Raw genomic sequence first — 139,490 nt, forward strand, 5'->3', positions numbered from 1 at the left:
TTTATTCTATGTTTTATTCTATATTTTCTTTATTCTATATTTTCTTCTATATTTTCTTTACTCTATGTTTTATTCTATATTTTCTTTATTCTATATTTTCTTCTATATTTTCTTTACTCTATGTTTTATTCTATATTTTCTTTATTCTATATTTTCTTCTATATTTTCTTTCCTATATATTTTATTCTATATTTTCTTTATTCTATATTTTCTTTATTCTACATTTTATTCTATATTTTCTTTACTATATATTTTATTCTATATTTTCTTTATTCTATATTTTATTATTATATTTTCTTTATATTTTTTTATTTATTCTGCCACTGTCACACTCTTTTCAATTTTCCATTTCTTCCTCCCTCTCTTTCTCGTATGTTTGCTCTCAGGTAAAACCCATACTCCTGACTTTGGCGCAGGGTCTCGTTTGCACCTAAATTCGGGCAGAGGCATCCCTGATAACCCCAATAACTGGACCCTGACCGCTGGATCCGCCCCAGCCGCGGCGCCGTGAGCACGGGCAGGTGGGAGCGGAGCGGGGCCGAGCCCCGGGAGCTGCGGGGCTCGGGAGCCTCCGTGCCCGCATTCCCCGCGCCGGCAGCCGGCGGGAGCACGGCCTGGAGGAGCCGGTGGAGTGGCTGATTCCCTCGGGAACGCCATGGCCCGGGTGCCCAGCGGGGTCTGTCGGGGCTGGACTGGCCCCAGAGCGGCGGGGGAGCCCCCGGGCCGAGCACCGAGCGCTGCGGGCACCAAGGAGCGGCTCCTGCAGCCGAGCAAGGGCGTCACGGTGCTGCCCCTGGCACGGCCGGACCCGGCTGCAAGGACACAGCCAGGGCAGGGCTGCCCCGAGGTGTCCCCCGCACAGAACCGCAGCTCTGTGCCTCCCGCGCAGGCCACATCCAGCGGGGACAGCGCGGGGACAGCGCGGGGCAGCTCTGCCCCATTGCCTGGAGCCCACAGACCCGTGTCCCCGAGGTGTCCCCCGCACAGAACCCCAGGTCACATCCAGCGGGGACAGAACGGGGACAGCGCGGGGCAGCTCTGCCCCATTGCCTGGAGCTCACAGACCCGTGTCCCCGAGGTGTCCCCCACACAGAACCGCAGTTCTGTGCCTCTCTCACAGGCCACATCCAGCGGGGACAGCACGGGGACAGCGCGGGGCAGCTCTGCCCCATTGCCTGGAGCTCACAGACCCGTGTCCCCGAGGTGTCCCCCGCACAGAACCCCAGGTCACATCCAGCGGGGACAGCACGGGGACAGCGCGGGGCAGCTCTGCCCCATTGCCTGGAGCTCACAGACCCATCTCCTCCCGGCTCCACCCGTGCGAGCAAGAGCTGGGAGCAAAAAGCACCTTGAAGGTGCCGGGGCCGTGCCCACCCCAGGAGCAGCCTCCCAAAGGGGCTCCGGGCACCCGGATTCGTCCCCTCGTGTCCCTCAGCTCCCTCCGTGCCCCTCAGGCACACCAGTGTCACAGACATCTTTTATGAAAAATCCTTTCCTTAGGATTTTTCCTCCTGAGAAGCCGAGAGGCCTCAGGAACAAAATGTAACCAATGGTTATCTGCTGCTGTGGAATGCAACAGGTGCATCTGGGATTGGGCTCATGTGGTTGTTTTTAATTAATGGCCAATCACAGCCCAGCTGGCTCGGACTCTCTGTCCCAGACACAAGCCTTTGTTTTCATTCTTTCTTATTCTATTCTTAGCCAGCCTTCTGATGAAATCCTTTCTTCTATTCTTTTAGCATAGTTTTAATATAATATAATATATATGATAAAATAATAAACCAAGCCTTCTGAAACATGGAGTCAGATCCTCGTCCCTTCCCTCATCCTCAGACCCCTGTGAACACGGTCACACACCAGCACCTTCTCCTTACGCTCCTCTACCGCAGCCGCGCTCCGGGCTCGCTGCCCGGCCCGGGGAGAGGTCCCGGCAGGAGCCGCCTCCCTCCGCCCGCTGATACCAGCGCGGCTCGGATCCGCCCAGGCAGCGCCGTTTGTGTTTGTGTTTGTGTTTGTGTTCGTGTTTGTGTTTGTGTTTGCAGGATCGCGATCGCGCCCGGCCCCCGGGAAGGGCAGAGGCACCCGGGGGTCCCTGCCCGGGGGCCAGGGGGAGGGCGAGGGGTCCAGCTGCTGCCTGAGAGCCGGGACAGGGCTGTGCGCTGCCAGCCGGGGGCTGTTCCCCGCCTCGCAGGGCTCTCCCCTCTGCCCCACGGGCTCACCCCGGCTGCCCACGCCCACGCGGGGATGCCGGTGCCAGGCTCATGCAAAACACCTGCGGGGCTGGCAGCGCCGCCCACGGGCTCTGCCGCCCGCTCCCGGGCCCGGGAAGGCTGGGGCTGTCCCCGGGAAGGCTGGGGCTGATCTCGGGAAGGCTGGGGCTGTCCCCGGGAAGGCTGTGCTGGCCCCGGGAAGGCTGGGGCCGATCCCGGGAAGGCTGGGACTGATCCCGGGAAAGCTGTGGCTGATCCTGGGAGGGCTGGGACTGATCCCGGGAGGGCTGGGGCTGTCCCCGGGAAGGCTGGGGCTGTCCCCGGGAAGGCTGGGGCCGATCCCGGGAAGGCTGGGGCTGATCCCGGGAAAGCTGTGGCTGATCTCGGGAAGGCTGGGGCTGATCCCGGGAAAGCTGTGGCTGATCTCGGGAAGGCTGGGGCTGATCCCGGGAAAGCTGTGGCTGATCCTGGGAGGGCTGGGACTGATCCCGGGAAGGCTGGGGCTGATCCCGGGAAAGCTGTGGCTGATCTCGGGAAAGCTGGGGCTGTCCTCGGGAAAGCTGGGGCTGTCCCCGGGAAAGCTGGGACTGATCTCGGGAAGGCTGGGGCCGATCCCGGGAAGGCTGGGGCCGATCTCGGGACGGCTGTGCTGACTCCGGGAAGGCTGTGCTGACTCCGGGAAGGCTGTGCTGGCCCCGGGAAGGCTGTGCTGGCCCCGGAAAGGCTGTGCTGGCCCCGCAGTCCCGTCCTGGCAGGGCCGAGCCGGGCTGGATGGCACCGGCTGTGCTGCCCTCGGAATGAGCTGAGCTCAGCCCTGCCGTGACGCGGGCACAGCGGCGCCGGGGTGGCTCCGGTGTCTGGAGAGCCCCGGGCAGGTCCCGGCAGGTCCCGGAGCTGGGGCGGCCGCGGGCACCGGCACCGGAGCGGTTCCAGCATCCGGAGAGCCCCAGGCGGGTCCCCAGGCGTTCCCAGAACCGAAGGGGCCGCCGGCACCGCAGGGCAGAGGGGACGCGGGCAGTGCCACCGCACCTGTGGAAGGCTGGAAGCGGCTGGGGAGGCAAAGGCGCTGCTGCCCCGGGCAGGGGAGGCGGTGGGCGCGCAGCAAGGGAAGGGCTCCGCTCCCTTTCGTCATCGGAAACTTTGAGTAACCGAGGCAGGGAGATTCCTGGCAGAGGTGTTGGCACCTGCCGCCCTCCCTGGGGCCACGGTCTCTCCCCGACGCGGGCAGCGCTCCCTGGCAGCCGCTGCTCCGCGGCTTTGGCTCCCGGCTGCGTCAGGGAACGCGCTGGTAGCGGTGTGAGCACCCAGGGGAGCCCCCGAGCACCCCCGGGCACCCCCGGGCACCCACGGGAGCCATCGAGCACCCACGGGAGCCCCCGAGCACCCACGGGAGCCCCAGACCACCCACGGGCACCCACAGAAGCCACCGAACGCCCACGGGCACCCACGGGAGCCCCCGGAGCCCGGCACCGGCGGGGGAAGAGGCCCCGGGGAGGCCCCGGGAGCAGGGACCGGTTTCACCGGCAGAGTGCGGGACGCGCTGTCGGGACAGGGTGGCGGGGGCGTTGTTTGCTGGGGCAGGGACTGCAGAGAGCGGGGAGAGGCTGGGGCCGGGGCTGGGGGCGCTGCAGGGCGGTGTCCCGTGGGGCAGCCTGGGGTGTTTCGGGGCAGGGAGAGCAGCGGGGAATTCTCTGGGGCAGTGACGGAGGGTGATGGGAACAGGGGGCGGCAGCCGGGGCGCCCTTTGAGGCTACCCTGGCACACGGTCCAGGGTCCTGCCCGGTGCCCGAAAGGGGCTGCTCCAGGATGGACTCGCGTCCTGTCCTCAGGGCAACCCCAGCTCACCGCGGGAGGGGGCTGCCAGTCCTCCCCTGCCCTGTCCCACTGCCCGCCCCCTCCTCAGCGCCCTCAGTGCCATCGGAGCCTCGAGGCTTTTCTCGGAGCGACCCTGCCCGGGCAGCCATCCTGCCCTGCTCCATCCTGCCCTGCTCCTGAGACGTGCTGGGACCGCCACCCTCCCTCTGTGCCCCAGGCAGTGCCCAGGGTGCCACATCCCCTGTGCTGTTCCCTTGCGCTGTGCTCAGGGTGCCACATCCCCTGTGCTGTTCTCCTGGCAGTGTCTAGGGTGCCACATCTCCTGTGCTGTTCCCCAGGTGGTGCCCAGGGTGACACAGCCCCTGCGCTGTGCCCCTGGCAGTGCCCAGGGTGCCGCATCCCCTGCGCTGTGCCCCTGGCAGTGCCCAGGGTGCCGCATCCCCTGCGCTGTGCCCCAGGTGGTGCCCGGGGTGCCGCATCCCCTGCGCTGTGCCCCTGGTGGTGCCCAGGGTGCCACAGCCCCTGCGCTGTGCCCCTGGCAGTGCCCAGGGTGCCGCATCCCCTGCGCTGTGCCCCAGGTGGTGCCCAGGGTGCCCCAGCCCCTGGTGGTGCCCCGGGTGGTGCCCAGGGTGCCCCAGCCCCGTGTGTTGTGCCCCACGCCCGCGGTCCCGCCCCGGGAGCGCTGCCGCATTCCTGCCATTCCATTCCGGGCATGGCCAGAGCTCCTGTGTGCCCCGCAGGGCCCTGGCACAGCCCGCGGTGCCCGGCCAGGGCTCTGCCCGCCCGCCCGCAGCTCCTACCTGCGCACGGTGCTCACGGCTCGGGCTGCCCTGGCAGGTGCCCGGCGTTCCAGCGCTCTGCTTCCTGCCCGGGAGCCGAGCGCGTTTAAACCCCGGCCCTTCCCCGCCCCTGGGGATGACACAGCGGCCCAGCCCTTGCAGAAACTCGCGGGCCGGCCCTCCCCACCGCTCCCTCCGGGATCTGGGGTCCCTCCTCGCAGGGGTTCCCAAAAGGGCTGCGGGGCAGGGGGTGGCCCCGTCCCGGTGGGCCGTGCCCTCCGCAGAGGAGGGGAGAGCGAAGGGCAGGGACCTTCCACCCCAGGGTCAGCGCTGCCTTCATCCCCAGCAGCTCCTCATCCTTCTCTCCATCACCCCCTAACCCTCCCTGCTGCCAGCAGTGCCCCCGTGGCTGGGCCTGGGCTGCAGGTGCAGGGCTGACAGAACCCCAGTGTACCCCTAACCCTGGCAGCTGGGGTAGAGAGGGGGACCCTCCCCTGCTCCCCCCAGCCTTGCCCACGCCCCTGGACGTGCAGAAAGGCTGAATTGCCCAAAACATGCCCAAACCATCCTGTTGCTGCTTGAGTCACCCAAACATCCCTGCCCTGCCTCCATCAGCAGCTCCACACCCTCTCTCCAGACCCTGCAGCAGCCCCACCGCCTGCTCCTGCTGCCCCCCGAGCACCCCCAGCCCTCTCCCCGGTGCCACAGCTGCTCCGTGGGCCCTGTGAGAGCAGCAGGTCCCACAACGAGGGGCAAAGAGGCTTTGGGGCAGGGGGGTGATGCCACAGCTTCCTCGGGGCGAGGATGCAGCACTTGGGCAAGGTGTTTATGGGGCGTGGGAGTGTGTTGTCTGGAGAGCTGCCGGTATCCAGGCACGGGCGCTGGCTGAGCCCACGGGCACGGAGCCCTGGAGCCTGCCCTGGGTGTGGGCAGCCCTGGCAGTGCCATCCCTTCCCATCAGAGCAGCACCAAACACCTGAGCAGGGTGGCACTGAACAGCTGGGCAGGGTGGCACTGAACAGCTGGGCAGGGTGGCACTGAACAGCTGGGCAGGGTGGGCACCGAACACCTGAGCAGGGTGGCACTGAACAGCTGGGCAGGGTGGGCACTGAACACCTGAGCAGGGTGGCACTGAACAGCTGGGCAGGGTGGGCACTGAACAGCTGGGCAGGGTGGGCACCGAACACCTGGGCAGGGTGGCACTGAGCACCCAGGCAGGATGGGCACCCTGTGCCTGCTGCTGGGGCAATGCCATGCTGGTGGTCCAGAAGGGCAGAGGAACCTGGGCAGGGTCACCTGGAGCTGCAGATCTGAGAGAGAAACCAGGGCAGGGTCACCCAGAGGTGCAGATCTGAGAGAGAAACCTGGGCAGGGTCACCTGGAGCACCCAGAGCTCTGAGAGAGGAACCTGGGCAGGGTCACCTGGAGCTACAGATCTGAGAGGAACCAGGGCAGGGGCACCTGGAGCTGCAGATCTGAGAGAGGAACCTGGGCAGGATCACCTGGAGCACCCAGAGCTCTGAGAGAGGAACCTGGGCAGGGTCACCCAGAGGGGCAGATCTGAGAGAGGAACCTGGGCAGGGTCACCCAGAGGTGCAGATCTGAGAGAGAAACCTGGGCAGGATCACCTGGAGCACCCAGAGCTCTGAGAGAGAAACCTGGGCAGGATCACCTGGAGCACCCAGAGCTCTGAGAGAGGAACCTGGGCAGGGTCACCTGGAGCACCCAGAGCTCTGAGAGAGGAGCCTGGGCAGGGTCACCCGGAGGTGACCGGGCAGGCACAGGCTGGCACAATGCCCTGGCCTCGTGGGGTGATGCCTGAGCAGGGGCAGCCCCAGTGGGGCAGTGAGAGGGCCAGGGGCTGCATCCTCCCTGCCAGGGGGTGGCTGCAGACCCCATCCATGCTCCTGCAGGACCCATCCATGGCAGCCGTGTCCCACAAACGGGCACAAGCTCCTGGCGGTGCCCGGGCGTGGCGGAGGCGTCGCTCACGGGAGGTGCTGAGCTCCTTAATCCATGGACAAACAGGGCTGAGAGCTCAGCGACACCCAAGCCCCACAGAGCTTCCTGCTGCACCTTGGCAGCTGCCCTGGGGCCCTGTGACCACGCTGGGTGCTCAGAGAGCTCCGGGGCTGCACTGGCACCAGGCATGGGCGTGGTGGCAGTGACCGGGCAGATGGGCACGGCCAGTGACCGGGCAGATGGGCACAGCTGGCGGGGGCATGGCCTCCCTGCCGGGCAGGAGGGGATCCCAGCTCCCTGTCGGGGCACACAGGACCCAGTGCACTGTGCTGGGCCATACTGGGCTGTTCTGGGCCATACCGGGCTGTGCTGGGTTGTTCTGGGTTGTACCAGGCCATACTGGGCTGTTCTGGGCCATACTGGGTTGTTCTGGGCTGTACCCAGCCATACTGGGCTGTTCTGGGCCGTGCTGGGTTGTTCTGGGCTGTACTGGGCCATACTGGGCTGTTCTGGGCCATACTGGGTTGTTCTGGGCTGTTCTGGGCTGTTCTGGGCCATACCAGGCCGTGCTGAGCCTGCCACACTCCCCCTGCCAGTGCAGGGCGGCTGCTGCTGCTGCCCGCGGGCTGCCGAGGGGCTGTGGCGTTAATTACCCGTAATTAATGAGCAGCTGCGATTCGGGCAAATCCAACCCAAGCACGGGGCGGCTTCATCAAAGCTCCTGGGCTGCCGGCAAGGACAGGGAGCGACCAGCCTGGGCACCTCTGCCCTGACTGTGGCTGCTGGGGCTCGGTGGCACCCTCAGTGGCACCCGTGCCGTGCCAGCCAAGCTGCAGGGCCTCAGTGGCACCTGTGCCGTGCCAGCCAAGCTGTGGGGCCACAGCTGTGGAGCTGTGGGGAAAGGGAGCCCAGAGGGGCTGGGATAGGGTCATGCTGTGCTGGAGGAGCTGTCCTGCAGCAGGAACCCCGCCTGGGTGGGATGGGTGCCATGCCAGGGTGGGTGCCATGCCAGGGTGGGTGCCATGGGTGCACTGGCAGAGTTGCCATGCCAGGCTGGGTCCCATGGGTGCACTGGGAGAGTTGCCATGCCAGGGTGGGTGCCATGGGTGCACTGGCAGAATTGCCATGCCAGGGCGGGTGCCATGCCAGGGAGGGTGCCATGCCACATGCCAGGGTGGGTGCCCAGCAGGCAGCACAAGCCCCCTGGTGTTACTGACACATTTTATTATTTAAAAACCCTTTCACTAGGATTTTTCCCAGTGCCTCCGGTGCAGCCCCTCGCTGCCCAGCAGGCAGCACAAGCCCCCTCATTCTCACTGACACATTTTATTATTTAAAAACCCTTTCACTCGGATTTTTCTCCTGAGGAGCTGAGAAAGCTCAGGGAAGAAATGTGAACAATAGCAATCTGATGGCTGTGGAATGTGGTGTGGAGGTGGTTTACCAACAGGTGCATCCTTGATTGGTTTCATGAGAATTGTTTTTAATTAATGGCCAATCACAGCCAGCTATGTTGGACTCTCTGAGTGTGCCATGAGATTTTATCATTCTTTTCCAGGCTTCTGATGAAATCCTTTTTTCTCTCTTTAGTATAGTTTTAGTATAGCATATGTCATGTAATATAATGTAATGTAATGTATAATATAATGTAGTGTAATAATATAATATAATGTAATGTAATATAATGTAATATGATATAATGTAATATGATAATATAATATAATGTAATATGATATAATGTAATATGATAATATATAATATAATATAATATAACATAACATAACATAACATAACATAACATAACATAATATAATATAATATAATATAATATAGTATATCAGCCTTCTGAAACACAGGGTCAAGTTCTCATCTCTCCCCTCGTCCTCAAACGCCGCCACCCCCTGTGCTGTGTCCGTCTGTCCCCGTGCTGTCAGCCCAGGCTCACGGACAGCCCCAGGACAGGCAGCAGGGTGAGCAGACCCCATTCCTGGGGGGCTCTGGTGGCAGCAGCGGGGGCCAGGCCAGCTCGGCTGTGAGCAGCCACCCTCCCCACCCTCCCCACCCCGCGGGGCTGACGCTGCTGAGTCAGGGATGCCGAGAAAGGCTCCAGGTGGATCAGAAGGCAAAAGCTTTTAATGAGAGTAGCGGGACTTTTCATGATGTGACTCGCTGGGGTGAGACTCGATGGGTCTCAAAGGAGGAGCATCTCACACTGACTGTGAATAAAACACTGTGGAGAACCACAACTGTAAACAATGGCCACAGAAAGAGAGATAATAATTGTTTGAAGGCTTCTTCTCTGAGATTCCCAGGCTCAGCCCAATCCATCCAATGGGAGAGATTATCTCCGTTCTTTCTTTGACTCGAAATTATTCTCTCCAATGGGAGAAATTACCTCTGTTCTTTCTTTGACTGAATTGAGAATTGGGGGGCAGGATTGAGGTTTCCATGGGGCTGGATGGTGGTTTGCATGGGGCAGGATGGTGGTTTCTGCTGTGGGGCAGGATGGTGCTTTCTGCTGTGGGGCTGGATGGTGGTTTCTGCTGTGGGGCTGGATGGTGGTTTCTGTGGGGCAGGATGGTGATTTCTGTGGGGCAGGATGGTGGTTTCCATGGGGCTGATGGTGATTTCTGTGGGGCAGGATGGGGTTTCCATGGGGTAGGATGGGGTTTCTGTGGGGCAGGATGGGGTTTCCATGGGGCAGGATGGGGTTTCCATGGGGCTGATGGTGGTTTCCATGGGGCTGATGGTGATTTCTGTGGGGCAGGGTGGGGTTTCTGTGGAGCAGGATGGGGTTTCCATGGGGCAGGATGGGGTTTCCGTGGGGCAGGATGGTGGTTTCTGTGGGGCAGGTTGGTGGTTTCTATGGGGCCAGGCAGGATGGGGTTTCCATGTCGCAGGAGCTGGTTTCTGTGGGGCAGGATGGGGTTTCCATGGGGCAGGATGGTCCCACCTGAGGCTGATGGTCCTGTCTGGGGCTGATGGTTCTATCTGGGGCTGATGGTCCCACCATGGGGCTGATGGTCCCAATACAGGGCAGGATAGTCTTGTGTGGGGCTGATGGTCCCACCATGGGGTTGATGGTCCCATCATGGGGCTGATGGTCCCATCATGGGTCTGATGGTTCTATCTGGGTCTGATGGCCCCACCATGGGGCTGATGGTCCCACCATGGGGCTGATGGCCTCACCTGAGGCTGATGGCCCCACCTGAGGCTGATGGTTCTATCTGGGGCTGATGGCCCCACCATGGGGCTGATGGTCCCACCTGGGTCTGATGGCCCCACCATGGGGCTGATGGTCCCACCTGGAGCCCCACTCCCCACCCGCTCACCTGCTGCCCTGGCAGTGGGACCCCTCAAACTCAGCACCAACCCCAAAGAGCCCCGGAGGCTCTGCCAGGACATCCCCGCTCCCCACCCCGTCTCCCCGAGCACACTGAATTTCTGAGCGGGTGCATTTCCAGCGGGTGAAGCTCCCGTGTGCCCATTCCCGTGCTCCGTGTGGGTGTGCCTGTCTGTGGAATCCCTGCCAGCCTTGCTGCCAGCTGCCAGCAGCTCTGGGGCTGCACCACAGCACAAACACCGAGCAGTTTGGTGTGGGCCCCGCCGTGCCTGCTGCCTGTGCTTGCCGAGCCAGCGCCGCTGCCTCGGGCTCGGGATGCGGCTGGCACCAGCCGTGGGGCCGGTGGTGCCAGTGGTGCCAGGCACGTTGCACCAGCTGGGAGTGGTGGCTGAGATTTCCAAGGGGACAGGAATGTGGCTGAGATTTCCATGGGCACAGGAATGTGGGTGATATTTCCATGGGCAAACGAATGTGGCTGACATTTCCACGGGCACACAAATGTGGGTGAGAGTTCCATGGGCAAACGAATGTGGGTGACATTTCCATGGGCACACGAATGTGGGTGAGAGTTCCATAGGCACAAAAATGTGGCTGAGATTTCCATGGGCACAGGAATGTGGCTGAGATTTCCACGGGCAAATGAATGTGGCTGAGATTTCCATGGGCAAACAAGTGTGGGTGAGATGACCCTGCTGGACATGGACACACAGGGATGGATGCACAGCTGCCAGGACCCTGCTGGACATGGACATACAGGGATGGATGCACAGCTGCCAGGACCCTGCTGTACATGGACACCCAGGGATGGATGCACAGCTGCCAGGACCCTGCTGGACATGGACACCCAGGGATGGATGCACAGCTGCCAGGACCCTGCTGGATGGGGACACACAGGGGATGGATGCACAGCTGCCAGGACCCTGCTGGACATGGACACACAGGGATGGATGCACAGCTGCCAGGACCCTGCTGGATGGGGACACCCAGGGATGGATGCACAGCTGCCAGGACCCTGCTGGATGGGGACACCCAGGGATGGATGCACAGCTGCCAGGACCCTGCTGGATGGGGACACCCAGGGATGGATGCACAGCTGCCAGGACCCTGCTGGACATGGACACACAGGGATGGATGCACAGCTGCCAGGACCCTGCTGGATGGGGACACCCAGGGATGGATGCACAGCTGCCAGGACCCTGCTGGACATGGACACCCAGGGATGGATGCACAGCTGCCAGGACCCTGCTGGATGGGGACACCCAGGGATGGATGCTCAGCTGCCAGGACCCTGCTGGATGGGGACACACAGGGATGGATGCACAGCTGCCAGGACCCTGCTGGATGGGGACACCCAGGGATGGATGCACAGCTGCCAGGACCCTGCTGGATGGGGACACACAGGGATGGATGCTCAGCTGCCAGGACCCTGCTGGACATGGACACACAGGGATGGATGCACAGCTGCCAGGACCCTGCTGGACATGGACACACAGGGATGGATGCGCAGCTGCCAGGACCCTGCTGGGTGGGGACACACAGGGGATGGATGCACAGCTGCCAGGACCCTGCTGGGTGGGGACACACAGGGATGGATGCACAGCTGCCAGGACCCTGCTGGATGGGGACACCCAGGACAGGGCTGTGGCCTCGCTCCGTGCTGCCCACGGTTGGTCCTGGTGCCAGCTGGAATGCCAGCGGCAGGAATGGCAGCAATGCCTTCTGTGGAAAGGAGGGGCCGCGGCACAGCTGGCACCGCTGCAGCTCCCGGGGCTCCGGTGCCCCCGGCTGGGACACACCCAGCCCTGCCCAGCCCTGCCTGGCCCTGCCCGGCTACCGGGTGCCACTGGGTGCGACCACGCGGGTGGCACCTGCTGTGCTGGTGGGACACCCCCTACCAAGACAGTGCAGTGAGGGGTGGACAGACTGACGGACTGCAGCCCCTTGTCCTGACAGACAGATGGACAGACTGCAGCCCCTTGTCCTGAGCACACAGACTGACAGACTGACAGACTGACAGACTGACAGACTGACGGACTGCAGCCCCTTGTCCTGACAGACAGACTGACAGACTGACGGACTGCAGCCCCTTGTCCTGACAGACAGACTAACAGACTGACAGACTGACGGACTGCAGCCCCTTGCCCTGAGTACACAGACAGACTGACAGACTGCAGCTCCTTGTCCTGGTCAGATGGACAGACTGATGGACTGCAGACCCTTGTCCTGAGCACAGACAGACTGACAGACTGCAGCTCCTTGTCCAGACAGACAGGCAGACAGGCAGACAGACAGATGTACTGCAGCCCGTGTTTCAAGCAGACGGACAGACAGACAGACTGCAGCCCCTTGCCCTGAGCATACAGACAGACAGACTTCAGCCCCTTACACTGAGCAGATGGACAGACTGACGGACTGCAGCACCTTGTCCAGACAGACAGACTGACAGACTGACGGACTGCAGCCCCTTGCCCTGAGTACACAGACAGACTGACAGACTGCAGCACATTGTCCTGGTCAGATAGACAGATGGACAGACTGCAGCACATTGTACTGGTCAGATGGACAGACTGATGGACTGCAGACCCTTGTCCTGAGCGCAGACAGACTGTCAGACTGCAGCCCCTTGTCCAGACAGACAGACTGACAGACTGATGGACTGCAGCTCCTTGTCCAGACAGACAGACTGACAGACTGCAGCCCCTTGTCCTGACAGACTGACAGACTGACGGACTGATGGACTGCAGCTCCTTGCCCAGACAGACAGACAGGCAGACAGACAGATGTACTGCAGCCCCTGTTCTGAGCAGACGGTCAGACTGACGGACTGCAGCACCTTGTCCAGACAGACAGACAGACAGACAGACTGCAGCCCCTGTTCCGAGCAGATGGACAGACTGACAGACTGCAGCCCCTTGTCCTGAGCATACAGACAAACAGACAGACTGCAGCCCCTTGTACTGAGCAGGTGGACAGACTGACGGACTGCAGCCCCTTGTCCAGAAAGAAAGACTGACAGACTGCAGCCTCCCTCCCCAAGCAGACAGACAGACAGACAGACAGACCGACCGACGGACCCCTCCTTCTGCAGAGGGGCAAGCAGGCCGAGGCACGGCGCGGAGCCCCTCCCCGCGCGGACGGACGGACGGACGGACAGACGGGGCGCCGGTAGAAAAAGGAACCTCACTACAGTTTATTGTGGCGGCGGGCGGGCCCGGCCGGGGTTACATTCAGCTCTACTGCTCTCCGGTTAGCGGGGGTGGCGCGGGCATGCGGCGGCGGGGCGGGGGTCGCGCTGCCCCCGGTGCCGCCGGCGGGACGGGACCCCCGGGGCCGGGGGCGGTCGGAGCACCCCCAAGGCCGAGGGGTGAGGGTTAGCACCAGAAACGGGGCTCGGCATCCGCCCGGTGCCCGGTACCGAGCCCGGCCGCCTCCCGCCGGGGCGTGGGAGGCACCGCGGGGACCCCGGTGAGCGAGGCCCGGTGCCGGGGGTACCGAGCCGGCCGACCGGGGGAAGGGCAGGGGGCGCCCGGCTGGTCCCGCAGCCCCGGGCGCTGGGAGCGGAGCCGCGGGGCGGGAGCCCGGGGCTCGCTGGCTGTCGGGAGATGCTTGCATATCCTCTGGAACGGGCCCCGGCGGCGCGATCGGTGCGGGCCGTCCAGCTCAGCCCCGCTCGGGGGGGCCGCAGCGCCGGGCCCGAGACCCGCGGGGGGCGCGGCCCCGTGGAGGAAGGAGGGTCCTGAGTGGGGCCGGCCGAGGTGCTGGGCGCAGGGCGGGCGCGGGGCTCAGCGGCAGGGGCTGCAGCGCTCCGGAGGGGACCCTTCGGGCGGCTCTGCGGGGGCACGGAGGGCATGGATGGATGGAGCGCGGAGCTCTGCCCGCCCCGGCTCCAGCGCTGCGAGGGACGGGGCGACACAGCCCCGCTGCCCTGCGGCACAGCGCGCACCGAGCCCGGCTCCGCCGTGCCCCTCAGGCTGGGGGTGTCCCCCAGCCCGGCTCCCCGGTGCCCCACAGCCTCGGGGTGCCCCCCAGCCCGGCTCCGCGGTGCCCCCAGACCGGGGGTGCCCCCCAGCCCGGCTCCCCAGTGCCCCCCAGCCCGGCTCCCCGGTGCCCCCCAGCCCGGCTCCCCAGTGCCCCCCAGACCGGGAGCGCCCCCCAGCCCGGCTCCCCGGTGCCCCCCAGCCCGGGGATGTCCCCCAGCCCGGCTCCCCAGTGCCCCACAGACTCGGGGTGCCCCCCAGCCCGGCTCCCCAGTGCCCCACAGACTCGGGGTGCCCCCCAGCCCGGCTCCCCGGTGCCCCCAGCCTGGGTGTGCCCCCCAGCCCGGCTCCCCAGTGCCCCACAGCCTCGGGGTGCCCCCCAGCCCGGCTCCCCGGTGCCCCCCAGCCCGGCTCCCCAGTGCCCCACAGACTCGGGGTGCCCCCCAGCCCGGCTCCCCAGTGCCCCACAGACTCGGGGTGCCCCCCAGCCCGGCTCCCCAGTGCCCCACAGCCTCGGGGTGCCCCCCAGCCCGGCTCCCCGGTGCCCCCCCGCCCGGGAGCGCCCCCCAGCCCGGCTCCCCAGTGCCCCACAGCCTCGGGGTGCCCCCCAGCCCGGCTCCCCGGTGCCCCCCAGCCCCAGGGCGCTCACCTGGGGGTGCCACAGGCAGGCTCTCCTCAGCCGCGCTGAACTGCAGCTCCGCTCCGTCGGGCAGCCCCGAGCCCCGGGAGCGCGGGCAGCGGTCCCCGGAGCGCGTCCTCCGCAGCACCGACTGGGGAGGGTGAGGATGAGGGTGAGGGTGAGGATGAGGGTGAGGGTGAGGGTGAGGGTGAGGGTGAGGATGAGGATGAGGGTGAGGATGAGGATGAGGGTGAGGATGAGGATGAGGGTGAGGGTGAGGGTGAGGATGAGGATGAGGGTGAGGATGAGGGTGAGGATGAGGGTGAGGATGAGGGTGAGGGTGAGGGTGAGGGTGAGGATGAGGATGAGGATGAGGGTGAGGATGAGGATGAGGGTGAGGATGAGGATGAGGATGAGGGTGAGGATGAGGGTGAGGATGAGGATGAGGGTGAGGGTGAGGATGAGGGTGAGGGTGAGGATGAGGATGAGGATGAGGGTGAGGATGAGGGTGAGGGTGAGGGTGAGGATGAGGGTGAGGATGAGGATGAGGGTGAGGATGAGGATGAGGGTGAGGATGAGGATGAGGGTGAGGATGAGGGTGAGGATGAGGATGAGGGTGAGGATGAGGATGAGGATGAGGGTGAGGATGAGGATGAGGGTGAGGATGAGGGTGAGGATGAGGATGAGGATGAGGATGAGGGTGAGGATGAGGATGAGGGTGAGGGTGAGGGTGAGGATGAGGATGAGGGTGAGGATGAGGGTGAGGATGAGGATGAGGGTGAGGATGAGGATGAGGATGAGGGTGAGGATGAGGGTGAGGATGAGGGTGAGGATGAGGATGAGGATGAGGATGAGGGTGAGGATGAGGATGAGGATGAGGGTAAAGGTTAGGATGAGGGTGAGGGTGAGGATGAGGGTGAGGATGAGGATGAGGGTGAGGATGAGGATGAGGGTGAGGATGAGGGTGAGGATGAGGATGAGGGTGAGGGTCAGAGGCCCCGGCGGGAGGGTTGGGGGGCTCGGTACTGCAGGGGGGGGGGCTCGGCGGCCCGTACCTTCCTGGCCAGGGGGCTGCTGGGGGCCGAGGCGCTGCTGTAGAGGCTGAGGCTGGAGTTGGAGCGGCTCGGGGACAGCACTTTGGAGGAGGCGGCCGACTGGGTCCCGGCGCACCTGGCAGCGGCTCCGAAGACGTCCGAGGACAGGTACTTCTCGTTGATCTTCAGGTTGGTCCTTCCCTTCACTGGGGACAGCAGAGGGGGCGAGGGTTACCCTGGGGAATGCTGTGCCCCCCATGGCCCCGCACCAGGCACCGTGGGACCCCACAGTGGGACCCCCACCCTCACCTCTGCAGGGGTCGTTCTTCACCAGGAACTCGTCCAGGGCGATCCAGCCGCCGCCCACCCGCACCATGAGGGTGCTGCGCAGGATCCGCACCATCCGCAGCTGCTGGGACTCCCCGAACTGCGGGGAGAGGGACGCTGGGGCAGGGCTGGGCCTTGGGAAGGGGGGCAGCAGCACCCAGGCCTGCCCCTCCCTGCCGCCCCCCCGGCCCCACTGGCACTGCCCTCCTGTCACGGACGTATTTTATGGAAAATCCTTTCGTTAGGATCTTTTCTCCCGAGAAGCTGAGAAGCTTCAGCTTCTTCACGTTTTGCTGTTTTGGAATGTGGTTTGGAGAATTGTTTACTCAGCGTGTGAAATTGTTTTTACTTGATGACCAATGACAGCCGCCTGTGTCGAGGCTGTGAGCAGTCACAAGATTTTTTTTATTCATTTCGTTCTTTTCTAGCCTTCTGATATCTCCTTTCTCTTTCTTTAGTATAGTTTTAGTGTATCATTTTCTTTCAATATAATATATATATCATAAAATAATGAATCAGCCTCCATGAAACATGGAGTCAAGGTTCTCATCTCTTCCGCTGTTGGAGTTGCCTTGCAAATTCTACACCCTCCCACAGGGGCTGGGGCTCCTCGGGGCACAGGGATGTGGCCCCTGCTCGCCCTGGCACATGGGCACTGCCCCCATGGGATGTGCCCCCTCCCCGCCTCAGTGAAACAAAGCAGAAATTCTCCAGAGTAGAAATCTGTTTTGATTTAGGTGAAATGTACACCTCTGAGTTGAGTCTGTGGTTAGAAAACATGGCTGTGTAGCCTGACTGCAAAGCCTGGGCTCAGGGAAACTGATTCAGTGAAGGACAGAGATAAGGGGGGGGAACACAAGGTGATAAAGAGAAACAGAGACTGCTGTGAGAGCAGGTCAACCTGACCAAGGAATTCCTTCTGATAAAGAAGAACTAGCAGCAAATGTCACGCGAAATTCGTGAAAATGAATATGTATGAACCTATTGTGAAATTGTATGGATATGTATTTGAGAGGGGGATAAAAAAGACCTGAAGTTCCCAGAGGTACACATGTCTTTTAAGGAGAGTGATCTCCACATGTAATAATAAACATACCGGCTTTACAACTTGCACAAAAGTTGTGGGGTTTTGGTTATCTCTGCAAAACACTGGCACACGGGCACTGCAGGACCCCTGTATGGGCACGGGGATGTGCTCCCTCCATGCCCTGGCACACAGAGCACAGGGATGTGCCCTCTCCATGCCCTGGCACACGGGCACTGCAGGACCCCTGTATGGGCACGGGGATGTGCTCCCTCCATGCCCTGGCACACAGAGCACGGGGATGTGCCCCCTCCCTGCCCTGGCACACGGGCACTGCAGGACCCCTGTATGGGCACGGGGATGTGCCCCCTACATGCCCTGGCACACGAGCACTGCAGGACCCCTGTATGGGCACGGGGATGTGCCCCATCCCTGCCCTGGCACACAGAGCATGGGGATGTGCCCCCTCGCTGCCCTGGCACACGGGCACTGCAGGACCCCTGTATGGGCACGGGGATGTGCCCCATCCCTGCCCTGGCACACAGGCACTGCAGGACCCCTGTATGGGCACAGGGATGTGCCCCCTCGCTGCCCTGGCACACGGGCACTGCAGGACCCCTGAGCAGGCACGGGGATGTGCCCCATCCCTGCCCTGGCACACAGGCACTGCAGGACCCCTGCCCAGGGCACGGGGCTGGGCACAGGTGTCAGAGCAGGTCCCGGCCTGGGCACTTACCCGGTACCTGTTGGCGCTGATCTGCTCCACCTGGAAGCGCTTGGCGCAGTTGCACTGGGCCACTTGCCGGTTCACCTGCGGGGGCACGCTCAGCTCAGCGCCGGGCGGGATCCCCACCCTTCCAGCCGCCCCCCAGCCCCGCTGCCCCGCCCCACACCTCGTCCTGGATCTGGTCGGCGTCGGCGGAGCGGCGCAGCGGGTCCCGGTTGGGGTGCAGGGCGCTGACGAACTCGTAGTAGTCGATGAAGCCGTCGCCGTTCATGTCGAAGATGGTGGCCACGGCGTTCATCTCCAGGACGTTGGTGGGGAACTCTGGGGGCGGGGGGGGTACAGAGAGACCATCAGCCCCCCAGTTCCAGCCCCTCAGCCCCCTCCAGCGCCCCTGGGCACGCACTGGAGGCGAGGACGCTCTCGATGAACTCCCGCTGGCTGATGCGCCCGTCCTGGTCCCTGTCGATGCCGCGGAACACGTCCAGGACGCGGGACTTCATCTGGCTGATCCACTGCATGTAGCGCTTCCTCCAGACCCCGAAGTCAAAGTGCGCGAACTCCTCCAGCTGGGAGGGGCACGGAGGGGATGAGCAGGACCCCCTCATGCCCCCCTCACGCCCCCCACCCCAGCCTGGTTCACCACACTGTGCCCACTGTGCCCAGCCCCAGCTCCATGGCCTGCCTGCTCCCAGCCCTGGCCCTGCCACGGCTGCAAGGTTGGGGGGGGTCTCTGACCAGGACCCCCACTCTGTGGTGCACCAGCAGCCCCTCTGGGGTGTCAGGGTGCACCCATGGGAGGGACAGGGACAGGGTAGGGAGGGACAGGGACAGGGCACAGACCCCTGCAGGGACAGGGACAGGGACAGGGACGGGGCACAGACCCCTGCATGGGCAGAGACAGGGTAGGGAGGGACAGGGACAGGGCACCGACCCTGCAGGGACAGGGACAGGGTAGGGAGGGCACAGACCCCTGCAGGGACAGGGACCGGGTAGGGAGGGACAGGGACAGGGCACAGACCCCTGCAGGGACAGGGACAGGGTAGGGAGGGACAGGGACAGGGCACAGACCCCTGCAGGGACAGGCACTGGGGCTGCTGACCCCATCCCCATGACCTGGTCGAGAGGGCCCCCATGGTTAGGGTTAGGGCATCCCCCCATGGGCAGAAGATGAGAGGAGCTGCTGAGGACCCCGCAGGGCAGGGGGACCCCCGTGTGCCAGCCCTACCTCCCGCAGGCGCTGCAGGGCCGTCTCCAGCCGGTACTGCCGGTCCAGGGCCAGCAGCCAGAGCTGCTGCCAGCGGTGCAGGAGCTGCGCCATCAGCGGCGTCTGCGGCTCCAGCCCCCCGAGCGGCGCCGCCGCCGTGCCCTGCGCCTTCCCGCCGCTGCGGCGACCTGCGGACAGCGGGGTCAGGGGCGCCCGGGGGTCCGGGCCGTGGGAGGGGGGCGCCCATGGGTTTCCTTACGTGTGGCCAGTCGGCGGGTGGCCGGGGGGCCCAGCTCCACCGCCAGCTTCCGCTTGCAGCTCTTGGTCACCTTCTCCACGTCAGGCTGCTTGCGGTTCAGCTCCTCCATGAACACCTGCGGAGGAGGGCTGGTGCTGAGCGCGGGCTGGCACAGTTCCCTGTGCTCCACCAGAGCCCCCCGTACTCCAACAGAGCCCCCCGCGCTCCACCAGAGCCCCCCAGTTCCCTGTGCTCCACAGCCCCCTGTGCTCCACCAGTTCCCTGTGCTCCACAGCCCCCTGTGCTCCAGAGCCCCCCGTGCTCCAGAGCCCCCCAGTTCCCTGTGCTCCAGAGCCCCCCGTGCTCCACCAGAGCCCCCCAGTTCCCTGTGCTCCAGAGCCCCCATTCTGCACAGCCCCCTGTGCTCCAGAGCCCCCCAGTTCCCTGTGTTCCAGAGCCCCCCAGTTCCCCGTGCTCCACAGCTCCCTCTACTCCAGAGCCCCCCATTCTCCACAGCCCCCCAGTTCCCCGTGCCCCACAGCCCCCCATATTCCACAGCCCCCCATGCTCCACAACCCACTCTGTGCTCCACAGCCCCCCGTGCCCCCTGTGTTCCCCAGACCCCCCCATATTCCACAGCCCCCCCGTGCTCCCCATCCCCCAGTGCTCCCCAGCCCCCCCATATTCCACAACCCCCCCCGTGCTTCAGAGCCCCCCCAGTGCTCCCCAGCCCCCTGTTCTCCACAACCCCCCCCCCCGTGCCCCAGAGACCCCAGTTCCTTGTGTTCCACAGCCCCCTGTTCTCCACAGCACCCCATGCTTCCCACCCCCCTGTTCTCCAGAGCCCCCCAGCTCCCTGTGCTCCCCGGCCTCCTGTGCTCCAGAGCCCCCCATTCTCCACAGCCCCCCGTGCCCCACAGCCCCCCGTGCTCCCCAGACCCCCCATATTCCCCACCCCCCCATACTCCACAGCCCCCATACTCCACAGCCCCCATATTCCACAGCCCCCCTGTACCAAAGCAGCACCACCCAGGAGCCCTGTCCTCCCAAACTCCTCGGTCAGGCCAGCTCCTGGCCCAGGGCCGGCCGGGGTGTGTCGGGGGGGTCCCCCTGTCCCCAAGGCCAGCCGGTTTCGGGGTCCCCCTCTCCCCAGGGCCAGCCGGTTTCGGGGTCCCCCTGTCCCCAAGGCCAGCCGGTTTCGGGGTCCCCCTGTCTCCAGGGCCAGCCGGGGTGTGTCAGGGGGGTCCCCCTGTCCCCAGGGCCAGCCGGTTTCGGGGTCCCCCTGTCCCCAGGGCCAGCCGGTTTCGGGGTCCCCCTGTCCCCAAGGCCAGCCGGGGTGTGTCAGGGGGGTCCCCCTGTCCCCAAGGCCAGCCGGTTTTGGGGTCCCCCTGTCCCCAAGGCCAGCCGGTTTCGGGGTCCCTCACCGCGTGCTGGGCGCTGAGCTCCTCCAGCTGCTCGGCCTCCTCGGGCAGCGGCTCCTGGTCGCGCAGCCCCAGCGCCTCCTCGGCCGCCGTGATCCAGTCCAGCAGCTGCTCCGTGTCCTCCCGCTCGGCCGCCAGCGCCGCCGCCTGCGCCCGCAGCCGCTCGCCCTGCTGCTGTGCCCAGCTCAGCACCTGCGGGGCGGCCGGGGCCCGTGGGGCAAGGGGGGCACGGGGAGCGACCCCGGTGTGCGCCCCAGGGACCCCGGCTGGGATATGGGGCTGGGGCACGGGGAGGGACCCCAGTGTGCGCCCCAGGGACCCCGGCTGGGATATGGGGCTGGGATATGGGGCTGGGATATGGGGACACGGGGAGGGCACCCCAGTGTGCGCCCCAGGGACCCCGGCTGGGATATGGGGCTGGGATATGAGGTAGGAACACGGGACAGGGACATGGGGCTGGGACACAGAACAGGGACATGGGGTTGGGACATGGGGCAGGGACATGGGGCAGGGACACTGGGCTGGGATATGGGGCTGTGATATGGGGCAGGGACACCAGGTAGGGACATGGGGCAGGGATGTGGGGCTGGGATGTGGGGCAGGGATATGGGGCAGAGACATGGGGGCAGGGATATGGGGCAGGGATATGGGGACACGGGGAGGGCACCCCAGTGTGCGCCCCAGGGTCCCCTGGCTGGGATATAGGGCAGGGACACCGGGCAGGGATATGGGGGCAGGCACATGGGGCAGGGACATGGGGCAGGGATGGCACCCACTGCTCTCACCCCGAGGTCCCCTGCCTTGGACATGGGGCTGGGACATGGGGCAGGGATGGCACCCCCTGGGCACCCCAAGGTCCCCTGCCTGGGATATAGGGCTGGGATATGGGGCAGGGACACCAGGCAGGGATGGCACCCCAGTGTGCACCCTGAGGTCCCCTGGCTGGGATACAGGGCTGGGATATGGGGGTGGGACACGGGGCAGGGACACAGAGCAGGGACACCGGGCAGGGACACTGGGCAGAGGTGGCACCCACTGTGCACCCCAAGGTCCCCCCCCGGGATATAGGGCAGGGATATGGGGAAGGGACACAGATATGGGACTGGAACACTGGGCAGGGATATGGGTCTGTGACATGGGGCAGGGACACTGGGCAGGGACATGGGGCAGGGACACTGGGCTGGGATATGGGGCAGGGACATGGGGCTGGGATATGGGGCAGGGAGATGGGAGAGGGACACTGGGCAGGGATATGGGGCAGGGACACAGGGTAGGGACACAGGGCTGAGATATGGGGCAGGGATGTGGGGCAGGGATGTGGGGCAAGGATATGGGTCTGGGATATGGGTCTGGGACATGGGGAAGGGATATGGGGCAGGGACACCAGGCAGGGACACAGATATGGGGCAGGGGCATGGGGCAGGGATATGGGACAGGGATATAGGGAAGGGATATGGGGAAGGGATATGGGGAAGGGATATGGGGCAGGGATATGGGTCTGGGATATGGGTCTGGGACATGGGGCAGGGACACGGGGGCAGGGACACGGGGGCAGGGACAAGGGGCAGCACCAGGCTCCTGCTGGGCAGCTGGGGCAGGGCTGGGGGTGCTGCCCCCGCATGCTGAGGGTCCCCAGGTCTGGGCTGTGTGGCCATGCCAGCTGCTCTCCCTTTTTGGGGTGCGTGGGGTGAGGGGGGCAGCCCCAGGGCAGATCCAGAGCGGATCCTGCAGCTCTCTGCTCAACAGGGGCTTTGTGTGGGATCGGCTGAACTGGCCAGACCAGTCCCAGGAGCCTCTTACCTACAAATCCAGAGCAGCCCGGGGCGGCTCTGGGCCATGGTGGGAGCACAGTCTGGGGTGGGACCCCGGGACACTGCTCCCACCTTTCCCTGCCTCAGCTGTGTGGTGGCCACCATTGCACTGGAATGAGCCACCACTTCCAAGGGGGTGACCCCAGGAGGCCACAGGGTGGGGGACCATGGGGTGACCCTGGCAAGGCCAAGATCCTCTGGGGCTCAGCACCCCCAGATCCTGCAATGCTCTGCTTGGGGGGGCTGCAGTCCCTGGTGGTGGGAGAGGCGTGGGGCACTAGGACAGGTGTGGGGCACTGGGACAGACGTGGGGCCATGCTTTCCCCAGGTGTGGGGCAGTGGGACTGGTGTGGGGTACTGGGACAGGCGTGGGGCAGTGGGACAGGTGTGGGGTACTGGGACAGGCGTGGGGCAGTGGGACAGGTATGGGGCAGAGGGACAGGTGTGGGGCACTGGGACAGGTGTGGGGCAGTGGGACAGGAGTGGGGCAGTGGGAGAGGCGTGGGGTACTGGGATAGATGTGGGGCAGTGGGACAGGTGTGGGGCACTGGGACAGATGTGGGGCAGTGAAACAGGCGTGGGGCAGTGGGACAGGAGTGGGGCAGCAGGACAGGTGTGGGGCAGTGAGACAGGAGTGGGGCACTGGGACAGGCGTGGGGCACTGGGACAGGTGTGGGGCCATGCTTTCCCCAGGTGTGGGGCCATGCTTTCCCCAGGTGTGGGGCTGTGCTTTCCCCAGGTGTGGGGCACTGGGACAGGTGTGGGGCCATGATTTCCCCAGGTGTGGGGCTGTGCTTTCCCCAGGTATGGGCCGTGCTTTCTCCAGGCGTGGGGCCATGCTTTCCCCAGGTATGGGGCCATGATTTCCCCAGGTATGGGGCACTGGGAAAGGTGTGGGGCCGTGCTTTCCCCAGGCGTGGGGCACTGGGACAGGTATGGGGCCATGATTTCCCCAGGTGTGGGGCCGTGCTTTCCCCAGGTGTGGGGCACTGGGACAGGTGTGGGGCTGTGCTTTCCCCAGGTGTGGGGCACTGGGACAGGTGTGGGGCTGTGCTTTCCCCAGGTGTGGGGCACTGGGAAAGGTGTGGGGCCGTGCTTTCCCCAGGTGTGGGGCACTGGGACAGGTGTGGGGCCGTGCTTTCCCCAGGTGTGGGGCCGTGCTTTCCCCAGGTGTGGGGCCATGCTTTCCCCAGGTGTGGGTGCCGCTCTGCCCCCCGGGCAGGGATGGGGCCCCTGTCTCACCTCCTGGAAGCGGCTCTTGGTGACCGTGACCCAGGATTTGATGGTGATGATGGAGTCGGGGTGGCAGGTGCTGAGGATCTCCTCCCCCAGCGAGGTGATGCACTCCAGCTCCAGCTGCTGGCACTGCAGGGACTGCATCAGCTCCTGGGGGGGACAGGGACATGGCACTGTCAGGCCCCAGCCCCCCAGACACCACCACACCCCTGGGATCGAGGGATTGGGGTGGGGGTACCCAAATCTCCCCACCTCAGGGCATTTGGGGCCCCAAACCCCATGCGCTCGGTGTGGTGGGACTCAACACCCCAAATCTCTCAGGGGTGGCACCCAACATCCCTGTGGGGATGCCAGAGCCCCTCTGGGGCAGGCTGAGCCCAGTGATGGAGGTCCTGGGGCAAAGCTGGGGTTTGCTGGGGTTTGCTGGGGGCTGGCACCCACCTGCAGCTGGGCCTGGCACTCCTGCACGGCCGCCTCCTCCTCGGGGAACACTCCGTACTTGAGGGTCTTCTCCGACTCGGTCAGGCGCCCCAGGAAGGAGTGCACCAGGCTGTGGAACTCCTCCGCCTGCCACCACAGCGGGGACCCGCTCAGCGCCCTCCTTGCAGGCCCCCTGAGCCTCCCGGCCGGCCCCTGAGCCCTGCTGGGGATGGCCCAGCCCCTGGCACAGGCACTGGCAGCACGCGGTGCCAGGGCAGAGCTGCTGACAGCCCCGCTCCGGCCCCACAGAGGGATCGAGGGGAGACCCCACAGCCAGCTCTAGAGTGGGACACCATTCCCTCCGAGCCTCCCTGTGCCACCCTGTGCCACCCTGTGCCACCCGCCCCGGGCACCGTGCATGCACTCACACCTGTAGCAGGCAGCAGCCAGCCTGGCACCCGGCCATGGCACCTTGCGACAGAACCTCAGAGCCCCACGCAGCACCACACCCCGAGCTGGGCAGCCCACAGGGAACCCCAAAAGGCACAGCCCCAACACCACCCAGGCAGCCTGGAAGACCTCCCCAGATGCTCAGCCACCCACCGTTCCTGGGCACCCCATGGAGAACTCCCCAGAGCACGGCCACCCACCACCCAAACTGTCCCCAAAACACGGCCACCCAGCACCCAAACTGCCCCCAAAACACGGCCACCCAGCACCCAAACTGCCCCCAAAACACAGCCACACACCACCCAAACTGCCCCCAAAACAGGGCCACACACCGCCCAAACTGTCCCCAAAACATGGCCACATGGAGCACCCCCCAAAACACGGCCACCCAGCACCCAAACTGCCCCCAAAACACGGCCACACACTGCCCAAACTGCCCCCAAAGCAGGGCCACCCACCACAAACTCACCCAAAACACGGCCACCCACCATGCCTGGGCATCCCACAGAGCACCCCCCAAAACGCGGCCACCCACCACCCCAGCACCCCCCAAATGACAGCCACCCACGAGCCAAGCAACCCCCAAAACACGGCCACCCCCCAGCCCACCACCCCGCACCCCCACATCCATCTCAGCCTCCCCACATCGATGCTCCAGCTGCACACCCCAACCCGGGGTCCCCCTGCTGCCCCCCATCCCGGGGGCTCCCCCACTGCCCCCCAACCCTGGGTTCCCCCGCTGCCCCCAATCCCAGGGGTTCCCCCCGCTGCAGACCCCAACCCTGGGTTCCCCCGCTGCCCCCGATCCCGGGGGTTCCCCCACTGCAGACCCCAACCCTGGGTTCCCCCCGCTGCCCCCAGCTCTGAGATTCCCCTGCTGCCTCCCAATCCTCTGGGTTCCCCCCGCTGCCCCCCAACCCGGGAATTCCCTTGCTGCCCCAAATCCCGGGGGTTCCCCCACTGCAGACCCCACCCGGGGGTTCCCCCCACTGCCAACCCCACCCCTGGGTTCCTCCGCTGCAGACCCCAACCCGGGGGTTCCCCCACTACAGATCTCACCCCAGGGGCTCCCTCACTGCTCCCCAATCCCAGGGGCTCCCCCACTGCTCCCCACCCCTGGGTTCCCCCCGCTGCAAACCCCAACCCGGGGTTCCCCTGCTGCAGACCCCACCCGGGGGTTCCCCCACTTCCCCCCAACCCTGGGTTCCTCTGCTGCCCCCCAACCCCGGGCTCCCCCGCCGCCCCCCATCCCTCACCTGCCGCAGCGCCGCCTCCAGCCGGGCCTGTTTGGACAGGGAGAGTTTGCAGACCAGGTCCCAGCGGGTGCTGAGCTCCTCCACCTGCCGCTGCAGCCACTGCGAGTCCACGCTGCTGCTGCCCCGCGTCAGGTCCCGCACCGAGCGCTTCAGCGTCTTGATGCAGCTGGCGCGCTTGCCCAGCTCCTTCTGGAACACCTGCGGGGCGGGGGGACCGTGCGACAGGGACCCCACGGCTGGGCGGGGGTGTCCTGCACCCCAAAACCTCACAACAATGGGCATAGGGGTCCCCTGCACCCCAAAACCTCGCAACAACGGGCATAGGGTTCCCCTGCACCCCAAAACCTCACAACAAGGGGCAAAGGGTTCCCCTGCACCCCAAAACCTCACAACAATGGGCATAGGGTTCCCCTGCACCCCAAAACCTCACAGCAGTGGGCATAGGGGTCCCCTGCACCCCAAAACCTCACAACAATGGGCATAGGGGTCCCCTGCACCCCAAAACCTCACAACAACGGGCAAAGGGTTCCCCTGCACCCCAAAACTTCACAACAACGGGCAAAGGGTTCCCCTGCACCCCAAAACCTCGCAGCAGTGGGTACGGGGCTCCTGTGCACCCCAAACCCTCACTGCAGTGGGAACGGGGTTCCCCTGCACCCCAAACCTTCACAGAAGTGGTTGGAGAGTTCCTGTGCACCCCAAACCCTCACAGCAGTGGGAACAGGGTTGCCCTGCACCCCAAAACCTCACAAAAATGGGCATAGGGTTCCCCTGCACCCCAAAACCTCGCAGCAGTGTGTACGGGGCTCCTGTGCACCCCAAACCCTCACAGGGTTCCCTGCACCCCAAACTCTCACAGGGCTCTCCTGCACCCCAAACCCTCACAGGGTCCCATGCACCCCCAAACCCTCACAGCGTTCCCGTGCACCCCAAACCCTCAGAGGGTTCCCTGCACCCCAAACCCCCACAGAGTTCCTGTGCACCCCAAACCCCCACAGGGTTCCTGTGCACCCCAAACCCTCACAGCAGTGGGCACAGGGCTGCCCTGCACCCCAAACCTTCACAGCGCTCTCCTGTACCCCAAACCTTCACAGGGTTCCCGTGCACCCCAAACCCTCCCAGAAGAGGGTACAGTGTTCCTGTGCACCCCAAACCCACACAGGGTTCCTGTGCACCCCGAATCCTCACAGGATTTCTGTGCACCCCAAACCCTCACAGGGTTCCCCTGCACCCCAACCCCCCACAGGGTCCCATGCACCCCCAAACCCTCACAGCGTTCCCGTGCACCCCAAACCCTCAGAGGGTTCCCTGCACCCCAAACCTTCACAGCGCTCTCCTGTACCCCAAACCTTCACAGGGTTCCCATGCACCCCAAACCCTCCCAGAAGAGGGTACAGTGTTCCTGTGCACCCCAAACCCACACAGTGTTCCTGTGCACCCCAAACCCACACAGGGTTCCTGTGCACCCCGAATCCTCACAGGGTCCCCTGCACCCCAAACCCTCACAGCGTTCCCTGCACCCCAAACCCTCACAGGGTCCCCTGCACCCCAACCCCTCCCCAGCTCTGGGGCACACGGGAATGCTGGGAATGGGGTCCCAGAGGAGGATGCTCAGGGAGGAAGGGCAGTTCCAGCACCAGGGGCGAGGGCACCCCAGACTGGGGTGACACCGGGGTGTCCCCAGCAGGCCCTGCTCCATCCTGCCCCACAGCGAGGGTGGGCACAGCCCGGGGGTCCCTACAGCGCCCCCCAGGGCCACCCACCTTGTGCTTGTCCATGAGGTCCCCGACCAGGTCGCGGTCCCCCCCGACGGGCGCGTCCTCGCTGAGCTGCGGCTCGGCGCGGTACAGCCAGTCCATGAGCGCCTGCAGCGCGTCCGTGAACTTGCCCGAGAAGAGCAGGTTCTCCTCCAGCTTGTGCTGCCTGTGGGGCACAGGGCACTGTGGGCACCTGGGGGCACCCCAGAGCCAGCACACAGAGAGGGCAGGGTCATTATGGACAGGGATGGATCCTGGTGGCACCATTATGGACTGGGATGGGTCCTGAGCAGGTTCTCCTCCAGCTTGTGCTGCCTGTGGGGCACAGGGCACTGTGGGCACCTGGGGGCACCCTAAAGAGGAACCCCAGAGCCGCCACACAGAGCTGGCAGGGCCATTATGGACTGGGATGGGTCCTGAGCAGGTTCTCCTCCAGCTTGTGCTGCCTGTGGGGCACAGGGCACTGTGGGCACCTGGGGGCACCCCAAAGCCACCACAGGGAGCTGGCAGGGCCCCTATGGGCTGGGATGGGTCCTGGCAGTGCCATTTTCGACAGGGATGGGTCCTGGCAGGGCCCCTATGGGCTGGGATGGGTCCTGGCAGGGCCGTTATGGACTGGGATGGGTCCCGTGGTGCCATTATGGACTGGGATGGATCCTGAGCAGGTTCTCCTCCAGCTTGTGCTGCCTGCCAGGGGCACAGGGCACTGTGGGCACCTGGGGACACCCCTGGCGTCACCCCAGAGCCACCACAAAGAGCTGGCAGAGCCCCTATGGGCTGGGATGGGTCCTGGCAGTGCCATTATGGACAGAGACAGGTCCTAGCAGTGCCATTGTGGACTGGAATGGATCCTGGCAGTGCCATTATAGACTGGGAAAGGTCCTGGCAGCATCATTATGGACAGGAATGGGTCCTGGCAGTGCCATTATGGACTGGGATGGGTCCTGGCAGTGCCATTATGGACAGGGACAGGTCCTGGCAGTGCCATTATGGACAGGAACAGGTTGTGGCCGTGTCCTTATGGACAGGCGGTGCCATTATGGATGGGACAGGTCCTGGCAGTGCCATTATGGACAGGGACGGGTCCTGGCAGTGCCATTATGGACAGGGACGGGTCCTGGCAGTGCCATTATGGACAGGGACAGGTCCTGGCAGTGCCATTATGGACAGGGACAGGTCCTGGCCATACCATTATGGACAAGGATGGGCCCCAGCTACAGCCCAAGGGCAGAGCCCAGCAATGCTGGCAATGGGGTCCCAGAGGAGGATGCTCAGGGAGGAAGGGCAGTTCCAGTGCCTGCCTGGGACCCCCAGAGCGGGCAGAGAACAGATCGTGCCACAGCTGGAAGGGGATTTTTGAAAGGGGCCGTGATGGCACTGGTCACCCTGAAGCTGCCATGGAAAACCAACAGTCCTGTCTGGGTGAATCAATGGCCCCTGGAGGAGAAGAAACTGAGTTCCCTCAAACAGCTGCTCAATGAACAATGACAGAAAGGCCACATCAAAGAAACCAACGGTCCCTCGCAGTGGGCACAGGGTTCCTGTGCACCCCAAACCCTCACAGGGTTCTCCTGCACCCCAAACCTTCACAGCAGTGGGCAAAGGGTTCCCCTGCACCCCAAACCCTCACAGCAGTGGGCACAGGGTTCCCCTGCACCCCAAACCCTCTCAGCAGTGGGCACAGGGTTCCCGTGCACCCCAAACCCTCACAGAAGTGGGCAAAGGGTTGTCCTGCACCCCAAACCCTCACAGCACTGAGCAAAGGGTTCTCCTGCACCCCAAACCCTCACAGGGTTCCCCTACACCCCAAACCCTCTCAGCAGTGAGCACAGGGTTCTTGTGCATCCCAACCCCTCACACCAGTGGGCACAGGATTCCCCTGCACCCCAAACTCTCACAGCAGTGGGCACAGGGTTCCCCTGCACCCCAAACCCTCTCAGCAGTGGGCACAGGGTTCCCTTGCACCCCAAACTCTCACAGCAGTGGGCACAGGGTTCCCGTGCACCCCAAACCCTCACAGCAGTGGGCAAAGGGTTGTCCTGCACCCCAAACCCTCACAGGGTTCCCCTGCACCCCAAATCCTCACAGAAGTGCTGTGGGCACTATTTCCATCCCTATTCCCATCCAACCTGCATCCCAACCCCTTCCCTGTCCCATCCCCATCCCAAACCCTTCCCTATCCCATCCCATCCCATCCCATCCCAACCCTTTCCCTGTCCCATCCCCATCCCAACCCCTTTACTGTCCCATCCCATCCCCATCCCAAACCCTTCCCTATCCCATCCCCATCCCAACCCCTTCCCTATCCCATCCCCATCCCATCCCCATCCCAACCCCTTCCCTATCCCATCCCCATCCCAACCCCTTCCCTGTCCCATCTCCATCCCATCCCCATCCCAACCCCTTCCCTATCCCATCCCGTCCCCATCCCATCCCCATCCCGTCCCCATCCCATCCCCATCCCATCCCATCCCCATCCCGTCCCCATCCCAACCCCTTCCCTATCCCATCCCATCCCCATCCCATCCCCATCCCATCCCCATCCCATCCCATCCCCATCCCACCGCACCCACCCCTCACCCCCAGCCCATCCCCGCCCCATCCCGTCCCTGCGGCGCCGCTCCCACCTCTCGGCAGCGCGGCTGCACAGCGCATCCCAGCGCTCCTTCAGCTCCCCCAGCAGCTCCTCCAGCGGCTGCAGGTCCTGGGGCAGCCGCGCCCCCTCCCGCAGCGCCCGCCCGCTCCGCAGCGTCGCCTCGTACACCGGGCGCTTGGCCCGCAGCACCTTCTGGAACGCCTGCAGGGGACCCCACAGCTGGGCGCTGGGTGCCCCGGCTGGAGAGAGAGACTCCCTGCTGCCCCAAGGGCTGTGGGGCAGTCGGGATGCCCCAATGCCCAACATCCCTGGGCCCAGCACTCCCCCAAGGTCTCCCAGCAATACAGGATGGCCCTGGGGTGTTGTCCAAACCCCCTGGTGCTGGGTGTTCCCTCTGGGTGCTGCATCCCCCGGCTGGAGAAGGACACTCCCTGCTGCCCCAAGGGCTGTGGGGCAGTCGGGATGCCCCAATGCCCAACATCCCTGGGCCCAGCACTCCCCCAAGGTCTCCCAGCAATACAGGATGGCCCTGGTGTCAGAACTGAGTGCATCCCTCTGGGTGTCCAGAGTTGCCAGGACCCCGCTGGGGGGCTCAGAGACCCTGGCACACAGCCCAGAGCACCTGGGGATTTGATTGTGACCCCTGGAGCAAGCTGCCAGCTTTGTATGGGGACCTGAAAGTCACAGGAGTTTAAATAGCATAATAATAAAATTATCACAGGGTAAAAAGGTCGGTTTTAGGATTTTTGGTGTGGGGGTTATGGGGACAAGATGGAGGAACTTGGGCGTGTCCAGCCTTTCTCCTTCTTCTTCTTGTTCTCCATTTTCTGCAGTGATGCTGGCACTTTGGGATTGGTTTAGGGTAGAAGTGCACTGTCTAACATGGGTGATAGGTGTTGGGAATTAAGTGTAAATATGTTATATTTAGAGTAGAAGTGCACTGTCTAACACAGGTGATGGGTATTGGGAATTAAGTGTAAATATGCTATACAGAATTTGTAGTATAAAAGGACAACACCGCCCCGGGGGCGGTCACAGTGCCTGTGGCTGCCCTGCTGAGCAGAACTCGGCTGGGCAGAAAGAAAATTTTATAGATCAGAATTAATAAACAACCTCAAGACCAAAAAGTGAAGATTCCAGACTCGCTCTTCAGCCACACGGGCCGAAGCAGAGACATCCTGCACATCCCGGGGCAGCAATCAACAACCAAAACCCGAGGTCCTGGGTGTTGTCCAACCCCCCCTGGGATCTGGAGATCCCCCCAAAAGCCCAGCTCTGCACCCCCCGGGCCGAGGAGCACGAGGGGCAGCCCCACCTTGTGCTCAGCCAGCTGGCACTTGATCTCCTCCTGGCTGGTGGCAGCGTCCTGAGGCACTTCCAGGCTCTGCTCCACCTCGTCCATCCAGTCCAGCAGCAGCCGCCGGGACTCGCTGAACTGCAGGGCAGGGCAGGGCTGAGGGGCTGAGGGGGCTGAGGGGGCTCAGGGGCTGAGGGAGCCGAGGGGGCTGCAGGGGGCTCAGGGAAATGAGGAGGCTCAGGGGGCTGAGGGGGCTGCAGCGGGCTCAGGGAAATGAGGAGGCTCAGGGGGCTCAGGGGGTTATAGGGGGCTGAGGGGGCTGAGGGGGCTCAGGGGGCTCAGGGGGGCTGAGGGGGCTGAGGGGGCTCAGGGGGGCTCAGGGGGCTCAGGGGCTGAGGGGGCTCAGGGGGCTGCAGGGGGCTCAGGGGCTGAGGGGGCTGAGGGGGCTCACTGGGCTCAGGGGGCTGAGAGGGCTCAGGGGGGCTCAGGGGGCTGAAGGGGCTGAGAGGGCTCAGGTGGGGACCCAGGGGCAAAGCGGATCTGGGGCCACCCAAACAGGAGAGATGGAGCCACACAAGGGAGTGACACAGCCCGGCCACCACCATGGGGCAAACCATGGGCCAGGACAGTGACAGCACCAGAGCCACGGGGTCCCTTCCTGGCCCAGCTCCCAACAGGACCCATGACATGGAATCAACATTCCCGGGATGGTTTAGGTTGGAGGGAACTCAAACCCATCCAGTTCCACCCTACTACTATGGCCAGGGCACTTTCCAACAGCCCAGGCTGCTCCAAGCCCCATCCAACCTGGCCTTGGACACGTCTGAGGATGGGGCAGACACAGATTCTCCAGGAAACCCCCCCTCACAGGGAAGGATTTCCTCCCAAGATCATGGGAAGAAATTCATGGGCCAGGACAGCACAGTGACAGCACCAAAGCCACGGGGTCCCTTCCTGGGCCAGGACAGCACAGGGACAGCACCAAAGCCACAGGGTCCCTTCCTGGGCCAGGACAGCACAGTGACAGCACCAGAGCTGTGGGGTCCCTTCCTGGGCCAGGACAGCACAGTGACAGCACCAGAGCTGTGGGGCCCCTTCCTGGCCCAGCTCCCAGCAGGACCCATGACATGGAATCAACATTCCCGGGATGGTTTTGGTTAGAAGGACCTCAAAGCCCATCCAGTTCCAGCCCCTGCCATGGGCAGGGGCACTTTCCAACAGCCCAGGCTGCTCCAAGCCCCATCCAACCTGGCCTTGGACACGTCTGAGGATGGGGCAGACACAGCTTCTCCAGGAAACGCCCCCCTCACAGGGCAGAATTTCTTCCCCACATCCCATCCATCCCCTCTGGCAGTGGGAAGCCATTCCCCCTGTCCTGTCCCTCCAGGTGCATGTCCAAAGCCAGCCAAGGGGCAGAGCCCCCTCCCCAGCCCAGGCCCTGTCCTGGTACCTGCTTGCTGCGTTTTCGGGCCTCCTCCAGCACGGCTCCCCTCTCTGCTGCCCGCTGCAGGACCTTGCCCAGCCTCTCCCGGGCTGCCAGCACCAGGTTCTGGATGACGGCCCCGTCCTGCTTCCGACTGAAATCCTTCAGGCGCGCGGCCACGGCCTCCAGGCCGCCCAGCTTCTCCCCATGGGCGTTCGCCTCCTTCACCAGGGCCTGCGGGGAGGGGGCAGCTCAGGGTGGAGGGTCCTGGGTGGGTGAGGAGCCCCCCGGACACAGCCCGTGCCAGGAGGGGACGTGGAGCAGCACCAGGGATGGGCTGGGACGGGGCACAGAGCATTGCGGTGTCATTTCAGGGTTTACCCCTGAACCTGGGTCCCTCCCCTGATAATTCCCTGCCAGGTGTGTGTCAGGGCTCTCCTTGCCCCTCCCAGCACTGTCTGTCAGTCCCAGAATTCCAGAAGGGATTGGCAGATTCAAAGGATGCCCTCTGTCCCTGGGGGGCATTGGGCCATCCAGGTGTCCTTTGTCCCTTTGTCCCTCCCCTCCTGTCCCTGCTTGGTGGCTCCCTGCCCCTTCCCTGCCCCTCTCCCTGGGGTTCAAAGGAGCAGCAACCACAGGCTCAGGGAGTTCTGTTGGAGCTGGTGCTGGATTCAGAGGCCTGAGGGCCAGAATAAAGCTCTGGATCCAAACCCTCCATCAGAACCGACTCCTTTCCTTCACCATGGCCTGAAAGCTTCTCCACAGAGGGAAACCTGAGGGGCAGCCCCTGTTATGGGGGGAAGCTCCATCCCAGCAGCACCAGAGCTCCTGCAGGCCTGGACTTGTCCCCACGTGCCAACTGCAGCACCCAGGCAGCCAAAAGTGTCTGTGGGGTGAAACACCACATACCCAGCCAGCCAAAAGTGTCTGTGGGGTGAAACACCACACACCCAAAAGTGTCTGTGGGGTGAAACACCACACACCCAGGCAGCCCAAAGTGTCTGTGGGGTGAAAACACCACACACCCAGGCAGCCCAAAGTGTCTGTGGGGTGAAACACCACACATCCAGAAAGCCAAAAGTGTCCCTGGGGTGAAACACCACACACCCAGGCAGCCAAAAGTGTCTGTGGGGTGAAAACACCACACACCCAGGCAGCCAAAGGTGTCTGTGGGGTGAAACACCACAGTTGCCCCTATTAGGTTCAGCACCAAGGGCCAGACCAGCCAAGGCAGGTCCTGTCTGCAATGTTGGTAAATTCCAACAGAGCTCGCTCGTTCTCCTGCAGTGGGGACATGGCACCCTGTTCTTCTAAGGTTCTTCTAAGCCTTTTGATCTTTACATTTTTGTAATGGAGTTTCTCACATGCTTTTCATGTAAATAATTATTGTTTTGCATTCCTTTCTGGAAGGAGGGGAGAATTGACAGGCTGTTGGTTTGACCAGTGTGGCAATTCCATCCTCCAATCCATGTTCGCTTTTGGAATTCTGTAAATATCCAGGTCGGGGAAACACACGCGTCCTTTCTTGCCTCAGACATTTCAGAGTGTGAGCATCATTCATTTTGTGTCCTTTGTGAGAGGGACACACGAGCCACTCGCTCCAGGCACCCCTGGGGCAGACCCCAGCCCCACAAACCAGGGCACCACTCTTGCTTTGTGCTCCTGGATCGTGGTGCCATGGGGACACACGTGCCACTCGCCCCGGGCACCCCTGGGGCAGACCCCAGCCCCACAAACCAGCCCCAAGGGCACTGCTCTTGCCTTGTGCTCCTGGATCGTGGTGCCACAGGGACACATGAGCCACTTGCCCCGGGCACCCCTGGGGCAGACCCCAGCCCCACAAACCAGCCCCAAGGGCGCCACTCTTGCCTTGTGCTCCTGGATCGTGGTGCCACGGGGACACACGTGCCACTCGCCCCGGGCACCCCTGGGGCAGACCCCAGCCCCACAAACCAGCCCCAAGGGCACTGCTCTTGCCTTGTGCTCCTGGATCATGGTGCCATGGCGACACACGTGCCACTCGCCCCGGGCACCCCTGGGGCAGACCCCAGCCCCACAAACCAGCCCCAAGGGCACTGCTCTTGCCTTGTGCTCCTGGATCGTGGTGCCACGGGGACACACGTGCCACTCGCCCCGGGCACCCCTGGGGCAGACCCCAGCCCCACAAATGGGCCCCAAGGGTGTTGCTCTTGCCTTGTGCTCCTGGATCGTGGTGCCACAAGGACACACGAGCCACTCGCTCCAGGCACCCCTGGGGCAGACCCCAGCCCCACCAACCGGCCCCAAGGGTGTTGTTCTTGCCTTGTGCTCCTGGATCTGCGCGGTGACGGTGTCCAGGACGAAGCTGGGGGGCGCGGGGGACCCCAGCAGCTCCTCGGCATGAGCCACCCAGCGCAGCAGCTCCTGCGCCGAGCCGTGGAACTCGGTGCTGACCGTCAGCCCCTCGGCCAGGCGCTCCTGTGGGCACGGTAGGCACCGGTGGGCACAGGTGGGCACAGGTGGGCACGGGCTGCCCTGCTCCTGGCCCAGTCCGGTCAGGGGGAGCCCCCCGCGGGTCAGAGCCCCCCAGAGCCCCCCGCACACCTTCCTCTCCTGGGCCTCGGCCTGGACGCTCTCCCACTTCTGCTCCAGCAGGCGCAGGCTGTGCTCGGTGCTGCAGGGCCGGCCCGCGCGGCACGAGTCCAGCAGCCGCTGCAGCCGCTCCCGCAGCCCCCGGTAGGAACCGGCCCGCGCCTCCAGCTCCCGGCACAGCTCCTGCCGGGACAGCGGCGTCAGCACCGGGACAGCGGCGGGACAGCGGCATCAGCAGAGGGACAGCGGGACAGGGCGGGAGTGGCATCAGCACAGGGACAGCGGGACAGGGCGGGAGTGGCATCAGCAGAGGGACAGCGGGCAGGGGGAGGAGGGGACACAGAGCGGAACGGGGATGGGGCAGGCAGGGTGACGGGTACAGGGATAGGGATGGGTACAGGGATGGGCACGGGGATGGGGATAGGGACAGGGATGGGGATGGGAATGTAGAGGGATCAGGTAAAGCAGACAGGGGACAGGGATGGGGATAGGAATGGCAATGGGAGCAGGGATGGTAACAGGGATGGGGCTGGGAATGGGTATGGGGATGCAAAGGGGGACAGGGATGGGGATGGGAACAAGGATGGGAACAGGGATGGGGCTGGGAATGGGTATGGGGATATGAAGGGGGACAGGGATGGGGATAGGAATGGCAATGGGAACAGGGATGGGGCTGGGAATGGGGATGTGAAGGGGACAGGGATGGGGATGGGAACAAGGATGGGGATGTAGAAGGGTCAGGTAAAGCAGATGGGGACAGGGATGGGGGATGGGAACTGGGCTGGGAGCGAGCCTGGGAACAGGGATAGGAATGGGGATGGAGACAGGGATGGGGATGGGGACAGGGATGGAAACAGGGATGGGGATGGGAACAGGGATGGGGATGGGAACAGGGATGGGGCTGGGGACGGGAATGGGGATAGGACCAGGAATGGGAACGGGAACAGGGATGTGGATGGGGCAGGCAGGGTGATGGGTACAGGGATGGGAACGAGGATGGGGATGGGAACATGGCTGGGGATGAGAAGGGGGACAGAAATGGGGATATGGATGGGAAGGCAGGGTGACATGTACAGGGATGGGGATGGGAACAGTGATGGGAATGGGAACAGGGATGGGAATGGGAACAGGGATGGGAATGGGAACAGGGATGGGAATGGGGCTGGGAACAAGGATGGGGATGGGGATGGGAATGGGAACAGGGATGGGAATGAGGATGGGGATGGGAACAGAAACAGAGATGGGGATGAGAATGGGGCAGGCAGGGTGATGGGTACAGGGATGGGGATGGGAACAGGGATGGGAGCGGGGATGGGAATGGGAATAGGGCTGGAAACAGGGATGGGAAAGGAGCTGGGAATGGGGATGGGGATGTAGAGGGGTCAGGTAAAGCAGACAGGGGACAGGGATGGGAACAGAGGATGAGTTCAAGGTAGACAGCCACAGTGAACAGGAAGAGGGGATGAAGACAGGGATATGGATGGGGACAGGAACAGGTTCAGAGAAAGGGACAAGGACAAGGATGGCTCCTGCTCTGAGCTGGAGCAGCTGAGGGAGGGGTATCAGGCTCTGCCTGGCTGGGGGAGGAGGCAGCAGAGAAGGATCCTGGCCCAGCAGAGTGGAGAAGGGTGGACCTGGCTCACATATCTCCCCGAGAGACCAAGAGACCGCAGGGGCCGGTCCTGCAGCAGAACCGGGCTGGCGCTGGCTCTCACCAGGTGCGCGTTCAGCTTCTCTTTGGTGGCATCCGGGTGGCCCCAGGCCGGCTTGGAGCAGAAGAGCTGCAGCTCCACCTGCTCCAGCCACTGCAGCAGCTCGGTGATCTCCAGCGTGATGTCCTGCACCTGGGGGCGAGGCGGGCTCAGCGCCGGCCGGTTGCAGTGTGATGCCATAGCCTGTCTCAGTCATCCCGGCTCCTTCCCCAGGTGTGCCAATCACCTCTCCCTTCCCCTCCCTTGCCCCTGCTGAGTGCTGCCCGTCAATCCTGGCAGTCCAGAAAGGGCATTGTGTGTGATTGGCAGAGTTCAAAAGATGCCTCTCAGCCCTGGGGGCATTGGGCCATCCAGGTGTCCTTTGTCCCCTGAGATTTTCCCCCCCTTACCAGGTTGGTGGGATCCCTACCCCTTCCCTGCCCCTCTCCCCGGGGTTAAAAGGAACAGCAACCACAGGCTCAGGGAGTTCTGATGGAGCTGTTGCTGGATTCAGAGGCCTGAGGGCCAGGAATAAAGCTCTGGATCGAAACCCTCCAGCAGAACCCGACTCCTTTTTCCTGCCACCATTTCCTTCACCAAGCCTTTCTGCCAGAGGTAAACCTGAGCTCCTGCCTGCCTGGACTTGTCCCAAGCGCCAGCTGCAGCATCCAGCTTAGCCAAAGGTGTCTCTAAGGTGAAACCACCACAGCTGCCACCCTTGGTCAAGCAGCAAGGGCCAGACGAGCCCAGGCACGTTCCATCCAGCCATATCGGTATTTAATCCCAATATTTTGGCGCCCAACGCGGGGCCGCGGCCATACCTGGCTGAGGTTGTTCTCCAGCTCCAGCTGCCGGCTCTCGGTCTCGCTGCGCACCAGCTCCCAGTGCTGCTCCAGCTGCTGCAGGCTGCGCTGCAGCCCCTCCACGCTCTCGCCCAGGGTGGAGAGCAGCAGCCCCTGCCCGGCCTCGGTCACCGACTGCACCGTGCGGGCGTGGGACATCACATCGGTGCGCAGCACCTGGGCAGGGGGCGGCGGGGTCACGGCTGGGGCAGGGACACCCCCATTCCTAAAGCCCCTAAAGCTCCTAAACCTGGCAGGGACACCCACACCCTGCATTCCTAAGGCCCCTAAACCTGGCAGGGACAGGGACACCCCCACTCCTAAAGCCCCTAAACCTGGCAGGGACACCCACACCCCCATTCCTAAAGCCCCTCGCCCCGAGACAGCTCTGCTGTCCCCAGCTCCTCTGCCACCACAGCCCTGGGGACTGACAGTGCCACACTGGGCAGGGATGGCACCCATGGGTGCCTCCAGGCTGGTGCCAGGGTGCGGGGCAGGGCCGAGGCAAAGGATTTGCCGATTTGTGGCAGTGGGGACAGGGGCAGACGGGACGGGGGCAGTGGGGATGGGGGCAGAGGGGACGGGGCCAGAGGGGACAGGGGCCGTGGGGACAGGGGCAGTGGGGACAGGGGCAGAGGGGACTGAGCAGAGGGGATGGGGCAGAGGGGACAGGGGCAGTGGGGACAGGGGCAGAGGGGATAGGGGAGGAGGGGATGGGGCAGAGGGGACAGGGGCAGAGGGGACTGAGCAGAGGGGATGGGGCAGAGGGGACAGGGGCAGTGGGGACAGGGGCAGAGGGGATAGGGGAAGAGGGGACGGGGCAGAGGGGATGGGGCAGTGGGGACAGGGGCAGAGGGGATAGGGGAAGAGGGGACGGGCAGAGGGGATGGGGCAGTGGGGATGGGGCAGTGGGGACAAGGGCAGAGGGGACAGGGGCAGAGGGGATGGGGGCAGAGGGGACGGGGGCAGAGGGGACAGGGGCAGAGAGGACAGGGGCAGAGGGGATGGGGCAGAGGGGACAGGGGCAGAGGGGACAGGGGCAGAGAGGACAGGGGCAGAGGGGATGGGGCAGAGGGGATGGGGCAGTGGGGATGGGGCAGTGGGGGCAGTGGGGACGGGGCAGAGGCCATGGGGCAGAGGGGATGGGGCAGTGGGGACGGGGGCAGAGGGGACAGGGGCAGAGGGGACAGGGGCAGAGAGGACAGGGGCAGAGGGGATGGGGCAGAGGGGACAGGGGCAGAGGGGATGGGGCAGAGGGGATGGGGCAGAGGGGATGGGGCAGTGGGGACAGGGGCAGAGAGGACAGGGGCAGAGGGGATGGGGCAGAGGGGATGGGGCAGTGGGGATGGGGCAGTGGGGACAGGGGCAGTGGGGACGGGGGCAGACGGGACAGGGGCAGAGGGGATGGAGCAGAGGGGATAGGGGCAGAGTGGATGGGGGCAGAGGGGACAGGGGCAGAGGGGACGGGGCAGAGGGGACGGGGGCAGAGGGGACGGGGGCAGAGGGGACGGGGCAGAGGGGACAGGGGCAGAGGGACGGGGCAGAGGGGACGGGGCAGAGGGGACGGGGGCAGAGGGGACGGGGGCAGAGGGGACGGGGGCAGAGGGGATGGGGCAGAGGGGACGGGGGCAGAGGGGATGGGGCAGAGGGGACGGGGGCAGAGGGGACGGGGGCAGAGGGGATAGGGGCAGAGGGGATGGGGCAGAGGGCACAGGGGCAGAGGGACGGGGCAGAGGGGACGGGGCAGAGGGGATAGGGGCACCCCTTGCACGGCCCCCCTGGAGCAGGGACAGCCTGGCCCTCGCAGCCTCACCCGCGTCAGGCACGTCAGGAGCATGCCCGGGCACGGGGCTGTGGCACGGGGCCGGCACTGGGACAGCTCATTCCTCCCGTGCTGTCACCGAGGGAGGGGATGCGTCCCATGCTGCAGCCTGCCCGGCCCTGCTGCTGCTGCTGCTGCACCCGAGGGGGGGCCAGGCAGCGCCCTGGGGCCAGGACACCCAGCCCAGGGTGCCACCACGGCCAGGACACCCAGCCCAGGGTGCCACCACGGCCAGGATACCCAGCCCAGGGTGCCACCACGGCCAGGACACCCACCTTGACCAGGACACCCACCCTGGGGTGCCAGCACAGCCAGAACACCCAGCCCAGGGTGCCACCACGGCCAGGATACCCAGCCCAGGGTGCCACCACGGCCAGGACACCCGCCCTGACCAGGACACCCACCCTGGGGTGCCAGCACAGCCAGGACACCCAGCCCAGGGTGCCACCACAGCCAGGACACCCACCATGACCAGGACCCTCACCCTGAGGGTGCCACCATGGCCAGGACACCCAGCTCGGGGTGCCACCAAAGCCAGGACACCCATCCTGACCAGGACACCCAGCCTGAGGGTGCCACCATGACCAGGAAACCCATCCTGGGGTGCCACCAAAACCAGGTCCCCCAGCCTGGCCAGGACACCCAGCCTGGGGTGCCACCATGACCAGGACACCCACCCTGAGGGTGCCACCATGGCTAGGACACCCACCCTGACCAGGACACCCACCCTGGGTGCCACCACGGCCAGGACCCCCAGCCTGGGGGTGCCATTAAAGCCAGTACACCCACCCTGGGGCGTCACCATGACCAGGACACCCAGCCCGGGGTGCCACCACATCCAGGAGCCCCAGGACCCCCACAGGAGCCGGCAGTGTGACGATGGCTGTGGCCACGGGTGTCCCCCAGCCCCGGCACACCCTCACCTTGTGCTTGGCCAGCTCGATCTCGCAGCTCTGCAGGTCGGGCCGCAGGGGCGCGGGGCCGCGCAGCTGCTCCCCGGTGCGGCTCAGCCACTGCAGCAGCTCGGCCAGCTGGGTCTGGAACTGCCCCAGCCCCAGCAGCGCCGCCTCCAGCTGGTGCTGCGGGGGGAACCGCGGTGCCGGGGGGAGGGAAGGGCAGGGTTAGGGTTAGGGTTAGGCCCTGGGTGCCCACAGGGCACCTGGCACATGCACAGTGCCCGCCCAGTGCCCACAGAGCACCCGGCACACACACAGTGCCCACAGAGCAGCCAGCACACACACAGTGCCCACAGAGCACCCGGCACACACACAGTGCCCACAGGGCAGCTGGTACCCACCCAGTGCCCGCCCAATGCCCACAGGGCACCCGGCACACACACAGTGCCCACAGAGCACCCGGCACACACACAGTGCCCACAGGGCAGCTGGCACCCACCCAGTGCCCGCCCAATGCCCACAGGGCACCCGGCACACACACAGTGCCCGCCCAGTGCCCACAGAGCACCCGGCACACACACAGTGCCCACCCAATGCCCACAGAGCACCCGGCACACACACAGTGCCCACAGAGCAGCCAGCACACACACAGTGCCCGCCCAGTGCCCACAGAGCACCCGGCACACACACAGTGCCCACAGGGCACCCGGCACACACACAGTGCCCGCCCAATGCCCACAGGGCACCCGGCACACACACAGTGCCCACAGGGCACCCGGCACACACACAGTGCCCGCCCAGTGCCCACAGAGCACCCGGCACACACACAGTGCCCGCCCAGTGCCCACAGGGCACCCGGCACACACACAGTGCCCACAGGGCAGCTGGCACCCACCCAGTGCCCGCCCAATGCCCACAGGGCACCCGGCACACACAGTGCCCGCCCAGTGCCCACAGAGCACCCGGCACACACACAGTGCCCACAGGGCAGCTGGTACCCACCCAGTGCCCGCCCAATGCCCACAGGGCACCAGGGCACCCGGCACACACAGTGCCCGCCCAGTGCCCACAGACCACCCGGCACACACACAGTGCCCACCCAGTGCCCACAGACCACCTGGCACACACACAGTGCCCACAGAGCAGCCGGCACTCAGACAGTGCCCACCCAGCCCTGGGTGCCCACAGAGCATCCAGCACCCACCCAGTGCCCACCCAGTGCCCACACAGCCCTGGGCACTCACCCCATGCCCACCTGGCCCTGGGCACTCAGCCAGTACCCATACAGCCCTGGCATCCACCCAGTGCCCAAACAGCCCTCGCACTCATCCAGTGTCCAACCAGTGCCCACCCAGCACCCAGCATCCACCCAGTGCCCACCTGGCTCTGAGAACCCACCCAGCAACACCCAGTGCCCACACGGCCCTGGACACCCACTCAGTGCCCAAACAGCGCCCACACGGCCCTGGACACCCACTCAGTGCCCACCCAGCGCCCACTTGCAGCCCCCCACGCTGACCCAGCCCCGTGCCCCCCAGCGCCCACAGGATGTGCCCACCCAGCACATTCACGGCACCCCCCTGTCCTGCCAGCCCTGCCCCGTGCCCCCCGTGCCCCCTGCCCACCTGTCTGCTGACGATCTCCTCCTCCAGGTGGTCCCAGCGCTGGCGGAAGTCGCAGAGCGTGGCCGGGGGGTCCCCCTGCCCCGTGCCCCCCTGGTGCCGCAGGCTCTCCACGTCCACCTTGCACTGGTACAGCTCCCGCTTGAACTCCTGGCAGGTGGCACCGGTTGGTGACAGTGCCCGACCCCATGGCACCGCACGGCGCAGCACAGGCACCTGGGCCCTGAGCTGCTCCTCTGGGGGTGCCCAGCCACCTCAGGGGCTCGTGGGGGACAGGGCCTGGCCACCCCAGGCAGGACTTGGCCACCCAGCGCACAGGGGCAGGGGCACTGTCCAACGTGCCATCCCAATCCATGCCACCTCTGCCTGGAGCATCCGCTGCCCTCCCTGCCCCTGCCAGCCCCAGGGATGTGGGCATGGTGTGGCACAGCATGGTGTGGCACAGCACAGCATGATTTGGCATGGCACAGCACAGTTTGGCATGGTACAGGATGGTTTGGTGCGGCACAGCATGGTTTGGCGTGGCACAACACGGTTTGGCATGGCACAGCATGGCCCAATGTGGCACAGCATGGTTTGGCATGGCACAGCACAGTTTGGCATGGCAGAGCAGGGCTCAGCATGGCACAGCAGGGCTCGGCACGGCACAGCATGGTTTGGTGCAGCACAGCACGGCCCAGCGTGGCACAGCACGGTTTGGCATGGCATGGCACAGCCCAGCATGGCACAGCATGGTTTGGTGTGGCACAGCATGGTATGACATGGCATGGCACAGCACGGTTTGGCATGGCACAGCATGGCCAGGCATGGCCTAGCACAGCCTGGTGCGGCACAGCACAGTTTGGTGTGGCACAGCACAGCCCAGGGTGGCACAGCATGGCATGGCACAGCACAGCACGGCCCAGCATGGCACAGCATGGTTTGGCACAGCACAGCACAGCCAGGCATGGCACAGCAGTTTGGCATGGCACAGCCCAGCACTGCCCAGCATGGCACAGCACAGTTTGGCATGGCACAGCACAGTTTGGCACAGCCCAGCACGGCCCAGCATGGCACAGCACATTTTGGCATGGCACAGCACAGTATGGCACTGCCCAGCATGGCACAGCACAGTTTGGCATGGCACAGCACAGTTTGGCATGGCACAACCCAGCACGGCCCAGCACGGAACATCTCAGCACCTTGAGCTCCGCCAGCTGCTGCTGCACCATGTCCAGGTCGCCGCCCACCAGGAACTCCTCGGCGATGCGCAGCTCGGCCGCCTCCAGCCACTCCAGCAGCCGCTGGGGACAGGCAACACGCGGGCTTGGGGGGCCCGTGCTGGCCCCACGGCCCCCCACGCCCCTGAGCGGGGACAGGAGGGTGGCACTGCCCCCTCCACGGGGCATCTGCCCATCCCCACCTGCATGGTGTCCTGGTAGCTGAGGGTGGCCTGGAGCTGCTCCTCGAGGCGCCCGTTCCGCTCCGTCCACACCCGGCTCAGGCTGTGCCAGGAGGAGTAGAGCTGTGCCAGGCACAGGGGTCAGTGGTGCCAATGCAGGGACAGGGCACAGGGGGATGTGGGGGACAGCGTGGACAGGGCACAGGGGACAGTGGTGCCACAGCAGGGCCGGGGGACAGGGGGACAGGGTGGACAGGGCACAGGGGACAGTGGTGCCACAGCAGGGCCGGGGGACAGGGGGACAGGGTGGACAGGGCACAGGGGACAGTGGTGCCACAGCAGGGCCGGGGGACAGGGGGACAGACTGGACAGGGCACAGGGGTCAGCGGTGCCACAGCAGGGCCAGGGGACAGGGGGACAGACTGGACAGGGCACAGGGGTCAGTGGTGCCACAGCAGGGCCGGGGGACAGGGGGACAGGATGTGGGGACAGGGTGGACAGGGCACAGGTGACAGTGGTGCCACAGCAGGGCTGGGGGACAGGGTGGACAGGGGGACAGGGTGGACAGGGCATGGGGGTCAATGGTGCCACAGCAGGGCCGGGGGACAGGGGGACAGACTGGACAGGGCACAGGGGTCAGCGGTGCCACAGCAGGGCCGGGGGACAGGGGGACAGGGTGGACAGGGGGACAGGGTGGACAGGGCATGGGGGTCAATGGTGCCACAGTGGGGCCGGGGCACAGGGGGACAGGGTGGACAGGGCACAGGGGTCAGCAGTGCCACAGCAGGGCTGGGGGACAGGGGGATGTGGGGGACAGGGCATGGGGGTCAATGGTGCCACAGCAGGGCCAAGAAGCAGGGGGACTGGACGTGGGGACAAGGTGAACAGGGCACAGGGGACAGTGGTGCCACAGCAGGGCCAGGGGACAGGGGGACAGGACGTGGGGGACAGGGTGGACAGGGCACAGGGGTCAGTGGGGCCACAGTAGGGCTGAGGCACAGGGGGATGTGGGGGACAGGGCATGGGGATCAGTGGTGCCACAGTGGGGCCAGGGCAAAGGGGGACAGGACGTGGGGGATAGGGTGGACAGGACAGGGGGGTCAGTGGTGCCACAGAGGGGCCAGGGCACAGGGGGACAGGACGTAGGGGACAACGTGGACAGGGCACGGGGGTCAGTGGTGCCCCAGGGGTACAGGGTGTAGGGGTCACTAGTGCCAGGGGCACAAGGGTGGCACCACACGGACATCCAGGCGCACCATGGAGTGCCGGGGCACAGGAGCTGTGTGGGGGTCAGTGGCACTGCTGGGGGGGTCTGGGGTGCGGGGTCAGTGGCACCCAGTGGGGGTCTGGGGTGCGGGGTCAGTGGCACTGCTGGGCATCGGGGACATGCCACCCCCACAAGCAGCATCCCCACGCCCCCAGGATTTGTCCCTCCCTGAACCCCGCCCCAAGGACACTCACATCGTCCAGGCTCTTGGTGACATCGGGCTTGTCGGGGTCCCCGCAGGAGGCCATCAGCTCCACGCCCAGGCTGCCCAGCGTGTCCAGCTCCCCCTGCAGCGCGTCGATCTCCTCCCGCAGGGCCTGTGCGGGGCACGGGGCTCAGGGCTGCCCACACGGGGGCTGCCCGCACCGGGGGATGCCCAGGGCACTGCCCACACAGGGGCTGCCCAGGGCTGCACACACCCAGGGCTGCCCGCACCGGGGGATGCCCACGGCACTGCCCACACAGGGGCTGCCCATGGCACTGCCCGCACCGGGGGCTGCCCACACAGGGGCTGCCCGCACCTGGGGCTGCCCAGGGCACTGCCCACACAGGGGCTGCCCGCACCCAGGGCTGCCCATGGCACTGCACACAGCAGGGGCTGCCCACACAGGGGCTGCCCGCACCAGGGGCTGCCCAGGGGACTGCCCACACCAGGGACTGCCCAGGGCACTGCCCACACAGGGGCTGTCCATGGCACTGCCCACACAGAGGCTGCCCGCACCGGGGGCTGCCCACACGGGGGCTGCCCGCACCTGGGGCTGCCCACACGGGGGCTGCCCGCACCAGGGACTGCCCAGGGCTCTGCCCACACCCGGGGCTGCCCACACAGGGGCTGCCCAGGGCACTGCACACACCCAGGGCTGCCCACACCAGGGACTGCCCACACCTGGGGCTGCCCAGGACACTGCCCAGGGCACTGCCCACACCCAGGGCTGCCCATGGCACTGCCCACACCAAGGACTGCCCAGGGCATGGCACTGCCCACAACCATGTGGCTGCCCACACAGGCGCTGCCATCACCAGGGGCTGCCCACACCAGAGGCTGCCCAGGGCACTGCACACACCAGCGGCTGCCCGTGCCATGGCACTGCCCACCAGGCCCCCGCCCAGCCGTACCTGCATGGTGCGCAGCTGCGTGCGGATGGCCTCGGGCTCACCACCGGCCTCCTCCAGCCCCAGCACGAGCTGCTGGGTGTCGCTGAGCGCCACGGCCAGCTCAGACAGGCCATGCCAGAAGCGCTCGGCCAGTGCCAGCAGCTCCCGGAGCCACCGCTCCCGCTCCTGGCAGCGGCCGCGCAGGCAGTCCCACTGCGAGAGCAGCTGCGCCGTGCGCTCCTGGATCCCTGCGGGGCACAGCGGGCCGGGGATCGGGGCGCTGTGGGGGCCCCAGCACCCACACACGGACGGCCCTGACAGGGACACGGATCTCCTGCCGGCCGTGCCGCGCCCACCCCTCCGTGCCGGTACCTCTGTCCGCAGCATCGGAGCTGACCGCCTGCACGGTGGCCAGCAGCTCCTCGCCCTGCGCTCGGATCCCCTCCAGGGCCACCCCGAGCTTCTCCAGCTCGCCCAGGGCCAGGCTGTTCTCCCGGATCTGCTCCCTCAGGTGGGCCGCGTCGCCGCGGACGGGGGGCTGGCTCTGCAGCCGGCTCTGCAGCCGCTCCAGGCACTCCAGCAGCAGGTCCATGCGCTCCGACAGCTGCGGAGCGGCGCGGTGACTCGAGGGCACGGCCCCGGGGACGCGCCCCCGCAGGGCAGCGCTGGGCATACCTGGCTGTACCGCGGCAGGGCATCCTCCAGCAGAGCCGCCGCCTGGCGCACGCTCTCGCGGATGCGGCCGTACTGCTCCTCCAGCTCCTGCCAGCGCCGCTGGAACGGGGCTCCCTGCTCCGGGCTCAGCTCCAGCAGCTGCGCCGACACGCGCTGCAGCTTCCCCACCAGCGGCCGGTGCTCGGCGATGGCCTCCCGCAGGCTCTGGCAGCGGGGAAGAGCCGCGGGGGCGCATTGGGGTGGGATGTGCCCCGTGGGGTTCACCCCGCAGGGATGTGCTGCTGCTCCCAGAGGGCTCCTCTTTGCTGGGTGTCCCCAGCCCGACGGTCCCCATGGCAGTGCCACCCCCATCCCGTCACCGCTCCCACCTGCGGGGTGGCCGAGCGAGTCACTTTTGCCCCTGCCCTGCCCACACCTGCAGCAGCGCCTGCTGCTCCTTGAAGGCCTCGTAGCTGATGGCGTTGGGGGAGAGCTGCACCCCCAGGGCCTGCGTCTCCTCCAGCCAGGGCAGCAGCTCCTCGAGGGCCTCGGAGAACTGGGTGAGCAGGGACTGGGCGTGCTCCAGCTGCACGGCACAGGCGCCGCTGCGCAGGGACAGCTGCTCCGTGCGCTCCCGCAGCGCCTGCACCGATGGCTGCGGGGACAGGGAGTCACCACACAGGGCACGGCCTTCCCTGGGTGCTGGCAATGTCCCCTGGCACCCTCGCAGCTCACCTGCAGGCGCTGCTGCAGGGGCTCGGGGCAGCAGCGCAGCAGCGGCTCCGAGAACCCCAGCAGACGCTCAACCAGGCCCCGGCAGTGCAGGATCTCGGCGGAGAGCAGCTGGAATGGAGCCACAGGTGGGTGCCAGCTCCTGGCAGGGATGGGGGTGCCAAGCTGTGCCCCCGGGACACCTGGGTGCTGCTGCAGACCCACCTTCTGCTCGGAGAGCTGCGAGCGGAGAGCCTCAGCATCCAGCTGCACGCGGCCGATCTCCTCCAGCCGCTCACCCAGCCCGGCCACACGGCTGAGCTGGGACTCCAAGACCTGCTCAAACTGCACCAGGGGGACAGGTGTCAGCCAGGGAGGGCGTGAATGCACCGGGACCGACGCTGGGAATGGTGAGGGGCTCGGGGAGCCCAGTGTCCCACACCTTCTCCCTGTCACTGGCAGTGACTGCGGGCTCCTGGCCATCCTGCTGGCTCTCCTGCTCGCCCAGCTCCTTCTCCATGCGGCTCAGCCACAGCGCCAGGTCCTCGGGGGCCGTGCCCAGGCGAGACGAGGCCTCCAGGGTCTGCCCCAGCCGGTGAGCGGTGTCAGCGCTGCTCTGGCCCACGATGAGGTACCGCATCCTCAGTGACTCCATCTTCTCCTGCGTCAGCTGGGCCTCCTCCCCTGCGGCAGCGTGACAGCGCCATCAGTGCCACCGCACTGGCATCCCTGGACATGGAACTTCCAGCCATGTGGCAACCACTCTGTGCTGTCCTTTCCCCTCTCCTACCCCTGCTTCTCCTGCTCCCAGACCCAGCTCCGGCCTCTCATCCCTCTGCCAGCAAGACCCACCTTGCCACTGAGCCCTGTCCCACCCCAGCTCTGCCCCACAGGCTCTGTCCTGTCCCCTCTGCATCCCCTGAGGTGCTGCCTGCCCCCTCAGACCATGCCACAGCTCCTGGTGGGGAGCAGCACGCCCCAAAGACCCCCCCAGTGCCCAGGGACCCCTTGCTGGCCTGGACTGCCTCTGTCTGTGCTCATCCCATCCCAAGCCACAGTTCCCTCTGAGGAGCGGCACACCCCAAAGACCCTCCCAGTGCCTTGGAACCCCTTGCTGGCCTGGGCTGCTGCTGTCTGTGCTCATCCCATCCCGAGTCCCTGTGGCCACCCCTCCCAGCCATTGCCACTCGCCTGTCACCAGCTCCAGGACACGCTGCCCGCTCTCCAGGGCACCATCCAGCTCTCCCAGCCGCCCGCGGATCTCCTCACAGAGGGCCTGTAGCAGTGACCAGCGATGACACAGGTGCCCGTGTCCACCCCGTGCCCACCCCACGCCCGACCTGTGCCCACCTGGGTCTGCTGGTGGGCATCCTGCACGCGGCCCACGCAGCCGTCAGCACGCCAGAGCTGGGCCAGCTGCCTCTCTGTGGCACCCAGCCACTCCTGGAAGGCGTCTACAGCCTTCTGGAAGGCCTGGGCCGCCGGCAGGATCCGCTCCAGGCAGCCGTACCTGCACCAGGAGGGCCGGTGAGGTGGGCAGTGACAGTCCCCGGGCCAGCAAAGCTCCCTCTCCCCCTCACCAGGGTGCCCACGCCCCGTGCTGCCCTGAAACAAGGGACACAGCAAGGCCAGTGTCCCCAGGGAGGGGCCAGTGTCCCCAGAGAGGGGCCAGGGGGAAGGGCTGTGTGACAGACTGTCCGTGCAGCCCCAGCACGTGTGACAAGGATGGTCCCTCCACTGTGATGGCCCCAGCGCCAGTGGAGCAGAGCACAGGGACATCAGGGTGTCACAGAGATTCCGTGTGGGGGACACCAGAGGGCAGAGCCTGCGCCAGCAGGACGGGGATGCCAGCAGTGATGAGGGCCTGTCCCCTGACCCACCTGGCCTCAGCCTCCTGCATCAGCTTGTCCCACCTCTCCCCGAGGCTGAAGAGGCCAGCGCTGCCCTCGGGCGCCGCCGTGCCCGAGCCCTGTGCCGTCAGTCTGTCCTGCAGGACGAGCTCCACACACGGCCTCCGCTCCTCCAGCAGGCGCTTCAGGAGCTGCAGGGACGGGGGACACCGTGCTGGGGACACCTGTGCACCCCTCCCACCCCGGCACAGCCCTGGGCTGGAACCCAAGGGAGCTGCAGGGACAGGGGACACCGCGCTGGGGACACCTGTGCACCCCTCTCACCCCTGGGCTGGAACCCAAGGGAGCTGCAAGGATGGGGGACACCACGCTGGGCACTCCTGTGCCCCTCTCCCACCCCTGGGCTGGAGCCCCGGCCCCCTAATCCTGCACGGGCAGGCGTGGGCGGGACACGCCGGCTGGCCCTGCTGACCTTCTGCTCCTCCAGCTGCGCCTTCACCACCTTGGCCTCCGCCGACGGCGGCTTCTGGTTGCTCACCAGCTCCTCCATGTCGGCCACCCAGGCCAGCAGCCGCTCCAGCGTCTCCTGGCCCCTCTCCGCTGCCTCCTCCGGGACGGGCACAGCCCGTGGGGACACCTGTGGGCAGAGGTGGCTGAGCCGCCCGTGTGGGCAGGTGCAGGGCAGCCATGGGGCTGGGCAGCAGCCCCCACACCACGCCCTCTCCCCGAGGTGACACCCGTGACACCAAGGCCCCGTCCAGCCCATGGGGTCCTCCCTTCACAGGGCTCCCCAAAGCAGGGGCTGCACGCCTGGTGCCGTTTGGATCCCTCCAGACCCATGGCCCCCTCCAGCCAGAGCTGAGGGAGGGGAGCTCCTGTCCTACAGCACCAGGCCGGGTGCCCAGCGCCAGCGGTGCCAGCGGCCCAGGCCACACCAGCGGGGCACAGACAGCGACTCCACAGCAGCCCAAGGTCAGGACTCGCTGCGGAGAAAACCACGCTGGAGGGCAGCCCTGTGGCACAGCGTCCTCCCAGCAAGGCTCTCTGGCCGTCGGTCACCTCGGTGGCGTCCGTGTGTCCAGCAGCAGCGAGCTCCCCCACGCACTCCGTCAGCACGGTGACTGTGCGGGTGACCACGGGCTCGCCGCCCTTGTCACCCGCCGGGTACTCGGTCACCTCCACGATCTCGGTCACGATGGTCTCGGTCACCTCCGTCACCTCGGTCACTTCCCGGGTGGTGACGGGCTTCCAGGACCAGGTGCTGCGGGCAGCTCCGGCCCGGGGGGGGGTCCAGGCCGCGCCCCCCGCCTGCCCCCGCAGCGCAGCCGCACCCCCGTTCTGCACGGCCACCTCGGACTGGCTGCGCCTCAGCACCGGGCTGCCCGGCCGGCTGCGGGCGGCACCGGGCCCCGGGCTCCAGCCATTCTCCACCGGCACCGCCGCCTTCTCCAGCAGCCCCGGCCCGGCCTCCGCGGCGCCTCCGGCGGATGGCTGCCCCGCGTCCAGCCCCGGCTCCCGCAGGAGCTCCTCCGGCCGCCGGCTCTTCTCGCCCAGGCAGCTGGGCCGGCTCACCGAGTTCCCCATGGCGCGGGCGCCGGGCCCCCGCCTCAAATCCCGGCCTGCAATGAGCCAGGGGTGCGCGTTAGCGGGACCACCGCGGGACCCCCAGGTGCCGCTCGCCTCGACCCCCTCACTGCCCGGTGCTGCCTGACCTCGCCCTCCGGTCTTGGGGGTCCCCCAGCAAAGCGCTGCCGAGAGCCAGGGTACCGGGACAGGCAGAGGGGACACCGGCCGTCCCCGGGGCCTGGCGCAGGGAGGGGACCCCGAGGCGGTGCCCAGGGTGCCTGTCCGACGCGTCTGGGCAGGGGACGCGGCAGCGGCAGCAGGGGAGGGCAGATGCTCCCGCCCGGCATCGCCCTGCGCCGTTGGATTAACGAGGAGCAGCCAGCGAGGAGCATCTGCCCGGGGAACGGGGGCTGGGGGCGCCGAGCGGGGGACGGGCAGGTGGCCTCGCCTGCCTGCGAGCCCTGCCGCAGCCATAAATCCCCGGCGTGACCCGGCAGGACCCTCCCCCGGCAGCCCCCCCGCCGCAGCCGCAGTGCTGCTACCCCCGGCCCCGGGCACACGCCCCTGCGCACGTGTGTACACACAAACACACGTGTGCACACACAAACACACGTGTGCAAACACACGGACATTCACCACACGCGTGTGCAAACATACACACACACCCCACACACGCGTGTGCAAACACACGGACGCTCATCACACGCGTATGCAAACACACGCACACCCCACACACGTGTGCAAACACACACACATTCACCACACGCGTGTGCAAACACACGCACATTCACCGCACACTCACTCTCACCCGTGTGCACACCCCTCCCACAGGCAAACCCCACGCTCGCAGCCCTGCCCGGGGTTGGGGGGCGTCAGCGATGGGACCCCCACGCCCGCATCAGCCGTGACATGAGACGCACCTGTGGCAGCCCCGCACACGCGTGGGGAGCACACGCGAGCCCACACGCACCCACCCTGGCCGCGCCCCTGCCGTGGGTACCGGGGTACCCTGAGGCCCTCGCTCGGCCCGACCCGACCCGCCGTGGGGCACGGCACGGGCGCGACCCCCGTGCGCGGTCACGGCACGCACACCCACACCCACGGCACGGTCCCGACCCCTGTGCGCGGTCACGGCACGCACACCCACACCCACGGCACGGTCCCGACCCCCGTGCGCGGTCACGGCACGCACACCCACACCCACGGCACGGTCCCGCCGCGCCACCCTGGTGGGTGCAGCCCCGCACTCCCACCCCACCGCACCCCCCGCGCGTCCCGGCGCTGCGCGGGTGCGTGGGCCGCGACGCGTGGTGACCCAGGGAGACCCCGACCCTCGCCCCCCCGCCCCGTGGGGCCGCGGGACACGCGGGACATGGACCCCGCCCGGCCCCGCGCACGCCGCGGCCCCGGAGCCCCCGCCCCGCACTCACCCCTCGGCGGCTTGGGGCGTCCATGGGGCCGGGCCGGGGGCGCCGCCGCCGCCGTTACCGCTCCGGGGGGACCCGGCTCGTGCGGGGGAGCGGGGCGGAGGCGGCGGGGGGAGACTCGGTCCCCGTTACCGCCGCCCCGGCCCCGCCGCCTTTGTGCGCCGCGCCCGCGGCGCGGGGGGAGCGCGGGGGGCACCGGGCGGAGACCCTGGCACCGGCAGCGGCCGGGCTCGGCGGGGCTGGTCTGACCCCGGGCACTCCGCCGCCCCCGTTAACCCTCCGGGAGCCGATCGCCGCCGTTACCGGGGAAACCCCCGGGGCCCCGCAGCCATCCCGCGGGGGAGGGGCGGTGCCGGCCCACCGCCCGCCCCGCGCCGCCCGGGGGGGCGAGAGCCCGCGCCCCGCGCTGCCCCGGCACCTGCACCGGCACCGGCACCGGCACCACCACCAGCACCGGCACCACCACCAGCACCGGCACCGACACCGGCACCTGCACCGACACCGGCACCTGCACCGACACCGGCACCTGCTCCAGCACCAGCACTAACACCGGCACTGGCACCAGCGCTAATACCGGCACCAGCACCGGCACCAGCACCAGCTCTAACACTGGCGCTAATACCGGCACCAGCACCGGCACCAGCACCAGCTCTAACACCGGCACCGGCACTAACACCGACACCTGCTCTGGTACCAGCACCGGCACTAGCGCTAACACCAGCACCTGTACCAACACCAGCACCGGCACTCACACTGGCACCTGCACCGACACCTGCTCCGGCACCAACACTGACACCTGTACCGACACCAGCACTGGCACCAGCACTAACACCGGCACTCACACCGGCACCTGCACCGACACCTGCTCCGGCACCAACACTGACACCTGTACCAACACCAGCACTGGCACCAGCACTAACACCGGCACCTGCTCCAGCACCTGTATGGACACCATGCTCTCACCAGCACCTGTACCGACACCAGCACTGGCACCAGCACTAACACCGGCACCTGCTCCAGCACCTGTATGGACACCATGCTCTCACCAGCACCTGTACCAACACCAGCACCGTCAACTAACACTGCCACCTGCACCGGCACCGTACTCTCACTGGCACCTGCTGCTGCCCCTGCACCTACCTCAGCACCTGCACCAGCACCGGCACCAGAACCAGGAACTGCTCTGGTACCAGTAACCACACTGACACCAGCACCAGAACCGGCCCAGGCTGTGCTACTTCACCATGAGCCCCAGGACAGCACAACCCCTCGGTGTCATGGCCCCACGGTGTCACAACCCCTTGGTGTCACAGCCCCAGAATGTTACAGCCCTACAGTGTCACGGCCCCACAGTGTCACGGCCCCAGAATGTTACAGCCCTACAGTGTCACGGCCCCACAGAGTCACTGCCCCACGGTGCCACGGCCCCACGGTCCCTCCCGCTCTGGGGCTGCAGCCCCCACCCTCCTCTGGCCCCCAGGCAGTGGCTGCTGTGCTCACTGAGGGGCTTGGCCCCACTGCCTGGGGCTCTTTGGGTATGGGGACCCCTCAGCCAGGGCCCAGGGGGGCTCAGTGGAGCAGGGCTGGGTTTGAGGGGGGTCAGGCTGGGCTGCTGAGATGCTAAACTGCATCCCACCCTGAGAGCCAGGGTGCTGCGGGCCTGGGTCTCCAGAACCCCCTCGCTGCCACCCTGGGTGCTGGAGGGACCAGGGGGCAGCCGGAGGTGCCCAGCCGGGGGCTGTTCCTGCCCCTGGTGTGAACCTCATCCCCATCCTGCCCTGGCTCGGCCTCCCAGGCTCTGGGAGCCCCCCAGGACTGGATCCTGCCCCCCAGAGCCGCACGGGTGCCCCTCGCTGGGCCCCGGGAGCCGGGGGGCCGCTGCAGGCGCGTCGGCCACGCTGATGGATGGGGCTCCCTGGGGTCTCCTGGGAGCGGCGGGCGGCGGGGCCGGGGGCTTTGTCTGCTGCCAGAGACGCTGCCGGGAATTAGCATCTGCCAGGGCCTCGGTGGCTCCGCGCCGTCCTGCAGCAGCTCGGCATCATCCTCCCCGCACGGCTCTGGAGCCTTCTTCTGCTGGCACCGAGGGGCCGGGCACCGGCGGGGGCTGAGCCCCACGGCACTCCGGGCACCCACAGCGCCCGCAGAGCCCGGCCGGGGCCTGCCAGGCAGAAGCTGGGCAGGGGCTGAGGATGCGGCTCGGAGCCGCTCGCCACCTCCGTCCCCCGCGCCCGCCGGCAGCTCGCCCGGCACGCTCCGCAGCCCCAGGTACCGGGCTCGGGGTGGCACGGGCGCCCCGGGCAGGGGAGCCCGGCGCGGGGCACCGGGCGGGAGCGGTCGGCTGGAATGCACAGCCTCAGATCCCGGGAGCCGGGTGGGTTTCTGTGCGGCCTCGGCTTTGTCTGCGCCGGGGCCGGGATGAATGGCCCTTTCAGTTTGTGCCGTCATGTGTGCCGAGGGAGCCCGTGTGCCGGCCAGGCCTCGAACAAAAGGAGCCGGCGAGGGGCGGCGAGGAGGGGGCGGCCGGCAGCCCCCACTGCGCTGCTCCCGCTGCGGCTCCGCGCCTGGGCAGGGGGCACAGCAGCACAGGCTCTGCAGGCAGGGCTGGGCACACATCCCACCTGCCCTGACAGGGGCACACCCCCTGTGCCCGGCTGTACACCCCTAACACCCCTGTGCCCAGCTGAACATCCCTCACACCCCTGTGACCGGCTGAGCACCCCTAACACCTCCTGTGCCCGGCTGAGCACCCCTCACACAGCCTCACACCCCCTGTGCCCGGCTGTACACTCCTAACACCCCTGTGCCCAGCTGAACACCCCTCACACCCCCTGTGACCGGCTGAACACCCCTCACACAGCCTCACACCCCCTATGCCCAGCTGAACACCCCTCACACCCCTATGCCCAGCTGAACACCCCTCACACAGCCTCACACCCCCTGTGCCCAGCTGAACACCCCTCACACCTCCTGTGCCCAGCTGAACACCCCTCACACAGCCTCACACCCCCTGTGCCCGGCTGTACACCCCTAACACCCCTGTGCCCGACTGTACACCTCTCACACCCCCTGTGACCGGCTGCACACCCCTCACACCCCCGGTGCCCAGCTGAACATCCCTCACACAGCCTCACACTCCCTGTGCCCGGCTGTACATCCCTCACACCCCTTGTGCCCACCTGTACACCCCTCACACAGCCTCACACCTCCTGTGCCTGGGCAGGGGGCACAGCAGCACAGGCTGTGCAAGCAGGGCTGGGCACACATCCCACCTGCCCTGACTGGCGCAGACCCCCTGTGCCCGGCTGAACACCCCTCACACCCCCTGTGCCCAGCTGAACACCCCTCACACCCCCTGTGCCCAGCTGAACACCCCTCACACCCCCTGTGCCCGGCTGTACACCCCTAACACCCCCTGTGACCGGCTGAACACCCCTCACACCTCCTGTGCCCAGCTGAACACCCCTCACACAGCCTCACACCCCCTGTGCCCGGCTGAACACCCCTCACACCTCCTGTGCCCAGCTGAACACCCTCACACCCCCTGTGACCGGCTGCACACCCCTAACACCCCTGTGCCCGGCTGAACACCCCTCACACCCCCTGTGCCCAGCTGAACACCCCTCACACCTCCTGTGCCCAGCTGAACACCCTCACACCCCCTGTGCCCGGCTGAACACCCCTCACACCTCCTGTGCCCAGCTGAACACCCTCACACCCCCTGTGACCGGCTGTACACCCCTCACACCTCCTGTGCCTGGGCAGGGGGCACAGCAGCACAGGCTCTGCAGGCAGGGCTGGGCACACATCCCACCTGACCGGAGCAGACCCCTTGTGCCCAGCTGAACACCCCTCACACCCTCTGTGCCCAGCTGTGCACCCCTCACACCCCCTGTGCCCAGCTGAACACCCCTCATGCACAGCCTCACACCTCCTGTGCCTGTGCCTGGCTGTACTCCCCTGATACAGGTGCACACCCCCTCTGCCTGGCTGTACACGCCCTGTGCCCAGGTGTACACACAGTGCACACCCATACACCCCCTGTTCCTGGCTGGACACCCCCTGTGCCCAGGTGTACACACAGTGCACACCCACACACCCCCTGTTCCTGGCTGGACACCCCCTGTGCCTGGCTGTACACTCCCTGTGCCCAGGTGTACACACAGTGCACACCCACACACCCCCTCTGCCTGGCTGGACACCCCTGTACCTGGCTGGACACCCCTCACACACCCACATACCCCCTGTTCCTGGCTGGACACCCCTCACACCCCCTGTGCCCAGCTGTACGCCCCATGCACAGCATGTACATCCCCTGTGCCTGGCTGTACACCCCTCAGACCCCCTGTGCCCAGCTGTACACCCCATGCACAGCCTGTACACCCCCTGTGCCTGGCTGGACACCCCTCACACAGCCTGTACACCCCCTGCCTGGCTGTGCACCCCTCACACCCCCTGTGCCCAGCTGTGCACCCCTCACACCCCCTGTTACCAGCTGTGCACCCCTCACACCCCCTGTGCCCAGCTGTGCCCCCCTCACACAGCCTGTACACCCCCTGTGCCCAGCTGTGCACCCCTGGTGTTTGGCCACTCTCCCATGCCCAGGTAACAGTGCCACGAGCTGTGGCAGTGGCACCAGTGCAGGTGGTGGCCCTGTGGCCAGCAGGGCTCCAAGGCAGTGGTACCCTGAGCCCTACCAGGGCCATGGGGCTCCCTCCAGGCCAGCAGCACCCTTGGGCTGGGGACAGGGAGCCGGGCACAGGAGACCCGACCCCGGCCGGTTCAGGGCTGTGCTGCAGGGTCTCCCAGCCAGCTGTGGCCAGGTCTCTTCCTCCCTTGCAAGGACCAAGACCTCACCAGCCTCGGTGCAGACGTGGGCTGGTCCTGCCCGGCTCTGCACGGCCCGGGGCCAGGCGTTACCTGCAGGGCCGTGCCGGGCTCTGGCAGCGCCAGCAGCCGCTTCTCCACGGCGTCCAGCCAGTGCCGCAGGGCCAGCAGCTGCTCCTGCACCTCCAGCCTCTGCTCGGAGCGCAGGCAGGCTCTGGGGAGAGAGCACAGACACACCGGGCTGTGGGGGACACGGCCACTGTCCCCCAGTCCCTGCAGTGCCCTGAACTCCGGGCTCGCTGCCCACCTGGCCCAGGTGTGCCACAGCCGCACCTGCACTCACGGCTGAGCTCACTCCCACCCTGCTGGCCACAGACACACTGGGCTGTGGGGGACACGGCCACTGTCCCCTGTCCCCGCACTGCCCTGAACTCCGGGCTCGCTGCCCACCTGGCCCAGGTGTGCCACAGCCGCACCTGCGCTCGCTCCCACCCTGCTGGCCCCAGCACAGCCAGCCCACGCCCTCCCCGCCCCAGCGCTGGCCCAGACCCCCCTGAAGGGTTCAGCAGCTCCCCCGTCCGGTGCGGACACCGGGCACGGCCACAGCTCCCCCGTCAGGTGCGGACACCGGGCACGGCCGCAGCTCCCCCGTCAGGTGAGGACACCGGGCACGGCCGCGGTTCCCCCGTCAGGTGTGGACACCGGGCACGGCCGCAGCTCCCGGGTCAGGTGCGGACACCGGGCACGGCCACGGCTCCCCCGTCAGGTGCGGACACCGGGGCACGGCCGCGGTTCCCCCGTCAGGTGCGGACACCGGGCACGGCCGCAGCTCCCCCGTCAGGTGCAGACATCGGGCATGGCCGCAGCTCCCGGCACCGCCCGTCTGGCAGCGCCCAGCGGTGCCCCTGGCAGTGCCCATCTGTGCCCGTACCTCTCCACCTCCTCCCTGTCCCACGGCGAGCCCTCCACAGCATCTCCGGTGTCCCCTGCAGCACGGTGCACCTGCAGGGAGAGCAGAGGGACGGTGGGCACAGTCCTGGCAGAGGGGCAGGGGACAAAGCTCCACAGTGGGGAGGTTTGGAGCGTTGCTGTGTCTCCCCAGGGACAGCCCATCCCCACCAGCTGGGACAGAGCTGTTCTGGACAGGATCCCCCCGTCTGTCCTGTGCTCCAGCCATCACCAGTACCTGCAGCTTTAGGCTTGGCTCCAGTTCCTCTGCATTCCTGTGGTGCACCTCAATTTCCCAACCTTTTTCCAGCTGGGATCGCTCCCAGATCTCACCCTGCTGCCTCTGGGGGTACATCTGGTCCCTGGTGTCCCTTCACCTGTTCTGTGCACTGCAGAGCTGCTGGCTGAGCCCAAACCAAAGAGCAAACTGACTCTCGGCAAAAAATTACCGACTGGAAAAGCCCCTGTTCTGGCATGGAGCAGCGGTGTCTCAGACCAGATGCTCCTCAGGTGCTGCCAGTGCAGCCACTTTACCACAACACAGAGGAGAAAACGCCGGGCAAACACTGAACTCTACAAAGCAGCAATGTTTGTTCATGCCCATGGACACAGGGCACGAACAGGCAGCAGCTCCTTCGTGCCCCAGTGGAGAGCGGGACTGGCAGGAGGGATCACACCAAGCCTGCACCCAGAGGCTGAGGGTGATGCTGCTCCCTGTAATTAACCGGTCGTTAACCCTGATTAATTAAGCCAGGTCACCTGGCTGAGCACAAGGAGGGAGGGGCCCCACTGTGAGGGAAATGGGGCACAGCCACAGCGGTGGTGCTGAGCCCAAGACCTAAGCAAGGACATGACCACATCTCCAAGATATTGTACCAGGGGAAACAGCCAGGGAATGTGAGCTGGATAAATGGAGATAAAACCCCCGTTTTATGAGCAGGAGGGGTGTGGCACTGCTGCCATGGATGGACATGGGGAAGGTGACAGAGGGCAGCTGAGCAGGAGCTGCAGCACCGGGGGCTGGGGGGGCCTGGGATGTGTCTGCTGCAGGAGGAACCTCAGCCAGGGTCTGGTCAGGAACCCCACCAGCAGCAGCTGTGAATTCCCTGGACAGGGGAAGAGGTATCAGGCAGGTGCTGGGTGCTGGTGCCACAGCAGCTCCTCATGCTCACAGTGCCAGCAGGGCTCAGTCCCATCGGGGACGCTCTGGGGACGTGTGCTCACAGCAGGCACTGCTGTCACGATGCCCCCAACCAACCCACACACCCACGGCATGGCACCTGCCCCAGCGCGGGCACCAGTGCCACCCACCAGCTGGAAAAGCCACCAGCAGCACCCTGCTTCCCCCTGCCAGGGCCAGGTGCAGGGAGGGAGCAGGATGGCACAGCCGGGGCCACCGTGCCTCGTGGGGTTGTGGCAGCTCCAGAGCAGTCACAGGTGGTCCTGCAGCCCTCCTGCCCCACGCCGGTGGTCCCTGATCCCGTGTGCCCCCATACCAGGGCAGGACTGCAGTGTGACAGTGCCAGCCCTGCTGCCAGGGGTTGGGCACAGGGAACCAGGCAGGTGGAGGATGCTGCCTCAGGTGTGCACTGGGAAAAGCTCTTCCAGCCCAAACTCAGCCGGGGCTGCTGGGGCTGGGGCTGGGGCTGGAGCCCCGATGATCGCTGCCAGCCTGCCCCAGACACGGTGCCAGCACGGCTGCACCGGCTGCTTCAGTCGGGACGTGCCAAGAGACACGGGACTGCGAGGAGCAGCAAACCCCAAACGGGTGCTGGGACACACTGGGTGCCCCCATCCCTGTGAGGGTCCCACAGCCGCCTCCTGCTCCGGCACATTGCGGGGGCCGGTCCAGAGCAGCTCCCAGCCCCGGCTCGGGCACCGGACACCGCGGGCTGCCCGTGAGAGCCGGAGCAAACAGCTCTGGAGCTGCCTGGCAGCAGCTCCCGGTCCCGCACCGCGCTGCCCGCATCGCAACACCGCGTCCGACTGGCCCTGGTGCCCGGGGGCTGCCCGGTGCCCGGCGGGACGTGGCGGCTGCAGCGCTGGGGCAGCACCGTCCCCGTTCGCAACGGGGACCGGGGGATTCATCCCTCCAGCCAGCAGCGGCCCTGGCACACGGGCACGGAGCGACCATCGCTGCTCCACCGGGGATTCATCCCTCCAGCCAGCAGCGGCCCCGGCTCAGGGGCACGGAGCGGCAGCGCTGGGCCAGCACCGTCCCCGCTCGCAGCGGGGACCGGGGGATTCACCGCTCCAGCCAGCAGCGGCTCAGGGGCACGGAGCAGCAGCGCTTCACACGGGGCACAGCCGCCCTTGGCCGGCGCACCCGGGCTCCGAGCCTCAGCGGCACGGCCGGGGGGGTCTGGGGTCGCTGGCCATGGGGAGGTTCAGCGGCCCGGCTCGGGGGGGGCGTGGGAGAGGCCGGCCGGCCTTTGTGGAGAAGCTGAACAGAGCGTTCCCGGCGCGGCGGGGGCCGAGCCAGCAGCGCCCGGGGCGGTGGGCACAGCGAGCTGGCAGCTGCTCCGTGCCAGCAGGGCCGAGCCGGTGGCCACGGCCACGCTTGGGACTGGCCACGGGTCCCGCCCGACGGAGCACGGCCAGGACCGGGCGGTGCTGCCGCTCACGCCCCAAACGCCGGCGGGGGGCGAGGGACCCCTGCACGGCCGGGGAGGCACCCGGTGCCTGCCGTGCCAGCGCGGTTCTGAGGGATGGTTTAACTCGGGGGAGCGGGAGGGTGAGCTCCAGCCTCCGCAGCAGCAGGGCGGGATGACATGCAGGGCATTAAAATGGGGAAAATCGTGGAGTTCTCCATGGTGACGAGTTTGGCTTTGGCCGGGTCACTGCCGGCGCTCGGTGCTGAAGGGGCTGTGGGAGGGACAGGGGGTATCGGTGGGGCAGGAGGGTGACATGGAGCAGCACAAGATGATGGAGAGTGTCCGTGGGCAGGGGACAGGGTGCTGGGTGGGGGAAGAGGCTGGCTCACCCCCGAGCCTGGATCTCGGGGCATTCCACCCTCCTCACCCTCCTCTGCCAGCCACTGCAGGGGATCCCACTGCCTCAGCCATGCCAGGGAATGTCCCTGGCATGGGGCCGAAGGGGTCTGGGGGAGAGGGTCCCCTCCTGGCACATGGATGTGAGTCCACGGCTGGGCCTGGGAGCAGGGACGTTTCTCACCGGGAAACTGAGTTGGACCCACCAGTGTTGGGGATGGGGGGGTGTGAGGGGCTGCCAGGCCATGAGATGGGACTGGGCCATGGGTCAGAGGGCTCTTGGTGGTCTCATGAGCTTTAGGAGAGGTTACTCACCCTGGGGGAGGAGTCAGGAAGTTGGGAGGTAAGCAAGGAATATCTGGGGGAGCAGGGAACATCTGGGGGACACAAGGAATATCTGGGGGAGCAGTGAGGTGGGGCAGGGCTCTGAGCAGCTTGTGGGAATGTCTTGCTGTTCTGGGGCCTTTCCTGAGCCCCCCGATGGCTGCAGCAGCCTGCAGCCCCCGAGTCCCCCCCCCAGCCCGGTTGTGCCTAACGGCCTCATCCCACTGCTGGTGGGGACAGACGGACGCCGCAGTTAATTGCTGGTGGACAATGCAATTAACGTCCTGCCCAGCCATCACCATCTGTCCCGGCCAGCCCCACCCGGGGCTGCTGACATGCTTGGCTGGCCCTGGCACAGTTGAGACCCCAGCAGCCCCTGGACGTTGAAGGGGTCCTGCAAGGTCCTGACAGCCCTGGCGCTCCTGGCACAGTGCCTGGCGCTCCTAGCGCTGCCGTGGGGTGACCCTTGTGCTCGGGGAGTCCCAGCCTGGGCTGCACCTGCCTCACTGGGCTGGACAGACCCCTCGAGCCACCTGTGCCAGTGGCTGCACTGACATCTCCAGGTTTGCTGGGCTTTCCCTTCTGAATGCTGCTGTCCTACCAGAGGTTGCCAGGCCATCACATCCCCCCAAAGCCCCTCAGCCCCACAGCTGACCACTGCGATCCACCCCAACAGCCCCCACTGCCCAAAGAGAGCGCCCACAGCACAGCCCACACCGGGCAGAGGCCATGGCACTGGCAGTGGTAGCAGCACACATGGGAACAGTGCCATGGAGGACAGCGTCCCTGCCCAGTCCAGAGCCCCACTGATGAAGGGACAAGTCTGTCCTCATACAAGCAATGCTCAGAAGCCCCCACAGCACCAGCAGCACCCACTCCCCAAAACCAGGTGTCTACTGCTGCACCCACATGGACCTCCCAGCAGTGTCAGCTGTGCCACCAGCTCTGGGGACGACCCCGTGGCCCTGCTCTGTGCCTGGCAGCACCATGGGTACACCCAGGCCCAGGAGCTGGTCAGACCCCTGGCACCCTGGCACACTTCACCACGGCCTGCAGCAGCCCACACAGCCCATGGCACGAAGCTGCAGGAGGCAATGGGAGCCCACGGCCACGGTGGCAGGGCCAGGGAGTGAACAGATCACGCAGAGCTGCCGGCTGGTTTCAGAGGATTCTCCTTTACTGCCCTTGCAGGGGAGCCCTGGGTCCACACTGCTCCTTTTACAGACACTTCGGGGTATGTACAAGTTTAGTGTTTTGCCCCCAAAAAGAGATGTGCTTGGGTAATCCATGGACCCCCAGTGTCCCGATGAGTGAAGGCCGGGGTGTGGGGGGCCCCGGGAGTGGGGACTGTCCTGGAGCTGCGTGCAGGGGCACCTCATGCAAAGCTGAATGGGGTCATGAGAGCAATAATGACACCAGAGGCGGAGGGTAACATGACAGGATTTACAGGTGGCAGATGAGAGCGGGTGGGGAGGAGGAGATGTTTTGGAGATCCGCAGTGAGCCCGACACCACACCAGGAGGCCATCGCCAGGGAGGAGGGAGTGTGTGGGGCGAGTGGGGGCCGGGTGACCCTGTGGGTGCTTCTTGGGCCATTGGCTGCTCGGGCACCGTGGCCCCAGTCTCTGTCAGGGGACTCTGGCAAGTGCAAAGGGTGAGGGAGAACGTCCCTGTGTCCTCAGGTGCGGTCCCACCGGCCTCAGGGCGGGGGACGGGCTCCATGGCGGCGATGAGGGGAAGTGGTATGGACATCCAGCCACACTACAACAAAGCGAACAGAAAAGATGGGATGAGACAGGGAGAACAATCCATGAAATGAAGCCACCAAGCCCGGCCGTCAGCGCCGCGCACCTGCTGTGGGACCGGGACAGACCGGGGAGGTCGGCGTTACCTGCGCAGGTGGGCACGGCCGAGCAGCTGCCGCCTCCGGGGCTCCCCTTGAGCCCATCCACGACCTGCTGATGTCGGAGACCCAGCTCAGGAGCTCGCCCAGCGGCACTGGGAGGTCTTTGTTGGGACTGGAAAAAGACGTCTGCCAGAGAGAGAGCGCGTTAGCGCCGGCATGGGGATGAACCGGGGGGATGGAATTACCGCGAAGAAGGAAAAGGAGGCTGTTTTTACAGAAATCTGCCTATTTCTAACGTGAGTGTGTGCCAGGCTGCTACAGCAGCCCACGGCCCACCCTGTGCTGCAGGGGTCCCATGGCCCTCATACCCTTTGTGAGGGTCAGGAAAACCCCCACGGCTCTGGGGGGTTCTGGGGGCGGGAGCTGCGCAGACCCAGGCTGGGGCGCGGGCCCTGGCAGACACCTGCCAACGGGTCACGGAGCCACATGAGTGTGAGGAAATCAACCTCGAGCAGAAGCACTTCCCAGATACACGGAGAGACTGACAGACAGACCGGCCGACCGCGGCGGGCGCGTCCCGGAGGACGGGTGAGCGGGTGGGCTGGCGGAGGCGGGCACGCAGCGAAGCCCCTCGGCGGGCGAAGTGGCGAGCGGAGGCAGGTCCCCCCGCAGGGCGCGGAAGCACCGGGCAGCGCCAGCGCGGCACTTACGGTCAGGGCACCGGCTCTGCGGCGTGGTGGTGGGGACGTGCCGGGAGGCCAAGGCAGGGAGATGGGGCAGCTCGGGGGGCCGGGGTGCAGAGCCCCCTCCTCGCTGCACTGAGGGCGCGTGGAAGGGGTCCAGGCAGCAGCTTCAGGGCTGGTGTGGTGTGTCTGGCTGTCCAGTGCCGAGGAGCTGGTGATGTCCTCCTCTGGCACTTTGGTTGCAGTGGGGTGCACCACAGGGCCAAGGCAGTCTCCTCCTTTGGGGTGCAGGGGCTGAAGCCGGCAGGTTAATTACAAAAGAGTGCTAAGTGGTTAGATCCAAACAGGGAACTGTTTTCTCGGTGTCCGGCTCGGCCGCGCCGTGTGCGAGCAGCGGCGGGATTGGCACGGCCAGGAGCAGGAACGGTGTCCGGCTCCCGGGGTGCAGGGTGGGGAGGGTAGTGTGTATTCTCTCTTGTCTCTTAATATACAAACACTGTCAGCACATTCGCATATATTAATTTATTAGTCTTGTCTTTTTGGTTAAACTTGAGGCACTGCTTTGGGAGAAGAGTGGAGGTTCAAAATTAAAAAAAATACTAGTGATTAGCCAGCAGCGTTGCCACATGCGGAGCGGGTGAGGCGGCGCCTCGGGGGGCTGGCAGGTCTCAGGCCACGCGGAGCAGGGGCCCAGACACCCCGGGGAACTCCCTGCTCGCCTCCCACCCGCAGCTTCTGGATGCGGCCAGGGCGAGGGCAAGGGCAGCCTCCTCCACGGTGCCCTGGGTACCCCCCGTGTATCTGCGCCCGAAACTCGAGGAGGAATAGGAGGAGGAAGAGAAGGTCATGGAGAAGCTGGAGCCAGTGGCGTCAAAACTGCCACGCCGGGAGCCTGAGCGGGAGCCGGTGCGAGAGCCCGAGCGTGATCCAGAGGTGGAGCCGGCGCTGCTGATGTTGTAGGGGCTGTAGTAGCCCTTGCTGGATTGGGAGGAGGCCTCCAGCAGCCGCAGGCCAGTCCCATCCTCGATCATGCTCCGGTCCATGGCATCCTTGTAGGAGATCTTGAGCTTGGTCTTGGGGCAGGTGAGGTACTTGGAATAGGTGTTGACATCCCGCAGCTTCTGGGCAGTCCGCGCGTCGATGGTGCCCTTCTGCAGCGCGTCATCCAGGGAGACACGGCCTGGGGCATCGGGCTCGATCAGGCCCCCTGTCAAGTACTGCACCTCCAGGAACCGCTGCCCGGCCTCGTAGTACAGCCAGCCCTTCTTCAGGGCCTGCGCCGCCGACATCTTCGTCTTGGTCCGCGGGTCCTCAAAGCCGTAGAAGGCCTTCTGCGCCAGGTTGATGCGGTCCACCATGATCTTGTCAACCAGGCCCTTGGTGACCGCATCGGCGACGGTGCATTTGTCACCGGTGTTGGGGTCGATGATGCCCCCGGTGCAGGCCTGGGCTTCCAGCAGGCGCTGCCCTGTGATGTTGTCCACCAGGTTGCGGCGCATCGCCTCCGTGATGGACACCTTCTCCAGAGTGTCCGTGTCCAGGATGCCTGCCACTGGCCCAGTCTCTTCGGTTGGGTCAGTCCACATGGAGATCTGGGTCCGTGACAGGGCTGGGCTGACAGTGTAGGAGGAGGAGGATCCAACCGAGGACGACCGCGACCGGAAGCCACCCATGTTGCCAGAGAGCATGTCAGCAAACTCGGTGATGGAGAGGGTGCCCGAGCGGTACTGGTCCAGGGCTGACTGGTCAATCAGACCCTTGCCAATGGCATCGTCGATGTCATACTGGCGCCCCGAGCGCCTGTCGATGATCATTGACTTCACCACGCCATCGGAGGAGGAGGTGGTGATCTCCTCCCACTCGCACTCCTGCTCTGACAGCTCCAGGTAAGTCTGGTGGTCAATGAGGCCCTTGCGATAGGCTTCATACACGGACATCTCCTTGCCTGTCTCTGGGTCAACGATCACCACCCGGCGCTTGCGGACGGAGGACTTGGAGGAGGTCTTCCTCTCCCGCTTCTTCTCCTTCAGAGGCAGGAGGCACAGGCCGGTCTCTGGGTCCGTGATGCACCGCTCCATGAGCTGCAGGTAGGTGAGGTTCTCCTCTGTGTTGGGGTCGAAGAAGCCCTTGGTGTCGTCACTAGGGTCCAGCAGGATCTCATTCATCTCCTCATCAAAGAGGCCCCTCTTGTAGGCCACCTCCACAGGCAGGCGGTGGCTCTCCTCAGGGTCAATGATGCCTCCCGTGGCGATCTGTGCCTCCAGCAGGCGGATCCCGTGGTCCTTCAGGATCAGACCCTTCTTCATAGCCTGGAAGAGGGAGATAAGCTTTCCAGTGTAGGGGTCCCGGTAGCCAGTGACAGCCCGCTCAGCAGAGAGCAGCTTGTCCTTGAACTCGGGGCCCACAATGCCCATGCGCACGGCTTCCTCCACTGTCAGCTTGAGGCCCTTGATGGGGTCAATCACGTAGCCCGTGGCCGCCTGTGCCTCCAGGAGCTCAAAGGCAGTGCCAGGCCGGATGATCCCCTTCTTCATGGCCTGGTAGATGGACAGACGCTCCTTTGTGGAGTCCACAAAGACGCCAGCGATGCAGCTGGTGCCCTCCAGGAACTTCTTCAGGTTCTTAGAGACTTCCTCAACAGAGGTGAGACCCTCCTGGAGGCGCTGGGCTGTGGCTTCGTCCATCACCTGCGAAAGGACCAGCTCCTCCACCGTGATCTGCTTCCTCAGGCCCCGGAAGGTGAGCTTCCGTGTGTCACAGAGCGGGAGCAGGAGGAGCCGGGTGTTCTCGTCCTTGCGGCACCGCCTCAGCAGCTGCGTGTAGCTGAGCTTCTCATCTGTGGAGGGGTCCACGTAGCTGCGCACCTCGCTGGGCTCCGACAGCATGTCGTACGTCTCCTTGTTGATGAAGCCTCGCTGGAGAGCCACCTCCAAGGGCAGGTGGAAGCCCAAGTGAGGGTCAATTATGCCGCCGGTGGCAATCTGGGCGTCCAGGAGCTTGAGGGCCTCTTCGCTGGGAATGAGATCCTTCTTCATGGCCTGGAAGAGGGAAATCTTCTGTTCACTGTAGGGGTCTCTGTAGCCGGTCACAGCCCTCTCTGCGGACAGGAGCCGGTCATGGATCTCTGGCCCCACCACCCCCTTCCTGACCGCCTCATCAACAGTCAGCATTTCATTCTTTGTGGGGTCGATCATGAAGCCGGTGGCTGCCTGGGCCTCCAGGAGGGAGCGGGCCACTTCGGAATTGATCAGCCCCTTCTTCAGTGCCTGGTAGACACTGAGAGTCTGCTTGGAGGAGGGGATGTAGATGCCAGCCACGCAGCCCGACCCGTAAAGGTACTTCCAGACAGTCTCCACATCCAGGAGCTCCCGGAAGGTTTTGGAGCCCTGTTTCAGTAGGTTGTAGATGTCCTGTGTGATGATCTTGGCCTCGAAGAGGTCCTCAGCTGTGATGCGGCGCCGGACGTAGTCATAGGACGTGAGATTCTGCTGCCGGATGATCTCGGTCTTCTCGATGATCTCGATGATAATGATGATCATGCGCTCCTTGGACACGCGGCCTGACTGGAACTCCTCCATGAGATGTTTACGCTGCTCCTCGGGCAGCAGGTCCGAGTGCATGACATCCCACAGTGACATGGAGGAGCCTGCCCGGCTGCCCACAGGGATGTCCACCTGTGTCTCCTCAAACACCTTCCGTGTCTCAGCTTCTGTGTACACGTGAGTGGTTTCCACCACTTTTGGCTTCTCAGGCTCCCGCAGAGGCAGCAGGTACAGGCCTGTCTCGGGATCCTCAATGCACCTCTCCTTCAGCTGCACATAGGTGAGGTTCTCCTGAGTGTTGGGGTCGAAGAAGCCCTTGGTGTCATCAGTGGGGTCGGAGAGGGTCCGGTTCATCTCCTCGTCGAAGTAGCCACGCTTGTAGGCCACCTCCACGGGCAGGCGGTGGCTGTGCACGGGGTCGATGATGCCGCCGGTGGCGATCTGGGCCTCCAGCAGACGGATGCCGTGCTCCTTGACAATCAGCCCTTTCTTCATGGCCTGGAACAGGGAGATGGTATCGCCCGAGTAGGGATCCTTGTACCCCGTGACAGCCTTCTCGGCCGACAGCAGCTTCTCATGCAGCTCAGGCCCGACAATGCCAGCCTTCACCGCCTCGTTGACGTACAGTTTACGGTTCTTCACAGGGTCGATCAAGAACCCAGTGGCAGCCTGGGCTTCCAGGAGGACCACAGCAGTGCTGGGTCTCAGCAGGTTCCTCCTCATGGCCTCATAGATGTTCAGCTTTTCCTTGGTGGCCTCCACATAGACACCGGCAATGCAGTCGCTGCCATGCAGGAATCTCCTCACCGCATCTGTCTCCGAGAGTTCCTTCACTGATTTCTTGCCTTCCTTCAGCTGCTCGTATTGGGTTTTGCTGATGATGCAGGACTCCAGCAGCTCACTGGCTGGCACCGGAGCGCGCAGACCACTGAATGTCAGTTTCTCCTGCTTTTTGGTCTCTGCCTCCTCGATGATGGTGATCACAATCTTGATGATCTTCTCGATTGTCACTTTGCCGGTCTTGTACTGTCGGAGCAGCTCTCGCCTGTGCTCCTCTGTGAAGTATTCAGAGTGGATCAGTTCCCAGATGGTCATTGTCTGGCCCTTCATGCTGCCCACCGGGACCTCGATGGTTGCTTTGTCGAAGCACTCCTTGGCCTGGCTGTCAGTGTAGACCTCCTCCTGCTGTGACTGGATTGCCTTGTCGGACAGGGGCAGCAGGCACAGGCCAGTCTGCTTGTCGCGGTGGCAGCTCTTCTGCAGCTGGGCATAGGTGAGGTGTTCCTGGGTGTTGGGACAGTAGAAAGCCTTGGCTTCATCTTGGAACTCAGTCAGAGCCTTGTTTATCTCTGGGTCGAAGTAGCCACGCTTGTAGGCGACCTCAAGCGGGAGCCGGTGGCTGTTGACGGGGTCGATGATGCCGCCAGTGGCAAGCTGGACATCCAGCAGCCGGAGCCCAGTGTCGCTGGGGATGAGGCCCTTCTGGAGTGCTTGGTAGAGGGAAACCGTCTGACCCGTGTAGGGATCCTTGTAGCCAGTGACCGCCTTCTCTGCCGACAGCAGCTTCTCATGGAACTCCGGCCCCACCACCTCGGCCTTCACTGCCTCATCCACGGAGAAGAGCTTGTTGCCCACAGGGTCAATGATGTAGCCGGTGGCAGCTTGTGCCTCCAGCAGGGACAGGGCAACCTCTGGCCTCAGCAGGTTTCTCTTCAGGGCCTCGTAGAAGGTGAGCTTCTGACCCGTAGACTCCACCAGGACACCAGCGATGGCATCCACGCCCTTCAGGTACTGCCGTACGGACTCCATCTCTGCCACGTCCTTTACGGACTTCTTGCCCTGGTGCAGCTGGTTGTAGAGGTCCTTGTTGATGATCTTGCTCTCCAGCAGCTCGGCAGCAGGCACGGGGCCCCGCAGGCCCTCAAAGCACATCTGGCTCTTTTTCTCACTTTCCTCCACAACCGTGATGACGATCTTGATGATCTTCTCCACTGTGATCTTGCCAGTCCTGTACTGCTGGATCAGGTCCCGCCTTTGGTCCTCAGTGAAGTATTCAGAGTTGATGAGCTCCCAGATGGTCATCGTCTTCCCTTGGAACTTGCCAAACGGTGCTGTCACTGTGGCCTTCTTGAAGACGTCCTTGGCTTCCTTGTCGGTGTAGACCAGCTCCCTGCCTTTGGCTGCTTGGTCAGTGAGCGGCAGGAGGCACAGCCCTGTGTCGGGGTCAGTCACGCACCGCTCCATGAGCTGCAGGTAGGTGAGGTTCTCCTGAGTGTTGGGATCAAAGAAGCCCTTGGTGTCATCAGTGGGGTCAGACAGGACCTGATTCATCTCCTCATCGAAGTAGCCACGCTTGTAGGCGGCTTCCACGGGCAGGCGGTGGCTGTTGACAGGATCGATGATGCCACCAGTGGCAATCTGGGCCTCGAGCAGGCGGATGCCGTGGTCCCTGACGATCAGATCCTTCTGCATGGCCTGGAACAGGGAGATCTTGTCACCTGTGTACGGATCCTTATAGCCGGTGACAGCCCGCTCGGCCGACAGCATCTTGTTGTGCAGCTCTGGCCCGATCACCCCCTCTCGCACCGCCTCGTTCACCGAGAGCCTTGCATTCCGCACAGGGTCAATGATGAAGCCAGAAGCAGCCTGTGCCTCCAGGAGCACCAGCGCTGTGCCTGGGCTGAGCAGCTTCTTCTTCATGGCTTCGTAGATGCTCATCTTCTGGTTGGAGGGTTTGATCAGCAAACCGGCAATGCTGCTCTTGCCCTGCAGGTACTTCTTGACATCCTCCCTCTGAGAGAGCTCGCCCACACTCACAACACCCTTCGCCAACTTGTCCAAGTTCTCCCTGCTCAGAATGCCGGCATCAGCCAGCTTCTCTGCTGACACCTTCTGCCGGATGCCGTCAAAGGCGAACTCCGGCTCCCCATTCTGGGCTAAGCCATCCACTGCATCCCGGCCATTGGGCACAGCCTTGACATCCAGCAGCTGCGTTGTCGTAACCGCCTCCCCAGGCAGGTCATCTGTCTGGATCATGATCTCCCGTCTCTGGGCCAGGGCAGCCTTGTACTCCTCCTGCATCTGCTCGAGCCTCTCCCTCAGCTTCTGGTTCTCTTCTTCCAGAAGTTTCTCCTGCTGCTGTCGCTGCCTCTCCAGCTGCTGTAGCTCCTCCTGCTTGTGCCGGACGTTTTCCTCAGCTTCCTTCTGATGCTTCTTGGCTTCCTCTAACATAGCTTTCAACTGCTGCTTCTCCTGCTCCATCTCCCGCTGCTGCCGCTCCTGCTCTGCCTTCAGGTTCTGGGCTTTGTTCACCTCATCCTTAAAGAGCTTCTCCAGCTTTGATTTCTCCTCCTCAATGAACTTCTCCTTCTGCAGCAGGGCATCTTTCTCCGTCAGGAAGCTCTGCTGCAGGAGCTGCGTCTCCTGACGGAGCTGAGCCTGCTGGGCCACCTGCATCTGGGGTGGGAGAGAGAACAGTGCAGTCAGACACCCAGGAGGGCAGTGGGGGACTGAGGGTGGGCTGAGGCAGGGGGACGGGCGGCAGGGGTGGCACGGAGGCACAGTCACCCACACACTCTCTACAACAGGTAAGAGCTAAGGAGCAGAGCCGGGGTTAGGGAGCCACACACAACATGAGGCAGGATGACCAGGGGAAGGACACAAGGGAACCCCCAGCACTCAGGCGGGGAGCTGGGCACAGAGAGGAACACGGCAGGACGTGCCATGGGGTGGAAGAGCCAGCCCAGGCGGTGGGGATCCCACCTCCATGGCTCCAGGGGTTTGGGGTCCTGCTCCGACGCTGCCTGAGGGCTTTGCTCCACCGCCTCCAACTCTACGCACATCCCTGACCTGCACAGGTGGTCCAGCCCCACCATCCCCAGTGATGGTCCCTGGGGACCACCCAGGGATGGTGTGGGCTGACTGGGAAGAGGGACAGCCTCCCTGTGTACCACCACCACTAAGGGGGACCCGCAGCCCAGTACCTCCTCTGCCTTCTGCTGCAGCAGCGCTGCCTCCTGTTTCAGCTTCTCCTTCTCCTTCTCCAGGTCAGCGATGGCCTTCCGCAGCTTTTCGGCATCCTCATCGCTCTGGTGCCGCTGGATCTCCAGAGTGTGCACCATCGTCATCTTCTCCTGTGTGGCCAGCTCAGTCTCATGCAGCCTCTCACTGATCTCCTCCGCCTGCTTTTTGAACCGCTTGGCTTCCTCCTCAGCCTTGGCCTGGGCCATGCTCATCTCCGCCACTTGCAGCTTGAGGCGCTCGGCCTCAGCCGTGATGTCCAGCTGCCGCCGGCGCTCAGCCTCCAGCGTCTTCTGGAAGCCCTCGGTCTCCTCAGCCAGGCGCTGCTGCATCTGCTCCTTGTCCTCCTGCAGCTTCTTGGCGTGTTCCTGCGCCAGATCCTTCTGCTTCTGCAGCATTTCAGCCTCGGCCCGCAGCCGCGTGGCCTCCTGCACCGCCTGCATCTTCTCCTTCAGCATCTTCTCTGCCAGGGCCCGCTGCTGCGCCAGGTCGTCCTCAGCCAGCTGCCGCATGCGGGCGGCCTCCTGCGCCTCCACGCTCAGCCGGGCCACCTCCTCTGCCACCTGCTTCATCTTCTCTGCCTCCTCCGCCAGGAACTTCTGCGTGTTGTCCTTGTCCTTGAGGATCAGCGCCTTGTTCTCCTCCTCGATGCGGCTCTTCAGCTTGGCCAGCTCCTCCATCTGCACCCGCACCTTGAAGAGCTCCTCCTCCACCTGGGCCTTCTGCCGGACGGCGTCTGTCACCTCCTCCTTCAGCCGCTGCAGCTCCTCATCCAGGATGCCCTTCTGGTGGTCTGTCTCATCCAGCTGCAACTTCACCTTGGTCAGCTCCTGCTCCACCTGCGCCTTCTGTCGCAGTGTCTGCTCGGCAAACTTCTTGTGTTTCTCCATCTCGGCGTCGGCCAGCTGCTTCTGCCTCAGGGCCGCCTGCTCCGCCTGCGCCCGTTTCGCTGCCTCCAGCTCGGCCTCCTTCCGCAGCTTCTCTGCGTCCGCCTGCGCCTGTGCCTTGGCCTGCGCCTCCTCCTCTGCCCGCTGCTTCAGCCGCTCAGCCTCCTCCACGCGCTGCCGGGACAAGCTGGCGTCCTGCTCGGCCTTGCCACGAGCAAACTCAGCCTCCTCAGCCGCCCGCCGGGCCCGCTCAGCCTCCTCGCGCAGCCGGTCCAGGAGGCTCTGCTCCTGCTGGCGCGTCTGCAGCAGCTCCTGCTCCTTCTGCTGCACGGCAGCCAGGTGCGCCTTCTCCTCCGCTGCAATCCGCTTCTGCGCCGCCTCCCGTGCCAGCTGGATCTGCCGCTCCGACTCCTTCTCCGCCAGTTCCTTCTGCCGCCGCGCCTCCTCCACCATGGCCCGCAGCCGCTCCACCTCCTCCAGGGCCAGCCGCCGCTGCCGCCCGGCCTCCTCCTCGGCCGCCAGGATGGCCTGCACCTTCTCTTCGGCCTCGCGCCGGCGGCCCTCCTCCTCTAGCGCCAGCGCCCGCTGCCGCTCAGCCTCCCGCTCCGCCTGCTCCCGGCTGCGCTGCACCTCCTCTGCCTCCCCACGGATGCGGTTCAGCTCCCGCTCCAGCTCGCTCTTGCCAGCTGAGGCCCTCTCGAAGCTGGCCTTGAGGGCGCGGATCTCCTCCTCCACCTGCCGCCGCTGCCGCAGCGTATCCTCCACGAGCCCTTTCTGCCTCTCCAGCTCGCTCTCTGAGGAGCGCTTCAGCAGGGCAATCTTCTCCTCGATGTCCTGCTTGTGTTGGGCCGCCTGCTCCTCCAGCAGCTTGCGCTGGTAGGCCTCGTCCTCCGCCAGCCGCCGCAGCCGCTCGTTCTCCGCCTCCTTCTCCTTCAGCGTGATCTCCGCCTCCGCCTTCAGCCGTGAGGCCTCGTTGATGGCTGCCAGCTTCTCCTTCAGGATGCGCTCGGCCTCAGCCCGTTGCCGGGTGGCCTCGTCCTCTGCCAGCTGCCGCTGCCGCTTGGCCTCCTCGGAGAGGGCGCGCAGGCGGGCGGCCTCCTCGGCCAGCTCCCGCAGCTTGTTGGCCTCCGCCTCCAGCCGCTGCTTGGACTTCTCACTGCTGGAGCGCGACTCCTCCTCTGTCTTGGCCTTGCTCTCCAGCAGGACCTCCATCTCTGCCCGCAGCTTGGCCAGTTCCTCCTCCAGCTCTTTCCTCCTCTGGATGGCCTCGTTTACCTCACCCTTCAACCGCGAGAGCTCTTCCTCCAGGAGCAGGCGCTGCTGCTCCCCGTTCTCCATCTCTGCCTTCAGCCGGATCAGCTCCTGCTCCGCCGCCAGCTTCTGCTGGGCTGTGCCCTCTGCCAGCTCCCGCTGCTTTTCCAGCTCTTCCTCCGCCAGCTCCTTCTGCCGCACGGCCACCTCCTCTGCCTTGGCGCGTTTGCGGGCCTCGCGCTCAGCATCCTCCTTCTGCTTCTCGGCCTCCTCCTGTGCCAGTGACTTCTTGTGGGCCACCTCTTCAGCCTGCAGACGCAGGCGCAGCGCCTCGTTGGCCTTCTGCCGCCAGCGCTCCAGCTCCTTCTCAGCCTCCTCCCGCGAGCGCTCGGCCTCCAGCTGCTGCCTCTTGAGCCGCTCGGCCTCCTCCTGCAGTTGGGCCACCACATCGTGCTCCTGCTGCAGCGACAGCTCCAGCTGTGCCGTCTTCTCAGCGAAAGAGAGCCTCTTGCTCTGCAGCTCGGCCTCAGCGCTGCGCTGGGCCACCTCCTGGGCCACCTGGATCTGCCGGTCCTTCTCGGCCTCTGCCTGCCGCATGCGTCGCTCAGCCTCCTCCGCCTGCAGCCGCAGCTGCTCCAGGTCTGCCACTGCCTTCTGCTTCTCCCGGGCCGCTTCGCGCTCGGCCTGCACCTTGCGCTTCAGCTCCTCCTCCGCCTCCCGCTTCTTCTGGCTCTCCTCCTTCACCTGCCGGCGCAGGCGCTCGGCCTCCTCCTGTGCCTGCCGCTTCTGCCGCTCGGCATCTTCGGCACGTGCCCGCAGCTCCTGCAGCTCTGTCTCTGCACTCTCCCGCTGCTTCTCGGTGCTCTCCAGCTGCAGGCGGATCAGGCGGATCTCCTCCTCCACCTTTTTGCGGTTGTACTCAGCCTCCTCGATCAGCTTCACCTTGGACTTGATCTGGTGGTCCGAGTTCTGCCGCAGCTGCATCAGCTCCTGCTGGATGTTCTGCTTCTGCTGCTCGGCATCCACGGCCACCACCTCCCGCCGGGTGACCTCCTCCTGCATGCGGAGCTGCAGCTCCCGCGCCTCCGCCTCCGCCTGTGCCTTGGCTTTGGCGTGGGCCTCGGCCAGCTGCCGCTGCTTCTCCAGCTGCGCCTCCACCTCCGCCAGCCGCTTCCTCTCCTCCTCTTTCAGCTTCTCGGCGGCTTTCTGGAGGGGAAAGAGGGTGCAGGGGACAGAGAGGGGAGAGAGAGACAAATCACAAGGGATGCGATCGCGCCGTGGAATCGATGCTGGCCCAGCCGCACACTGCCGAGACAGCGGAGGGGTGGCAGATGCGCGTGGAATGGCTTCGGCCCCTGGGCCACCGCACGAGCCGGTGACGCCAGCTTCCAGAAGATGTGTGGCACGACAGGGGACACACGACAGCACAGGCAGACAGGCAACAGGAGCCAGACAGCAGCGCAGGAAGCCACGCTCCAGAGAGAAGGGACAGAGAGCGAGCGGAGCCCAAGCGATGAAGACGATGCGAGCAGCGTGCACATCACCACCCTGGCTCCCCCTGCAAGGGGGCTGGCACAGACAGCCCCTGCCGTGGGGAAAGGAGAGAGACAGCCGGAGTACTGGGAGCAGAAGAGAGGGGAGCCGTGCCAGGGCGGTGCCAGCAGAGCCTTCCCTGCCGGGAAAGCCTCAACAGGAGAGAGTGGTTCAGCTGGTTCAAAACCCTCCCAGCCCTCTCCAGGCAACTGGGAGCAGGGTCTGCCAAAGGGCCAACGCAGCTGGCGCACCACATGCACCATGAGCGAGGCAGCCGCATGTTCTACAGGGCCCGGGCACAGGCAGTGCATGCAGGGGAGCCAGACCCCACACTGGACCCCTGGTCCCAGAGCAGCACAGATGTAGAGGAGGGCGAGGAGGAGAGGGTGAGCCGTGGGGGAGGCGGAGGGTGCCGCGGGGAGAGGGCATGCGCAGAGTGAGTACCTGGTGCACGGCTGCCAGAGTCATCCTGGTTTTTTACCCTCCATTAGATCCCCACCAACACAAATATTCCCCAAGAAAAAGCACTGGCAAAGCAGCTCCAAGGGCAGAAACCAAGAGTTAGAGAGGTTACCCCGCGCCAGACCCCGCGGGCCAGCGCCCAGCACAGCAGCATGCGCAGGCAGGTGCTGACTGCACTACGTGTATCTGGGAAGTGCCTCCTACCACCAGTCACACCAGAGCCCCCAGTGCCCAGAGCCAGCTTGGCTCAGAGACCCCCTGTACGCAGAGCCAGCAGCCTTGCTCCCAGGAACCCAGCAGGGAGCAGGAGTTAGGGGCCGTGGGCCAGTATTAGTGATAGGGCTGGAGTCATGGCCATGGGCCAGTGTTAGTCATGGGTCAGGAGCCCCAACCATGGGCTGCTGTTAGTGGTGGGGCCAGGGCTGGAGTCACAGCCATGGGCCAGTGTTAGTGATGGGGCTGGGGCTGGATTCACAGCCATGGGCTGCTGTTAGTGATGGGGCCAGGGCTGGAGTCACAGCCATGGGCTGCTCTTAGTGATGGGGCCAGGGCTGGAATCACAGCCATGGGCTGCTGTTAGTGTGGGGCCAGGGCTGGAGTCACAGCCATGGGCCAGTGTTAGTGATGGGGCTGGGGCTGGATTCACAGCCATGGGCTGCTGTTAGTGATGGGGCCAGGGCTGGAGTCACAGCCATGGGCTGCTCTTAGTGATGGGGCCAGGGCTGGAATCACAGCCATGGGCTGCTGTTAGTGGTGGGGCCAGGGCTGGAGTCACAGCCATGGGCTGCTGTTAGTGACGGGGCTGGGGCTGGAATCACAGCCATGGGTCAGTGTTAGTGATGGGGCTGGGGCTGGAGTCACAGCCATGGGCTGCTGTTAGTAATGGTGCCAGGGCTGGAATCACAGCCATTGGCTGGCGTTAGTGGTGGGGCCAGGGCTGGAGTCACAGCCATGGGTCAGTGTTAGTGATGGGGCCAGGGCTGGAATCACAGCCAAGAGCTGGCATTAGTAGTGGGGCCAGGGCTGGAGTCACAGCCATGGGCTGCTGTTAGTGATGGGGCTGGAGTGACAGCCATGGGCTGCTGTTAGTGATGGGGCTGGAGCTGGAATCACAGCCATGGGTCAGTGTTAGTGACGGGGCCAGGGCTGGAGTCACAGCCATGGGCCAGTGTTAGTGATGGGGCTGGAGCTGGAATCACAGCCATTGGCTGCTGTTAGTGGTGGGGCTGGAGTTGGAATCACAGCCATGGGCTGCTGTTAGTGACGGGGCCAGGGCTGGAGTCACAGCCATGAGCTGCTGTTAGTGATGGGGCGGGAGTGACGGCCATAGGCCGGCATTAGTGGTGGGGCCAGAGTCATGGATGTGAGCTACCAGCAGTGAAAGGGCTGGGGTCATGGCCGTGGGCTGGTGTTAGTGATGGGGCCAGGGACCCCGTGAACTGCGCTCCTTTTGGTCACACAGCTGGCCATGCCGCCCTGCACTGCTCCCTACCTCCTCGTCCTCCAGCCGCCGCAGTGTCTCGGTGATGAACTTGATGTACTGGGTGGTGAGCGTGGTCAGCTCACTGTACTGCGTCCGCAGGTCCACGTACTGTGGAGACAGGGGGTCAGCACGAGAGAGGGGAGCTTGCCCACCAGTACCCCGGCAATGATGGGGCTGCACAACCACGCGCCACAGCCCCAAATCCACCCCTTCAGTGAGCAGCCATGCCCCAGGAGCTGCAGGACACCCCCGGCCAGTGGCAGTGAGCGCCCTCCCTCACCTCCTGGATGATGCTGTCAGATGCCGACTGCACTTTGGGCTTCTTGGCCGGCGATGCCACCGGCTCCACCTGTGCCTTGAAGCTCACCAGCTGCAGCTCGTAGTCCTGATGAGGAGAGAGTGATCAAAGCTCTGCCACCCCTGGCCACGGTGCTGTGAGCTCCCCCCCTGCAGGACACTGTGCTGCCTCCCCAGCCCCCCAGGCCCACCTTGATGGCGTCGATGTACTGCTTGGCATAGCGCTGGCACTCCTCCACCTTCTCCTTGTGCTGCTCACACTCCTCCAGCAGTTTCTGGGGAGACAAGTGGGGGTGAGCCCAGGCACCCCACAGCCACCCAAGAGCACACCTCACCCCAGCATGGCCACCCAAGAGCACACCTCACCCTGCTATGGCCAGGGATGTCCAAGAGCACCCCTTGCCCTGCATGGCTGGGAATGGCCGGGAGCACCCCTCACCCCGCTGCAGCCAAAAATGGTCAGGAGCACCCCCCATCCCACTGGGCATGGCTGAGAGCACCCACCCACCAGGTGCCATGGCCAGGGATGGTCCCACTCCTGCTGCAGCCTCCCAAGAGCAACACTCAAAGTGCCATGGCTGGAAACAGCCAAGCACTCCCCTCACTCTGCCACAGACAGAGATTGGCAGATCTGCACTCTGCTGGGGATGGTCAGGGGAATCCCTTGCCACACCATGGCCAGGGATAGCTGAGATCGCCCCTTGTCCTGCTGTGGAATGCCCTGGAGCACTCCTTGCCCCATTGGGGATGGCCAGGCACAACCCCTCACCCTGCTGGGGATGGCCAGGAGCACCCCTCACCCCATTGGGGATGGCCAGGAGCACCCCTTGCTCCATTGGGGATGGCCAGGAGTACCCCCTGCCCCACACCCAGCCCTACCTTGCCCCCCTAGGCCAGCCCTACCTTGCCTCACAGCCAGCCCTACCTTGCCCCCACGGCCAGCCCTACCTTGCCCCCCTAGGCCAGCCCTACCTTGCCCCCCATGGCCAGCCCTACCTTCTCCTGCAGCAGCTGCTCGCGCACGGCCTGGCTGTCAGTGATGGGCACGGCCTGGATGGCCTCCTGGCGCTGCCGGGCGTCGCGGATCCACTGGCGCAGCGCGTCGCAGCTCTGCCTGTAGTAGCCCAGCTGGCGGCCCAGCTGGTCCAGCTCGCGCTGCCGCAGGTCAGCCTGGCCCAGCACGGCCTGCCAGCGCTCCAGCAGCTGCTGCACCCGCTCCCGGTACCGCTCCAGGTCCACGTCCCGCTCGCTGTGGCCGCGCACCATCCGCTCGTTGACGTCCTTGGCCTTGCCCAGGTCGGTCTCCAGCGTGCTGAAGAAGGGCTGGTGCCCCTCGGCCTGTGCCCGCAGCCGCTGTGGCAGATGGGCACCGGTCAGGGCCGGCCGCGGTGTCCCCAGGCCACCCCCAGCTCCCCTCGGCTCCCCCAGAGCCCCCAGTACCTTAAGCTCAGCCTTGCTGGCCTCCAGCTCAGCCAGGTCGGCCGGCACTGCCTGCACGTCCTTCAGCTGCTCCTCGTACTTGCGGAGCAGCTCCTCAGCCCCCTGCGTGCTCCGGATCACCAGCCCGATGGTCTTGAGCCTGCGGCACAGGGGCGGCATCAGCCGGGAGCAGCCAGGAGCAGGATCGGCCGGGAGTGGGATCGGAATCAGCCGGGAGTGGGATCGGGATCAGCCGGGAGCAGGATCGGCCAGGAGTGGGATCGGGATCAGCCGGGAGTGGGATCGGGATCAGCCGGGAGAGGGATCAGCCGGGATCAGCCAGGAGAGGGGCGGGAGCAGCCAGGAGCGGGAGTGGGGCGGGATGGATTAGCCAGGATCAGCCAGGAGCAGGATCGGGATCAGCCGGGAGCGGGAGCGGGATCAGCCGGGATCAGCCGGAAGCGGGAGTGGGGCGGAAGCAGGAGCGGGATGGATCAGGAGGGATCAGGATGGGAGCGGGATCGGGATCAGCCGGGAGCGGGGTGGGAGCAGGAGCGGGATAGATCAGGAGGGATCAGGATGGGAGCGGGATCGGGATTAGGATCGGGATCAGCCGGGAGCGGGATCGGGATCAGCCGGGATCAGCCGGGAGCGGGGCGGGAGCAGCCAGGAGCGGGAGTGGGGCAGGATGGATTAGCCAGGATCAGCCGGGAGTGGGATCGGGATCAGCCGGGATCAGCCGGGAGCAGGGTGGGAGCAGGAGCGGGATGGATCAGGTGGGATCAGGATGGGAGTGAGCAGCCCAGCAAGAGCAGCGCCACAGACCCATGAGGGAAGGGAAAGGGGAAAAGGAAAAAAGGGGGAAAGGAAAAAAAGGGGAAAAGGAGAAAAAGGGAAAAAGGGAAAAAAGAGAAAATGGGGAAAAGGAAGAAAAAAAGAGGAAAAGGAAAGAAAAGGGAAAAGGAAAAAAGGGAAAAGGACAAAAGAGAAAAAAAAAGGGGAAAAGAGAAAAAAGGGAAAAGAGAAACAAAAGGAAGAAGAGAAGAGGGAAGGAAAAGAAAGGGAAAGGCATGCTGGCTCTCCCCAGACTCCCCACGGCCTCCCAAGTGCCCAGGCTCGTTTCCAGGTGCCAGGGCTGACTCACTTCTCCAGGTAGATGCTGGACAGGCTGTACACCTGCTCCATCTTGCGCAGGGTGACCTCCAGCTCGGAGCGCAGCACGGGGGCCGAGCCCGCCTGCTCCGGCTGCGCCAGCACCTGCTCCGTCTTCTCGCTGACTTTGGCCAGGTTCTTCTGGATGCCCTCCAGCTCCAGGTGTGTTTGCTGCAGGGAAAGAGTCCCTCAGTGCTTGCTGGCTGCAGGGCAGGGCCAACTCCTGGCCAAATGCTCCCCCCTTCTTGGATCCCAGGAGGAGCGGAGCAGGGGAAGGCTCTGCAGCCCGTAGGTGCAGGTGGACAGGGGAGGTTGAGGAGGGATTTTGGGAAAACTCCTCCTGGAGGGGCTCTCCAGCCCTGGCACAGCTGCCCAGGGCAGGGCCAGAGTGCCAGCCCTGGGGAGATTTTACAGCCGTGTGGATCACCTGGGGACACGCTCAGGGGTGGCCTTGGGTGGACTCAATGGGCTCCGAGGGATTTTCCAACCCAAACCATTCCCCCAGGCCCAGCTTGGCACTGAGCTGTTCCAACCCAAACCATTCCCCCAGGCCCATCTTGGTACGTGTGGATCACTTGGGGACACACTCAGGGGTGGCCTTGCATGGACTCAATGGGCTCTGAGGGCTTCTCCAGCCCAAACCATTCCCCCAGGCCCATCTGTGCACACTACACGTCACAGGCGTGTCACATGGCTGGGGTCACCCTGGGGTCACCCTGGAGGTGTCACCCTGAGGATCCTGGGGGGATGCACTGGGGCAGTTCCCCCAGGCTCTCACACATGGGGGATGCACTGGGGCAGTTCCCTGGGCTCCCATACATGGGGGATGCACTGGGGAAGTTCCCCTGGGCTCCCACATGTGGGGGATGCACTGGGGCAGTTCCCTGGGCTCCCATACATGGGGGATGCACTGGGGCAGTTCCCCTGGGCTCCCACATGTGGGGGATGCACTGGGGCAGTTCCTGGGCTCCCACACATGGGGGATGCACTGGGGCAGTTCCCCTGGGCTCCCACTTGTGAGGGATGCACTGGGGCAGTTCCTGGGCTCCCACATGTGGGGGATGCACTGGGGCACTTCCCTCAGGCTCCCACATGTGGGGCATGCACTGGGGCAGTTCCCCTGGGCTCCCACTTGTGAGGGATGCACTGGGACAGTTCCTGAGCTCCCACATGTGGGAGATGCACTGGGACAGTTCCCCCAGGCTCCCACACGTGGGGGATGCACCGGGGCAGTTCCTGGGCTCCCACATGTGGGAGATGCACTGGGACAGTTCCCCCAGGCTCCCACACATGGGGGATGCACTGGGGCAGTTCCTGGGCTCCCACACATGGGGGATGCACTGGGGCAGTTCCTGGGCTCCCACACATGGGGGATGCACTGGGGCAGTTCCTGGGCTCCCACACATGGGGGATGCACTGGGGCAGTTCCCTGGGCTCCCACACATGGGGGATGGCCCCATGGGCAGTCCCCACGGGCTCCCACACGTGTCCCACACCTGCTGCTCCGCCTGGCGCTGGGCGCACTCGCGCAGGGGGTCAGCCTTGAGGGGCAGGCGCAGGCGGTGCACGGTGCGGCTCTCGCAGCTCTCCAGCTGCAGCCGGATGTCCTTCAGCTGCGAGATGTAGCTCTTGCACAGAGACTCATCCTGCTCTCCTGCGGGGACAGCGGGGATGGCTCAGTGCCCTGGGACACCACGGGGACACTGCAGGGACCCACAGTGACACCAGGATGGCTCAGCACCATGGGGACCCCTTGGGGACCCACAGTAGAGAGAGGGGACACGGGGATGGCTCAGCACCATGGGGACCCACAGCAGGGAGAGGGGACACAGGGATGGCTGAGCACCATGGGGACACCGCAGGGACCCACAGTAGGGAGAGGTGACATGGGGATGGCTCAGCACCATGGGGACCCACAGCAGGGAGAGGGGACACAGGGATGGCTGAGCACCATAGGGACACCACAGGGACCCACAGTAGGGAGAGGTGACATGGGGATGGCTCAGCACCATGGGGACCCACATCAGGGAGAGGGGACACAGGGATGGCTGAGCACCATGGGGACACCGCAGGGACCCACAGTGACACCGGGATGGCTCAGCACCATGGGGACACCATGGGAACCCACAGCAGGAAGAGGGGACACAGGGATGGCTCAGACTGTGCGGACAACACGGTGATCCATGGTGGGAAGGGGAGGATGCAGAGATGGCTCAGCACCCTGGGGACACCCCAGGAGCCAGTGCAAGAGGGGGGAGACTGGAGCAGCTCTGCACCATGGCGATACCCCAGGGACCACAAGGACCTGCAGGTCACTCCAGGGACACCACCAGGACCTGCAGATCACCCCAAGGACCTGGGCAAACCCTGGGCACCGCCACCTTCCAGAGGGGGCAGAGAGGGCACACCCACCTTTCTCCTGGCTCCGCAGCAGCAGCTCGTACTTGTGAGTGCAGGCGTTGTAGTCGCGCTCCACCTGCAGCCGGTCGTCGGGCTGGAAGCTCTGCGAGTCCTGGCTGTCCCTCAGGAACTCCTGGTAGTGCCTCTCCAGGCTGGACAGCACCTGGCGCACCTCCTCGGCCGGCAGCGTGCGGAACTGGGGGGGCACGGCCCTGTCAGCCCCTGCTGGGACCCCCGGGACCCCAGTGCGGCTCCGGGACCCCCAGGAACTCACCGTGACGTGCGTCCAGGAGTGGATCTGCTGGATGTCCCGGGTCAGGTACTGCCAGGCGCGGAGGCTGAGCAGGTCCTGGTGCAGCTGCTGCCACAGCCCCAGCAGCTGCTGGTGGGTGGCCTCCAGCCTGTGGGCACGTGGAGTTAGAGGGGGGACACGGGGGGGACACCCGGGTGGGGTGCAGGGTCACCGTCCCCACCTGTGCACGGCGTCCAGAGCCTCCTTGTTGGGGGGAGGCAGGAGGAAGCAGACCGAGGGGACGACGGCCTCGCTGCCGGCGGCGCTCAGCACCCGCCACTGCTGCGGCTGCGCGTGGTTCACCAGGGCACAGGTGTCGTTCTTGTGCACCGTCACCTGCGGGGCGGGGTGTGGCCCTTGTGTCCATCTGTGCCTCTTCCATATTCCCCAGTGTGCCCCCATATTTCCTAGTGTCCCCCCCGATATTCCCCAGTGTCCCCCCCCATATTCCCCAATGCGCCCCCACATTTCCCTATGGGACTGGTGTGGTCTCAGTGTGGGTGGGGGTCCTCCTGTGTCCCCCCCAAGGGCCTGGGGCAGCATGAGAGAAGGGCAAGAGATCCCCCGTGTGTCCCCTTGTCCCCCAGAGTGGTGTCAGACCATGAGGGGGGGATCCTCACACCCCCTCATGGGGCTGGGGCAGCATGAGAGAAGGGCAAGAGGTCTCCCATGTGTCCCCTTGTCCCCCAGAGTGGTGTCAGACCATGAGAGGGAGATCCTCATGCCCCCTCATGGGGCTGGGGCAGAGTGAGAGAAGGGTGGGAGGTCCCCCATGTGTCCCCCAGGGTGGTGTCAGACCAGAGGGAGGGGTTCTCCTGTGTCCCCCTCATGGGGCTGGGGCAGAGTGAGAGAAGGGTGGGAGGTCCCCCATGTGTCCCCTTGTCCCCCAGGGTGGTGTCAGACCAGAGGGGGGGTTCTCCTGTGTCCCTCCATGGGGCTGGGGCAGCACCAGACCGGGGTGGTGGACCCACCACGTCCCCCCCACATCCCCCCACGGCCTCCCCAGGGGGACCAACCCCAATCCCAGCCTCGTGTCCCCCTCACCTCCATTTGCTTGTAGTCGCAGACAGCCTGGATGGGGGGCCGGCCCTGCAGGGGTGTCGAGGGGCTGCGTGGCTTCAGCTGCACGATGGTCCTGGCACGGCGGGACAGAGCCCCCAGCTGCGCCCCCAGCTCCGCCAGCTGCTCCTTCTGCTCCTGTGGGGGCACGTTTGGGACACCTCAGGATTTGGGGTGCCCCATGGCGTTGAGGGGGCATCAGAATCTTAGGGAGGTACCAGCTTTTTTGAGAGAGCTCCAAAATATCAGGAGCTTCCAAAGGTTTTGGGAGCTCTTGGGATTTGGGGGGGGTCTCAGGAGTTGGAGGAGGGGTCAGGAATATGAGGCGGGGGGGTCACCCCAATCTGTTGCAGCAATGGACGTGTTGGGGTCACCCCAGGGGCTGCAGTGGGGTGGGCACCCCAGCACTCTGCAGCTGGACACCCCAGGGGCTGCTGTGGGACGCTGATTCTGGGGAGCTGCCATCTCAGAGTCACCAGGGGCTGGGGTCACCCCGCACGTGGGGTGAGCCTGGGCTTGCCATGGGGCTGGGGTCACCCTGCAGGAGTCACCCTGAGGATCTTGGGGGGCTCCACTCGAGCAGCCCCCTGAGCTCCCACCTGCCCTCGCTACGAGGTCATGGGGCAGGGTCACCCTGCAGATCTGGGCAGGGGCAGGGTCACCCTGGGGGTCACTGTGGGGGTCTCCCCGGGGTCTGGGGGTCCCCCTGGGGGTCTCGGGGGTGCCCTCACCGCCAGGTCCTGCAGCAGGTCCTCGAGGCGCGTGGCTGTGGTGCCGCGGTCACAGCTGAACTTGCGCCGCATCGTCTCCTCCGTCTTGCGCAGCAGCTCCTCGGCCTCCCGCACCTCGGTGAAGAACTGGGGGGGCCAAGGGTCAGCTTTGGGGGTCCCACCTTCCCTCCCGCTCCCAGCCCCGCCCTGGCACCACCCCGTACCTGGAAGTAGTTGGTGTTCTCCTTCAGGTGGGTCTCGATGCAGCAGCAGAGCTGGAGCATCCAGCTCCACTGGGTCTGCAGCGCTGCCAGGAACGCCTGGGGGGAGCAGGGGGGGACACCGGGGCTGGCACCGAGGGCACCTGCACCGCTGCAGGGGCCTGCAGCCACACCTGCACCGCTACAGGGGCCTGCAGCCACACCTGCACCCTCACCTGCACCCACACCTGCCCTGCAGCCACACCTGCACCCTCACCTGCACCACTACGGGGGCCTGCACCCTCACCTGCACCCTCACCTGCACCGCTGCAGGGGCCTGCAGCCACACCTGCACCCTCACCAGCATCCACACCTGACCTGCACCCACACCTGACCTGCACCCACACCTGACCTGCATCCTCACCTGCAGCCACACCTGCACCCTCACCTGCACCCACACCTGACCTGCATCCTCACCTGCACCCACACCTGCATCCACACCTGACCTGCATCCTCACCTGCACCCACACCAGTGCCCATACTGCTACAGGCAGCCACACCAGTGCCCCCCAGCGCCCGCTGCACCCCCCCTCCAGTGACTCCCAGTGCCCATTGCACCCCCCTCCAGTGCCCCCCAGTGCCCGCTGCACCCCACACTGCTGACCCCCAGTGCCCATTGCACCCCACTCCAGTGACCCCCAGACCAGTAACCCCAGTGCCTGCTGCACCCCCCTCCGGTGACCTCCAGTGCCCAGACCCTCCTGAACCAACTCCCCAACCCACCAAAGCCCCAAAGTGCCCCTCAGATCCTCCCAGCCCCTTCAGTTGCCCCAAATTCACGGAGACCCCCAGGCCCCCCCCAGATTCCCCACACCCCCCAGATCCCCCAGCCCCACACCCCCCAGCCCCTCTCACGCCCCCCATTTGCCCCCAGCCCCACGCCCACCTCCAGGGTCTGTGCCCCGGGGTGCTCCTCCCGCAGCAGCCGCTCCCCCGTGCTCCGCAGCTCCTGGATCCGCCGCTCCCGCAGCTCCAGCTCCCGCATCAGCGCCTGCGGCAGGGGCAGGGGCAGGGCTCACACTCGTGTGCATGGCCAGGGGGCAGGAGGGGGTCCAGGGCTCACACTCGTGTGTAGGGCCAGGGATCAGGGTTCACACTCGTGTGCGTGGCCAGGGGGGCATTCAGGGCTCACACTCGTGTGCACAGCTGGGGGGTTCAGTCAGGGTTCACATTCATGTGAAGGGCCAGGGGGCAGGGCTCACACACGTGTGCAGGGCCAGGGATCAGGGCTCACACACGTGTGCAGGGCTGAAGGGTGGGGCAGGGCTCACACGCATGTGCAAGGCCAGCAGAGATGGGGGAGTTCAGCGTGCACGGCTCTGTGTGCATGGTTACAGCTGGGGCTGTGTGTGCAAGGGGGGCTCTGGGGGTGCTCAGAGGGTTATGGGAGCTCTGGGAGTGGGGGGCACATGGGGGCTCAGTGCTGCACAGCAGGGAGGGGACCAGGGGACACAGCCGTGTGCGTGTGTGGGGATGGCACGTGTGTGTGTGTGTGTGTGTGTGTGTGCGCGTCCATGGATGCGCCCACATGGAGCAGCTGTGCCCTCCATGTGTGTCTGCTCACATGCATGTCCATGCCATGGCCATGCCCATCTCTGTGCCCATGTCCACACCCATCCCCACATCCATGTCTGTGTCCATCCCTGTGCCCATGTCGTATCCATGCCCATCCCTGTGCCCGTGTTGTGTCCGTGCCCATGCCCAGGTCTGTGCCTGTGTCCACGCCCGTGCCCATGTCGTGTCCATGCTCATTCCTGTGTCCATGTCTGTGTCAATGCCCATCCCTGTGTGTCCACACTGTGTCCATGTCCATGTCTGTGTCCATGCCCATCCCCATGTCCATCCCTGTGTCCATGCCCATCCCTGTGCCCATTTTGTGTCTGTGCCCATCCCAGTGTCCATGCCTATTCCCGTGTCCATGTCCATGCCCGTGTGCATGCCTGTGTCCATGCCCATCCCTGTGCCCATGTCATGTCCATGCCCATCCCTGTGCCCATGCATGTGTTCATGTCCATCCCCATGTCCATGCCCATCCCTGTACCCATGTCATCCCATACCCACATGTCCAGGTCCGTGCCTATCCCTATGTCCATCCCTGTATCCATGCCCATCCTCATGTTGTGTCCATGCCCATCCCTGTGTCTGTGCCCATCCCCATCCCTGTGTCCATGCCCATGTTGTGTCCATGCCCATCCCCATGTCCATGCTTGTGTCCATACCCCTGCCTGTACCCATGTTGTGTCCGTGCCCATCCCCGTGTCCGTGTCCATGTCCATGTCCATGTCCATGCCCATGTTGTGTCCATGTCCATCCCCTGTCCATCCCTGTGTCCATACCCATGCCTGTACCCATGTTGTGTCCGTGCCCATCCCCATGTCCGTGTCCATGCCCATCCCTGTGTCCGTGTCTGTGCCCATCCCCATCCCCATGCCCAGGTGTCACCCTCCGTGCCCATACCGAGTAACTCTCCTTCTTGGCCGCCATGGCGGGGTTGTTGTGGCTCCAGTCGAAGGCCACCTCCTCCTCCTCGCGCTCGCTCAGCCACAGCAGCTCCTTGGTGGCGGCGCTGACGAAGCCGTGGAGACTCTCCAGGTGCCGCAGCCGTGCCTTGGAGGAGTTCTGGAGGGGCACAGGGGGTGGTTTGTAGCTGTGTCCCTACCCTGCACAGCCTCATCCCCACAGGGCTGCCCCCTGCACGCCCTCTGTCCCCCCTCATCCTCCTCCCCACTTCCCCCATGTCCTGCATCTTCCTCCTGCCCCACATCTCCCCATCCTCCTCCCCACACTCACCCCCAGCACAACCCCCTCACCACTGTCCCCCCTCCTGTCCCCTCTCCTCCATCAGGTCACACAGCCCTGCCAGGTCCCCCCATCTCACACCCCACCAGCAGGGCCAGGGGTCTCACCTTGTCACCCCCTCATGGCACACAGCCCCTCCCCAGCACTGTCCCCTCATGTCCCACACCCCCCTGACCCCCATGCCACACGTCCCCAGCATTGTCCCCTCATGTCCCACACGCCCCTGATCCCCATGCCACACGTCCCCAGCATTGTCCCCTCATGTCCCACACCCCCCTGACCCCTCATGCCGCACGTCCCCAGCATTGTCCCCTCATGTCCCACATGCCCCTGATCCCCATGCCACATGTCCCCAGCACTGTCCCCTCATGTCCCACACCCCCCTGATCCCCATGCCACACATCCCCAGCATTGTCCCCTCATGCCACACGTCCCCAGCATTGTCCCCTCATGTCCCACACCCCCCTGACCCCTCATGCCACACGTCCCCAGCATTGTCCCCTCATGTCCCACACCTCCCTGACCCCCCAGGCCCCACATCCCCAGCATTGTCCCCTCATGTCCCACACGCCCCTGCTCCCCATGCCACACGTCCCCAGCATTGTCCCCTCATGTCCCACACCCCCCTGACCCCCAGGCCCCATGCCCCCCACGCCTGCCCCCATCCCCTGACCCCCTCGGCGCTCACCAGCAGCTTGGCGTACTGCAGCTCCAGCTTGCCCAGGCACTCCCGGTAGGCGCCGCTGGGGCCAGGGGACAGCTGGCTCTGCAGGGGACACCATCAGCTCCAGGACCCCTACCCCAGACTCACCCTGCACCCCGCAAAGGGAGTGACAGAGGGGACTCGAGGGGAGGGCAGCGCACCAGGGGTGCAGGGGCTGCGGGGATGCCCTCGGGGCATGGTGCCCCCCATCCTCCTGGGGTACCCCAGGACCTGGGGGGCTCCAGAGCTTCAGGGACCCCGAGGCACAGAGCAAAGGCAGCCCCAGGAAATGCTCAGGAGCAGCGGAGGGGACAACAGCACTGGGGGGACCCCTTGAAGCAGAGTGGGGACAGCCCCAGAGGACCCCCAGGACCTGGGGATCCCCAGCACCCTGTAGGGTCTCACCCTGTCACCCTCAGAATCAGGGTGTCCCCAGCACCCAGGGGTCTCACCCTGTCACCCCAAGGACAAGGAGGTCTCCAGCACCCAGGGGTCTCACCCTGTCACCCCAAGGACAAGGAGGTCTCCAGCACCCAGGGGTCTCACCCTGTCACCCCAAGGACAAGGAGGTCTCCAGCACCCAGGGGTCTCACCCTGTCATCCCCAGCATCAGGAGGTCTCCAGCACCCAGGGGTCTCACCCTGTCACCCCCAGCATCAGGAGGTCCCCAGCACCCAGGGGTCTTACCCTGTCACCCCCAGAATCAGGGTGTCCCCAGCACCCAGGGGTCTCACCCTGTCACCCCCAGCACCAGGAGGTCCCCAGTACCCAGGGGTCTCACCCTCTCACCCCCAGCACCAGGAGGTCCCCAGCATTCTGCAGAGTCTCACCCTGTCACCCCCAGCTCCCAGGGGTCTCACCCTGTCACCCCAAGGACAAGGAGGTCCCCAGCATTCTGCAGGGTCTCACCCTATCACCCCCAGCACCAGGAGGTCCCCAGCACCCAGGGGTCTCATCCTGTCACCCCCAGCACCCAGGGGTCTCACCCTGTCACCGCCAGCCCCAGGAGGTCCCCAGCACCCAGGGTCTCACCTCATCTGCCCGTGCCCGCTCCACCTTGGCCCGGAACTCCTCGATGGCGCGGTGCAGCCCGCGGTGGGCGCCCAGGTGTGTCTCCACGGTGGGCAGGTCGGCGCCCCACTCGGCCGTGGCCACTCGCCGCTGGTTCTCCTCCACCCAGGCCAGCAGCTCCTGCAGGTAGCGCAGGGGAGCCTCGTCGGGCTCCGGCCGCCGCTGCTGCGCCGATGTCACCGCCACGGATGTCACCGCTGTCACCGGCGCGCCCGACTTGAGGCGCAGGTTGTACTCGGTGCGGATGGACACCAGGCGCTCGTGCAGGCGGTACACGCTGCGGGGAGGGAGGGGTTGGTGGGGCACGGGGGCCGTGGGGGGCTCTGGGGGCAGGGGGAGATTGGGGGTGCACAGGGGCTGTGAGGGGGGTACAGAGAACATGGGGAGTTTGGGGGCATGGGGAGCCTTGGGGTGCACGGGGGTTGTAAGGGGGTGCAGCAAACATGGGGAGTTTGGGGACACGGGAGGGTTTGGGGACATGAGGAGCCTTGCGGTGCACAGGGGTTGTAAGGGGGTGCAGTGAACACGGGGAATTTGGGGTGCACAGGGGTTGTAAGGGGTTGCAGTGAACATGGGGAGTTTGGGGACACAAGAGACTTTTGGGCCATGGTGAGCTTTGGGGTGCACAGGGGTTGCAGGGGGTTCCAGCAAACATGGGGAGTTTGGGGACACGGGAGGCTTTGGGGGCATGAGCAGCTTTGGGGTGTACAGGGATTTTAAGGGGATACAGAGAACATGGGCAGTTTGGGGATATGAGAGGGTTTAAGGGCAGGAGGAGCTTTGGGGTGCACAGGGGTTGCAAGGGGGTGCTGTGAACATGAAGAGTTTGGGGACACGGGAGGGTTTGGGGACATGAGGAGCCTTGGGGTGCACGGGGGTTGCAGAGGGGTACAGGGAACATGAAGAGTTTGGGGATATGAGAGGGTTTGGGTTGCACTGGGGTTGCAGGGGGGTGCAGCAAACATGGGGAGTCTGGAGACATGAGAGAATTTGGGGGCATGAGGAGCCTTGGGGTGCACGGGGGTTGCAAGGGGTACAACAAACATGGGAAGTTTGGGGACATGAGAGGGTCTGGGGTGCACAGGGGTTGTAAGGGGGTGCAGCAAACGAGGAGTTTGGGGACATGAGAGGTTATGGGGGCATGGGGAGATTTGGGGTGCACAGAGGTTGTAAGGGGGTGCAGCAAAGATGGGGAGCTTGGGGATATGAGAGGGTTTGGGGACATGAGAGGCTTTGGGGTGCACAGGGGTTGTAGGGGGGTACAGGGAACATGGGGAGTCTGGGAACACGAGAGGCTTTGGGGGCATGGGGAGCTTTGGGGTGCACAGAGGTTGTAAGGGGGTACAGAGAACATGAGGAGCTTGGGGACATGAGAGGCTTTGGGGTGCACAGGGGTTGCAAGGGGGTACAAGGGGGTGCAGCAACCATGGGGAGTTTGGGGGCATGAGGAGCCTTGGGGTACACAGGGGTTGTAAAAGGGTACAGCAACCATGGGGAGTTTGGGGACACAAGTGGGTTTGGGGGCATGGGGAGCTTTGGGGTGCACAGGGGTCACAGGGGGCTTTTTGGGGGTGCAAGGGCCACAGAGAGTAAGGGGGGTTTTGAGGGGTACAGGGATCACGGGGGACATGCAGGGCATGGGGGTCACACGAGGCTTCTCAGGGTTTTGGGGGACATGGGGGTGGCTGGGGGTGCAGGGAGCATGGGGGGCATGGGTGTCACAGGAGGCTTTGCAGGGTTTTGGGGGGACATGGGGGTGGCTGGGGGTGCAGGGAGCATGGGGCACATGGGGGGAATGGGCAGCATGGAGGACACAGGGGACATGGGGGACACAGGAGACACAAAGGGCTTTGGGGGGCAGGAAGGACACGGAGGACGTGGAGGGCTCCGGGGACTCAGGGCCATGGGGACGAGCCCGTACCGACGGTACATCTGCTCGCCCTGCGGGTGCCGCCCGTCCTTGAGGGTCTGCACGTCGTTGAAGAGCAGCCGGATCATGGCATCCGCCTTGTCCAGGTCCCTCTCCACCTCTGCCGCCTTCTGCGGTGCCTTCCCGGCCGCCAGCAGCCGCACGTCCTGCGGGGCAGGGACGGTGAGGCCACCGCGGGGAGGGGCATGGCCGGGGCCGTCCCCCCGCCCCGGGGCCGCCGGCACTCACCGCCTGCAGCAGAGCATCCGCCTGGTTCAGCTGCTCCTCACAGAGCCCCGACTCCATCTGCAGCTTGGTGACCACGCGCTGCAGCCGCTCCAGCCTGCGGGGACACACAGAGGGACCCGGTCAGCACGGATCCTGCCCAGGGGCAGCTGTCCTGGCCGTGCACGGTGTGGGTCCTGTCCCGTGCTGCATCCTGCTATCCTGCTCCCCATCCCGTTCCCAATCCCCCCATATCCCCATCTTCCTTTTCCCATCCCCATCTTCCTTTTCCCATCCCTATTCCCATCCCACTTGCGACCTCAACCTCAATCCCCATCTTCCTTTTCCCACCCCACTTCCAACCTCAGTCCCAATCCCCCTCATCTCATCTCATTTCAATCCCCATCCTGCCCCCATCCCATTCCCAGTCCCCGCCCCGCTCCCATCCCCGCTGTCCCCGCTGCTGCCGAGCCGTGCCGTGCCGAGGCGCGCTCCAGGCCGGCCGCAGAGGTTTCCCAGCAGGAGCGGTGACTCACAGCCCTGTGGTTCCCCCTCGGGGGGGCCGGGACACCCCACCCCGGCCCAGCCCCGCGGTTTGGCAGCGGCAGGGGGGTGTGGATGCCAGCGCGGCCCTGCCCGGCCCCCCGGCCCCCCCGAACTCGCCTCTCGAACTCAGCCCGCAGCAGCTTCTCCCGCTCCAGCACGGCGACGTGCAGCCGCCCCCACTCCTTCTCCACGTCCAGGGGGTGGTACCCGGGGGGCACCTTCAGCTGGCCCGACTGCACCGCGCCCTGCACAGCCCGAAGGTCACACACGGCCCGAAGGGGCGCGCCGGGCACTGCCGGGGGACCCCCGGAACCCTGGGACTGTCATCCCCTTGGGACCCACCCGGCATCCCCGAGACCACTCACACCCCGGAACCCTGGGACTCTCATCCCCTTGGGACCCACCCCGCATCCCCGAGACCACTCACACCCCGGGACTGTCATCTCCTTGGGACCCACAGCCCCTGGGACCATCACCCCCTTGGGACCCACCCCATATCCCCAAGACCCCTGACACCCTGGGACCCCCACCCCTCAGGACCCGGGATCGCCAGGGTGTCCCCCTCAGGCCCCCCACCCCTTGGGACCCCGAGCACCCATGACCGCCGCCCCACAGCCCCTCCAAGCCCCGCCGCCGCCCTTGGCGGTACCTCCAGCGCCTGGAAGATGGCTTTGGAGCGGTTCTTGTCGGCCTCCCGAGCCGGCAGCTCCGTCTCCTTGAACTTGAGGAACTGGCGCCAGAGGATCTGCCGGGGGGTGGGGGGCACAGCTGAGCGGGGACCCCCAGCCCGAGCTGCTGCCCCCCTCCCCAAGCACCCGCCCTGCCCAGCCTGCAATTTTCCATGTGTGCAGAGCCGGGGGAAGGAAGTGGCCGTGCTGGGCTTTGCCAGCGGTGACTCACGGCACAGCCAGGCAGGGTGAGTCACAGGCCCCCCCCTCATGGGGCACCCGGCTCTGTCAGGGCTCTCATCCCCAAACCCCGCAGACCCCCAGACTGGCACCGGAGGGGGCTCCGTGCCACAGCCACGCCCAGGTCTCGTGGTGACTCATGGCATGGCACAGCTGGCCCTGTGCTGCCATGGGAGCTGCCACACGGGGCATGAGCCACCCAAGTGGGGCTGCTGGTCAGCTGGCACCCCTCACTGGGCATGAGCCACCCAAGGGGGGCTGCTGGGACCCCTCGCTGGGCATGAGCCACCCAAGGGGGGCTGCTGGCACCCCTCGCTGGGCATGAGCCACCCACGGTGGGGCCACAGTAGGATTCTGCCACACACTGCCCCTGCTACCAGTGGCTCCCGGGATCAGCAGCACCATCCCTGTCCCTGTCCCCGTGCCCATGCCAGGCCAGCAGCACCGTCCCTGTGCCCATCCCTGTGCCCATGCCAGGCCAGCAGCACCGTCCCTGTCCCTGTGCCCATCCCTGTGCCCATGCCAGGCCAGCAGCACCGTCCCTGTGCCCCTGCCAGGCCAGCAGCACCGTCCCTGTCCCTGTGCCCATGCCAGGCCAGCAGCACCGTCCCTGTCCCTGTCCCTGTCCCTGTGCCCCTGCCAGGCCAGCAGCACCGTCCCTGTCCCTGTGCCCATGCCAGGCCAGCAGCACCGTCCCTGTGCCCATGCCAGGCCAGCAGCACCGTCCCTGTCCCCATCCCTGTGCCCATGCCAGGCCAGCAGCACCGTCCCTGTCCCTGTGCCCATGCCAGGCCAGCAGCACTGTCCCTGTCCCTGTGCCCATCCCTGTGCCCATGCCAGGCCAGCAGCACCGTCCCTGTGCCCATGCCAGGCCAGCAGCACCGCTCCTGTCCCCGCTGGCCTCACCTCGATCTCCTCGTAGCTGGCAGGGAGGCGCCGCTCCTCGAAGAGCGCCGAGTGCTGCCGGCTCCACTGCAGCAGCCCCGTCACCACCTCGTAGTACTCCTGCCAGCGCAGCTGCAGCTCCTGCCAGGGGGACACGTGTGGGGCTGGGTGTGGCACGGCGGGGGGGGCAGCAAGCAGAGGTGACCCCCGGCGCCCCAAACTCACGTTGGCCTTGACGCCGTCCTGCACCTCGGGCACGCGCGGCATGGCGTCGTACAGCGAGGACACGTAGGTGATGATGGACTTCTCATCGGGCTGCGCCACGTCCACGTCTGCGGCAGGGAGGGAGGGAGGGGGTCAGGTGGGGGAGAGGGAAGGGGCTCTGACACTCCAGAGTGTGGATCCCCTTGGGACCCACCCCATATCCCCCAAGACCCCTGACACCCCGGGATCCACAGCCCCTGAGTCCATCATCCCCTTGGGACCCACCCAGAGCCCCCCAACCCTGCAGGATTATCATCCCCTTGGGACCCACCCCACATCCCCCAAGACCCCTGACACCCCAGGACCCACAGCCCCTGGGTCCATCATCCCCTTGGGACCCACCCCATGTCCCCCAAGACCCCTGACACCCCGGGATCCACAGCCCCTGGGTCTATCATCCCCTTGGGACCCACCCAGAGCCCCCCAACCCTGCAGGATTATCATCCCCTTGGGACCCACCCCACATCCCCCAAGACCCCTGACATCCCGGGACCCCTGGCACACTGGGACCATCATCCCCTTGGGACCCACCCAGAGCCCCCCAGCCCTTCAGGATCATCATCCCCTTAGGACCCACCCCCTGTCCCCCAAGACCCCTCACCCCCACCCGTACCTTCAGGGTCCAGCAGCCGCGTCACGCCCAGGTCCCTCTCAGCCACGGTGAAGGCCTGGTCCAGGTTCTCCAGGTTGCTCTGGCGGTACACCCGGCTCATGTCGATCAGCATTGGCCTGTGGGTGGGGGTCAGCAGGGGTCACTGGGGCTGTGGGGACCCCAGAATCCCAAGGAGGGCAGGTCCCCCCTTTCCTGGGGCTGCCTCGTCTGCCTGAACTCCTGCCCGACCACCCCACACCCCACACCAGAGGCACTGGTGGCAGGGGAGACCCCCAGAGCCAGCACAGGGACAGGAGGGGCTGGGGATACACACAGCCCCCAGTGGGAACCACAACACAGTCACAGCCCCCAGCTCCTGTGAACTGGGCACCCCAATCCCATGTGGGGCTGGCACCCCATCCCATGTGGGGCTGGCACCCCTGTCCCTTGTGGGGCTGGCACCCCATCCCATGTGGGGCTGGCACCCCTGTCCCTTGTGGGGCTGGCACCCCAGTCCCATGTGGGGCTGGCACCCCTGTCCTTTGTGGGGCTGGAACCCCTGTCCCCTCTGGTGCTGACACCCCAATCTCATGTGGGGCTGACACCCCAGTCCCATGTGGGGCTGACACCCCAGTCCCATGTGGGGCTGGCACCCCTGTCCTTTGTGGGGCTGGAACCCCTGTCCCCTCTGGTGCTGACACCCCAATCTCATGTGGGGCTGACACCCCAGTCCCCTCTGGTGCTGACACCCCCATCCCATGTGGGGCTGGCACCCCAGTCCCATGTGGGGCTGACACCCCAATCCCATGTGGGGCTGACACCCCAGTCCCATGTGGGGCTGGCACCTTGGGCACCCCTTGGGGCTCCATGGTGGGGCCAAGCTCAGTGTGCAGTGCCATGGCACAGAGCACGGCACAGCTGGCACACGGCACAGCTGGCACACGGCACAGTGCAGGTGCCTACCCCCATCTGGCACAGGCCTGCACATTTTTGCTCTCCCCAAAGGCACGCAGAGGTCCCAGCAGGACCCGTGGGGACGTGCCTGCCACCGCCCCGGCACGCCAGCAGCGGGCACGGCACTGCCGGCACGGCCGATGGGCTGGGACTCGTCAGAGCACGTGCTCACATTGGCCCAAACAGGATCAGCACAGCTCACCATGAGCGCAGGACCAGCACAGCTGCCCCATGAGCACAGGATCAGCACAGCTCCCCATGAGCACAGGATTGACAGAGCTGCCCCATGAGCACAGGATTGACAGAGCTGCCCCATGAGCACAGGATCAGCACAGCTCCCCATGAGCACAGGATTGACAGAGCCACTCCATGAGCACGGGATCAGCACGGCTGCCCCATGAGCACAGGATTGACAGTGCCACTCCATGAGCACGGGATCAGCACGGCTGCCCCACGAGCACAGGATCAGCACGGCTGCCCCACGAGCACAGGATTGACAGAGCCACTCCATGAGCACAGGATCAGCACGGCTGCCCCATGAGCACAGGATTGACAGAGCTGCCCCATGAGCACAGGCATGGGTGCCCCATGAGCACAGGATCAGCACGGCTGCCCCATGAGCACAGGATTGACAGAGCTGCCCCATGAGCACAGGCATGGGTGCCCCATGAGCACAGGATCAGCACGGCTGCCCCATGAGCACAGGATTGACAGAGCTGCCCCATGAGCACAGGCATGGGTGCCCCATGAGCACAGGATCAGCACGGCTGCCCCATGAGCACAGGATTGACAGAGCTGCCCCATAAGCACAGGATTGACAGAGCTGCCCCATGAGCACAGGCATGGGTGCCCCATGAGCACAGGATCAGCTGCCCCATGAGCACAGGATCAGCACGGCTGCCCCATAAGCAGCTGTCATGGGTGTTCCATGTCACACGCCTGCCCATGGTGTGGATCTCACACATGGATCACAGGCACCACCACGGCGCCCACCTGTGCCGGTGGATGATGGCGTTGAAGAGGCGCCCGTCCCGCCAGCTGGTGGTGAAGTTGTCGCAGCGCAGGCCCTGGTAATCCTCCACCATCCGCTGGGACCACAGCAGCAGCTTCTCCTTGGCCGTCATGTCCTCCGACTGCCCGGTCACCTGGATGTCTGAGATCTGCCAGGACACAGTGGTTACTCTGGAAACTGGCACGGTGACACTCGCTGCATGGCCGCTGCCAGTGACACCACTCCTGCCCCCAGCCCCACAGATCCTGGCCCCTCGGTCCCACTGCCCCGTCCCCACCCCGCCGGGCTCACCTGGAAGTGGAGGATGATGGTCCAGATGAGCCCCAGAGTCAGTTTGGGGTTGCCGTCGGCGATGTCATCGTTGCGGATGTTCACCAGCTTCACCTGCAGCACGGGGCACACGCGGCTCAGGGATGGGACGGGCCCGGCACAGCCCCGGGGGTTATGGGCATCCCGGGGTCCCTCCCCATCCTCACCTGCCGGTGCTTCAGGTAGTTGAGGGCAATCTGGACATTCTGCAGCTTGTGGAAGCGCATCCGGCCCTTCTCCCGGGGCTGGGGGAGAGGGAGAGGAGGGCGGTGAGCGAGGCCACGCTGGACACAGCCCTGCTGTGTCCTGCCACTGCAGCCCCCCCGTGACACCACGACAGGATGCCACCAACCCCGTCCTGCCATCGCGGCCCCCCCCGTGACACCACGACACGATGCCACCAACCCCGTCCTGCCACCGCGGCCGCCCCCAGCCCGGCGCCACCCGGCCCCTCCCAGCAGTGCCGCACATGCCGATGGCTCCCACCCGTGGCACCGCCCTCGCACTTTGCCCCTGCAGGGGTGGGGACGCTCCCCGCGCTCCCCCCGCGGCACCGGCTGCTCCCACGCCCCACCCGGCGGCTCCGGCGCCATCAGAGCCGTCCCGGGGGGAGCCGAGGGCCCCGGTGGCACAGCAGGCACTGCCCGGGCAGGACTGGCCTCAGTGCCAGGGCAGCACAGCCCTGACGGTGCTGCTGCTGCGCCCATGGCCACCGTGGTGCCTCGCCATGCAGCTCCCCAGCATGCTCCAGTGTCCCCCCAGCAGGACCAGGAGCTGCCAAGCCGGGTGAGGCCCCCAAACTTGGGGGTCCCGAGGTCCAGGGTCCCCTGGGTGCTGCCCCACACGTTCCTGCCCCACGGCAATGCCAACATTCCACCAGCTGAGCCCAGCTTTGGCTGCCAGGACAGCTGGGGACTCCATGAACCCCCTGGTGCCACTCAGCCACGGAGCAGGGTCAGTCCTGTCCCACAGAAAGGGGACACCTTGGACCCCACTCAGCCACAGAGCAGGGTCACTCCTGTCCCACAGAAAGGGGACACCATGGACCCCACTCAGCCACGGAGCAGGGTCACTCCTGTCCCACAGAAAGGGGACACCTTGGACCCCACTCAGCCACAGAGCAGGGTCACTCCTGTCCCACAGAAAGGGGACACCATGGACCCCACTCAGCCACGGAGCAGGGTCACTCCTGTCCCACAGAAAGGGGACACCATGGACCCCACTCAGCAGCGGAGCAGGGTCACTCCTGTCACACGGAAAGGGGACACCGTGGACCCACAGCTCCTCGGGGACAGGGCCAGCCCTAGGGTGAGACCTCAGGAGTTGGGGGCCACGTGCCACCCCCTTGCCAGCCACCCCACAGAGCCAGCAGCACATCCAGCTGCGGCGCCAGGAGCGAGTCCAGCTCCAGCAGGGTGGGATGGCTCCCAAGGATGCTGCTGGTGGAAGATGAACTTTTCCCTCTTGCTGCTGCCACTGAGTTCTGGCCCAGGGAAACCCACCCCCACAGCCCTGGGCATGGGGGGCACCAGGACGGGCAGAGCATGCAGCAGAGCCCTGGGGCAGCACCGGGACAGGCATGGCACAGGGCGCTGGCATGCAGACCGTCCTGGGACATGCTGGGCACCGCCGTCACAGCTCCGTGCCGTGCGGGGCCGCGCCGAGCGCTGACCGACGGCTGAACCACTCACCAACCGCAAGGTCCGCAGGACGTCGCGCTCCCGGGGCTGCCCCGGCCGAGCCGAGCCGAGCCGAGCGGAGAGGAGCAGAGAGAGGAAGGAGGAGGAGGAGGCAAAGGCGGCGGTGGGCCGGGGGCCGGCGCCAGGAAGCAGAGAGGGCACCAAAGCAAAGAGAGGTTAGAGGCGGGGGGCGCGGGCGCTCCAGGGGCACCGGGACGGACGGACCGACGGCCAAGCAGGAAGAGAGGGAACAGAGGCAGGCAGCGAGGGGGAGGACGAGGATGAGGAGGAGGACGAGGACGGCCGGCGGAGGGGTGCCAGCACGGGGTGGGGACAGCGCGGGGCAGGGCAGAGTGGCACCTACCAGGGTGTCACCCGACAGCACCTCCAGCAGCGAGATGAGGTTGTGCCCGTCCCGCAGGTCCTCGTACAGGTCGTTGACATGGCGCTGCGCCTGTGGGGACAGCCACGGTGTCAGGGGGGCTGGGGACAGCTGAACACCCCTCACCCCTGCCAGTGGGGCTGGGGGCAACTGAGCACCCCCTAACCCTGCCAGTGGCAGCTGAGCACCCCCTACCCCTGCCAGTGGGGCTGGGGGCAGCTGAACACCCCCTACCCCTGCCAGTGGGGCTGGGGGCAGCTGAACACCCCCTACCCCTGCCAGTGGGGCTGGGGACAGCTGAACACCCCCCCTACCCCTGCCAGTGGGGCTGGGGACAGCTGAACACCCCCTACCCCTGCCAGTGGGGCTGGGGACAACTGAACACCCCCTACCCCTGCCAGTGGGGCTGGGGACAACTGAACACCCCCTACCCCAGCCAAGGGCAGCTGAACACCCCCCCTAACCCTGCCAGGGGGCTGGGGACAACTGAGCACCCCCTAACCCTGCCAGTGGGGCTGGGGACAACTGAACACCCCCCTAACCCTGCCAGGGGCAGCTGAGCACCCCCCCCACCCAGCCAACACCCCGGTGGGTGCCCAGTGACCCCCCAGTGCAGCGGGTGCTCACACACACAGCCCCAAGTGCAGCTGGTGCCCCCAGTGCCACGATCCCCAAAAACACACACACAGCAGCTCCTCCTGTGCCAGGATGGATCTGGCATCCCTCTGGCACCACTCTGGCATGCATAGACCCACCGTGAAGGGGTCAGCCCCACTGCCTACCACAGTGGCAGCCCCAGGGTGTGCAAAGAGGAAGAGCGCAGTGGGACAGACAGAAAAAGAGAGGAAGGACCTACCTCTGGTCGCCAGTGCTGCACAGGGCAGAGAGAAGAGAGCAGTTAGGAGAGAGCTGAGAGGGGACCCAGCACGGGCAGAGCGTGGTGGCACCACCATGGCACTGCAGGGTCAGGGGCGTGTGGAGACGCACTGGGGGGCTGGGCCATGTCCCAGGGCGTGCCAGGCGCCAAAGGGGGCTCTGCCTGGGGCAGGGAATGGGGACTGGAGGCATGGGACAGGACTGAGGGCGGCAGAGCACAGGACACATCCCCAGGTGCCAAGGGCACCGTTCCCTCCTGGCATACGGGGAGGGCAGCAGGAGGGCAGGTCCCACCTGGAGGGCAGCTGAGAGGCTTTGGCCAGAGGTGTGGCACAGGAGCACCAGCACCAGGGACCCTCCACGGCCACGTCCTCGGCCGTGGCAGCACCCGGGGCTGTGGCTGGGGGTGATTTGGGGCAGGGGACGGCTGGGGCAGCGGTGCCCGCTGGACTGGCGGTGCCCATACCTTGATAAGGTGCTTGTTGACCCATTTGGTGAAGGTTTTCTTCTGGACACGATCTCGCTCATCTGCAAGAGAGGAGAGGCACGGGTGAGCCAGTGGCAGCGGGGTCTTGGCACGGCCAAAACCAGGCCCCGGCGGTGGCACCGCAGGGCATGGCTGGCGCAGGAAGCGATGAGCCAACCGCTCTGGGGAAGCACGGTGAGTCACGGGGGTGTGGGGAGAGGAAACAGCTAACGGGGACCGGCCCCGGCGTGCCAGCACCGCGCCAGCACCCACCAGCACCTCAACACCGACTCTGCGATTAGATCAGTTGGCCAGAGCGCGGTGCTAATAACGCCAAGGGTGCAGGTTCAACCCCGGCACGGGCAAATTAACACTTGGGCTTGGTGAAGTCCCTTGTGGGACTCCTTTCAACTCAGGATGTTCTGTGTCCCCATGACCGCAGGGAGCAGGAGGTGCCCACCCAACCCCGAGCCCTCTGCACGGCTGTGAGGAGCCCCAGCCCTGCCCTGGGCTCGGTGGGCACTGGCTGAGCGGTTTGGGCACAGCACGGACACGAGGCCATGGGGGGCTTGTCCTGGCACAGCTGCAGCCCCACAGGCAGGGCCCTGGTGGGACAGGCACAGGATTGAGATGAGCCCACGCAGCGTCTGCACTGCCAGAGCCTGGGACACCCCAGGACATCCCCACACCCCCAGGACACCCTTCTCTGTGGGCACGGGGCCAAGCAGGGCTGTGGTGAGTCACGGCGCTCCCTGCCCGCTGCCCTGTCATTAGGGGATGGCATGGGAATGCTGACGCACGGGATGGGAACCCGGGATGGCACAGGACCCACCCCGCAGCACCCTGCTACCCCCCAGCACCCGCTACCCCCCAGCACCCCATATCCCACTGCCAGCGCCCCATATCCCACTGCCAGCACCCTACTAACCCCCAGCACCCCATACCCCACTGCCAGCACCCTATATCCTACTGCCAGCACCCGCTACCCCCAGCACCCCATATCGCACTGCCAGTGCCCCATATCCCACTGCCAGCACCCCATACCCCACTGCCAGCACCCGCTACCCCCCAGCACCCCATATCCCACTGCCAGTGCCCCATACCCCACTGCCAGCACCCCATATCCCACTGCTAGCACCCCGCTAACCCCGCACCCCGCTAACTCCCAGCACCCCATATCCCACTGCCAGTGCCCCATATCCCACTGCCAGCGCCCCATACCCCACTGCCAGCGCCCGCTCTCCTGTCCCCTGCGTCCCCAGTGTCACTGCCAGTGCCACACCCAGCCCGATGCCCCCGAGGGGGTCCGGAGGGCACAAGTGACCCCCCCATTCACACGGGGCGATGCCACCGGTGCCTCGGCAGCCGCGCCGCCCCCCTGCCCTCGCCGTGGCGAGCCGGGCGCTGCGTGCCGGGTCTTGCCCCGCTGCAGCGTGCCGGGATCTGCCCACGCGGCACCCAGCGCCCCGCAGCCTGCGCTCCCCGCCGGCGGAGCACCCCGGGATGCTGCACAGCCCCAAGAGCCCCGCGGGCGCTCCGCGGCACGGCCAGGGCGTGCCGGGCCAGGAGCGGCCACGGTGCGAGAGGGAGGAAGGAAGGGAGGAAGGAAGGAAACGTGGGGCGCAGTGCGCGCCGAGCGGGGGGCACCGACACCATCCCCCGGCACCCGCAGCGCTGGCACCCAAGGGGTCCCCGGAGCGGCGCCCACCCCCCGGCGGCGGCACCAGGAGAGCCCGGGGCGGCCGGGCCGGGGCGGCCGGGCAGGGCGTGGCAGGAAGCGAACGAGGGCACCGGGGATGGAGCTGGGCGGCGGCCGGGGGGTCTGCAGCGCTCTGCCCCACAGCCCGGCCCGCAGACACCGCCCCAGCGCGGGGCTCTGAGCCACAGCCCGCCCCGGCATGGGGGACACCGCTCCGGTGCGGGGCTCTGCCCCAGGGACACCGCCCCGGCATGGGGGACACCACTTCGGTGCGGGGCTCTGCCCCACAGCCCGGCCCGCAGACACCGCCCCGGCATGGGGGTCTGCCCCACAGCCCGGCCGGAGATATCCCTCAGCGTGGGGCTCTGCCCCACAGCCCGCCCTGGGTACAGCAACCTGGGGACACCGCTCCAGTGTGGGGGACGCTGCCCCGGTGTGGGGTGGCCCCACGGCCTGCCTGGGGGCCCACAGCCCCGCGGACACGGGCCCAGCCTGGGGGTGTCCCCAGGGACCCCGGCCTGGCCTGGGGCTCTGCCCCGGGGACCCCGGCCCGGTGTGGGGCTCTGCCCCAGGGACCCCGGCCCGGTGTGGGGCTCTGCCCCGGGGGCACCGCCCCGGGTGGGGATGCGATGGTGGGCGGCCCCCCCAGGCCCCCCCGGGCTCGGTACCTTTGCGGCCCTCGGCCGCCCGCAGCACGGCCAGATACAGGTTGTCCTCGGAGCCCGTTCGGGCCGGAGCCTCCTCCGAGCTGCGGCGCGGGCGGGACATGGTGAGCCCCGACACAGCTGAGCCCCGACACAGCTGAGCCCCGACACAGCCGAGCCCCGACTCTGCTGCTCTGCCCTCCCGCTCCGCCGCCGGTCCCGCCGCGAGTGGGGCGGCCCGGGGAGGAGACGGGGCTCTCTCCCCCCGCCCCACGCCCCGACCCTGCCCACAGGAAACTCCTGAGCTTTAACCCTTCCCTCGCTGCGCCTGCAGGCGGGATGGGACCCACGGAGCAGCCACGGGGACGCTCCACGGGGAACCGGCACCCCCAGCCCCACACACGGGGCCCGAGACCCCCGCATCTGCACGTGCGGGGAGTGGGACACTCGTTCCTGAAGACCGGGGTGCTGAGAAACCCCTCACCCCTCACCCAGGGCGGCCAGAGCCCCTGCCCCACACCTCGGGGCCTTGGGACCCTCGGGAGCACAAGTCTGTGGGGGTGGGACCCACAGCCTGGGGCTGTTGGAGCCCCAGTCACCGCACCCCAGCACCGCCAGGTTTCCAAGCTCTGGAGGCTCAGGTCCCCCAGGTTTCCAGGTCAAGACCCTCCTTGCCCCTCACAGGGGATCCCCAGAACCCCTCTGGCCCCATGGTCAGGAGCTCCCCAACACCCCCGGCCCCAGATGGGACCTTCAGTCCCTGTAGGGGTTTTGGCACCACCCGGTCCCACAGCCCAGCGACCACCCCAGGACCCCCAGCACACGCCCTGGGGCTGTAGGACCCCTGCTCCCCCCACCTGGGGCTCAAGCCCCTGGGTTCACCAGCCCCAGTCCCAGGTCCCACATTTGAGGGGCTCAGATCCCTGGGGCCCCTCTTGAGGGGTTCAGGGTCACATCCCCCTGGGCTGGAGGATCCCCAGCATGGGAGACTGAGCCCCACAGCCTCCCCCGGGTGCCCCCATGCACACACCAGCAGCTCCCCTCCCAGCAGCACCCCAGGACAGCACCCCACACCCTGCCCCGTGCCCCACAGCACCCAGTGGGGCGGGGGCATTGGCAGCAGGGTAGGAATCCCCCTCCCCAGGGATTCATCACCCAACGCCCTCCCCCAGTGGGTGGCAACGTCAGCTGAGGGGACCACGGGGTGAGTTCAGGGCTTGTGCCCCACCGGGTGCTGCATCCCCTGCCCGGGGACCCCCAGGGTGGCTGAGGATCCCCAGCCCTTGGGGTGACACCGAGCTGCCAGTCCTGCCCCGGGCAGCACCCGTGTCACCAACGTCACCAACGCCACCCACGTCATCCACGGCAGGGGTGGTGGCAGCTGCTGGGGAAAGTGCAGCCATGGGTGCCCTGGGCGCTGCCAGCCTGGCATAGCCAACACCCCAATAGCCATGTCTGCACCCCAACACACACGTCAGGGCCCTAAGGCCCATTTCCTGCACCCCAACGCCCGTGCCTGCGCCCCAATATCCATGTCTGAACCCCAATATCAATGTCTGAACCCCAACAGCCATGTCTACAACCCAATATCCATGTCTGCAGCCCAATATCCATGTCTGCGCCCCCAATATCCATGTCTACAACCCAACATCCATGTCTGCACCCCAATACCGATGTCTGTACCCCAACACCCCTGTCTGCACCCCAACATCCATGTCTGTACCCCAACAGCCGTGTCTGCATCCCAGTACCCATGTCTGCACCCCAATACCGATGTCTGCACTCCAACACCCATGTTTGAATCCCAACAGCCATGTCTGAACCCCAATATCCATGTCTGAACCCCAATATCCATGTCTGCACCCCAACACTCATGTCTGCACCCCAATATCCGTGTCTGCACCCCGGTACCCATGTCTGCACCCCAGTACCCATGTCTGCACCCCAACACTCATGTCTGCACCCCAATATCCATGTCTGCACCCCAGTACCCATGTCTGCACCCCAACACTCATGTCTGCACCCCAATATCCGTGTCTGCACCCCAATATCCGTGTCTGCACCCCCGTTCTGCAGCGGCGGGCGCTGCCCGTCCCCGGTGCGGAGTCCAAAGGACGCGGGGCCGCGGCCTCGTCCTGCCTGCCGTGACTCACGGTCCAACCGCGCACCGGCGGCGCCCCGGGAGCTCCGCCGGCCGCCGCCCCCCCGTGACACCGAGCCCGACACCCACCCGTGACACGCCGTGGGTGCGGGGGCCCGTCAGGGAGCGGCCGGGCCGATGCCCGCTGGGACGGAGCCAGCGCGGCCGCCGCGGAATGCGGGCGGCACCGGCCCGGCCCCGGCCCCGGCACGCACATTTTTCCGCCGAGAGCGCATCTGGCACGGGCACATCTGGCACAGACACATCTGGCACAGGCACATCTGGCGCCCGGAGCGCGGTGGGAGCCCTGCTGACGCACGTCGGGGGAGGCAGGGACACCCCGGAGCCGCGGCTACCGCGACACGGCCGAAGGTGCCACCGGGGCAGAGAGGGAGGGACGCGGCGGTGACACCGCCAGGGCGGTCACAAGGGTGGCACCGCAGCGCTCCGGCACCGCGCTCACACCGGCCGAACCTCGGCACCGGGGCCGGAGGGTTCTGAGCCGGGACCAAGAGCTTGGGATCGTGTCGGAACCCAGGAAATTCCTCTGGCTGCCCTGGAGGACTCGGAACCCTGAGGGAGGGATCGGAGACCTTCAGGGCAGCCAGGGGAATTTCCTGGGTTGCGGCAGGATCGCTGCGAGGTGAGGGGCGGAACGGCAACGCCAGAACCGGCACCCCCAGCACGGCACCCCCAGCACCGGCATCCCCAGCACGGGCATCCCCAGAACGGGCACCCCCATCACCGGCACCCCCGGCACGGCACCCCCAGCACGGGCATCCCCAGCACGGGCACCCCCATCACCGGCACCCCCGACCGGCACCGGCACCCCCAGCACGGCACCCCCATCACCGGCACCCCCAGAACCGGCACCCCCAGCACGGCACCCCCAGAACGGGCACCCCCAGAACGGGCATCCCCAGCACCGGCACCCCCAGCACGGCACCCCCAGAACGGGCATCCCCAGAACCGGCGCCCCCAGCACCGGCACCCCCAGCACGGCACCCCCAGAACCGGCGCCCCCAGAACCGGCGCCCCCAGCACCGGCACCCCCAGAACCGGCACCCCCGGCTCCCGCAGGTACCGGCCGGAGGACGCGGCGGCGTCAGAGCGGGCTCTTTGAAGACCTGCCGGGGCGGCTCCTGGCACCTTCCCCGGCGGCTCCCGGGGCAGGCGGCGCCCGGCTCCCGGCCCTGGCAGCTCCCGGCTCCGGCGGCTCCCGGGCCAGCCGGGCCGGCCGGGCAGGAGCGCCTCAGTCTCGCCCGCGGCTGCCGACGCCACCGGGCCGGCCCGGCTCCCTCCCACGGCGTCTCCCACCCTCGGGGCTCCGGGGGAACCCCCGGGAGCCGCTGAGCCGCCCCCACCTCGGCACCGCACCGGGCACCCGCACCCCGAGGCACAGAACGGGCACTGCCACCACCGGGGCCGCACCAGCGCCGTGGTGACACCCGGGTGACACCGCCACGGACCAGGCCGGGACAAGGCGGCGGCAGAGCACCGGGGCTGGGGGAGACCTCGAGCCCCACGCCAGGGAGTGCCAAGAGGTGCCAGGGTCTGAGGGCATCAGCAGCGAGCGGGGATTGGCACCAGGAGGGGGTCAGTGCCAGGGGGTCCCCGCAGTGACACACACAGGGGGACCTGGGGCACCTGGCACGGCAGGATGGGCACACGGGGCACTGAGGGCAGCGGCTCCCCAAGGTGTGGGAGCACGGCAGGGTGGGAACGGGGAGATGAGCTGGGACAGACACATGGCCTGCACACAGGGACACACAGACACACAGACAGACACACGGCCTGCACACAGGGACACACAGACAGACAGACAGACACACGGCCTGCACACAGGGACACACAGACAGACAGACAGACACACAGCATGCACACACAGATACACAGACAGACAGACAGACACACAGCGTGCACACATGGACACACAGACAGACAGACACATGGCCTGCACACAGGGACACACAGACACACAGACAGACACACGGCCTGCTCACAGGGACACACAGACAGACACACAGACACACGGCCTGCACACACGGACACACAGACAGACACACAGACACACAGCATGCACACACAGATACACAGACAGACAGACAGACACACAGCCTGCACACAGGGACACACAGACAGACACACACGGACACACAGACACACAGACACACAGATACACAGACAGACACACGGCCTGCACACAGGGACATACAGACAGATACACAGACACACGGTCTGCACACACAGACACACAGACAGACACACACACACACACACAGACAGACACACGGCCTGCAAACACGGACACACAGACAGACACACAGACACACAGCATGCACAAACGGACACACACACACAGACAGACAGACAGAAACACGGCCTGCACACAGGGACACACAAACAGACACACACGGACACACAGACACACGGCATGCACCCACAGACACACAGACAAACAGACACACAGACACACGGACTCACAGAATACATCTGTGTGCCACTCTGTGTGACACATCTGTGCACACACACACCAGGACACCCGTGTGCACAAGCACACACAGAGCACATCTGTGCACACACACACAGAACACATCTGTGTGCCACTGCGTGTGACACATTTGTACATACACACACACACCAGGACACCCGTGTGCATACACACACACACACACACAGAGAATACATCTGTGTCCGACTGTGTGTGACACATTCATACACACACACACACTACATCTGTGTGCCACTGCACGTGACACATTTGTACATACACACACACATGCAGCAAGACACCTGTTCACACACACACACACACACACACACACAGACAGACAGAAACACGGCCTGCACACAGGGACACACGAACAGACACACACGGACACACAGACACACGGCATGCACCCACAGACACACAAACAGACACACGGACACATGGACTCACAGAATACATCTGTGTGCCACTCTGTGTGACACATCTGTGCACACACACACCAGGACACCCGTGTGCACAAACACACACAGAGCACATCTGTGCACACACACACAGAACACATCTGTGTGCCACTGCGTGTGACACATTTGTACATACACACACACACCAGGACACCCGTGTGCATACACACACACACACACACAGAGAATACATCTGTGTCCGACTGTGTGTGACACATTCATACACACACATACACACACTACATCTGTGTGCCACTGCATGTGACACATTTGTACACACACACATGCAGCAAGACACCTGTTCACACACACACACACACACACACACACACACACACATGTGCACGCTGAGACACACCTGCACTGGCCCCCACAGGTGTGCACATGCTCTCACACACGTGTGCACAGGCACAGACATGTGTGCACGCACACAGACATGTACACACACACACACAGAGCCACACAGAGCCACACACAAACATACACAAACACATACAAACACACACAAACACACATAAACACTCACAAACACGCACAAACACACACAAACACGCACAAACACTCACAAACACACACAAACACGCACAAACACACACAAACACGCACAAACACTCACAAACACACACAAACACGCATAAACACTCACAAACACTCACAAACACTCACAAACACACACAAACACGCACAAACACTCACAAACACACACAAACACGCACAAACACACACAAACACGCACACACATTTACACAACCACCCTTTCCCGGCGGAGCCCGCCCCAAACGCAGCGCAGCCCAGCCTGGCCTCAGGGCGGGGTCACAGAGGGGGCGTCGCTCGGGGGGGGGATCCGCGCACACCCCGCCCTTCCCGGTGTCCCCCGCCCTCCCGCCGTTCCCGGGTCCCCCCCGTCCCGCCGCTCCCGCGCCCCCGTTCCCGCGAGCCCCCCCGCTCCCCCCCGCCCCGGGACGCGCCCCCGCTGCCCCGCGCCCTCCGGCCCCGCTCCCCTCGGTCACCGGTGCAGCAGAGCCGGGCGCTCAGGTACCGCCGCCGCTCGGGCCCGGAGCCGCCGCTCAGCCAGTCCCCACCGGGACCCCACATGGCCGCGCCGCTCCGCCGGACGGGCGCGGACGGGACCCACCATGCACCGACCGACGGACGGACGGACCCACGGCCGGGACCGACCAGCGGCACCGGGCGGACGGGACGGGAGAGGGGGGGGGAAACGGGCGGGACCCGCCCCTCTCCGCCCCGCCCTCCCCTCGGCGGCCCCGGCTGCGCCACCGCCCGTGGCACCCGGGGGAACCGGAGAGATCCGGGGGGAACACCCCGTCCCTGCAGCCCGGGGCAAACTCCATCCCACAGCCCGTGTTGTGATGCCCGGACGGGACGGCCCCTCCCGCACTCAGGACCCCCGTGCTGGGACCCGGCGCCCCGCACGCACAGCCGGAGCCCCCAGGACCAGCCGGTACCGCGGTCACGGGGCACCCCGACACCTCCAGCCCCCGCGGCCCGGCCCCTCCACACACACAGAGCCCCCCCCGGGGGTGGGGGCAGCCTGTGCCCCCCAGCACAAACCGCCGCTTCCTCCAGCACTCATTCCTCCCATTCCTCCCGGCTTCCTCTCCCCACGGGGGTCCCTGTGCCGAGGGCAGCCCTCAGCGCCTTTTCCGGGGGGTGTTTTCCCCACCGACGCCCCAGAAGCTGCCGAGACCCCCCGTGCCCCCGCCCGCGGTCGGACGAGCCCGGCAGCACCGCAGGGCTGGACCCGTTTGTGCTGGGAAGGGGTTTACGGCGGGGACGGGGGTCCTGGGGGATGCCACGGCATCCCCATGCCCCCCAACCCCCCGGCCCGCAGGTCACCTTCTCCAGGCCCGCAGCAGCAGCAGCAGCAGAGCGAGAAGCCCATGGCGCCCCCCGGCCCGCTCGGCGTCCGGCCGCGTCTGGTGGGAGTGCAGCGGAATCCGCGCCCGGAGCGCGGCCAGAGCGCGGCCAGTGACTCACACAGCCCACGGCCTCCGCCAGCCCGGCTCCTCCTGCTCCTGGGCAGCGGAGCCCAGCCCCGGCCGCTCTGCTGGGACCCCCCGGGCCCGCAGGGCTGTGGGCAGAGCGCAGCGGGCAGCTGGCACACAGCTGGAGAGGCTGCAGCCACCAGGCATGGAATGGCACGGCATGGCATGGAATGGCACGGCACGGCATGGAATGGCACGGCATGGCGCGGCATGGCATGGAATGGCACGGCATGGCATGGCATGGCATGGCATGGCATGGCACAGCACGGCATGGCACAGCACGGCATGGCATGGCACAGCATGGCACGGCATGGCACGGCACAGCATGGCACGGCACAGCATGGCATGGCACGGCACGGCACAGGACCCCCGGTCAGGGAGGCGCTGGAGTGGTTTGATCAGCTGCAGCCCGTGCCAGCACTCGGGGCACTGAGGGGGCTGGGGGAGCACGGGGGCCTCGGGGGGCTTGGGGGGGGCCTAACGTTAAAAGCCAACATGGCCCAAGCAGGCCAGGACGAAGCAGGCCAGCAGCAAGGCCCGGGAGCGGGGGCTGGGCACGGCACGGCACGGCACGGCACGGCACGGTGCCGAGGCACGGCTCAGCCCCACGGCAGCGGCAGCGTCGCATCTGTGCTGCGGAGATAAGGAGCCGGGGGGGCCGAGGAGGGGCGATAGCAGCCTGCAAACGGCGAACACCGCCTGGAACGGGACACGTGTCCCGTGGGATGCGCCCGCCACGCCCGCCACGCTTCCCGCACGCTGCCAGGGCCCCGCCACGCTTCCCACGGCTCCGGGACGCTTCCCACGGCTCCGGGACGCTTCCCACGGCCGCACCGCGGAGGACGTGGGACAGCGGCGGGAAGAGATTCCCCATGGCCGCCGGAGGCAGCGCCGGGGGGCGGAGGCCGTGCCGGGGGTGCCGGTGGTTGCCAGCCGCGGCCCCTCGAGGCCGGTGAGTCACTGCTGCGGCCAGAAGCAACATCCAACAACGCTCCCGGCCTGGCACAGCCGGAGCCGCCAGCGCGGTGGAAAAGCTGAGTGGAGCGGAAAGGGGGACACGGGGGGGGTTCCCAAACCTCTGGGGCCCCCACCCGCCCGCTGCCGCCACGTCTCTGGCAGCCTTGGAAACCGGAGCGGAGCCAAACAAACAGCGGCATCCTGCTGCCGAAACCAGCCGGCGCCGCCGCCAGGCTGCCAAGCTCTGCCGCGCCCGCCCGAGCTTCCTCAGCCCTCTGCCCTGCAGCGCTCTGCCTCGCAGCCCCGCGGGCACGGCCATGCGGACCCGGACGGGAGTTCCGGCTGAGCTTTTCGGTTCCCCGAAAACACCTGCCTTGGCACTGTGCCACCACCAGTGACGCCGAGAGCAGCTGGTACAGCCTCTCGTGGGCACCGGGCAGCTCCTTCGTGGGCACCGGGCAGCCCCTTGTTGGCACCGGGAAGCCCCTCGTTGGTACCTACAAACCCACCCTGGGCACCGGGAAGCCCCCCGCGGGTAGCCCCTTCGTGGGCACAAAGTAGCCTCTTCATGGGCACCGGGCAGCCCCTTTATGGGCACCGGGAGCCCCCTGTGGGCACTGGCACCCCCTTGTTGGCACCGGGAAGTCCCTTTGTGGGCACCGGGAACCCCCTTTTTGGGCACCGGGCAGCCCCGTACGGGCACCGGGAACCCCCTTTGTGGGCACCGGGAACCCCCTTTGTGGGCGCCAGGAACCCCCTTTGTGGGCACCGGGCAGCGCCCCTTCCCCTCCAGAAGGGTTTCATGAACAGCTCTAACCCAAACCCCCTGCCCCGGCAGGGGTACCCCGGGCACCACCGGGGGCACCCCCCGAGCCCCGGGGGGCGGCAGAGCGCAGCCCTCAGCACCGCCCAGCGCAGCCGATGCTGCCGGAGCCCCCCGGGCGCTCCCAGCTCCCAGTGATGGGCCCCGGCAGGTGCGACCTTGGGGGTGTCCTTCGGGCTGGAGCCGCGCCAGGGACAGCGGCCCAGCCCCGGTGTCCCCCCCGGCGGGGGCTCCGGGCCGCCCAAGGTGCCCTGCCCGCCTTATCTGGCACCGGCACCGGCAGCGGCAGCGGCCGCCGCGGCTCGCACCGGCCGCGGGCTCGGCGCGTTCCCAGCGCGGCGGCCGCGGGAGCGGAGCCATCCCGGAGCGGCGGCGGCCGCGTGACGGTGCCCGGTGCCACACGCAGACCGACGGAAGCCGCGGCCAACGCCCTGGAAAGTGCCGGGGGGGCGGGAGGGCCGGGGCCGCCGGCAGAGCCCCGGCAGCTCGGACGCAGGTGGCTGAGGGGGTGCGTGGAGGTCTCACGGGACTCCCAGACATCGGCACCCTCTCGGCCCTTCCCGGCCCCCTCTGTCACCAGATGTCTGTCCCCAAAAGCATTTGGCACCTCCATGCCTCGGGATGGGGATGCTGCGGAAGGGTTTGGGCGGCCAGCCCAGCGCCGGGAAGCTCCTGGCGGGACCCCCACTCGAGAAAGGGCCAGAGTGGACAGGGGTGGGCACGGGCCGGCGGCACCGGGGGGGCACACTCTGTCCGTGCTGAGTCACCCCTGGGTACCATCACCCCCCCGGCCTGGGTACCACTCCCACCGGGATGCTGCCCCACGGCGGGTGACGCCCCCCAGAAGCCAGGGCAGCACGTCGCTCCCCTTGTCCCCCACCCCACGGTGGGTGGGTCCCCCCCAGGCCCCCGCAGGACCCCCCACCCACTCGGGACCCGGCGCGGTGCAGGTGTCGAGCGGCTCCCCCCGTGCCCGGGCCGGGTGGGCGGGGCGAGGGGCCGAGCCGAGCGCGGCGCGGGGGGGCCGAGCGGAGCCCAACTCACCGGTGCCCCCCGGCTCGTCCCGCTGCCGCCGCCAGTACCAGACCAGGGCGAGGGATGCCGCGTGCCCCGCCGCCACCAGCGATGGGAACAGGGACCCGGTGTCCTCCATGAGGGGCACGGCGCGGGCTCGGCACCGGCCGGGCTCGGCGGGTCAGGGACGAACCAGCGCCCGCCCCCACGGGGCAGCGCCCTCTCCGCCTTAACCCCTCCCGAACCGCGCCGTGGAGACGCCTCCTGCCCGCCGCACCGGCAGGGCCCCCCCGTTCCGCGTCTTCACCCCCCCCCCCCCCCCCCAGTGTCCCCTTCATCCCGGCTTTTTATATCCCGGGACAAGGCGCCCCGGCGGCGCCAGCCCCCCCCGTTCCCGTCCTTTCCGCAGCCCCACCGGTCTCACCCACCCGGTACGACCTTCATGGGCAGGCAGGGAGCGGGCAGGTGCGGGCAGGGTGCGGACAGGTGCGGAGCGTGAGCGAGGGCGCAGCGCGGCTCCGCCGGTGGCGGCGGGGGCTGGGGGGGGGCGGGCAGGGAGCGGGTGTCGATATAAATAACCGGGGCCCGTCACCGAGCCCGAGTTAGAACATGACACGGGCGGGGGCGGGACGGGGCGACCGCGGCGGCGCCCCAGGACCCCCGGACCCCCCGGCAGCGGGGCGGGTGGTGACCGTCACCTCGGGGGTCGCCGTGACATCGAGACTAAGGAGCCTCGGCACGGCCCCGCCGCTGAGGGAGGCCGCGCCCCCGAGCAGGGGGGAAAATGGGGCCGATGGGGGGGTCCCGGGACCCCTTCTGCCCCGCGGGGACCCCGCAACCCCCGCCGCCGGCGCGACCCCGTCCCCGCAAGCCGGGACTCCAGGCCGGGTTTTCCGGCAGCGGCTCCCGGGGCGGAGGGAAAGCGCGGAGCCGGATCCACTGGCGGCGGGACTGGACGGGACGGGCGCGGCGCCGCGATCGCGTCCCACGCGAGGGTCGGGGGACACCGCAGCCCCCGAGCCCAGCGCGAGATGCGACCCCCGGGAAGAGCTCCGGGGAACCCCTCCCGTCCCCACGGGACGTGGGTGCCGCCCGCGCAGGACCCGCACCCACGGGGCAGCAGCGCCGCGGGCCCGGCCCCCCCGCCGGCCGGTGACTCACGGCGCTGGCAGGGACCGGGCTCGGCGCCTCCAGGCTGGAAACTTGGACCGGAGGCGGCTGCCCACGGCCACGGGCTGACTCACAGCCCGGGGGGATCGGGGGGGGCCCTCACCGCCGCCTCGGAGCGACACCGCAGCTGCCCCGCCCGGGGGGGAGGGACACCGGACGCCCCGCACCCCCGCCGGGTCCAGCTGCCGCCGATCGTGTGTCGGGATCGCGTGTCGCCGGGGAGGCGGGGTTGGGGACCCCCCCTGCCGCAGCGGCAGCCCCCTCCCCAGCAGCGCTGCCCTCCCCAGCTGCCGCCGTCTGTCCGACCCACCCCAGGCCCCGCGGGGACCTCGGGGCGCAAAATCCCCACGGAATGTCCCAGCCCCTGCCACGGGCCCCCTGAAGCGCTGCTCCCCACGGCACGGACACCCCACGGCACAGCCCCCCCCCAATGCCACCCCTGCAGCACCCGGGGTCCTGCCACCCCACCGGCCCCTATGGACCCCGGGAAGCCACCTCACTGCACCCCAGTCCCCCATGATCCCCCAGGGACCGCTCCTGCCCAGAGCATCCCCGTGGGGCCAGGGGCACACGGCGAGGAGCCCCCAGCGCCCTCCTCCCTCCTCAGACAGCGCAGGAGCCTGCAGGTACCCCCACCCCATCCTCGGCTCGGAATTGGGGGGGTTTAGGGGACCTTAAGGATTTGTCCTTGTCCCAGACCCCCCTGGCAGCAGCGGGGCTCGAGTGCCCCCCACCCACGAGAGCTCCCCGGGGCGCCGGTCGGTACCTGCGGCCGGGCCGGGCTGGGGGGGCGGCCGGCACACCCCCTGCCCCGCGGTGGCGGCGACGGCTTCCACGTGCCCCTCGGCCTCGTCCTTCCTGCGGTAGAGGCGGTCACCGGCGGCGGGACGCGCCCGCTGGGTGCCAGCGCCGGCCGGGGCAGCGGCGCGCCGGGGCTCGGGCCGGGGGGCGGCGGGGCGGGGGACGCGCTGCAGGGAGCGCGGCACCACGTCCGGCGGCAGCCGCAGGTACTGGCGCAGGTGGGCCACGCCGGCGTCCGTCAGGTACCAGTAGAGGTGTCGCCAGGCCGCCGTCTGTCGCACGAGGCCGCGGGAGCGCAGCGAGGCCATGGCGCGCCGCACCTCCACGTTGGCCACGCCGGGCAGCTGCGGGTGGGTGCGCCGGGGGCAGCCGTCCCGCTCCCCGACCAGGACACCCTCGCGAAACAGCAGCTCCAGGATGGAGCGGAGCCGCTCCAGCGGCATCAGCATCCCCGCCACCATGGCTGGGCAGCACGGCGCAGGGCACGGCCCGCAGGGCTCGGTCACAGCTCAGCACCGCTCCGTATGGCCCAGCCCAGGCTGCCCCAGCACAGCCCGGTGTGGCCCGGCACAGCCCGGTACGGCCCGGCACGGCCCAGCTCGCTATGGTCCAGTACAACCCAGCACGGTCCCACACGGCTCAGGTGCTCCAGCCCAGCCCGGCACGGTCCGGTTCGGCTCGGTACGGCCTGGCACAGCCCAGCGCGGTCCGGTACAGCCCCGTATGGCCCGGCACGTCCCGGCGCGATCCGACACGGAGCGGCGCTGGCTGCCGGCACGGCGGGAGCGGCTGCGGCTCCACCCCCGGCCGGGGGGGTCAGAGGGGGCCCCAGGCCCAGCCCTGACTCACCAGCGGCCCCTCCCCGGCCCCGGCTCCCGCCCGGGGGGGCCACGGCCGGACCCGCCTCCCCCTTCCCCCCCCGCCCCGACCCACCGGGCCGGTTCCTGCGTGGGAACCCCCGCGGGTCCCGCCCCGCCCCGGGACCGGGACCGGCCCTGGGGAGTGCCCGGGGGGACCCTGAGCCGGGGGGGGGGGGTGTCCCTGAACCGTAGGGATCCTCCAGAGGGAGGGGGACACCGAGCTGCGGGGGTCTCCGAGCTTGGGAGGGACTCCCCGAGCCCGGGGAGGGACCCTGAGCCGCGGCTGTTCCCGAGCTCGGAGAGGAGCGAGAGCCCGGGGTCCCTGAGAGGGAGGAGGCTCCGGGCCCGGCACGGCCCCTCCCGGCTCGCCGAGCATCCCGGGCAGCGGGCAGAGCCACGGGCTGAGGGCAGAGCCACGGGCTCCGGGCAGAGCCACGGGCTGCGGGAAGAGCCACGGGCTGTGGGCAGAGCCACGGGCTGGAGGAAGAGCCACGGGCAGGGGGAAGAGCCACGAGCTGCGGGCAGAGCCACGGGCTGGAGGAAGAGCCATGGGCTGGAGGAAGAGCCATGGGCTGAGGGCAGAGCCACGGGCAGGGGGACGAGCCAAGAGCTGCGGGAATGCGTGCAGAGCCAAGAGCTGCGGGCAGAGCCACGGGCTGCGGGACCTGCAGGTGCACGGGCGCGGGTGCAGGCAGGGGCACGGGCAGGGCTCGGCAGCCACATCCTGCCACGTCAATATTTGCTCTGCTCCTGCCCCTGTTTGTCCCGGCGTCCCCAGGGGGACCCCCCGGCGGTGGCACAGCCCCGGCAGTGGCACAGCCCCGGCGGCGGCACAGCCCCGGCAGTGGCACAGCCCCGGCAGTGGCACAGCTGTGCCGCGCCACGCCCTCCGGGTGGCAGGTGGGGACGAACGAGAGGCAGCTGCCCCTCCCCCGAGCCCCCCGGCACCGAGCACCGCCCAACGACCCGCACCGGCACCGCGGGGACCCCAGCGCGGCCCCCGGCACGGCAGCGGGACCCCGGCACCGCCGCGGGGGTGGGAGGGCACCGGCGACCCCCCCTCTCCGGGTGCCGTGTGAGGGGCTGAGGGGTGACACCCCCATCACAGAGCAGGAGGAACCGTGCGGGATGAACTGGGGTGCCAGGCTGTGCCCCCAGGCTCACAGACCCCAAAGGGGAGGAACCCCCCGGGGCTCTCTCAGCACAGGGAGGTCGGGGCACAGGGATAGTGCGAGGCTGCAGCAGGAGCCCCCCAGCAGCCTTGGGGGCATGGAGGGACACCCCCACAGCACCCCGGTCCCTGCCGATGGGATTCACTGGGATTCACTGGGATTTACTGGTGGGGAGCAGCGACCCAGGCATGGGGGGCTGCTGCCTGTGCGGTGCCCGCCCCAGAGCTGCCCCGGGGATCCCAAACCCGCGGGGGCTGATGTGCACACGCTGGCGCCCGGGGGCCCCACCAAGACTTGCACAACTTCCCCATCCCCGAGGGCAGAGCCGGGTGGCAGAGTGGGGCATTGCGAGAGCCCCCATCACCGGGGCCCCAGCACAGCTGGTGCAGCGGCACTGGGAGCACTGGGAGCACTGGGGTGCCCAGACCCCCTGAAAGGGAACGCCTTGGGAGAGCATCATTGGCCTGTCTGAGCCCCAGCTCGGCTTGCTCCACCCAGAGAGACCCACAGCAGCGGGGTGGGATTGATGGCAGGAGCGAGGGGGGCAGCGACTGGAGGGGGAGTGATGGGGGCAGGGAGGGGATAAAGGGGGGCAGAGAGGAAGAAATGGGGAGCAGCAATGACGAGTGATGGCGCCTGCGATGGAGTAAGCTCTGGGGGCATCTGTAGGGAAGTGACCGCGGGGGACAGGGACCGCGGCAGCGCTGGGGGCAGCAGGAGCGCGTCCCCCCAGCCGCGGCCCCGCACCCCCGGCCCGCAGCGGGGTCACGGCCGCGCCGGCGGCTCCCTCTGTCCGGGAAGTGCCGCGTCAGCGCCCGCCGCCCGCCGTGATCCAACGCGATGTGACAGCGGGGCCGCGGCCGGCGTCCCGCGGCTGCCCCGCGCCGGGCAGGGCGCGCCAAGCCCCGCACCCACCGGGAGGAGCCCGCCGGCATCGGCGCCGCAGCTCCGCTCGCCGCCCCGCATCCCGGGGTCACGGCCGGGAGCAGCACGGGCGGCTGGGGGCACCCCCGAGTCCTGGTCCTGTGCAGCCCAGGCTCCCCTCACCCCTACCCCATGGAAGCCTCGGGCAGCCCCCAAATGTGGGGCGGGCAGCGCTTGCGGCAGCGGCTCCTGGCCACGGGCCCGGCGCTGCCGTCGCGGTGCCGGTGCCAGCGGCGGTGCCGGTGCCAGTGCTGGGGTCTGGCGGGGCCGCCGGGCTCCCCGTGCCCAGCGGAACAAAGCCGCGGCTGTTTGCGGAGGGCAGCGCGGCCAGCGGCCGGCTCATAATGAGGCCGGTGCCGGCAGGGGTCCCGGTGCCAGCGGGGGTCCCGGTGCCAGCGGGGCTCCCTGGACGCTTCTCACGGTAAATCAGCCTCGCCGCAGCCCGGGCTCTCCCGGAGGGGACACGACCCAGGGTCCCCTCGCTGGGGCCCGCGGCACCGCCACAGCTGCTGGGAGCCGTGACCCTGCCGGGGTCCGTCCCGAACCTTGCCGGGATCATCCCCGCCCGCCCGAGGTCCACCCCAACCGCACCCAGCCGAGGTGCATCACGACCCTCGCCGGTGTCCGACCCTCCCCGACCCTCTCGGGCTTCACTCTGAGGCTCCCGGGCTCCGTCGCGACTTTCCCGGCCTCCATCCCAGCACTGGCCGGGCCCAGGCCGGCCCTGGCCGGGCTCCGTTCGGTGGCTGGCTGCGGTGGCTCCGTGCCCGCTGCTGCGGTGACACAGGGGCCGGTGGCCGCAGCAGCCCCGTGACCGGCATCCGCCGGTGCCCGTTACTCACGGCCCAGCGCCCCGGCTCCGCAGCGCGGCTCGGTCACCCGGCACCGCCGCGGCGGAGCCTGCCAGGGGCCCGGCGGCACCGAGGAACTCCGAGCGGTGCCGGCGATGCCGGGGCGTCGCCGGTGACCCCCGCCCTCCTGCCCGCGCTGCGACATTGGCACGGGAGGGATGCGGAGCTCCCCGGGACGCGGCCCCCACCCCCGCGGGACGCGGAGCCCTCCCCGGGACGCGGAATCCCCGCCGGTGCCCGTGGGCCCGGCCCCGGGAGCCCTCGCCGTGCCCCCTCCCCCGGTACCTTTGAGGGAGGCGATCTCGTGGTGGATGCCCCGCGCCCCCTCCATGGCCGCCCGCGCTCCGCACGCTGCCGGCCGGTCCCGCAGCCCCGGGGCGGCTCCGTCCCGCCCCGCCCCCCGGCCGCGGCCCCGCCCCGCCGCCGCAGCCCCCCGCCCCTGCGGCACCGACACCGCCCCCCCTCCGGCGGACGGGACCGGCCCTGCAGCCCCCCCGGCACGGCACGGCACGGCACGGCACAGAGTCCCGGCAGCGCGGCCCTGCCCGGCCCCCGGCACAGCAGAGACCCCCCCGTCCATGACAGCACAGCAGAGACCCCCGCCCCATCAATAACAGCACAGCAGAGACCCCCTCCCCATCAATAACAGCACAGCAGAGACCCCCCCCGTCAATAACAACACAGCAGAGACCCCCCCATCAATAACAGCACAGCAGAGACCCCCCCGTCCATGACAGCACAGCAGAGACCCCCGCCCCATCAATAACAGCACAGCAGAGACCCCCCCCCGTCAATAACAGCACAGCAGAGACCCCCCCGTCAATAACAGCACAGCAGAGACCCCCCCCGTCAATAACGGCACAGCAGAGACCCCCTCCCCATCCATAACAGCACAGCAGAGACCCCCTCCATCAATAACAGCACAGCAGAGACCCCCTCCCCATCAATAACAACACAGCAGAGACCCCCGCCCCATCAATAACAGCACAGCAGAGACCCCCCCCCGTCAATAACAGCACAGCAGAGACCCCCCCCCGTCAATAACAGCACAGCAGAGACCCCCCCGTCAATAACAGCACAGCAGAGACCCCCCCCGTCAATAACGGCACAGCAGAGACCCCCTCCCCATCAATAACAACACAGCAGAGACCCCCCCATCAATAACAGCACAGCAGAGACCCCCCCGTCCATGACAGCACAGCAGAGACCCCCCCCCCACATCAATAACAGTGCAGCAGAGACCCCCCCTTCAATAACAGCACAGCAGAGACCCCCTCCCCATCCATAACAGCACAGTAGAGACCCCCCCATCAATAACAGCACAGCAGAGACCCCCTCCCCTTCAATAACAGCACAGCAGAGACCCCCTCCCCTTCAATAACAGCACAGCAGAGACCCCCCCATCAATAACAGCACAGCCCACCCCCAGCACAGCCCACCTCCCTGACCCCCCCACAGCACAGCACAGACCCCCCCACCAATGTGCTCCCACCTCCCAGACCCCCCTATTCCAGCACAGACCCCCTCCCACCCAGCGCACACGGTGCCCCCCATGCCCAGCCGCCCCCCTCATTCCAGTACAGCCCCCCCGGTCCCCCCCCAGCTGGGTCCATCCCCAGGCTGTGGGGTCCCAGTCCAGCCCTGCCGGCAGTGCTGGGTGGGGTCTGTCCCTGAGGGGACCAAGGGACCCCCCCAGCTGGCACTGGCACCACTGGCCAGGCCCAGCCAGGCCTCAGGCTCAGCTCTGTGTGGCCACACCAGCCCCAAAGCCAGCCAGGAACGGCCACTGCACTGGGGCCACCAGCCAGCCCTGGGGACACCAAGGACTCTGGCATGGCCACCACACCATGGCCACCAACCAGCCCTGGGGACACCAGGAGGGGCTGTGGCATGGCCACCATGCTGTCACCACCAGCCAGCCCTGGGGACACCAAGGACTCTGGCATGGCCACCACACCATGGCCACCAGCCAGCCCTGGGGACACCAAGGACTGTGGCATGGTCACCACGCTGTGGCCACCAGCCAGCCCTGGGGACACCAGGAGGGGCTGTGGCATGGCCACCACACCATGGCCACCAGCCAGCCCTGGGGACACCAAGGACTGTGGCATGGCCACCGTGCTGTCACCACTGGCCAGCCCTGGGGACATGGGGAGGGACTCACCACAGCCACTGGCCAAACCCTGAGCCCCAGGGACATCGGGAGGGGCCCAGCACAGCCACCAGCCCCTGGTCACCACAGCACAGCCACCCCTGAGCCCTGGGGACACTGAGCAGGACCCTGACACTGCCACCACACCCCAACCACTGCAGCCACCATCCAGGCTCTGAGGAGAGACCATGGAACAGCCACCACAGTGTGGCCACCAGCCAGGCCTGGGGACACCAGGAGGGACCCAGCACAGCCACCACACTGTGACCACCAGCCAGGCCTGGGGACACCAAAGACTGTGGCATGGTCACCACGCTGTGGCCACCAGCCATTTTTGGGGACATCAGGAGGGGCTGTGGCATGGCCACCTCACTGTGGCCACCAGCCAGCCCTGGGGACACCAGGAGGCCACCACGCTGTAGCCACCATAGCCACTGGCCACCACACTGAGGATGCTGGCCAGGCCCAAGCCCCAGGGACATCAGGAGTGACACCAGCATAGCCCCTGCACTGTGCCACCATGGCTACTGTGGCCAGCAGCCACTCCCAGATCCCCAGGGACAGCAGGAGGGACACCAGGAGGGACAGCAGAGGAACTGTGGCACGGTCACCGTACTGCAGCCACTGTGTCACTGTCACTGCCAGGGACACTGGGAAGGACTGTGGCATGGCCACTGCACTGTGGCATGGCCCCTGTCACCCCCAGCCATCTCAGGGACCCTGGCAGGGACCCTGGCATGGTCCCCACCCCACAACCCTGGAGAAGGGCCGGGGTGTCCCTGGGGCCCAGCTGTCCCTCACAGGTGACAGTGCATGAGCACCGTGCCAGGTCTGGTGACAATGTGACAATGTGACAATGTGACAATGACACTGGCGATGGTGGCAGTGGAGACAGTGTCCTCCAGCCTGGCTTCAGTGCCCACCAGGCCCTGTGCCACATGAATGGCTCTAACAGAGAGGGCACAAGGTGCCCAGCACCCATCTCACTTTGGGATCCCAGTACCCTCAGTGTCCCCAGCCCCATGCCAGGGCCACCAGCAGCCACGCCAGGGCCACCACAGCTGCTCCAGCCCTGCCCCACGCGTGGCAGAGTCCCTGGCAGCGCAGCTGTTGGGTCCCCAGGGCTCTGGGCCTCAGGGATGGCACGTGCCAGCCGCTGGCAGGGATCAGCAGCCCCGATGGGCTCCGTGCCCACCGCCGCTGTGTCACCACCGCTGTGTCACCCTGCCCGGCTGTGCTGGCTCAGCCCTGACATCACCAGCCCTGCAGACACAGTGCCCTCCGGCCACTGAGCCCCCGGGCATCCACACCCAGCCCGTGGCCAGGGCAGCAAATCCTGAACACCCAGCAAGGGGGGACAGGGACCCCCAGTCTCGGTGCCCCAGTGGCACCCAATGAGGTGGCACTGTGCAGTGGCACCAAACCCTCTGTGCAGTGACACCAAACCCTCTGTGTGGTGACACCAAACCCTCTGTGCAGTGACACCAAACCCTCTGTGTGGTGACACCAACCCTCTGTGTGGTAACACCAAACCCTCTGTGCAGTGACACCAAACCCTCTGTGCAGTGACACCAAACCCTCTGCCACTCACTGAGGAGTGACTGCATGGGGACACCGAGCCCAGTCTGTGTCCAATAGCACCAAACCCTGGCACGGAGCAAGGTGGGGTCACACGGTGACACCAAACTGCCAGCACCTGGCAAGGTGAGGTGACACAGTGACACCAAACACCCGGCCCAGGACCTACAGCACTGAACCTGCCAGCACCTGGAGAGGTGGGGACAGCACGGTGACAATGAACCCCTGCTGGTCACACCTGGAGAGGTGGGGACAGCACGGTGACAATGAGCACCTGGAGAGGTGGGGACAGCACGGTGACAGTGAACCCCTGCCAGCACCTGGAGAGGTGGGGACAGCACGGTGACAATGAACCCCTGCCAGCAGCTGGAGAGGTGGGGACAGCACGGTGACAATGAACCCCTGCCAGCAGCTGCCGAACCGTGTGCCAGCCCAGCCGGTGGCACCCGGGCCGTGCTGAGATCTGCCAGGCTCCTGGCAGCTCCAAGTGCCCCAGGGTCCCTCAGCCGGGGGACACGGTGACGGCGCCAGAGCTGCTGGTGGCACAGGCAGGGACCGCAGGCCGTTCGCAGCACCCCGACCCCGCGGCGCCCCTCTGGGGGAGCAGCCAGGCCCCCCGATGGCCGGGACCCCGCGGCGGGGACAGCTGGGACCCCCGGCGTGGGCCCGGGGGGGCTCCCCCCGCACGCAGCACCGCTCCCATGTAAGGGCATGGCCGCGGCCGCTGCCGCCCCACGCCGCGACACCGGGGCGCCCTCGGCCGCGGGCAGGCACCGGGGGCACTGCGGGCACCACCGGGGCCAGACCCAGCTCCCGGCGCGGGGCTCGTACCCCGAGATGCCACCCATGCCACCCATGCCACCCATGCCACCCCGAGCACCGGCGCTCCACCGGCCCCCGCCGCCGCACCCCGACCGCCCGTGCCCCCTCCGCGCCCCCCCGGCCCCCGGCAGCCCCTCTGTCCCCAGGACACTCGGAGGGACCCCCCCGCCCCACCACGCCCCCCCTCCGGCCGCTCCGGGGGGCGCGGGCAGAGCCCCCCCAGCCCCCGAGCCCCCCGAGCCCCGGCGAGGGCAGGGACCGGGGGGCTCCCGGCGGGGTCGGCGGTGCCGGGCCGCGTCCCCCGGCCCCCCCGGCCCCCCCAGGCCGGCCCCCCCGGCCGTGGCGGGGCTGGCGGTGCCCGCCGTGCCCAATTATGGGAATGAGCGGCCGCGCTCCCCTGCGGCCCCCCCGCGGCCGGCGCCCCACGGCGCCCCCCGGCCGGCCCGAGTGGGGCGGGGGTCCCGTACCCTTGTAGCGCTCCCGCACGTCCTCGTAGGCCTGGATGAAGTCCTGCTCCTCGGGCTCGGGAGGGGGCCCGGCGGCGGCCATGGCGGCGGGGGGCGGATTTGGGGGGGCGAGGGCGGGGGCCGGGGCCGGGGTCCGGCGTGCCCGGGGTGTCCGGCGTGTCCGGCGGCTCGGCGGCCCCGCACCCCGCGGCTGGGCAGGGGCACGGGACGGCACAGGGGACGGCACAGGGGACGGGACTGGGGACGGGGCGTGCCCCCGCCCAGCCCTTTAAAGGAACCGCCGGACACCGCCCCGAGGCGCGGAAACGGCACCCACGGACACGGCACCGACCCACGGACACGGCACCGTGGGGCAGGGCACCCTGTGGGGCAGGGCACCCTGTGGGGCACGGGGCAAGGAAAGCCCTCCACGCCCCCCAAAGGGGTCACTCGGTGCTGGGGATGGGGCACTGCCCGAACCCCGACACTGCTGACCCGTCCGTGGGGCGCCCACGGGTGCCCAGAAGAGCGCGAGGGGTGGGTGATAAGGGACAGGGGTCGCAGGTGTTAGGGGACAAGGGTCGCAGGTGATGGGGACCGTGTGGGGCTGGGGGCGCAGGTGGTGAGGGATGGGGTGGCAGATACCCGGTGCACCCCACAGCCGGCGCAGGGACCCCCCCGATTCGCACCCCGACCTTTCCCCCCTCGCTCGAGGGGCAGACCCGGCGCCCCCTCCCCCGGTGAGTGCTCAGCCCCTCACAGAGACCCCCGCGTCCCCTCCGGCCAGGGGGGACAGGGACATCACGGCCCCCGGACTTTTAAAAAACCGAGGGGTTTTTAAAGCTCCGTCTCCCGGTGCCACCTGAGGGGCACGGAGGGGGCCCCACCGCGGCCCCCAACAACCCCAACCCCCCCCGGAGCCCAGTCCCGGCCGTGGGCGAGCTGGGGGGGGGGGGGACACACCGGCCCCACGGGACGGGGCATCGTCATCCCTAAAAATAGACATTAATGCCCCGAAACTCGAGCGGGGACAGCGCCGGGGGGGCGAGGGGGGCGGGGAGGGAGGCGGGGAAGGACGGGGGGGGTGGAACGGAAATAGCCGGGGGGGGAGGGCTCTGTGCCGCGGGGGGGCTGAGCGCCCTATGGGGGAAACGCTGAGCATTTTATGGGGACGCACTGGCAGCTGTAGGGGGACGGCACGGCACGGCTCGGCACGGCTCGGCACGGCACAGCTCGGCACGGCTCGGCACGGCACGGCTCGGCTCGGCACGGCTCGGCACGGCTCGGCACGGCACGGCTCGGCTCGGCACGGCTCGGCACGGCACGGCACGGCACGGCACAGCTCGGCTCGGCACGGCACAGCTCGGTACGGCACGGCTCGGCACGGCACGGCACAGCTCGGCACGGCTCGGCACGGCACGGCACGGCACAGCTCGGTACGGCACGGCACGGCACGGCACGGCTCGGCACGGCACGGCACGGCTCGGCACGGCACGGCACACACGGCACGGCACGGCACAGCTCGGCACGGCTCGGCACGGCACGGCTCGGCACAGCACGGCACAGCTCGGCACGGCACAGCTCAGCACGGCACAGCTCGGCACGGCTCGGCACAGCTCGGCACGGCTCGGCACGGCACAGCTCGGCACGGCTCGGCACAGCACGGCACAGCTCGGCACGGCACAGCTCGGCTCGGCTCGGCACGGCACAGCTCGGTACGGCTCAGCTCGGCACGGCTTGGCACGGCACTGCTCGGCACGGCTCGGCACAGCACGGCACGGCACAGCTCGGCACGGCTCGGCACGGCTCGGCTCGGCTCGGCACGGCACAGCTCAGCATCCCTCATCGCGGCTTCACTGCCCCAACCGCGGCGCAGCTCCCAGCGCTGTGTCGCCCCTCGGTGTCCCGGTCCCATGGGCCCCCAGACACCGCCGACCCCTCCATCCCCCCGAGCACGCCCCGGGTCCCCTCCCAGACCCTCGGACACATCCCGACCCCCACCCCCCCCGCAGGCGCTCATGCCGAGCTCCCCAGACACGGCCCGGCCCCCTCGGCACTCCCCGATTCTCCTGTCACACCCCGGCTGCTCTGTCACACCCCGGCTGCTCTGTCACACCCCGGCTGCTCTGTCCCACGCCGGCTCCCCTGTCTCACCCCGGCTCTCCTGTCCCACCCCGGCTGCCCTGTCACACCCCGGCTCTCCTGTCTCACCCCGGCTCCTCTGTCCCATCCCAGCTCCCCTGTCCCATCCCGGCTCTCCTGTCCCATCCCGGCTCCCAGGACGCTCTCCCGGTCCCCGGGCCGTACCTGCGATGCGGATGACGGCTCTCTCGGCAGGGTCCAGCACCGTCCCGTTGCCCGCGGCCGCTTTGGCGCGCTGGGAGCGCTGGTGTTTGCCCAGGTTCCAGGGCAGCGTGTCCCCGGCGCCAGGCGAGCCGCTGCTGCCACTCGAGCTCTCCTCCGCCATCGCCGCCGACCCCGGCTCCTGCGACAGAGGGACGGCGTCAGGGACCCCCGGGACCGGGACCACCGCCCTCGTACGCTAGGGACCCCCGGCACCGGGCACCGGGGATCCCCGGCATCGCCACTGCCTCCCCTTCACTTCAGGGACCCCCGGCACCGGGCACCGGGGACCCCCGGCATCGCCACTGCCTCCCCTTCACTTCAGGGACCCCCGGTACCGGGCACTGGGGACCCCCGGCATCGCCACTGCCCCCCCTTCACTTCAGGGACCCCCGGCACCACCGCTTTCGTACGCTAGGGACCCCCGGTACCGGGACACCAGGGACCTCTGGCGCCGTCATCTCCTTCCCTCTCGCTTCAGGGACCCCGGTACCGGGCACCGGGGACCCCCGGCATCACTACCGCCCCCCCTCTCGTTTCAGGGACCCCCGGTACCGGGCACCAGGGGCCCCCAGCACAGCCACCTCCTTCTCTCTCGTTTCAGAGACCCCCGGCACCGCCGACCCCGGCTCCTACGGTAGAGAGGCGGTGCCAGGGACCCCGGGCACCGGGACCGCAGCGCCGGCAGCGCCCGGTGCAGCGCACGGCGGAATCACGGCGCGCCCGTAGGTGCCGAAACCCCTCGGGACAGCCCCGGGGAAGCGGGGTCCGTGCCGAGCTGGGCCGTGCAGGGCGCTGTCGCTAGGGACACGGTCGCCACGGGGCCACCGCTGCGAAGGGATGGGCAGGGAGCGGCGGCGATGGCCGGTCCGGCACCGGGAATTCGCCCGCGGTGCCGCCGCAGCCGGGGCGCGCACAGGAACAACAGCCGGACCGAAGGCGTGGGAGGCTGGACCGCAGCGGGGCCGGGGCCGGGCCGGGTCGGTGTCTCGGAGCGGCTGCGGGGTTCGGCCGGGGTTCGGCCGGGGTTCGGCCGGGGTTCGGCCGGGGTTCACGCGGCCCGCGGGGTCGGTGCCGGCTGCAGCAGCTCGGTGCCGGGAGCGCTCCCAGGGCAGCGGGACGGAGGCTGCCGGTAGCGATGACTCCGTGATGCCGGCACCTCCGTGATCCTGCCCCCTCCATCCCGGCACCTCCGCCATCCCGCCTCCATCATCCCGGCACCTCCGTGATCCCGCCCCCGCCATCCCGGCACCTCCGCCATCCCGCTGCCCCCGCTCTGCCGGCATCTCCGTGATCCTGCCCCCAGCATCCCGACACCTCCGCGATCCCGGCACCTCCGCCACCCCACCGCAGCCCCGGCGCCGCCGCAGCCCCGGCGCCGGCTCGGGCTCGTTCCCCGGGGAGCCGGCAGCACCGGGCGTTTGCCGCGGCCGAGGCGCCATTTGCAGAAGCTCCGAACCCCGGAAAGTCACCGGGCCCGGCGCCACCGGGCCTGGCACCGGGACCCACCGGCATCACCGACACCACAGCGCCTGGCCCTCCCGAAGCCCTGGGACCCCGGTGCGACCGACATCACCGGCACCCCCAGACCCACGGGCGTCACCGGCACCCCCAGACCCATCGGCATCACCGGCACCCCCAGACCCACGGGCCCGGCACCCTCAGACCCATCGGCATCACCGGCACCCCCCAGACCCACGGGCATCACCGGCACCCCCCAGACCCATCGGCATCACCGGCACCCCCAGACCCATGGGGCCGGCACCCCCCAGACCCACGGGCACCACCGGCACCCCCCAGACCCACGGGCATCACCGGCACCCCCCAGACCCACGGGCGTCACCGGCACCCCCCAGACCCACCGGCATCACCGGCACCCTCAGACCCACGGGCATCACCGGCACCCCCAGACCCACGGGCATCACCGGCACCCCCAGACCCACCGGCATCACCGGCACCTCCAGACCCACCGGCATCACCGGCACCCCCCAAACCCATCGGCATCACCGGCACCCCCAGACCCACGGGCGTCACCGGCACCCCCAGACCCACCGGCATCACCGGCACCCCCGGCAGTGGGGTGGCGGCGGGGGGCGGGCGTGGGGAAGAGCTGGGGGGCGGGCGTGGGGGGGCAAAGTGAGGGGGAGCCGGCGGGGGCGGGCGTGGGGCACAGCGCGGTGCCAAGCCTGAGTCACCGGCTCCATCGCCCACGTCCCCCGAGCAGCCCCTCCACCCCAGGCCTGGCGCCGCCTCCCCGCACTGAAGGGGGGGTCACAGGGACCCCCCTGCCCCCAGACTCGGGCCTCAGCACCCAAACGCCCCTCGCAGCCCCAGCAGGGCCCCCCCGCGCCACCCTCCACGCCGCAGCCCCTCCTCCACCCCCCAGCCCTGCGGCAGCCCCGCGGCATCCTCCGATCCCCCCTCGCCCCCGCCGCTCCCGGCTCCACGAGGGAGTGGGCGAGGGGGGTCCCACGCGCGGGGACTCACCGAGCGCCACGATCTCCGCCAAGCCGCGCCGGGGGGGCATGACCGGGGGGGGAAACGGCGCCGGCACCGGGAGGGCTCCGGAGGGGATGCGGCACCGGCGGGGAGCACCGGCACCGGTACCGCGGGGGCTCCGGGGGAAAATGGCCCCGGCGGCTCCGCCCGCACCGGCACCGGCACCGGCTCCGGCTTCGCGGCGGGGGCGGGGCGGGGGGCGGGCAGCGGGGGGCGCCTCATCTCAGCGCCCCACCCTCCACAGCCGCGCACCCCGCGGGGGAGGCACCCCCGGAGCCCCGAGCGGGAAGGATTAACGCCGACCAGTGCTCCCAGTACAGGCAGAAACAGGGGCCAACCCCGGCCAGTGCTCCCAGTACAGCCAGAACCAGGGGCCAACGCCGACCAGTGCTCCCAGTACAGCCAGAACCAGGGACTAACCCCGGCCAGTGCTCCCAGCACAGCCAGAACCAGGGGCCAACCCCGGCCAGTGCTCCCAGTACAGCCAGAACCAGGGGCCAACCCCGGCCAGTGCTCCCAGTACAGCCAGAACCAGGGGCCAACCCCGGCCAGTGCTCCCAGTACAGGCAGAAACAGGGGCAACCCCTGACCAGTGCTCCCAGTACAGGCAGAAACAGGGGCCACCCCTGACCAGTGCTCCCAGTACAGCCAGCGCGGCACGGGTTAACTGTGACCAGCGCACCCAGTACACTCCGTACGGAGCAGGTTAACCCTCCCCTGCACACCCAATCCGCAGAGGATTTACTCTCCCCAGTACATCCAGTATGGAGAGGGTTAAGCCTGACCAGTGCTCCCAGTACACCGGGCCGGCAGGGGTTAACTGACCAGTACACCCAGTACACCCAGTCCGGAGAGGGTGGCTGTGACCAGCGCACCGAAAGCGGACAGGGTTAACCCTCGCCACTGCAACCAGTGTGGAGAGGGCGAACCCCGCCCAGCGCTCCCAGCGAGGCCGGTCCCGCCCCGCGCTCCCGCAGGGAAGTCCCGCAGCCGCTCGGCACCGCCCGCCCGGGCTGGGCGATCAATTGTGGGCCCAGCACCGGCCCAGCACCGGCCCAGCACCGGCACAGCACCGGCACAGCACCGGCACACCGCTGGCCCATCAGCGGCGCGTCTGACGGCGCCCGGCTGCCGCATTCAGAGCCCGGGGGAGCGCGGCCGCGGAGGGCTGAGATGGGAGCCCTGGCACGGCCCTGGCACGGCCCTGGCACGGTGCTCACACCCTGCCGGCCACCAGCCTCTCTTCTGGCCGGAGAACAGAGCACGGCTCCAGCCACCAGCGCCGCAGCAGAATGTCTGGTCTGGCGGCTGGGCAGGCTGGGGAGCCGCGGATCCCCTGCGGGGAGATGGGATTAGGGACGGGGATCAGCGCCGGGAACCAGTCCTGGGAGCCGGGGATCCGGCTGGGGAGATGGGACTGGGGACTGGGGTCAGCGCCGGAACCAGTGCTGGGAACCGGTGCCTTGATCCAGAGCTGGGGCTGGAACCAGAGCTGCTGTCAGGTCCCGGAGCTGGTGCCGAGAGCTGGAGCTGGTACCAGGAACAGGAGCTGGTACCAGGAACGGAAGCTGGTACCAGGATCTGGAAACCAGTGGGAACCAGAGCTGGTGCCAGGAACCGGAGCCGGTACCGGGCAAGGGAGCTGGAGCGGAGAACAGGCGCGTGTGCAGCCCCGCAGTGCGTGAGCACACCTGGGTGTGGTGGACACGGGTGGACACGGTGGACACGGGTGTGTCCAACCCGGTGGCTGCAGGCACGCCCCGGCGCAAGCACGGAAGTGTGCACAGAGAACACACCTGTGCGCACACACACACACACACACGCACGCACTGGGGCGGTCTCGGGGGCTTCCAAGACCCCCCGTGCCCCCCACCACATCCAGTTGCTGGCGTGGCGCAGCCCCCCGACCCCCAGCCCCATCGGGGCCATCGCGTGCCGAAGTGAGCCCGGCAACCCCAGCACCACCGCACCCACCCCGCGGGGCTCAGGGACCACCGAGCCCCCGGAGCGGGGAGGCGTCAGGACCCCCGGGACCCGACACCCGCACGGTGCAAGGTGGCACCCGCAGCGCCGAGGTCGGGACCCTCTCCGGGTCGCTCTGTCCCCTCCGCGGTACCTGCCCTGAGGGGGACAAGGCTCAGACCCCCACCCGCTCTCGCTGCGGCCGTACCGGGGCTGCCGCTCGCTCCGTCCGTCCGGATCCGGTGCTGGCGCAGCCGCTCCTCCCGCGGTCATGTGCCGGTGCCGGCACGGGCGCAGGGAGCGAATCCCCCGGCCAGAGCCGGACAAAGGGCCCTTTTCAGCCGCGCTGGGCCCCGCGGGCCCCTCGGCGTCAGGGGACAAAGGTCCGGCACGCTTGGCACCGGCAGCGCCGGGCACTCCCCGCTCGGGGCACCCGCGGGGCGCGGGGCACCGGACTCCGCAGAGGGGGGTGGGCGTGCGGCCAGGACCCCTCCTGCACCCCCGACCCTCCGGGCTCTCACCTTCATCCGCCGGCGCTCCGCGGGGAGCGGGGCTGGCGCCACGTGCGCGGGGCTGGCACGGCTGGCACGGTGCCCGCCGGGATCCCAGCGCTGGCACACGTCAGCGGGGCTGGCACACGCCGGCGCGGTGCCACCGCACCCTGCCCGGGAGCCGCCCGCGCCCGCGGGGCCGGGGCCGCTGGTGCCACCCTTGTGCCCACTCCCTTCTGCCGCTGGTGTCACACTCGTGCCCACCCCGTGTGGGGTCCCCAAAGGGGCGCGGGGGTCACCGAGACCCCCAGCCCTGTGTTCAGCCACCTGGGGCATCTAAGTGGGCAACATGGGCATGGAGGGGACGCTGGGCACCCCCGCCTCACCCTGCCGCTGCCTGCTGGCGGATCTCACCCTGCCAGCACTGCCCACGGTGGGGGCTCTGCCCACACCCACAGGGTGGGCACCCGGGGGCCCCCCAGCACAGCTCGGGGTGCAGGGGGACAGAGGAACAGGCAGGGAGCAGGGAAGAGGTAGGCAGGGAGCAGGATACAGGTAGGGAGGAGGCAGGGAGCAGGTGGGGAGCAGGCAGGGAGCAGGTAGGAAAGAGGTGGGGAGCAGGGAGGAAGCAGGGAGCAGGTGGGGAGCAGGGAGGAAGCAGGCAGAGAGCAGGATACAGGTAGGGAGGAGGGAGGAAGCAGGGAGGAGGCAGGCAGGGAGCAGGATACAGGTAGGTGCAGGCAGGGAGCAGGTGAGGAGCAGGAAGGGTGCAAGAAGCAGGCAGAAGTGCAGGAGTGGCCAGGTCCAGCCCTGGGGTGGCCCAGAGCCACCACCCAGCACAGCCACCTCACTGGGGGACACAGCACCCACACAGAGCCAGGCTCCAGCCTGATCCCAGTGCTCCCAGTTGGGTCTGGGACCCCACCCACCCCAATGCCAGTGCTTCCAGTTGGGTCTGGGACCCCATCCACCCCAATCCCAGTGCTCTCAGTTGGGTCTGGGACCCCATCCACCCCACTCCCAGTGCTCCCAGTTGGGTCTGGGACCCCACCCACCCCAATGCCAGTGCTCCCAGTTGGGTCTGGGACCCCATCCACCCCAATGCCAGTGCTCCCAGTTGGGTCTGGGACCCCACCCACCCCAATGCCAGTGCTCCCAGTTGGGTCTGGGACCCCACCCACCCCAATGCCAGTGCTCCCAGCTGGGACTGAGACATTCCCCCTATTCCAATGCTCCCAGCTGGGACTGCAACTTCTCCTCCCCTCTCCCAGTCCCCCCTCAATCCCAGCCATGCAAAAGGCTCCAATTTATTTAAAATTCCAAATTTTATTTGCAGTTTTATTCCAAATTTCACTGGTGTCACACGGGTGACCCAAAGTCCTCCTGCCCACCTCCTGCCCTGGCACGGGGTGCCCAGGAGCATCCCCAAGGGAGGATCCCCCAACTCTGAGCTCCTGGGCAGGGCAGGAACATCTCTGCACACCTCGAGCCCCTGGACACCGTAACCCCCGCTTTGGCACCAGTGCCAGGGGACGCCGAGAGGATAAAAAGGGGTCCTTGGGGCAGAGCCCCTGCCGGGGGGCTCAGAGGGGGCCCCCGTGGCGGCTGCGGCAGGTGATGAGGTACTGCGGGTAGGCCTGGGTGTCGTTGAAGATGACGAAGATGTCGGGCTGCCGCGGGTCATCCACCACGCTGTGGAAGCGCCGGGGCGCCGCGGAGCCCTCGCGCAGAGGGGGTGCCTGCAGCCCCGGCTGCCCGGCCGCGAACTCCCCGGTCAGCACCTTGGCCACGAAGATGAACTTGGTGCCGTTGGCGCTGGGCGGCGAGTAGCGGTCCCGCGCCGAGATGGCCGCGCGCGCCGCGAAGTAAACGCCGCAGCCGTAGAGCGTGGCTGAGGGGACGGGCATCAGCCGGGGCACGGGGGTGTGCCAGCGGCACCGGGAGCACATCGGCACCCCGGGGCCACACCGGCACCCAATTCCAGACCGAGGGCACCGTGCCCTCCTTGGCACCCCATTCCCATCCTCCCATGATTACCCTGTTCCTGAACAAATGGCACCGTGCCCACTTCACCACCCATTCCACACCAAGGGTACCATACCCACCTTTACCACTCTATTCCACACTGACGGCACCGTGCCCACCTTGGCACCCCATTCCCATCCTCCCATGATCACCCTGTTCCTGTGCAAATGGCACTGTGCCCACCTCACCACCCCATTCCACACTGAGGGCACCGTGCCCACCTTGGAAACCCCTTCCCATCCTCCCATGATCACCCTGTTCCTGTGCAAATGTGCCCACCTCACCATCCCATTCCTACACCAATGGCACTGTGCCTACCTTGGAATCTCATTCCCATTCACCCATGATCACCCTATTCCTGAGCAAATAGCACTGTGCCCATCTCATCACTCTGTTCCTGCACCGAGGGCACTGTGCCCTCCTTGGCACCCCATTCTCATGACCTCTTGATCACTCTATTCCTGTGCAAATGTGACCACCTCACCATGCCATTCCTACACCAACAGCCTCCTAGGCATGCACCCATGATCATCCTATTCCTGTGCACCAATGGCCCCCATCCCATGCACCCCTGTTCCTGTGCAATTGGCACCATGCCCACCTCACCACCCCGTTCCCACATCGAGGGCACTGGCCCAGCTTGGCACCCCATTCCCATGCACCCATGATCACCCTATTACTGAGCAACAGCCCCCATGCCCACCTCACCACCCTATTCCACACCACTGGCACCGTGCCCACCTTGGCACCCCATTCCCATCCACCCATGATTGCTCTGTTCCTGTGCAAACAGCACCATGCCCACCTCACCACCCCATTCCACACCAAGGGCACTGTGCCCTCCTTGGCACCCCATTCCCATCCACCCATGATCACCCTATTCCTGTGCAAATGGCACTGTGCCCACCTCACCACCCCGTTCCCACACTGAGGGCACTGTGCCCTCCTTGGCACCCCATTCCCATGCCAATGGCACCCAGGGCTCTGTTCCCATGTTGTCAGCACCATGCCCAGAAGGACACCCTGTTCCCATGCCAATGACACCATGCCCCCCCTTGGTGCCCTGTTCCCATGCCAATGACACCATACCCCCCCTTGGTGCCCTGTTCCCATGCCAATGACACCATGCCCCCGCTTGGTGCCCTGTTCCCATGCTGATGGCACCGTGCCCCCCCTTGGTGCCCTGTTCCCATGCCAATGACACCATACCCCCCCTTGGTGCCCTGTCCCCATGCCAATGACACCATGCCCCCCCTTGGTGCCCTGTTCCCATGCTGATGGCACCGTGCCCCCCCTTGGTGCCCTGTTCCCATGCCAATGACACCATGCCCCCCCTTGGTGCCCTGTTCCCATGCTGATGGCACCGTGCCCCCCCTTGGTGCCCTGTTCCCATGCCAATGACACCATGCCCCCCCCGGTGCCCTGCTCCCATGCCAATGACACCATGCCCCCCCCGGTGCCCTTTTCCCATGCCGATGACACTGTGCCCCCCCTTGGTGCCCTGTTCCCATGCTGATGGCACCGTGCCCCCCCTTGGTGCCCCGTTCCCACACCAAGGGCACCCCTGGTCGCCCCCACATGCCCAGCGCTCACCGTTCTTCCCGCAGAAGCTGCGGTTGAAGCCGTGCAGGCAGATCTCGCAGCTGGAGGCCTTGGTGGTGCCGTGGAAGAGGACGCGCTCCACGGTGGTGCCGGCGGCGCAGGCGCGCTTCACGCTGCCCTTCTTCAGCTGGTACTGCTTGTACAGCACTGGATGGATCAGCTTCTGCACCTGCTGGGCCCTGCCGTGTTACTGCTGTGCCACGGGGACACCCCGGGGTCCCCCGTGCCCAGCCCCACCTGCACGACGCTGATCTGGCTGTGCAGCTCCTCCAGAGTGCTGCAGAAGTGGCGCACTGTGTCAGCGAACTCCTCTGAGTCCTCAGCCAGCGCCATCAGCCGCACCTCCTCCTCCAGCCCAGCCACCTCTGGCCCTGCTGGACAAAGCCCCGGTAAGCATGGGCACAGCGAGGGGCACGGCTGGCCCCACGGCACCCACACGCACCGAGCAGGAAGAAGGTGCTGTCCAGCGGGGGCTGGCTGCGGGAGACGGGCACGGCGCGGGCACTGCCGATGTCGAACTCCTCCATGTGCTCCAAATCCACGGTGAAGGGTCGCCCATCCAGCACCAGATCCAGCCGGTGCTCCTGGCGCGACCAGGCCTGCTCCAGCAGCGCCGCTGCCTCGGGGGCGTAGAGGACAGCGGTGCCAGAGGGGTCCCAGCGCACCCAGTGCGCAGTGGCGGCGGTGGCGGCGGTGGCAGCGGTGGCAGCGGAGCGGGTCATGGCACTGCCCTGGCACTGCCCTGGCAATGGCAGGCGGTGGAGCAGCGAGGCGAGCTCTCGGGCGGCTGGGGCCGTGTAGTCGGCGAAGCCGCGCAGCGTGGCGGTGTCCCCGCGCAGGCTGAGCTGCACGGCGTGCCGGCACCGCAGCAGGGCCAGCGCGCAGTGGCCGGCGGCCGGCAGCGCCCGCAGCCGCTCGCTTGCCACGTCCTGCGCCCGCTGCTGCTCCGCCAGCGCCCGCTCCAGCTCCCGCGCCGCCGCCGAGGCGTCCCGCTCGGAGGAGCAGAACACCGTCACCCGCGCCGCGTCCGCCGCCTGCAGCACCTCCTCCAGCGAGGCCTCCAGCGCGGCCAGCAGCCTGGCATCCTCCTGAGCCTGCTCCTGCTCCTGCTCCCGGCTGTAGGAGCGCAGGGACAGAGCCGTGGCGCGCGCCAGCTCCTCCTGCTCGTGTCTCGCGTGGTCCATGGAGTACTGGATGGCCAGAGCCATCTGCACCTCCTCCTCCTCCTCCTCCACGCCGGTGTCCAACAGCAGCTCCTTGGCACCGTCCCCACCGGCCGCACAGATGAACGCGGCGTTGGGGTCCCGCTCATCACCAGGGACGGTGTCAGGCCACGGGTCGGGGCTGCCACGGCTGTCGGTGTCACTCGGGCGCAGCGCTGCCAGCACCTCCTGGATCTCCTCTGTGGGAGCAGCAGGGTGTCAGCCGTGAGGCCCCCTCGCCATGTCCTGGGGGAGGACCAGCACCCGTGGCCCCCTCATCCCACCGCAGCACCCGCAGAGAGGGCACCAAAGTGGCACCCTCGCCCCTCACCTGCGCTGGAATGGAAGCCGTGGCCACCACCATCACCATCGCCATCAGCAGCGGCATTGTGGCCCTCAGGCAGGTCCTGGTGCCAGGAGTGTGGCCGAGGCTCCCTGCTTGGGGGCAGCAGCTCCTCCAGCTCCAGCTGTGGGGATCAAGGGTGGCATCACCAACGCTGCGCAGCAGGGACCAGCACAACGGCACCCGCTTGCCAGACCCCTCCCTCCCCACGAGGCTGCACCTGGGGATCTGGAGGGCTCCAGGGTTCACCGTCCAGCTGGATGACGCACTGGAAGCGGCTCTCCAGCTGCTGCAGGAGGCTCTGCCCAGCCACGTCCCACAGGAAGCGGGCAACGCCAGGGAAGCGCAGGGCTGCGGGGTGCGAGGCCACAGAGTCCAGCAGGCTCTGCAGGAAATCCGCCACGGCCTGGCACCGGCCTGGCTCCCCGCTCACCTGTCAGGGGATGGGCAAAGGGTCAGCACCTGGGCACCAGCGCCTGCCCAGCTCCCCACTCACCTGCAGGCAGCGTGGGCAGCACCACGGGGCTGGCAGCCCCTGGCAACAGGATGTGCCATGAGCACAGGGAGGTGGGAGAGCAGCAGAGACCCCTGCTCACACCCCTGCCTGTACCTGCCCACCCCTGCCTGTACCTGCCCACCCCTGCCTGTACCTGCCCACACCTGCCTGCACCTGCCCACACCGGTCTGTACCTGCCCACACCGGCCTGCACCTGCTTGCACCTGCGCACACCTGCCTGCACCTGCCCACACCTGCCTGCACTGCTGCCTGTACCTGCCCACATCTGTCTGCACCTGCCTGCACCTGCCCACACCCCTGCACTCGATGATCTTCAAGGTCTCTTCCAACCTAGTCATCCTATGAATTCTGTCACTTCTACCCCTGCCTGCAGCTCACCCGGAACCCAGAGATGTCCCCCCCCTCCAGTGGCAGCAGGGACACTTCGGGGACGCTGCTGAGCATGTCCTGGTAGTGCTGCTGCAGGTAGCGCACGGCTCCCGGCTCCGCTGGCACCAGCACCTCATCCTGCACCGACACCGCTGGCACCGGCTCTGGCACCACCACTGACAGGGGCCTGGGGGCTTGGGCCTGGCTGGGCACAGCCCTGAACCCCTCTGTGTCCTTGTCCCTGCTGGGGAAGGTGTTTGGGGGCTGCCCCGGCCCTGGGTGTGATGCTGGTGCTGCCGGTGCTGGCGCTGTGTCTGGTGTGGGGTTCGTGTGTGCCACGGTGGGGTCTGAGGATGGCACTGAGTCCGGCGGGCAATCTGTGTCCAGCAAGGGCTCCCTGACCAGCAGGGGCTCCACGTCAGGAGGAGAGGCCCTGTCCGGAGCGGGGACAGCATCCAGGGGCACGTCCGTGTTCTCCTCCAGCAGCTCCAGGAAGGGAAAGTGGGGAGTGAGCTCCAGCACCGTGTCCTGAAGCCGGTGTGGCCTCTGCAGCACCCGCTCTGCGTCTGTGGGGACAAAGGGACGGGCAGCTGGTGGCACAGAGCAGCTCCCTGTGCTCCCATGATCACCCTGTTCCTGTGCAAATGGTACCATGCCCAGCTTGGCACCCCCTTCCCATCCACCCATGATCACCCTGATCCTGTGCAAATAGCACTGTGCCCACCTTGGCACCCCATCCCACACCAAGGGCACCGTGCCCACCTTGGCACCCCACTCCACACCAAGGGCACCGTGCCCTCCTTGGCACCCCATTCCCATGCACCCATGATCAGCCTGTTCCTGGGCAAATGGCACCAAGCCTACCTCACAACCCTGTTCCCGCACCAAGGGCACTGTGCCCTCCTTGGCACCCCCTTCCCATCCACTCATGATCACCCTGTTCCTGTGCAAATGGCACCGTGCCCACCTTGGCACCCCATTCCACACTGAGGGCACCGTGCCCACCTCACCACCCCTTTCCCTGCACCCATGATCACCCTGTGCAAATAGCACTGTGCCCACCTCACCACCCCATTCCTGCATGACAGGCACTGTGCCCACCTTGGCACCCCATTCCCATGCACCCATGATCACCCTGTTCCTGTGCAAATGGCACCGTGCCAACCTCACCACCCCATTCCACACTGAGGGCACTGTGTGCACCTTGGCACCTCACTCCCATTCACCCATGATCACCCTGTTCCTGTGCAAATGGCACTGTGCCCAGTTTGATCACCCATGCCCCCATGATCAGCCTATTCCTGAGCAAATAGCACCATGCCCACCTTAACAACCTCATTCCACACCACGGGCACCTTGGCACCCCCTTCCCTATTGATCACCCTATTCCTGAGAAAATGGCACTGTCCCCACCTCACCACCCCATTCCACACTGAGGGCACCGTGCCCACCTCACCACCCCTTTCCCATGCACCCATGATCACCCTGTACAAATGCCAGCATGCTCACATCACTACCCCATTCCTGCATGAAGGGCACTGTGCCCACCTTGGCACCCCATTCCTGTGCCCCCATGATCACCCTGTTCCTGTGCAAACGGCACCATGCCCACCTCACCACCCCATTCCATGCCCAAGGCACTGTGCCCACCTTGGCACCCCATTCCCATGCCCCCATGATCACGCTGTTCCTGAGCAAATGGCACTGTGCCCACCTTGGCACCCCTTTCCCATGCCCACATGATCACCCTGTTCCTGTGCAAATGGCACCATGCCCACCTCACCACCCCATTCCACACTGAGGGCACTGTGCCCTGCTTGGCACCCCGTTCCCATGCCCCCACAATCACCCCATTCCTGTATAAATGGCCCTGGCACCCTGGCACCATGCCCTCACCTGCCGGCTCCTGGAAGGTGACGATGGCCCCGCGTCCCCCTGGCAGCAGCCGCACGTCGCTGACGCGGCCGCCGCCGCTGCGCCGGTTCTCAAAGTAGAGCTCGAGCAGGTCCCGGCCCAGCACCGGCCCCGCTGCCCTCACCAGCACCGCGGGGCTCCGTGGCACCCGCAGCAGCGCCAGCCCCTGCCGCCGTGCCCGCTGCTCCGCCGATGCCAGCTCTGCGGCACGGGCAGTGCTGGCACCGCATGCCATGGCCGTGCCACTGTGCCTCCGTGGCCGTGTCACGGCCCCCACCATGGCACTGTCACTGCCCCCGCCATGGCCCCACCACTGCCTCCACCATGGCACTGTCACTGCCCCTGCCATGGCCCCACCACTGCCTCCACCATGGCCCTGCCACCACCCCTGCCATGGCCCTGCCACCGCCTCCACCATGGCCATGCCACCGCCCCCACCATGGCCCTGCCACCACGTCCCCATGGCTGTGTCACGGCCCCCACCATGGCACTGTCACCACCCCCGCCATGGCCCTGCCACTGCCCCCACCATGGCCGTACCACTGCCTCCACCATGGCCCTGCCCCCGCCCCCACCATGGCTGTGCCACCGCCCCTACCATGGCACTGTCACCGCCCCCACCAGGGCCCCACCACTGCCCCCACCATGGCCCTGCCACCCCCCCCACCATGGCCCTGCCACTGCGTCCCCATGGCCGTACCACTGCCTCCACCATGGCCCTGCCACCACGTCCCCATGGCCCTGCCACTGCCCCCACCATGGCTGTGCCACCGCCCCTACCATGGCACTGTCACCGCCCCCACCAGGGCCCTGCCACCGCCCCCACCATGGCCATGCCACCGCCCCCACCATGGCCCTGCCACCGCCCCCACCATGGCACTGTCATTGCCCCCACCATGGCCCTGCCACCGCCCCCACCATGGCCCTGCC

The 139,490-nt window shown here is 66.8% G+C and overlaps 2 protein-coding genes across 6 annotated transcripts in view; both read right to left on the reverse strand.

The window, feature by feature from the left end:
* Nucleotides 1–13,277: 13,277 nt before the first annotated feature.
* On the reverse strand, nucleotides 13,278–114,964 carry PLEC (plectin). The gene is made up of 73 exons (XM_077176007.1): nucleotides 114,454–114,964; nucleotides 100,283–100,344; nucleotides 98,923–99,012; nucleotides 97,047–97,124; nucleotides 96,862–96,954; nucleotides 96,552–96,718; nucleotides 94,626–94,741; nucleotides 93,974–94,080; nucleotides 93,770–93,889; nucleotides 92,605–92,700; nucleotides 92,073–92,200; nucleotides 91,434–91,527; nucleotides 91,197–91,351; nucleotides 89,237–89,552; nucleotides 88,190–88,267; nucleotides 87,160–87,321; nucleotides 85,589–85,693; nucleotides 84,667–84,762; nucleotides 84,464–84,589; nucleotides 83,718–83,870; nucleotides 82,855–83,009; nucleotides 82,656–82,782; nucleotides 82,394–82,577; nucleotides 81,478–81,635; nucleotides 79,974–80,152; nucleotides 78,851–78,989; nucleotides 78,407–78,763; nucleotides 77,602–77,685; nucleotides 77,394–77,498; nucleotides 77,123–77,221; nucleotides 71,461–74,841; nucleotides 64,607–70,933; nucleotides 63,963–64,229; nucleotides 63,298–63,438; nucleotides 58,077–58,147; nucleotides 57,239–57,359; nucleotides 49,801–49,965; nucleotides 49,359–49,519; nucleotides 48,829–48,988; nucleotides 48,670–48,754; nucleotides 47,921–48,162; nucleotides 47,704–47,823; nucleotides 47,503–47,610; nucleotides 47,204–47,422; nucleotides 46,789–46,992; nucleotides 46,486–46,717; nucleotides 46,135–46,361; nucleotides 45,213–45,335; nucleotides 43,773–43,874; nucleotides 43,552–43,653; nucleotides 42,374–42,520; nucleotides 40,776–40,931; nucleotides 38,010–38,207; nucleotides 37,213–37,341; nucleotides 35,510–35,680; nucleotides 35,228–35,383; nucleotides 32,954–33,160; nucleotides 31,522–31,641; nucleotides 30,238–30,407; nucleotides 27,617–27,776; nucleotides 25,854–26,051; nucleotides 24,169–24,294; nucleotides 23,734–23,877; nucleotides 20,684–20,872; nucleotides 19,281–19,395; nucleotides 19,043–19,209; nucleotides 18,221–18,383; nucleotides 17,984–18,138; nucleotides 17,827–17,901; nucleotides 16,049–16,166; nucleotides 15,761–15,945; nucleotides 14,736–14,856; nucleotides 13,278–13,938 (listed from the first exon to the last, which is right to left on the reverse strand). Exons 1-73 carry the CDS (start codon nucleotides 114,947–114,949, stop codon nucleotides 13,892–13,894), a joined length of 20,400 nt encoding a protein of 6,799 aa, XP_077032122.1. The 5' UTR covers nucleotides 114,950–114,964; the 3' UTR covers nucleotides 13,278–13,891.
* Nucleotides 114,965–131,894: 16,930 nt separating this feature from the next.
* The window catches only part of PARP10 (poly(ADP-ribose) polymerase family member 10), a 9,779-nt gene continuing 2,183 nt past the window's right edge, over nucleotides 131,895–139,490 (reverse strand). For 2 of the 5 annotated variants that reach the window (XM_077190141.1, XM_054638566.2), the window contains 7 exons: nucleotides 136,656–137,212; nucleotides 135,981–136,193; nucleotides 135,749–135,884; nucleotides 134,658–135,617; nucleotides 134,453–134,589; nucleotides 134,207–134,384; nucleotides 131,895–132,479 (listed from right to left, as the gene is read on the reverse strand). In XM_077190141.1, coding sequence (XP_077046256.1) covers nucleotides 132,172–132,479; nucleotides 134,207–134,384; nucleotides 134,453–134,589; nucleotides 134,658–135,617; nucleotides 135,749–135,884; nucleotides 135,981–136,193; nucleotides 136,656–137,212 — 2,489 coding nt within the window. In that variant the 3' untranslated portion in view covers nucleotides 131,895–132,171. Of the gene's footprint in view, nucleotides 132,480–134,206; nucleotides 134,385–134,452; nucleotides 134,590–134,657; nucleotides 135,618–135,748; nucleotides 135,885–135,980; nucleotides 136,194–136,655; nucleotides 137,213–138,542; nucleotides 138,762–139,490 lie in introns of those variants that run through there. The other 3 variants (XM_054638549.2, XM_054638558.2, XM_054638574.2) reach the window with 3 other exon arrangements.

This window comes from Agelaius phoeniceus, chromosome 1 (assembly GCF_051311805.1).
Source record: "Agelaius phoeniceus isolate bAgePho1 chromosome 1, bAgePho1.hap1, whole genome shotgun sequence".
Classification (NCBI taxonomy): Eukaryota; Metazoa; Chordata; class Aves; order Passeriformes; family Icteridae; genus Agelaius; species Agelaius phoeniceus.

Excerpts from the sequence above, each read along its gene's own strand:
- PLEC (XM_077176007.1), bottom strand. The coding sequence starts at position 114,949 with ATGGTGGCGGGGATGCTGATGCCGCTGGAGCGGCTCCGCTCCATCCTG. Across the intron at positions 89,553-91,196 it reads GGCGAGCAGATGTACCGTCG|CGTGTACCGCCTGCACGAGC; the intron begins GTACGGGCTCGT and ends CCCTCCCCGCAG. Across the intron at positions 35,384-35,509 it reads CCGAGGCCCAGGAGAGGAAG|GAGCGCCTGGCCGAGGGGCT; the intron begins GTGTGCGGGGGG and ends CCGTGCCCACAG.